General features: G+C 48.8%; 2 protein-coding genes and 1 long non-coding RNA gene across 52 annotated transcripts; 1 reads left to right on the forward strand and 2 right to left on the reverse strand.

Moving 5' to 3' along the window:
- Positions 1–7,937: 7,937 nt before the first annotated feature.
- LOC122363906 (E3 ubiquitin-protein ligase Mdm2-like) lies at positions 7,938–27,684 on the reverse strand. The gene is made up of 8 exons (XM_043333725.1): positions 27,633–27,684; positions 24,828–24,857; positions 22,452–22,537; positions 22,010–22,149; positions 17,185–17,453; positions 15,520–15,662; positions 10,639–10,824; positions 7,938–10,274 (listed from the first exon to the last, which is right to left on the reverse strand). The coding sequence occupies exons 2-8, from the start codon at positions 24,847–24,849 to the stop codon at positions 9,912–9,914; spliced, it is 1,209 nt and encodes a 402-aa protein (XP_043189660.1). The 5' UTR covers positions 24,850–24,857; positions 27,633–27,684; the 3' UTR covers positions 7,938–9,911.
- Positions 27,685–41,349: 13,665 nt separating this feature from the next.
- On the reverse strand, positions 41,350–107,794 carry LOC122363183 (C-Jun-amino-terminal kinase-interacting protein 4-like). 50 transcript variants are annotated; one of them, XM_043332152.1, is made up of 32 exons: positions 107,317–107,770; positions 106,933–107,053; positions 99,879–100,077; positions 96,496–96,655; positions 95,254–95,368; positions 94,126–94,225; positions 92,393–92,478; positions 91,712–91,747; positions 90,653–90,712; positions 89,622–89,639; positions 89,368–89,425; positions 88,700–88,756; positions 87,246–87,387; positions 86,712–86,824; positions 85,116–85,193; positions 83,716–83,883; positions 83,282–83,405; positions 82,763–82,885; positions 77,915–78,070; positions 77,454–77,637; positions 76,721–76,933; positions 75,899–75,943; positions 74,783–74,893; positions 73,291–73,447; positions 72,005–72,136; positions 71,642–71,726; positions 71,143–71,314; positions 69,406–69,540; positions 65,969–66,178; positions 61,683–61,817; positions 60,500–60,628; positions 41,350–42,870 (listed from the first exon to the last, which is right to left on the reverse strand). In XM_043332152.1, coding segments are annotated over exons 1-32 (3,918 nt in total). In that variant the 5' UTR covers positions 107,611–107,770; the 3' UTR covers positions 41,350–42,868. The 50 variants fall into 50 exon arrangements, 48 of the variants coding, with proteins under 48 accessions (XP_043188087.1, XP_043188153.1, XP_043188183.1 ...); XM_043332218.1 differs by having other exon boundaries at positions 95,326–95,368; positions 96,502–96,655; positions 107,317–107,746; XM_043332248.1 differs by having other exon boundaries at positions 69,406–69,522; positions 96,502–96,655; positions 107,317–107,746.
- Positions 107,795–111,475: 3,681 nt separating this feature from the next.
- On the forward strand, positions 111,476–118,046 carry LOC122363372. Its single transcript, XR_006253346.1, has 3 exons — positions 111,476–112,075; positions 113,044–113,176; positions 117,392–118,046. It is a non-coding gene; the product is annotated as an uncharacterized LOC122363372 (long non-coding RNA).
- Positions 118,047–144,179: the final 26,133 nt, after the last annotated feature.

The following is a 144,179-nucleotide window of genomic DNA, read 5'->3' on the forward strand; positions in this document are numbered from 1 at the left end:
ATAAGTAACACCATGCCGGGACCACGGTAACAGACAGAATCTACGTCACCACATCACCACACCACAACAAACCTGGCCCAAGGCAATACATGAACCATGTGAGCGCGTTCACCCTCGCCGGCTCAGGCCATTTTGCGTCCTTCGACGGCACAAGGGAGGGAGGGTACGACTCCCTTCCTCGCGTTTGGCCCATGATCGAGCTAGAGCTTCGCGGAAAAAAAAACGAGCGTGTTGCCCGTGACGAGAGGAAGCCGATAATACCCAATTCCAAGGTGCTAGGTCTTTGGTTGACCTTCCAGGTCAGGTCAATGACCCAAATGTCGGGAAAATCGGGACCTGTTAGAACGTCGTAAAATGTGGCTGCTATAGGGTTTTTGTCGGGGTGCTGATCACGAATATTATGTTAGTTTTGATCACAGATGATGTCTTTATGCATTTAGGCCAGGTCAGGTCAGGTCAGGTCAGGTCATGTCAACCAGTAGGGGTCCTGCCGGGTATTCGTAGTACCTACGTGTCAACCGTCTCTGACAGCTTCGTAACATGTTACGAAGGCACCAAAACTACTTCTTAACTGTTCAAATGGTTGCTAAAATCGAATTCAGCTTTAAAAAAAAAACTAGCCTAGAAACATGCATTACTTGAAAAAGTGTACCGAGGTCATCATAAGTCAATGACCTGACCTGACCTGACCTTCAGGTGACATTGACATCACCCTTATGCATGGGAGCAACATCAAATCACATGTTTGAACGCTTGAAACCACGAAAGGACTGCAAACGCGCGGCTAATGCGAGCCGGCATACGCCGAACCGCGATTCTGGCCAAACATGGTCTCGGAAAGTAGGTCAAAGGTCTTTTGGGTCAGGGTCATGAAATATCTAGGGTAGGTAGGTGTAAAATTGATCAACGCGAGGGTGCTGAAAGTTACGTCGCGATCAGCCGCTTTTACGCGAGTTATTCGCGAAAAAAACCTTAGGGGGTGCATCAACCCCTCCCCTCTGTGCCGGCGAGGGTTAAAACTTTTTGCGAGCGAATTCACGTAATGAAGAAGAATAGTGGCATAATCTACATACTACAGCAGCCAATAGATGGCTTAGGACAGGCACATCAGCCTACTTAAATCTTGTCCGACAGACCCAGGCAACATGAGTTCCGATGCATATATGTATGCATATTGCGGAAGGAGCACTTTTCGGCCTCGAAAGATACGAATTCATACGTCATAGTAACATATTTCTGTTGTGGTCAATTTGCGTAAAAATTGAACACCGGGTGATTAACGATTACCGAGCTATTGTTCTATCCAAATTTTCTGATTCAATACTCGCTCAGGGTTATCGTGCAGGTAAAGGGGGCCCGCTGAACAGAATGTGTATGAAATATGGAGAGATTCTGAAAAATGAGTGGGGGGCCCGCACACTAGGGGGCCCGCTTTGGAGGCGATGACCCCCCCGAAACGAAATCCTGGCTGCGCCACTGCCGCGGGGTGCCTCCCGATGTACCTTGTCGCCTACCGCGAGTTGGTGCCTGCGGCTTTCGTGTCGCTGCTGTCACGCTGGCCGAGCTGCGGGAGGTAGTGTTCTCCATGAAGCGTTCTGGTGCGTGCGGGCCTGATGGTATATGTATTCGCATCCTTCTCCTTTGTTTTGATGCCATAGGTCCCATCCTACTCCATATTGTCAATACCTGCCTTACCTCCTGTGACTTTCCCGATTCCTGGAAGCACTCCCTGGTTCATCCTATCTACAAATCCGGTGATCCTACCCTTGTCTCAAACTACCGTCCTATATCCATTGTTCCCATCATGGCAAAAACAGTTGAACGGCTGGTACAGCGGCAGCTGTTTGCCTTCATGTCCGATAACCATCTCCTCTCCCCGTCCCAGCATGGTTTCCGCCGCCACCATTCCACTGAAACCGCACTCCTTTCCGTCACGAACCGTATCTTTTCGAACATGGACCACGGTCATGTCTCACTGTTGTGCCTCCTCGACCTCAGTAAATGTTTCGATGTTATCCCTCACGACCAACTCCTAACCAAACTTCAGCTTTATGGTATCGATCCTTCATGGTTTTCATCTTATCTCAGTGGTCATACTCAGTCTGTCTGCATCTCTTCCTCTACCGGTGACAGAGTAGTTTCCAAGCCTCTTCCCAACACCATGGGAGTCTTCCAGGGATCCGCCCTTGGTCCTTTGTTGTTCACAATCTTCTCCAATGATCTCAGCTTGCACGCGCCGGACGCTCATGTGACCCAGTACGCTGACGACACCCAAATCCTCCTATCCGATGTCAAACGCAACCTTCCTGATCTCATCCTGCGCATGGAGTCCACCCTGTCTTCTTTAGCATCGTGGTTCCATGCCCACGGCCTTAAGCTCAACGAATCCAAAACGGAAATCCTTCTCCTTGGCACCCGCCAGAACACCCGTAACCTACCACCTGTCAGCGTACGGGTCGGTGGCGAGACCATTCAGGAGAGCCCTAGCGTTAAAAACCTCGGTGTGACGTTTGACCGTCACCTCAGCTGGGACGTTCACGTCAGTGACGTGGTTCAAAAGTGCGTCGGCCTCCTGATAGGTCTCCGCCACCTGAGGCACTTCCTCCCGCGGCATGTGATGTTAACCATTGTGCAGGGGCTGGTCATCTCGCGCGTGAGATATTGTATCTCGGTGTATGGCAACGGCTCGTCTAAAAACGATACTAGACTGCTTAAAGTAGTCAATTTTGCCGCGAGAGTGGTAACGGGGCTAAAGAAGTTCGACCATGTGTCTCGCGCGCGGGATGACCTGCACCTGCACACGCCTCGGCAAATGTGTGATATGCAGACAGCGATTGCTGCTCACAAAGCCATTTTATATCAAGAACCCGCCGAGCTTGCCATGCTTTTACATACCCATGCTGACACTAGGAATGATGAGCGTTCGACTAGACAGGACAACTGTTTGCGCCTCTCAGCCGTGCGCACAGCGACGGGGCAGCGCTGTTTTCAGTACCGCGCTGCTAGTCTCCTCAACTCCATGCCGGGAGACGCGAGAAATCTAGACCCCGCGGCATTTAAACGAGCTGTGAAACGTATTTTTACTCGGCGATGACTTGTATGCGTGACTGTGTGTACTGTGTGTGCGTGTGTGTCATTGTGTGTGTGTTTATGCGACATCATTGCCTTGCTCTTTTATTCATCTCTGACTAAGGACACGTAAAAGCTACGCGTTGCTGTAGAGTGTCTGCTATTGTCAAATACAAATACAAATACAAATTGGACTGGTAGAGGCGTTATTAGTCCACCAACACGAACACCACGCCCCCGATCAGTGGCGGCGCCACGAATTTTCGCCAGTGGGGGCAAGATTGAGGTAACCAGACTGTTGTCTGATACGCCGATCTGCAAAATCCATGAGCACCTTGCCCCTAGATGCTGCTATTCAAAACTGTTTCAGGTTTCATGCATACGTATTGAGCTGAACCATTAACCTTCGCGGGCCCGCGCGGAAGAGAGGGGGGGGGGCGTTTTTCGCCTCCCCCTGGCGAATATTTGCGATATCTCACGAACGCTTAGGGATAGAAAGCCAGAATTTGCTGTACCTTATCACCCATTAATTTAGCATTTTTTGAAGCAAAAAAATTGGACATAGCCTCCTTGATAACGTCTCAGGGCCGATTTCTCTAGGTAAACTTCGGCGCCACAGACGTGAACTTCAACCACCTGCCAAAAATAGAGTTTTAGAGATAAAGGCAAATTACGAGCGTGGTTGTGTAGCATTTGACCGAGAAAAAAATACTTAAGTAACTTTGGCGACCTGAGGTCAGAGATCAGGTCAACGACCCCGAGCTGGGGCTTTAGTTTTTTCGCAAATAACTTCAACAAAAATGATGGTCCTAGAGCTACGGCAGTGGTATCTTCGCATTCGTCTCGTCGAGTCGCGTCGAATGACATATATATTGTTTTGAAAAGGTCAAGTTTTATGTTGACCTCATGCGACCTCGAATGACCTTTGGTTGACTTTGACACATGAAAGGTCGTTTGTGATTATTTCGTAGCCGCTGATCACGATTCTGGCATCCATTTCGCTCTAAGCGTAAGCATTCGTTTAGAGCCTCAGGATGGCAAACGTGTCTTAATATAGGTATTATGCCTGACTTGAATAAGTGAAAGAGAAAAAGTATAAGAAAATTTGCAAAGTTTGTGGCCAATTTTGAGCATGACCGTGACCTTGAATTTGAATGTTATGCACATCATGGGAATTCCAGACTCTCGTCTTTCGTTTAACATCTGCCTTTTAGCCGGTTTTATGCACCATGCCGTCCTCTGGAACACGTACTTTGAGACCACTATACAAAAGTGCCGGTTTTTGCCTTTGACATTGACTTCTGGCCTGAAAAATTTACCTGAGGTCAAAAGGTTTAGGGGGCTTTAAGAATCTTCTCGTAGATATCTTTCATTTGGTACCATTTTTGTTTACGTAGCTGCCTTATTTACGGAGTTAGACAGGTGGGGGGAGGGGGGCTACCCACGGGCTGCGGTGGTTGGGATTACCCCCGGGCCCGGCCGGGTTAAAAGGTCGCGAGCAAATAAAACTATAAAACTAGATTGCGAGACACAAACCTGTGGAAACGTTATGTTTTTCGTTGAGATGTAAAATGGTGTATTCCTCCAAACAATAGTTAGTGGGTACCTAGTTCTCTTTTTCCCGTAGTACGTATGTATATGTGCGATTCTCTCAGTTCTCACACACGATTGATACCAGAATAAGCTCCATTAGGGCGACCCACACACATTTCCAGATAACCCGGATATACATACCCATCACATTTTGTTATACCTTCCTGAGCTCAGTCTCAGTCTAAGGTTTCCGAAACTCTTCTCTGGCCGACTTTTGACAAGCTGCCTCTCAACCTCCTCGAGGTCAAGCTCGAGGGCAGCCTTCTGGTGCAAATGAAAAACAGTAGAAGAATGAGTGGGAGTAGGAGATATGCGACAGACGGTCCGAGAACGAACGTTTTGCTAATGCACTTGATACGGGGACGGTCAAAAACAGGCGTACTATTATGTTATTAACCGACTATCATGAATGTTGCACCGGTCTTCTGTTCCCTTTTCAACATCAGCCAAATTTTGTGGGGGCAAAAACATAGTCTTGCCCCCACGGCCTCCTGCCAGTGGGGGCAGTCTGCCCCCACTGCCCCCACGGTGGCGCCGCCCTTGCCCCCGATTTATATCTGTCCTCACCACTGAACTCTATAATGGTCCTCACATGCCAATGGTGGAGCGCCGCGTGAAGACCGACCGGCCGCGAGACGAGACACGAGAAGGCAAGGAAGAAGGGAATGGGGCGGGGAGCGCAGGGAGGGGAGGGGACGGGAGAGCGGCCCTGGCCCCTGGGAGTGAGTCGGTGACTCCTCACAAGTCACAACACTCCAGCCGACACTCGACTCTGCAGAACCGCAGCGGCTGCAGCACGACCCGACATTCGCTCCAGTGTCAGCCAGAGCTCCTTGCAATGAAATGAATTCCTCAATACCGCCCGATTCAGATTGCAGCGCGTGCACTCCAACACGGTGAGTGAGGCCGGAGGAAAATCCGAGCAGAAACCAGGAAAGCGGCGTTGCTAACTTACCTTTTCTCGCCGGAGAGTACGCACGCTGTCCCGTCGTCGTGCTGCGCTCCGCCACTCTCCCACACGGCGCAAATAATCGAAATTGTTGACAATTTCACTGTCGGAACTGCTCCGCGGCGTTCCCGTCCGTCGCGGCGCCATGTTTGAACTGCCAGGTTCGCCGCGCCGCCGCCAGGTGTCAGCCCAAGGCCGGAGTCGGACAGGTGCCGGGCGGCGGGCGGGAGGGGAGGGGGGGGGGGTAAGACTACCCGCGGGGGAGGCGGGCGGAAGGGGCGGAAGCGGGTCGTCCGACACCGACGTCCAGCTGTGATCGGGGGTGGCGCCCAGTGCCCACACAGCGCCCACAGAGGCATAGGCGGCGGAACGGGTAGGGCACCGGGGCACCGTGCCCCCTTTGATTTTGGCATTTTAACATAGCCCTATTGGCGTTGCATGGAAAGAATGGGACAAAAAGTCGGCAGTGCCCCCCCCCCCCCCCCCGTTGTTCCGCCGCCACTGCACTGTGCACAGGGGCTGTTGATGCTCAGAAACGGTTAGAACGGGCCTTTGACAGTTAAACGGTGCCGAGGTGGTCGAGGACGCCGACGGTCGCTTATAGCAGCTATTGCCCTCCCATTCAGCCAGCAGTGCGCTGATTTTCCGATAATCAATGGCTTTAGGCTCATATATAGATTCATTCTGATCCTCCCTCAGCCTCGGCAATGCACGAGAGTCCGAGACACAGCCCTCGTAGTCGTAGTCGGCAGTCCACAGACTACCTAGCGCTAGCCATAGGCGGCGGAACGGGGAGGGCAACGGGGCACCGTGCCCCTCTTTGATTTTGGCATTTTAATATTAGCCCTATGGGCGTTGCAACTGGAAGCAATGGGACCAAAAGTCGGCAGTGCTCCCCCCCCCCCCCTCCTTAACCCGCGCCCCGTTGAGGTCTGCCAATAACGCTCGATTGGAACGAGATAGAACGATAGGGATGGCCTCATTCTGGTGACCCCAATATTGCTCTAAGATGAAAAATGGTTGAAATACTATCAAACGTACGCATCGAGAGCTATCGACTGCTTTTCACCGCGTCTTTCTAGCCCTCTTAGTTTTTGAGTTAGAGGTGGGTGGTAAGATATACCCCCCCCCCCCCACTAGGGCAAAGTTGGCTGAGACCGCCACTGGGGCGCGGGTTAATTGAAGGTGTTCCGCCGCTACTGGCCCTAGCCATCCCTCCCTAACCGCCTTCCGCGTCACGTATTCCAACTCACTCGGCAACCATCTCGGTTCACCGGCACCGGCCATGTGCGTGGCACTGGGTAATGTGTATTGCACTCTGCGCGGTGTCACCGTTAAGACTGGCACGTGAGGTGCACCCATTCAGCTAACTACCAAGGGCCGTCCGTCCAGAAGACTGGCACACCCACCCAAATCGGCTGGTGGCCACAGAGGCGGATCCAGCTCAGAGTTTTTTTTATTTGGGGGGGGGGGGGGGCAAACCATAACAATTTATCGATTCTTGCCATGCCTCGTCCATAGGCGTAATGTTAAAATTATGCCGTTTGGGAGGGGCAAATGCCCATTTTGCCCCCCCCCCTGGATCCGCCACTGGGCGGCCACGAATCGAAGACAGGCAGGCGCACCCATCAAGAACAGCTGGTGGTCAGTGGTCACGAATCACGAGCTGGGCGAGTGCCCGCAGCCTCATTTCGGGCGCCGACCTCATCCGACCGGGGACTGACAAGGTAATTCGTGCTCCGAATGCGCTCTTCATTCCACGCGCTGACTATGCATAGTCAGCCATCTGTTGTGAGTGACCCGTCTGACCTTCACAGTCCAGCCTCTATCGCCCTCAAATAAATGTTTGTTGTAACGTTTATTGTTGCCGGTCCCAATCCACCATCCGGTGCGTTTTAACTTTTAAGCGTGCAGTGGTGTTTTGTCGTTTATCAAAACTCGCAATATAAAAACCAGAGAACATGCCTCACAAACACGCTGGTCATATGTGATATTTACCTCTCCCTTCCAAATGCGCACCTTGAAGTGCTCGTCAAAAGATTGAAGACATAGAAGGCATTCCCAACTGTTTACAAACCACAAAACAAGTGTAGGTACCTGGCACCTCCTTACTTACATACTGTAACCTCTTCAGTGCAGTCGATTGCATGATGACTGTGTGCGTGCAACTTCTTCACATCATTCGCTCATATTTTCTTCGGCCACCATGTGCAATTTAGCCCGTTTCTGATCTTCACTGAGGTTGTAGGTACCTAAACGTTATATCATGCGTTTTTCCTTAGCCGAGTATACACACTGCCACACCCCTACCCAAAAACCAAGCGAGTCCTGTGAAGAGTGTATTGTTTGTTATTTGTGGTATTTCACAAGCTTCACACAGAGCAACTAATGAAGCATCCACTTCACCAGGGAGAATCTGTTAACTTCCCAACCTTCAGCGAAAAAGGCAAATCCAATAACAACGAAGGTGAATGCTAGGCTAATGATGGCAACTGATTACTATACAGATGCGATTAGGTGAGTTGATATTGGGCAGCGCAGCGTGCGCCTGTACATTCACAAGCCGGTCGGCGTTCAATTCACCGTCACGCGAAGCACGGTGCCGGCTTTCGGTCGCATGTATCAGACAACACGAGCCAACCAGCTACATCAATGGTACACACGACAGTTTATCATTTTTACCGCTACCCAATACCTGATCACACGCTAGTACACTACAGCTACCACGGACGCACCAGCGCGGCAGGGATGCTGCATACATCATTTACATTTTTTTTTTAGGTTTATCGGTGCACTTTTATCTATGTCACTCCATTGATTTTATACGCAGTTCGGCTTAAATTTTAACAAGACGGAGCTTCTCGATCATGCATGTTCCGATTTTTCTTAAATCACTACCTGAATGACAAGTGCGAAGCCTACATTTTTTTTTTAGTTTATTTGTTTAGATATAATATAAGGCATATGTAGCTCTCAGTCTCGTCTCACTGCGCGGTAGGCATTTGCATCTCGACAAAACCGAAAACAGTGCTAAAACTTTACTACCAGTCGCTCGGAACTCACAGCATGGGGACGCTGGAACGCAACACCAAAAATTGAGCCCAGCATTGACATCGACCTCCACGCAGTGCAGCAACAAAAGGCACACGCCTGCACTTGGCGGAATGCATACTTTTTTACCCGTTGAGAGTGATGCCAATAGCGGGCTCAACCTTTGGCGTTGAGCATCCCGCGTCTCTGTGCTTTGAGTTCCGAGTGACTGGTAACAGAGCCTTGGCGCGATTCTCTGGTTTGTCGAAATACAAATACCTACCACGCAGAGAGAAGAGGACTGCAATTCACTCACACTAACAAGTCACTCATATGGAACATTTCTACCTTTATTCACATTTTTTTTCGTCATCTGCACCATTGATGTTGCTACCTAGCTCCTAATGTAAGACTACAGCTGACCGAAAACCAACAGCGTGCTTCTGCGACTCAATCTTTGGCGGGTGAGGGCTATGCTGTAGTCAGTAGCCGTTACACAGGCATTACACATCAGTCAATCAATGAACATTATAATTGAAAAGCATCAATTTAAAATGTTCATGAATTAGTAATCAGAAGCTTGCTGCTACGGCGTGTAGCGAATTAAAACTTTGTTTGCACGTTCAACCCAGCACAGCCGACGGCGCGGGATTTACAAAACCGACACATCAGACAGAACCGGCGACTTGAAGGATGCTGGCGCCAGTTTGAACACTCCGACGAAAAAGCTTATCACTGCTGTTCTAACCGCAGTGGTAACTTGGCGACGCATTGTGGGAAAATCAATTGAAAAAAACGTAGGAAAAACTGAACGGTTTCCGAGAGAGATCAAACTACCCGTAAATGGATTAAGAATTGATTTGAATAATAGCTTCTGTATAATAGACATTGAACCTGCCATCGCGGCCAGTCCGTCTTACATCCTCTTGTCAATGTTGAAGGAAACATTACCCAGAAACCTGTCTCACACACCTAGCTTAAATAGCATTAGCATCACGCCATGATAGCCCGGAATAGCCCCAAATTGTCAGCAACCAATACGCAACCACTAAATGAACCAAGAACAGCCAAAGACACACGCTGTACACCACACACGACACCTATAAACTAAACATCAGCAAAGTCCCGGCCGAACACCCTTCAAGTCGCCGGTCTGCCGATCACAGATAATACTTCTTTCCGCGGCCAGAAGAACCCCATTCAGCCGTGCTCCGCCGGCGCCGAGCGACGCCTGGCAGTCCCGCCGACAGAGCCGACACCTCACCCCCCATCACCCGAAACGCAAGTACACGATTTTCTCAATACTCCGCCGACACGACGGGCACAGATCTTTCTTTTTCCACAGTTTGCGCGCGCACGTGTAGCACGTTACCTGACACCCGGTGAGGCCGTGAATGATGGCTGCGTCGCGGCTCTTTTCACAGCAGATGATGCAGGTCTGGTCGGCCGTCGTCGAGGCCCCGTCCTGAGAGCCGCCGAAGCCGGTGTCCACAGAGTCCTGTGGACTCGCGCTGGCCGCCGCCGAGGACGCGGCGACCGTGGAGGTCGTGCGTCTCATCTTCTCCGAGAGGCCGGCGCGCTGCCGGCGCCGCTGCCGCTTGCGTCGGGGACCGACCACCCAGTCTGGCCGCATCTGCAGAGCGCGGGGAGCGGCGTCAGACAATATAATGACAAAAACATCGCACCAGCCGTTCCAGCACGAAGAGGATGCCGCGTCTTCAGCTGCGGTTCGAGATAGCGGGAAGTTGACAGTGGCACATTAAGGCGAGAAAAAAGGTGAATTTACCCTCATCATCACATCTTATGGGCACCCAGCAAGTCTACCGCACCATAACAATCATATTCTTTAATACATCATGCACTCATAACGTCTACCCGGCATTATAAGCACAAACTCCAAATTACGTATAGTCCTCGCCGATAGGAACTGCAGCCCGTGTCCCTCCACCACCCAAACTACCACCTGCATCCCCCCACTCGCCGCCCGGTCCGCGCACCTTCCAGCAGTGGTCGCAGCGCGACTTTCTGGCCTTATTGGTGGTGCGGCACTTGGGCGCGGCGCACACCCACGTGTCGGCGTTCTCGGCGTCCGACTCGGAGGTCTCCATGTCGGCCATCATGCCGACGTCGTCCATCCAGACGGCCATCACCGTCAGGTGCAGCGGCGACTCGACGTCAGACTCCTGCCAGCGACCGGCGCGTCAGTGACGGCGGTCCGGCGCCGCCCCACACGGACCAGGGGAACGTCCGGACTAAAGGGTCGGGGCTTCAAGGGTCACACGTCATACACAAAAAAACACGCCATCGAAATACATTGAAAAAGAAACGCGTTCTGCGCTAAGGTGTTCTTAACATGTCAAAAGCAAAGTTAACTGTATCAACTGTCATCGAGCTGCAAGTAAGAGATTTCTTAGAGTATAGTTTCATTTTATAATTGAAAAGGGCTAAGTTGGCATAAGTGGTGATTGGTTAAATAAGCAGATCAAATCAAAGCCAACAACTCTTCCAAAGGACTTTGCAAGTGAACATACATAATACGAGGGGCGTTCAAAAAGTTCCCGGCCCAACCATGAAGGAGTTGGAATTTCGGCCTGCAACGCGGTGTGTTCAATGATGTGTTATTGGAATGTCCACTTACGTAGCCATTAAGCAATCTGCCCTGTGATTGGTTCAGGCTGCTAATTAATCGTAGCATAGTTTGCCATTCCCGGTCAGAATGGGCGACGCCCAGAAGAGAACAGTTATTTGATTCATGCATTGCAGAAAAATGCACCAAACGTTATTCACGAAAAGCTAGTGCCAACACATGTTGAGGTTTGTCTTTCTTACAGTAACGTCAAAAAGTGGGCATCTCTGTTCAATTTTGGTCAACAGATCATTAATGGTCACCCCCGCAGTGGCCAGCCATCAACAGCATTGACTCAAGAAAATATGAAAAATAAATACTTCTTTGTGAAAAATGACAAATATTCTGGTCTGGAACAACGCAGCAGAAGCGGAGGTGTCTATCAGGTTCCTCAAAGCCATTCTTCGACAGTGTATTAATATGTATAAGATCTCTGCAAGATGCATTCCCCGCTTGCTGACTCCAGAGGAAAGGCAAACTCGAAAGGAGGCGTAACGCGAAAATTTTGGCCCCATATCGAAGATCCAAAAGAGTTCATTGAACTACTTGTTACCGTGGAGGGATTGTGGGTGTCACACGTTGACCCTAAGGGCGTGACCGAGTTGCACAAGTGGAAGCACACTGGGTAAAGGCCACCAAATGTGTGCGACGTGTTTAAGTCAGACGGCAAGGTGACAGTGGTTGACAGTGGGCCGTGAAATGAGGAGGGGGAGAAGGTCATCAACGTGGGAAAAAGCGCTCTACCCTGGTGACATCTACTGGCTGAGAATCGGAGTAGTAGTGCTCGGACACCAACGCTGAGCGGAGCCACCTCCGAAGTTAACGCACCCTTAAAGTTCGAAGTCTTTCCTTTCAGCCTGTTCGTAGTCTTCTCTCTTCGAAAAACACGCATCATTATTGATGTAAAGCAACGTTCCATTGTGGCGAACGACTAACTAACGAATGTCAATCATGAACTACCAATGGATAACAGTCATAAAAAATAGACTTGCGCAATTACGCATTATGCGCATCGTAAGGTCGATAAATAAATATGAGGTATATAAATATATACAAACAAAAGGCGAGTTGCAATATCCAGTTCACTAGCTCCTTACCGAGAAAACGACACCATCTTACCTTCTGGATGTCCCTTACGAGGTGCTTGATAACGGCCTAGCCATCAGCATCCAGGTACGGCGAGCGTGACGTACGCAATCTATAACACAGAATCGCTCATTGGACCCCAACTATTGGAGGCCGAGGCGACTGTCACTGAGACAAAATACTGGCGCTACAGTACGCACTACGTCAACTGCAAACTACTACTAGCGCTACGGAGAGATACACGCCAGGGCAGTGACGAGCTAGGCCACGGTCACCTCGGCGCGCGCTTCACCACCATCCCGTCCTCCCAGTCCACACACGGCCGAGACACGGCGCTCACTTCCCGCACACACAGATCGACAGCCCGGGCACGGAGTCCCTCACACCCGCTCATCAGCTGACGCGGCCCCGGCCAGGGCAGCTGTCCTACCGGCCGCCGGCGCCGGGGCCCGTGGTCGGCCCGTCCGCGGCAGCGACGGCCCGATGACGGGTCACGGTGCCAGCACTCGGTACGGCAGCTACCGCCGGGCAAATCACCTCAGTCCTCAGAACCAGCACGGACCATCACTGAGCATCGCGAGTCGACGCGGAGGCGCAGGGGTGCCACCATCCCGCTCCCAGTTCGCAGAGCGCAGCAGATGAGTGGAGATCTGCGGGGTACCCTGAGCGCAGGATCGCAGTGGCGCTTCGTGTCGCGTGGCGCAGTGCGGCCGTTGCACGTGATGACCCTGGTAGGGCGCTGCGCCTGATACATATACATCCTCATCCGTTTCAGTTCGTATCGGGAGTCCATGCGGGCTTGTCGCACGCTGACTGGCGCTGCAGCTTCTCAGCTTCTCACGGCTCTGAGCTGCTCCATCATCCCCTGGCTCCAGCGCCTTCAGCTGCTCGCTGTCTGCTCCTCTGGGACGCGAGGCTTCGGTTCCAGCACCGGCTGCCACTGTGTTTCCAGTAGAGCTTCTGGTGCGTCACCACATACGCTGCTGCCGCTGCTATGAAGTGCGCGCGGCGCCGAGAGCGTCGGAGCACATCTGCGCCACTCACCGTCGCACAATTGGAGCAGACAAACTGCTGAGCAGCTGAATATGCCATTAAAGTTCGTGGCGCTAGATTTAAATTTTGGTTGTTAAGTCAATCATCCATGCTGTGGATGATCGTAAAGTTAGAATTTTAGGGCGCATTTTGAAATGCGAGCATTTCAAAACACATTGCACTGTGCACTAATGGCATGCATTAATGCTTATTTGCTTGCTAGATACAAGCATCTTACCTTTTACATGTTAATAATGTATGCCGAGCTCATTTTACCTGAACTCTGGTTGAGGTTAACTACAACCAGAAAAGATAAGGAAATGTTACGCCCAATCTTAGACGCGCATAACGCAATATGAGCTTTTGGTGCTGCCAAGCTCACAAACGCAGGGACGCTGCACATTCTTGCCCAGGCGGGGCAGCGCGGGAGGGCGCCAGGCGCGTGCCATCACAGGCTGAGCAGGCGTGAGAGCAGGCGGCTCGTGCCGGCTCCAGCACAGGAGAGCGCGCGGCCCGCCAGTGGAGCACTCGCAATATCAGGTGTGAATCGCGTGCCAAAATCGGCCTAAAGCGGTGTGCCGCTAGCTAACGCCATTGACAACCAGGCGTACAACATGAGTGAAAAGGGTCGCAGTGCGCGGGACGCTGGGGACACGTACTGGGGAGGCGGAGCTGGCTGCGTGGCATCTGGGCGCGGGGAGACGCGATGCGCATTGCTAATAAAGCGGTATGACGCAGAGGTCTGGTGCCTGTCGCGCGTGGCACCTTGTTCTACGCGCTGCTAGCTTTTGGCGAGTCTGAATCATGCCCAGAGCGCGGGCTTGCTGACGCTGTTGGTACGCGAGCGGAGGAGGGTATAGGACGTCCACCAGTCGCGCGTTACAGGCTGGGCTGGTGCAAACAGAGGGCCAACAGATCGGCTGAGCCGGCCATCGCACCGAAAGGAACTTTCGTTGTAGTTCTTATATACAATTACAATTATGTGTACAATTATAGAATTTTTATCTACGTTTCGATGTACAAGTATGTCCAGATATTACCATGCCAAGACATAAACAGACCTCATTGGTACAATTAGCTTTTACGGCTATAACAGATTTTAGCATGCGTGAAAAGCCAGCATCAAGTTTCAACATTACCATCAGTCACAACACAAACAAAGGGGAAATTTGGAAAAACGCGGAGTCTCATTAATGAGGGGGCTTGTAAGGACCAATGCGGGAGTTCTCGAACGCTTTACCGCCGCAATCCATGTGCGCGCCTCGCCACGGTAAATCGGTTAATTGAAATGCTTCTAGGTGGATGGCCGATTAGCGGAAGGGCCGACATCCGTCAAACACCAGTTCACCAAATGCACACCCGGCCTCCATTACCCAAATTCCCGTTTCAAATGCACAAATGAAACGCCTCCAGAGAAGACAACAGAGCAATGACATAAAAGAGAGAGAAGGAAGAGAAATAGTTCTCCGGAATGCTTGAGACGCGCGGTGTTAGTACTACGGATGTTAGTGACCGGACTTTCGTTAAATATTATATGATAGCGAACTAAAGGAAAACATGCTGATTCAGAAGTGCATGAAAACATCTACTTTGATGATTTCATGAGTGGACGTGCCAAGACGCAATGCCTACTAGAGAAAGTGAAAAGTGAGGTGGAAACATTCATGACCAGCCAGCCCACGGCGAGCCACTTCCGCAGACGACCGGGTGGTCTGTCTGCCGAAATGCTTCGCCATTTCGACCACCGAGACACAGCTCAACTCGTGCCACCCAGACCCAAAGAGGGAAAACCACAGACACAAACACAACATCCGACATCCAGAGACAAACCACCATCACGACACGCAATGGATATCCGTAGACAAAACACCATTGAAAGGATGAAACAAAACAGTGTTAGACCACAAGGTGAGAGAAAAAAGGAACACAACACACGCACACCACAACTGGGCATCCAGTTTAGGTACTCGTCACCGCCCGAAGCAAGGTTAAGTCTGCCACGAGCAAGCTAATCTGCATAGCGCAGGTCCAATCAGGCGACAAAGGCGACAAGACCGAGCAGACTAGCGGCATACACCAGCCGAGTGTTGCCGGCGCCACCGCCGGGGCGGGGTCGCTGCGGCAGACTACTCACCCCTGATGAAGAGAGGCCGTCGGAGTCGTAGTCGGTGCAGTCGACCGGTTCCAGCTCCTGGGCGTACGTGCGGCGGTGGTCTCCGGCCTCGTCATAATCGGTCTCGGTCTCTCTGGTCTCCTCCATGGCACCGTCGGTAGCCTCTAAACCATCACAGGCGGTCCCCAGAAGTCAGCACCGCTCACACACCATGCTACCACAGACACGCCGTAGGAACGATCGACACCCACGAACGCACGCACGCACGCTCAACACGCACGCTCAACACGCACGCTCAACACTCATTTCACGCACTCACGCTCACGTTCATGCCCACACAGACTCGCATTTTCACGCAGCGACGGTGCGTCTGGAGAATCGGGGCACCGCGACTGCTGAGGTCACATGGCGCCCCTCTGCACCGACGCCCGCCCCCGAGGTGCGCCCCAGGACTACCGGGGTGGGGTGGACACATCGAACAGATAGACACACACGAAATCGAAAAGACGATATCGGCGCTCAATCACAACACTGCTCGATGGGGACGGGGTAGAATGTCTACACGCAAAGGCGCGCAGGGCACCCTTAGAGACAAAATACGACGCAACGATAGACCGGGAAGATACGGTCTGAGCCACTGGCCCAGACGGTGCACGGGCCAGCCAAAAGAGGCCGGCGGCCGCACGGACGGTGCGGTCCAGGTCAGCCTGGCCGTGCACTAACACAACAGTTACACTGCGCACAGCAAACATTGAACAGGCGTAACGTAAAGGCATTCTGATCACATAGCGCACCAATCGACCACGAGTTTCGAATCAATGATGTCTTTTGAATGCGTACTAGAGATCAAGGATGTTGAGTATTTTCAGGACTGAGTTGCCCAGCCGGCGAGAGCAAAAATGTGATTTCAGACTTCAGCGAACTCTATGTTGCACCCAACTAATTGGTCGATTGTTGCGGTGTGGTACCAGATTGGGAACAAACGAAATATAAGCAACGCTCAATAAAACAACGACGACAAGTGAATGACTCCCTTATCCTTGCATATTTGCCCACGCATAATATTAAATGATATGTGACGAACACAAAGAAAACCAGCCATGTGAATATGTCAAAGTGTGGCAAATTAAACAAATGTGGAATAAAGTGTAGCTATGAAAAACCGACACCGTATGACAATATAAAAGAAACGATGAGGACGTGAAAAGAAAGGTTGTAACTTGTAGTAAAGGGAAGCTAACCAAAAGATAAATGAATCAAGGGGAGCTAATACGAATAAATGAGCTAGCGATAAACTAATCATATGACGCAAAATATTAACATACAATAACTCATGAAGATAAAATGTTCTAAATCATTACATCGTACAGTCGTGTCGAGAGAAAAACAAAACTCAAAGAAAGACGAGTAACGCAAATCTAAATCAACTAGGCATATTGTACTTGTCTTGAACTCGTCGCTTAGCAGTGTTCACTGTCGGCGGTGCAAGTTCCCATGGTGTTACTGTCTATATTGAATGTTGCTACTGTGACGGGTCACAAGTCCCTTACACCACCCACCAGCGGCGGCGTCAGTGTCCGCTGGGTCACCCCGCCTCCCGCTCACTACACTGTCGCCGCCGCCCCGTCGCGGCAGCTCTCGTGGTGCGTCTCTGCCACGCGGCGGCACGCTCCGTGTCTGGCTCACCTAGCGTGTCCATCCGCTGGAGGTCGGGGGTGACCGACGGGCCCGGTCCTGACGACGGGCCCGCGCCCGCCGCCGGAGCCGGAGCCGGAGCGGACGCCGCCGCGCCCGCCTCGGACCGACTCCGTTTGCTGTCCGGGTCGTCGGCGTCGGTGTTTGTCGGGCCGCGTTTCACCTGCTCGCCTGGCTCCAGGCCCGGCGGCGGCAGCGGCGGCAGGCTGGCCATCAGGGCCTCGTCCTCCACCAGGCACAGCTGCTGCCGCACCAGCAGCCTGAAATCAGACGGCGTGCACTGTCAGAGGGCGCCACCGTCCGCCACCGGCCGTCAGAGGGCACCTCAGTCCACCACCGCAGCCGGATCGCGCGTGACAGCATTCTGGGCACTCTGGTAGCTCGGGGGGGGGGGGGGGGGCGTGACATGCATGCGTCAGGGAGGTTTACCGAGTCCCGAGTTAGTTAGGGAGCCGGGAAGATTAATGTGCGTTCTAAAAATACTACATGAGTGTGTGAACAAGACAATAAGCACCATTGATGATATCACAAACACCGGCACTCATTTGAACACCTTAGTGGTCTTGCTCGTTAGGTAACGAGCTGAAAAGCAGATTGAGATGTTAGATCGATAGTACATCTGGACACAGAAGGACGTGCAGATAGCACGTTTCAAGGTATCCAGCGCTCAAAATGTGGTAAAACACAAAACGTGGTTTCCTCCAGTTTCCCCAACTCAGTAATTCTGAGACTGAGTTAAAGGGACCCTCCCACCTTCAAAAAAGTTAATGAATTGGCATGAAAGTGATGTCCCTTGGTTCAGAAAGAGCGAAAACGAATATCTACCAAATTTCACCGAAAAATATTCACTGGTTTTCAAGATATTAGGCTTTTACTTTTGTTTACTTTTTGGGATCTCCCCTGTTACTAGCGACTTTATTTGGAAGCAATAATTTGGCAGCCTTAAAGTGCGGCAGACGTTGCGCGCAAAGCAGCGTATACCACCACGTGTTAACGATGGTTTTAGTCTAAGATTTAAAAATCGTTAGATCTCCGCTGACGTCACAAATTCTAAGGGGGCATTCCAATGCATTAGCCCCTTAGAATCCGAAAACTGCAAGTTTGAAATTCCATATCTTCGAATTAAAGCATTTTTCGATGTTGTGAGTGCCCAAACCGGTATTTGCAGGCCATGGCCACCAATTTGGCTATCTCAACTCAAAACTAATGTTAAGGTGGGAGTGTCCCTTTAAAGTAAAGCAAAGATAACTTGAAAGGAAACGACACAATTTTGCAAGCGGTTGTGTGCGAGTGGGCAGGATGCTTCCGAAAATAGAGGATCGATTGCGGGAAAACGATACATAGGCACAGCCACTGTAATTGCTGAGCAAACAAGTCGAAAAACTGTGCCATGAAAATTAGGCATACACATGCGAAGTCTTCCGTTAGAGCACTCAGCAATAGCATCCAGAACTGTCAAAACGGCAGAATTCGTAAACTGAAATTGGCTAAAATAACCCTCGCCCGCACATGCCATTTTCCCATCCTAGAACGCACATGGGGGGGGGGGGGGGTGGTTGCCACCCCCCCCCCCCCGCGCCATTTCGTTCCTGTTGGAGATAGAGCTTAGCAGTAAAGACCAAAAAGATTCTTTGGGAAGAGACGAATCCAATGATACCCAGTTTTACCTTCTCAGGTCAGTCATTGACCTTCCAGGTCAGGTCAAACTAAAAAATGTTGCTGTTTTGGGTCACCGTTGGATATCAAGTGCGCTGCTTATCAAATACCGATGACGATGCTGTTTTCTGGTGCCAAGCCAGCTAGAACCTCTTTGTCACACTATCCGACCAGAATTTTGCTGCTGAGGTCATTTCAGGTCAAGTTAGGTCAAGGTCAATTATATGTGTTTGTATGTCTGTGTGTGTCTGTGTGTATACTGATGTGTGCACCGATTGTTTTTGGGTCCATATCACATGAAATCATGATCTGAGAAGCTTTTACCAAAAATGCAGTCAAAAAACTTCACAAAAAGTAAATTCAGCTTGCCTAAAACGCAATTATCTTAGATGACCTAGGTTGACCTTGACCCTGACCTTGACCCCTGTACATCGTCGAACAACATGTTCCATGATAGGTGGGAGGTAAGACTGGCAAAAAAGGCCGAAATCAGGGTGTCAAAAGCTCACAAGGCCCATGGCAAACGCAAGATGTTGAGAATTGGCCATTTGGGTCATGACATGACCTGAAAAACAAGGTCATATCTCCGAAACCAAAAATCACAGAAACTTGAAATTTTCAGTGGACATCAAGAAAGAATAGACAAGCAGCTATACGAAAAATCAGCCTTCTAGCTCTAAAAATGTGGAGTGCAGAGCAGAAAGACTGCCTGGGGGGGGGGGTGGCAACCACCCCCCCATGTGCGGGCGAGGGATAATGCATGGATTAGAGAAGCAGTTTCGATGGGCAAAAAAGGTTTTGGCCCAGGTCTTGGCCGGGACTGCTGGCCAGTGTTGTTTCAGCGACCGTTTGGTTAATCTAGTACAAACCGTCAGCCAATATTAGCCACAAGCACCATGTTACAGGAAGTTGCAAATCGCAATTAGTAGGAATCAATGACAAAACGGAGCAACCAGCATTGAAATGGGATGGAATAGCAGGAAGTCGTGACGGGCTCAACGGTAGGCATTACCATGCACAGTACATAAATTTCCAGAACATGACAGAAGCGGCACTAGTTTCGCCAGAAATGCACATATAATTTGGTTGATTCTTTTTTTTGCAATTTTGATCTGCTAATTTTGACTTTTGAATCCTCAGTCTATCAGTACGACAGGTTTTCGGATCAACTGATGACGAGCGATTTGACACGGGCACTCGAGCTGTCACCTGGGTCATGGTGCCAATCCGACAGTTAGAGCCCCGGCCGGCCGAGCCCGCCACGGGCGCCTCCCTCGGACCCGCTCGAAGGTGACGGGCTGGTGGTGGTGCTTTGGTGCCCATTGGTGCCACGTGTTATTGGTGTAACTTGGTCGGGGTCCGAGGCCGCACCACTGCTTATCGGTCAGCATCCGTCAAATGAGATGAAATGAAACGGCATGATGGCGGGACGGCTAAAACTCGCAAATCAAATTGCAATATTTAGACAAAAATATGTATATTCAAATAATTATTGGAAAAAAATTGTGCTCGTCTCTTACCTACTAGTCACAAATATAAATATTTCAAATATGTATGAATGACTTATTTGAAGAGTAAATAATGCTATGACAAAGATTATTCAATAACTAAATAAATAAACGAATGTATGAAAGTGACCATCAGCCGCCGCAGTTCAGCCCATTTCACTGAGCTGTGCCGCAGGTCCCGGGTGGGGCTGGAGGGCCTCTCGACCGGCGGGCCCCAGAACCCCGACTCCGGCCAGCCCATGGTCCGTGGTCAGGGGTCCCGTGGGCCCGCCAAGTCTCGAGATGCGGCCACCATCCGACCGCCTCTTTCAAGTCAGTGAAACCGTCAAAATCGTCAGCCATAGAAAGGAAAATGGGAAATTGGTGATTGTGAGTACTGCAAGGGGTTATTAGAGTTTAAATGGTGCAATTTGAATTTGAATCAACTGAGACAGATGAAAAATGAAGATTAAATGGTTGAATGCATTCGACTGAAAGGAAGATAAGTAAGACTGCGGGCGTTATATGTACGGCCAAAAGTGCTCAAACAGAACATAAGTAATAATAAACTACACTATAAGACTGAGTGAATAAAGAAAAATTAACATTAAAAACTAAGCCACTCACAGCAAAGAACATCAATCGCAAACGCAATGAAGGGGCACAGGGGCCTGCGGGCGGTGCTGGTCAGAATAGTGTGAGGGCCGGCCGGCCGGTCGGTCGGCAGAGTGGTCGGTCGCTCGGCGGGCTGGCTGGCTGGCTGGTGGAGAGCTCCGGCTGGTCGGGACGTCCGCCGGCGGACGCACGTTCGGCGGGACCGAGCGACAGCCGAGCCGCCTCCGATCGACGGATCACGAATTCCGTGTCCCCGTCGCCAGCGCCAGCGCCGACCGTCGGGACCGACCCTCACGGATCGTGGAAATCGGTCCTATCCGGATCGACATGGGACAGCCGCCGGTCCGGCCCGCCGGCTCCGGGCCCAGGCCAGCTCAGCTTGGGTCCAGGTCCAGGCTGGGTTCCACTTGGTGTTGCAATAATGATACCGGGGCCAGAACACGAAGCGGAGCCAAATGATGGATGCGATACATATAAAGCGTTGATTCCATGTCAACAGAAACAATGTCCTGGCGTCATCAAGTAATTTAGACTTGTCTGGTGACTTTGATGGCATTTTGTAGAACTTGGCACATGAATATGCGACTTCAATGAATGGTTGTCGCCTGGCTTACCCGCTGACATCCCGTTGCCCGCCTTGCAAGAGGGCAACAGGATGGGATGGATGGCTAACAATTGCCAAATATATAACATCTTTGGTAGAATTTGATCTTTAAGAACCACTGAAATTTAATCAATCAATATAAATCAACTGAAAAGGGCACAAACATGATAATCAAAATTTAAGTTTTCTTTCAATACCTATGTCAAAGAATACATGAGCGACTAGAGTCTATGTTGATTATTGAATGTCAATACTCTGGTCTTCAGCCAACCAACAATACTTAACTAACACCATAATTAAACCAAAAAGACCGGGACAAAGACCAAGACGACGACCTTCCTGGACCGGGACCCAAGCCGCGGGCGTGACCGGAGGCCCGAACCGGCGCCGGACCGGTGCGCCACAGTGCTACCGCCACGAACGTGCCCGCACGCGCGCCGGCGCGTCCACATACCGTGTCTCGTCCTTCGTGAACGAGGCCACCCCGAAGACCCTGCCGAGCGGGTCATCCTGGCACACAACCCGACTCTTATTCGTCGGGTCGAACAAGCTTGGTTTTCTCCTCGCCAGGTATCGAAGGAACAGCATAATTACCTGACGAAATGGGTGCAGGGGTCAGCAAGAGAAAACAGCTAAACAACTCTGAAACTTTGGAAAAAAGCTGATAATACATTAAACTTCAGACCTGACAAGTGACAGCTAAAATTTACTGAGTAGTTCAATTGACAACAGTTGAGGTCTGAGGAAAGTGCATAATTAGACAGTGCATCTGCTATTGCATTTTTATGAGTTACCATAGCTGTCAAAGTGAACAGAGGATCATTGAGTAGACCAGAACAATTGAATTCACTCAAATAAATAGCATGCAGCTAAAGGAACCAGAAGAGATTACTCACGTCCTTCCATTCATATGACTCGTCTTTTTTGGCGCCAACCGACTGCAGCACTTCAAAAAACGAAAAATTTAGTGTATATCGTCTTTCTGTGGAACAACAGGGTCAATTGTTGATTAATCAATATTGAAGATGTTAAACATGTGCCATACGTCCTATGGATAGCAAATTTGTATCTGTAGTGTGTAGGTACCTCTCACTTTGCTTGTGCTTCAAAATATAAATCAACAATATGTACATACCAATGGAATTAATTAGCTGTGAACTCTTAAGGCCTGGCTACACTATGCATTTCCTGCGTGCGTTTTTGCAGGTTTGCGTGTTTTGCGTAATATCGTTCTAGGAAAAAAGTTATAAACAATATAATTTTTACTTTGGTTATATACAAAAGCTAATATAACTCTTATGTAACTAAAATTTAAGGTGAATAACATCACAAAAACGTAATATCGTTCATTTTTCTAGAACGATATCACGCAAAACACGCAAACACGCAAAAAACGCACGAAGAAAACGCATAGTGTAGCCAGGCCTTTATGCCTGAGTAAGGTTGCAGGGAATATTGAAAAAACTGCTTGAAAATAATTAAGCGAGCAATATAAATAAAAGAGCAGTTTTGCATTCTAATGCAAGGCCCCAATTAATCAAAAGTTCTTCTCATAACTTACATTGCTGTTAAAATCAGTGGCCATTAACTCATAAAACAATGGGATCTGGTAGCACTGGCTTACACCTTCTCCATTGGCACCAAGGTTCAGAGTTAACCTTCCAGGCGGTAAGGGGGGGGACATTTTTTGCCCCCCTTAGTTTTTTTCGATATATCTCCAGAACCGCTGCGCCGATCGTCACCAAACTTTCAGTACCCTCCCGTGAATAGCTTTTACACATTGTGACCAAAAATTTTCCAAAGGCTATGATAGGTTGGCCCATTGGCCGCTAATGACGTCGGAGTGACCTCACTTCTGCCATTTTCAACCCAAAAATGTTGGGAAGAGCTGTCAGACCTACAGCTTCAGAGATACAGGAAAATGTTTAAGACATAAAAGGTGTAAAATTAACAGGGCTACAAAACTGCTATCTAAAATTTTTGAAGTTTTTGGATTTTAACCAAAAACTGAATATAATAGCCAAAAAAAATCCAAAAAGGTTTTTTAATTTAGAAAAAAAACTGAATATATGTGATAGTCCCTACCACCATCTATCCACATACCAAATTTGAGATCGATGCCTCTTTTTTGGCCAAGTTATAGCGAAAAAAAAAATGTTCAAAATTGATGACGTCAAATTCTCAAAAGTCAATTTTTAGCAATTCTAGACCACGTAGCGCAAAACAAAGACCACCATTAGACTCCCCGTGACGAGCTGCATCGATGATCGAACCAATAACCACTTTATGCAAAACTATCAACTTTGAAATTTGACCTTTTTTGACCTGACCTTGACCTGACCTCCACCAGAAAGTGACAAACCGTACCTGATGGTCTTATAACCAACACCATTCAGTTGGAAATGAAACATTGGTCAAAAAACAATATGCATTGCACAATCCTAGTGAAGTTGGGTGCATGTGCTGACCCTTGGCGACCTGACCTGTGACCTGACCTGGCATTATCAGTGACCTCTAATAGCAGCATATGTACTAGGCAACTGACGCCCTATCGCTGATTTTCGACAAAATGTGTTTTACTTGATGCTATAGCGCATTCCCTAGAAGACCCGTGAACAGTGAAGCATTTTATCTTTGACCTGACATGTGACGTCATCGGTGACCTCGAGGTCAATGAAATTTGGTTTTCCTCAACAAATTTGACAGGGCTATAGAACGCCGTTTGAATTTTACGAATCCGTCCAGTAGTTTCCGAGTTGGGGGGGGGGGGGGAAATGCCCCCTCCCCACCGCGCGGAAGGTGGCCAGGAGGCCCACCGCCTGCCAGGTTAAGTTTATTTGGGCGCTAGAATATGGCAGCATACAAAATTGCATGGATATATACGAGATACCAGTCAACAAAAATAAAAGCGAGTAAAAAATAGGAAATAAAATATCATATCTAACCTAACCTAGCCTTACCTATAACCTGCACACTACAACCTACAGTTAATAGAAGCAATACTGGTAGGAAATAACTGTACAGGCAGGCGAGCCTGCCCATCCAGCTCAAGCTACTTCCTACTAACATTCAACAAACCCATTAAAATCGGAAGTGATATTATTTATCAATGAAGGGGAGATCCATTCCATATGTAATATGTATTGTATACAGACTACCAATGCAAAGGCCATACAATAAACAAGGCCTTGATTAAGTTGAACCTTGGTGCCACTAGACGTATTAGTCAGCACTACAGCCACGAAATAACAATAATGCAGGTGGGTACTTACGACAGCTTGGTGCTGCTTCCATTTCACTGCCTGAAACAAGACAAGACTAATTGTTAATTCTACAGAAAAGCAGGCCTAAACGGTATGATCCTAATTGTTCAAAGGATGATGCTAGCGTAATGCTGTTTTAATTAGAGAACAGTAAGCCAGAATGAAAATTGACAGAGTACCTAAGTAATAAAACAACCATTTCAATATTGGCATGTAGCATATTACTGAAAGACAGAGAAAACTGGCCATCAATTGATTTAGACAGCAGCAACCAAGGTATATAAAAACACTGGCAGCAACAAGGAGCAGAAAATGTGAGATACTTGGTAGGTAATAACAAAATGATTTGTGAAAAAGAAGGGTGAAATGTGAATCAGAATACACACAGAACACAGACAGACTTGGACTGAAAACCCAAAGCAGAAATTTTCATCCTCGCAGAAACGGTATATGCGTTTATCAATATAGTGGTTCTTCTGCTAGAAATTTGATCAAAGAGCAAAATGAAACGCACATCACAATTACCGTCCCAGCATGAGCGTGCCTGTCAAAACATGCCACAACGCGCAACCCCAAAAATGGAGGACAAAAATCTTTTTGATCCAAGGCAACACATATAAGCCGGGAATTTTCAACTCCGCAGTTCTCTGTGACGCTATGACGTCACTGGACCATCGGTCATCCTGCCCAACTCCTGCCTATCTGAAAAATAGTGATGAATGAGTAGTAAAGCAATCTTGTGATGTTTTGTTTGTTTGTTTGTTTGCTTGTGATTTCATCGGTCATCTTGTGATGAACTGCTGACATAGATATACTGCTGAGATCTTATATACCACTGAACTCTAATGTGGGTGGAAGGCGCATCGGCTGCCAGATGGTGTCCAGCGGTGCCGCCATGTTGCGCAGACCAGGAAGCGGCCGCCGCCTGTGTTGGGGAATAGGGAATTCGGGACCTCGATTTACGTTTGCGGCCGCTGCATCCGTTACGTTCAAGCTATGTAGAAACGGAAACCGGCATCTTACGCAGAATTGAGTGGAGAACAAGATGACATATTAAGAAAATCCTCAAACACAGGGAACTTATACGTTTAATTTAACCCTTATAAGTCAATGGGGAAATATGGAAATTGCTATTTTGGCGCCGGGAATGATCTGAAACTATCTCAAGCATATAGAAGCGTGATTTAATGCACTCCTTGCAAGGTCCAATGCTTCACATTTGCATTGTTGCCCTTGCGTGACGTCATCTGTGACGTCACAAGGGTCATAAACTTTTCTTCAATAACTCCCGATCAAATTGAGCTAGCGAATCGGGAAAGCCACAAATGGACTCAGAAAGACCTGCCGAATCGAATGATATGTAACATGACCTTACTCGACCAGCTTCGTGACCTTAAGCTCAATTTTAAGCAATTCTAGACAACATAGCGCAAAATAAAGACCAACATTAGATTCCCGTGGCGAGCTGCATAGAATTGATACCCATTGTATGTAAAAATATTAACTTTGAAATTTGATTTAATTTGACCCGACTTTGACCTGACCTTCATCAGAAGATAACCTAAACTGGCTCCAAAGGTCGCGTGACCCACATAACCGCATCTGTCATGTAAAATGGACCATAAAACATGCATCACACGACACATTCATAATGTGACCCTTTATGACCTGACCTGTTATCAGTGACCTCAAGTAGCAGAATGTGTTTGACAAACGATTCTCCGTCGACGATTTTCAAAAACATGCCTGTCAACTTTTACAACACATTTCCTGAAATGCTTGTAAACAGTGAAAATGCGACCTTTGCCTGACCTGTGACGTCATCAGTTGGACCGAGGTGAATGAAATAGGGTCACAAGGTAATTCCCCGGTAGGGCGAACCACTCCTGAATTTTGAAAATCGGCCGGAAACTTTCCGAGATCTTAGGCGGCCGAAACGCCCCCCCCCCCCATGGGTGGTATGGGTCCGCAGATAGTTAGCTAGCCCTACGGGGCGCGGGCTAACTTATGTCTACATATTTTTAAGTAAGGCTGAAAGCGAATTATCGACATCATTCATCAACAATGCAGATTGCTTTGAAATGTGGCAAATGTGGTATACTATGCATTATCGACCTCAAAAAGCCTTCAAAGAGCCAAAGAAGATTCTAAAAAGGATCAGAAGTGATAGGTATCGCAGACGCTGTAGTGCAACACTCCCTTAAAGGCTCTCCAATTTCCAAATCATCGGAATCTCGCTTTCTTACAGTAAGGAAGGAAAAGCTTCCAGCAGCTCTCGACTCATCTAGGTCCTAATCCTTTGACCTTTCCATTGGTACAAAATACAAATCGCTTTTTTCACATTCAAATCAGATGGGGTAAGGGACAACACAGTCAACATTGCAAAAAGCTACGAGGGCACGCGATTTCCAGCTTTTCTTCAATGTAATTTGTATACCTACCTACGCATTAATAGACACTAGACAGCAATGCGAAGGTCAGAAGGTGAAAATCTGAAATGCCCTTAAACAGAGCAGCAATCAATAGAGGATGAATGACATTCACAAACGGTCCATATTGGTGTGAAAATCTGATCCGGCACTTTTTGAACTCGAGCCTCGCCGAGCAAAACATGCATATAAATAATAGACTACTAGTTAAAGACAGTAGGACTAGGTACCTAAATAACTACATACATCCTGGTACCTACAGCAAAAAGCATCAGCACTAGTCGGCAAATGGTAATCGATGAAACATCATTTCTATCAATGCTATGTCATCAGCTACATGTTCTCAAAGCACAGGGCATAAAAGCAAGTGTTCGAAAGCACCCACCGGCCACCAGAAGCAGGTCGTATACCAGCCGAGCCTGACCCGACGGCTCCCGAAGTGCGACTGTCCCTACCGGTCGGGGATGTCTCTCTCTTATGGCTGAGTGCGTGAATCAATTCTGGCACCAGTCGCAACAAGCCATACAAAAGAGAGGTTGAGCAACTGTATGCACGTCTATTCGTGTTTTGGGCCTGAAGCGACGCCTCATGACCATGAGTGGTGGCGGAACACCTTCAATTAAGGTCGACTTTTGGTCCCATTTTGGTCCCACTGTCGACTTTTGGTCCCATTTTTTCCATGCAACGCCCATGGGGCTAAATTGCTAATGTTAAGATGCCAAAATTAAAGGGGGCACGGTGCCCCGGTGCCCCCCCCCCCCCGTTCCGCCGCCTATGATCATGACCTGTGACGTATTTGCTTTCAACGACCAATGGCAGGCCGCTGCATCGAGGTGGAATGAAGTGCATTGTTGCATTGCAATATATGATATACCAGACCATAATTATAGCAATTGAAGTATTTTATAATGAGTAATACTAAGTAGTATTGGTGCCAATCGGAATTTCTTTTCTTGGAATTCCAATTTTTGTCCAATTCCAATTTGGAATTTGGACGGAATTCTTAACATTTTTTGGAAATTAATCGGAACACAAGGCCTTTAAAATTTAAAATTTTAAAACGGAGGCCTTTAAAACGCTTTTAAACACTTTTAAAATTTACGCAAAAAATGCAAAAATCGTTAAAAATTGGAATAGCCCCCGCTTTGGACAAAATTGGAAATTTACTTGGCAATTTCTTGGAATTGGATCGGAATTGGAATCGAAATTTCATGAAATTGGCACCACTACTAAGTAGGGATTTTTGTAAGGATTTCATTCAGTACTTTTTATAAATACCTTTCCAAACTCATTTACGATATGACGATCTGAGGCCTGTTTCACTAAAAACTTGCGATTACAAGTGTTTGAACTTTACAATTCATGAGTATTTTTGCAAACTATGTAAAATCGGGTTTCACTAAACTTCATCACCAGCGGCACCTCCGATAAAAAGAGTTGGTAAATAAACTTGTAAACAATAAAATTGTTTTTAATCAAGAACTTTAACATGTTACAGATATTGCTTCTTTTTATCAAACTATGTCTAGTTTTCATGTCAGAAATTGCAGGAATAAATTAAAAATAATGATGCTGTTTCTGAGTGGTATAAATGATGGTTCACAATATCTTATTATTGAAAGAAAATAACACGTAAACATTTGACAGCAGAAGACTGTTGAATGCAATTATGGCGCGCGAATGACAAAACATGACGATATTTATTTATTGCTCGTAGCTGGTTCGTAGGGAATGTGCTAAGTGAAAAAGAGCATATAATGACTCAGCATATCATATTTGTTTTAAATAATTGATTGCTTTGCATCATTGCACAAAAAGTATCAAAATTCCGAACGTCAGGACCACTGGAATTTCAGGTTTGTAATTACGATGTTTTCTTTCAAGTTTCTGGTCTTCGTGAAACAGAAAGTTTGCGATTCCCGTGTTTTCTAGCAAACTTTTTCTTGTAAAAAAGTTTGCAAATTTTAAACTCAAAATTCATGCCCGAAGGTTTCGTGAAATCCAAATTTCAAATGTTGGTAATTATTTCTTTTAAACTCAAGTTTTTTCTTTGCAATTACACACTTTATTTGTTAGTGAAACAGGCCTCTGGTTGTATGAACATTGTTCTACACTTCCTACGAGGAAAGCACTTTAAAAAATTAAATTTGAGATGTTGCAATACAACTATTTCTACGGCACACGCACACGAAATGTGTGACACGTTGCGACAGCTATATCACAATCGAGCGATAGTGGTGTACCTATGTGAAAAAATGCACAATCCTATCTCAAGCACATATAATCGTGATTTATAATGATTTTGCAACGCTGAAGCTTAAATTGCGGAGCTTAAATTGCGGAGCTTAAATTGCGGAGTTTTTTTTTTTTTTTTTTTTGCTAAAAACTCCCGATCAAATTAAGCCAGCTGCAGCGAGTCGGTTGAGCCATCAGTTGAGTCTGACTCGGAAAGGACTCACATCGAAATTCGAATGATATGCAGCATGCTATCCTCCAAGCAGCTTTGACCTGACCTTGACCTCTGAAGTCAACAATCAACATCCTTGTGAGTTTGTGACCTAACTCAAACAAAAAGTATTCAACGCGCCTGGCCACGACGAGTACGTAAGATGGTCCCACAATCGCGGCTCTGTCACCATTTGTGGGTTTCGCACCGAATTTATTCAAACTTGCAGGACGTGCAGTTGGTTCGCATAACTTCATAGCATTGGTACCCAGGTCCCGGCCATTTCAAAATCGGTAAGTAGGTAAGACATGACCCCGTAACTTATCTTGAACATATGGAACCATTTTCAAAAAGCTCTGATTGCTATCCATCTTGGAAATATCCGCTCTATTTTATCTTTTCTTGTGCTTCCTCAGTTAATGCTAGAAGGTGGCTAAGTTTGTATTTGCTAAGCTTGGTGAGAGCGCTGGGTCAACTAGGGTCAACTGAGGTAAAACAATGCTTTGTCCCAGCCAGCAATTCGCTTGGGCTGAACTGTGGCAAACGTCGGGCAGCTTGGGATTAGCTTGGGTTTGCCCACTTTGACCAAAACCAATGTATTTTTTACTAGGGCTGAGCTGGGGCATGCCGCAGCTATGCCCACGTGCGGATAGCAGTAGCTCAGCCCGACATCTGCCCGCGCATCCAAAACAGGCTTAACTTGGGCGGAGTGCGGGCTGATCAAGCTGGCTGTGTCCTTCGGCTAACTGGAGCAAAGCCGGAGCTTAGCCATACTTGTTCGGCTCTTCGCGCATGCGCATTTCTGCGCCAATCATGTGCAGCGTTTGTGACAGTCTGCGCGCTGTGCGACGAAACGACACACCGGTGTTGGGGCATTTGGTAGTTGATGTTTGGGCGCGTGTGACAGTGCAAAGAAGGGATAGTGCTCACTGCTCTTATCAAGTGGACTGGCATGGAGTTTTACGGTAGGTAAGTGTATTGAATGGTGCGCTTGATCGTATGTAAACGTCATGATTTTGACTGAGTTTCACGCCATCAAACATGAAGCTGAATAGCTGTTCAGCCTGGCGACTCATACCCCCGCTCAGAAAAGCCGTATTCCGTGCCTTTATATCTTTGTGAAATACCAGCACTTCTGAACCAGGAAAATGAAATACAAAAAGAAATATTTATCTACTTATCACCGAGCACGCCCTCTGTCCGCGTTGAACATCGAATTAACATTTTATACGGTTCAATGAGAAGTGCTTTTACAGTATTAATGCAACAATAAGTTATTTTTCAAGCAAACATGCAATGTAAATTGTAAATTAAACCAATTGATCTCTTTTTTCAGATAGGGTGAAGTCGTCTAAGAGTACGCACTTAGTGGATTTTTTGCTCTCATTTGTTTAATATTTGAAAGAAAGAAATCGCAAATAGGGAATATTAAACTTCATTGAATTGGCCATCAACCCATGGGGCAACGATCCTTCAGCGTAAATGGAAGTGGTCTAAAACTGACATTTTCTGAACCGCTGCAGTTGCGTACTCTTACCATATGGGGTGTGTAAGAGTACGCACGCCAGGCGGGTGGAGTACGCAAGCAGATGAACACACACCTATGCAGCTTGTACTGTCCAAATGCTTAACTTCAAACTCAGAAGGCATTTAAGTTAATTCTAGTATCCAAAAAGAAAAACATAAAATAAATCTTTCAAGTCTATAAATCAGGAAATAATCATGTCGTGTGTTTCTAAAAAAAAAATGCACAATCAAAAGGGAGAATAACTCGTACTTGGAAGAATTTCGGGTACGCATCTGCATCACAGTGCTCCATTGATGATATACCTACAAAACAAACGTCATTTAGCGATAGATTAATAATTTTATATTTCTGTATATTCGATTTAATGTATAATTCTGCGTACTCTTACCCTCCTGAACAGTGCGTCCTCTTACCGTACATGCAATTCGCGCACAAAACAACCCCGAAACGTTGTGCAAAACTTCGCAAACAGAATATTGCACTGCACAGTATTTCCCCAGATAACCTCACAAGTTTCCCATAACAATCACTGAAATGTACCTTATCTCAACTGCCAAGTATCAAAATTATTGTACCATACCAAAATAATATCATAACGCTCGAAAATAATATTCATCGCCTTAAACTCAACAGCGTCGCCGCTCAACGCCCACGTTCCGTTGGTGACAAGCACGCACTGGCGCAAGGCCATATATCACTGGCGGCTTCATGTCACTTCATGAACTCGACAAACCCGCGTTGCTAAGCAACCGAAACAGCTGATGCGTACTCTTATCGCCCGCGTACTCTTACCCGCCCTTACCCTACGTATCATTAGAGCAAATGGTTCCAAAAAAATGGAATAGTTATACAAACCAGGACCGGGTGGACGCCGCAGTCGCCCTCGCCAAGTGGTTTAGCGGAAACTGCCTGCTTATAATTAAGTAGGTATACCTACATATACGGAAACTGCGCCGAAAGCTGGCCGACCACCTACTGCGGATGTGTGTGTGGAGGAGCCAGACGCCTCCAAAGTTCCCATTCACCAGAGCGAAGTTCCTTATAAACGATTGTTTGCTAATTGCTTTATGTCTTATGAGCGATTACTTGCTGTCCTTACTTTATGCTTTTGGTTGAGTGTTCAAAGTGTTATTATGAACGGGGACGGATGCTAGCGGGCCTTGTGATTGTTTTATAGTTTTGATGGCGCTTTTTCATGACTCATACCATATTATTGCTGCAGTTTGCAGTCCACTGTTCAGTTAGGCGGCACGGGCGGACATCGATAGCAGCGCCTCTATCGGTCACTAGGGAAAGCTGGGCTGTAGGCGACGATATACCGGCTGAGTTGTCACACGTTGAATAGGTTTATAGCCATCCGTCTTGTGAAAAAGTTGAACTTTTGCCTTTAATATTTCTACAGTTAACTTTAGAAGTGTCTTCACATGGATTACAAAACTGCTTAGATTATTGTATTCACTTCAAGTCTTCCCTATTGTTCTTGATGATGCGGGAACTATTTCTAATTAGTGTTTCTAGCTTAGTAAAAGAACATACTGTGCAAACGATGAAAAAAGCATAAATGGAAGATTTTAAATGCAATTTTCTCTAACAATTAATGGTAAATTCTCTACATATCCAGGAAAAGGTGCATGCTAACTGATAATTTAAAGTTCTTGGGGCCAGTTGTTTTCTTCTTTTCTTACGCCGCCCCAATGGCCGCGAATACACTTGTGATAACGCCTATCCATGTATTTGTGTTTGATTTGACGTGTCTGTATAGTCGTTTGAAATATACATTTAATGAAAGTCAACCTTACTTTCCTTTCGCAATGCTCGATGACCGGTAACGGTTAACAGAGCATATGAGTGACCGTAACAATTTTAAATATGCATTGAAACCGCACAACCTGCTGAAAGTGCATTGGCTGCTCCTTGCTACTTGATCCAGTGTGAAGCAAAAGCAAGATGAAGTCAAGTCGAGACTTGAGAAAACAGGAGCCGTCACTCGAGCCGAGCCCGAGCAAAGCCACAGCAGTTTGCAATGTATAAACCCCATTCACTTCTATGGCTTAAGTCGGGATAGACAGGGCACACAGAGTGGGCTTGCCGGAGTTCAGCCCGCTCGGGACCAGAGTAATCTCCATTATACAAATGGATTCACTGCTCGGGCTTAAATCGGGCTAACGCCAACCGTCGCTCAACTAGGGCTAAACTACGGCTGTCCGGAGCTCGCAGAGCGGGCATACCTCCGGCAGAGCATGGGCTTTAGTCGGCGTTTTTGTGTCATACGCCGACTTTAGCCCAAGCCCCAACCGACTTTAGCCCGACTAAAAATCTCGGGCAATCCGCACTTGAGCCTGCTTGGGCCCGGAGCAAAATTGCTGGCTGGGGTCTTAATTGACACATGCCATAAACGTAGGGCTTCAAAAAGGGACCTATTATGTTGTTTTTGATCAGACGAGTCGATTGATCCGCAACATCAGGAACATAATAAACTTCAGAATTTCATAATTGTTGAAGTTAACACGAATTTAGTTCCGAACACCACTTAACCCGGGCCCCCCTTCCATCCATATCTCCTAAACGACTGCAGATATCGCCACCAAACTTTCAGGACCCCTCCGGGCATCAATTTAACACATGAAGACCAAAAATTATTAAAGAGGCTATGATAGGTTGGCCGTAAATGACGTCAGAATGACATCATGTTCTGCCATTTTCGACCCAAAAAAGGTTTAACGGGAAGAGTTGTCAGGCCTACAGCTTTAAAGATACAGAAATATGTTTAAGACATAAAAGGTGTAGAATTACCAGGGCTACCCTACCTAACTGCTATCTCGGATTCTTTTTTGAAATTTGTTGATTTTGACCCCCCAATTTTTTTAAATAATAGCCAAAAAATCCCAAAAGTTTTTCGAACAAAAAAAAAACGGAATATATGTGATAGTCCCTACTGACTTCTATCCACATACCAACTTTCCGATCGATAACTCTTTTTTTGGCCAAGTTATAGCGAAAATAGGTACTGTTCAAAAATGACGTCATATTTTCAAACTCAACTTTGAGCAATTCTAGAGCACGTAGTGCAAAAGAAGACCACCATTAGACTCCCCGTGATGAGTTGCAGCGATTTGATACCCATTTTATGCAAAAATATCAACTTTGAAATTTGACCTAATTTGACCTGACCTTCACCAGAACATAACCTAAACTGGCCCCAAAGGCTGCCTGACCCACATAATCGCAAATTTGTCATGTAAAATGGACCATAAAACATGTATCACATGATACTTTCATACTGTGACCCCCCAGTGACGTGACCTCTGTGACCTGACCTGGTGTCCCGTGTCAGTGACCTCGGATAGCAAAATATGTGTTTGACGAAGAATTTCTTCATCGATGATTTTCAATAACATGCCACTTAACTTGATTTCACAACACATTTCTTGAAATGCCTGTAAACGGTGAAAATGGTTCAGAAGGTAATTCCGTGGTAGGTAGGGCTATCCAACCCCGTTTGAATTTTGAAAATCGGCCGGTAACTTTCCGAGATCTTAGGGAGGGGGGGGGGGCGAAACGCCCCCCCCCCCCCGCTACGGGTGGTAGGGTCCGCCGATAGCCCTAAGGGGCGCGGGTTATAACCTAATAATAAAGCACATCATTCGATGCGCATTGACAAACTAAACACTGCCGATCTATCCTTAAAGGAAATAGTTCACTTTCACGAAATAATTTTTTTGCAACGATTTATGATTTTTTATGTTCAAAATAATCAGCAAAGAAAATAAAACCTTTTTATAACAAAAGATTTTTTTTTCTATATTTTGATATAGGAAGAACTTTTCAGTTTCTGTAAGGCACACGCGATCCAGTATGAAAAGAGCATGGGTCCCGAAAATTCTTCAGAAACAGAGAAATTATCGCAGCCACCGGCATTTGGGCGATCTGCTCGATCTGATAATGTTCCCCTGAATGTCCTAATTGATCAGTACGAGAATTTCTCTAGAGTTCTCGTAGATAATTTCTCTAGTTTCTGAAGAATTTTCGGGACCCATGCTCTTTTCATACTGGATGGAAATATATGCAAGGCACACATCCTCAACGCAAGACACCTTTTTCGGGACGAGAAATAGAATATCTTTGCCTAGGGTGATCGTTGGGCTGTAAAAGCTCCTGATTTATGCTCGTCTCAGCCCAAGCTACGGAACTGCTATTCCAGTTCAAAACCCATGTTAAAAAGTGAACTATTTCCTTTAACCCTCGCGGGCTGCAGTCTTACCTACTAAAACCCGTGTATTTCGGATTTTTCCTAAAGGACATCTGAGGTCAGGTCGATCATGTGACCTTGTCATTTTAAGTAATTGAAGTAAATGAGAGAACACGGAAACTGTTATTTTGGATTCGTGAATGATCTAGAACCACCTCAACCAGATGAAAGCGTGATAACGCGCACTCCTTGCAAGGTCCGATGTTTCATATTAATTTGATCGTCGACCTTGCGTGACGTAGTAAATACAAGTTTTACGTCAATAATTCGTCAGAAGGGTGGCAATTGGCAAACACAAGTCAATTGCACACCTCGCATCGCACTTTCTCACGTGCAGGGTTCACCGCCCGCACGCTCGTTTGTCGCCAAAAAGGTGTCTTTCTGGTATATAGCTACTGAGTAGTGAGTAACAATACAGTACGACGTTTCATATTCGTTGCTAGGGTTTAAGTATGCGATACCAGTGCTCACATAATGCTTAAACAAGGGTCATGGTTAACTTAGCAGCGCTTTAACAAGTTCGCGAATCATATAGAGTCTTGTAACTTGCTCCATTCATTAGTGTTTAAAGGTTTAAAATTTTGCACAAAGCAATAAATGTTGCACATTCCGAGTAACGGTATGAATAAGCAACGCTAATGGGTCTCAGCTGCAAGCTACGAACACGTCGAGCAGCGCATAGCATGATCGGATTTCGGGAACCGTAGACTTTGGCTCAGCATTCTGTTACATCATATTTAAAATCGCTTATACCTATCTTTGCAGGCCAACACACACGATGCATTCAGAAGCTGAAGCGCCTTTCCAAACAGAGCAGCAATACAACTCAGCTCCAAAGTGGGTAGCCGAGCACATCTCCCGCACTTCCTTCGACGTCGACTCACCACATCGTGACCTCCCATTCTGGTAGACGATGGTGCCAGAGGAGCGAGGTGCCAAGACAGACATCCAGGCTGTCCAGTGGACTTCGGTCCGAGTCCCGTCCCGTCACTGTTTGACGCTGTGATGCTGCTGCCGCCGAGCGCGCTCCAAGGGACTTGCAGTTGTTGGGACTTGTGGAGCGCGCTCCGACGGGCAGCAGAACAGTTCACATGCGGCGGGCGACTGGCAGCGAGGGCCGCGCCGCGTCGTCCCGGCGGGCCTCCGGTGGGCGGGACTGTCCCGCGTGACGGCCGATACCAGTGAGGCAAGTTTCGACAAGCATACGGCGTCGAGCAGTGGCGGCCGTAGCCCGTAAGCAGTAGGACGACGGACGGACGGCGGTGAAGAGCGTCTGTGGGGCTTCCGAAGACCGGCTGGCCGAGGCGTGGCAGCACAGCCCCCGTTCACGAGCCTCAGAATTCCTTTACCGTGACGTCACGTGGGCGGCAAAAATCCCTTCACCCCATAACGATCCATACAAATGAGGCCGAGTTTTGAGCTGGGCTGACGCCCAAGTTGAGGGCTAAAACATTATAAAAAGCATACCATTTGAATCAGTAAGGCTTGATTTTTCCAAAACCGGGCCTCAATAGGTCAAATTCGAATGAACCAAGCATTAATTTTGCCTTTTAGATGAGGCCTGCAAATTTCGATGAAGTTTTTTCTCGTGAAGGAAAAAAATAGTGCTACCAAATGCGTCTTGCGCCGCTTTTGCAAAAGTTAGATACTAACGCCATTTTCTATCAACAATATGCAAATTTATCATGATTTTGGCCAAATCGAATGGCAAACATTCACTTAACAATAGCAAGACTTCTATGAGGTGCATTGTTTTGGCGAGTGATCTATAGTATGCTTCAAAAATACCACTGGAACTTGGTATGCCTCATACTGCACTACCATTTAGGAACTGAAGACTCGTATCTGAGCCACTTTGAATACAAGATAATGGGCTTAAGTGTGAAAAAGGCTGTGTTATGCCTTTCAAGAGAAGAAAACATGCCAGTATTGGTCTTTTTTAGCACAAATATTTATTTCTAGACTCTAGTGAATATTAATAATGTGTAAAATCATAAAATGTTGAAGTTCACTTGATACGAGAACAATCAACAGATCACCAAAGCAAGGGACCTGGTTGACGGGTCTTGTTGAGTCCATTTTTTACATTTCTCTCATCCAATAAGTACCTAGTTAATTGAGTAGAGTATTGTCTACTATTATAATTTGTGGTTAATACCTTAACATAGAACATTGTGAGCAACTGTCGTGCTGCCGCAAGGCGCAAATGAGCAAGCACAAGTGCTACAGTGACATGAATCATGATGTATGTATTTCCAAGGTGGCATGTACAATAAATGTTACAAGGGTAGAGTACCTTTGTTCTTTTATGGAATGGAAATCATTTAGAGATACAAAACATCACATGATTCAGAAGAATATTGGTGAGCTGATATTTAGTTTTCATACTTTAATAGCACCCATAAAAATCATCTTCATTTCGTTGAGCAGTGCTCTTGAGATAATGGGTGACCGGGACGGGTCAAGTAATTGAGTTGAAGAACTATGCTGAAATATGAATACAACACTAAACATTTTCAGCACAAAGAACCATCACCTTCTTCATCCACTCCAAACACATCTATTTTTGAATGCATATTGCCCACTCAGGAAACCTTAATGTAAGGCTGAAGCTGAACTGCAGGTTCATTAGCTACGTTAGACTGTGCCCACTGCCCACAGTTCCTTACATGAGAAGACCAGTGAGTGATGAAGTTCTAACTTCTAAATCATTGAAGTCACTTAGAAACATGGTCTGGCACATTTTGCACAGCTATTTCAATTTCATATAATCCAGCAAAAGATATATTGAACGTCGTATGGAAACCATGAATAATGAATGTGTACTGGAGCAGCCAATCTGCAAATATGGTAACTTCGATGAGATCTTGTTGGTGCGGGCTTATTCGGCTGGTGCGGATTTGGCATGGTGCGGAGCGGATTTGGCTAATGGCTTGGTGCAGTGCGGATTTAGTGTGGTGGGTAGGTTAAGGTGGTAGGCTTTAGGTTGTAGGTTTAAGATTGTAGGTTGTAGGTAAAGTTAGGCCAGGTTTGGTTAGGTTTGGTTTGGTTTGACTTGATTAGCAGGCATCTCTGGGTAGAGCGCCTCTCCCTGGTTGGAAAAACAAGTGTAGGGCTTGCTTAACAACTACCACATTTTTATAATGCATGATTTTACTAGATTTTACAATTTGAAACATGTCAAAAACTGTTAGAGGCAATTGGTGTACATTGCTCAGACCATCACTTTGTCAATATAGCCAATGCAGCATTGTTATGAGGGCTAATTATTGCATATCTTATGGCCATGCTCAACCCAAAATTTAAAAACATTCATAGCTGAATAAAAATTTAATCACTCATCAGCATTTCAATTTCATTGTGCAATACAAACCAACCTCTGATGAACAGACACTATAAAGGAAAATAATGACAGAAAACCTGGTGATATTATAAGCGATCTGATAAATAAAGCTAGAGTCGTCTGAATCCTCAATATTCCGATCTAAAATCGCAAATTTGTCCATTATCCTAAAAAATCCACAAACAATACCCTATATACGGCCTTGAACAATACCTTGCATTATAAATGTCTCACGCAAATCATTTATGTATATGCAAACAGCTACCAAATCGCTACCATATTATGTGACGTCACCTGGGCGGCAAAAATTCTTTAGTGAACTAACCTTATAAGTAAAGTAATCTTGTGGCAGCACACTGACAGGTCCTTGGGCATTGCGACTGCTGGGGAAAAGCATTAATGGGGCCAAAGCCCGAGGGGCTCAGTGAGGGAATATTCAGGGAGCCTGTCTGGCTGCATTGTCGGGCACTACTGTGACTTTTCAAGACTACGATGTTTGACTGAATCTATGCCAATGAAAGAGCTTTCACCGTTATCATATCAATGTGGGCGCTAGCCTTAAGCATGATAAACATTTAATGCCAGCTACTACCCACAAGCCAGAGAAAAGGGCATTAGGCATGCCGAACAAATGGCATGACGTCGGTACACGTACACACCGCCTAAGCAGTTCGCATTGCAAATGCGCTAGAATTATTCAGTTAATGCCAAACACCAATAAGGCTGTAATGCAGCAGTTACATCTCGTCCGAAAAGTAATCCCACCTCGCGAGTGACCGAGTCGATGCACGACCGGCACGACCCACGCCTGGCGACCTCATCCGCCGCCATCTTGGATTTCCGCCATCTTCACTCGGTAGGAAGGCGTTCGGTGGCCGGTGCTGCTCGATTCTCAAATAACCATCCATGCTTGATGCTGCTTAAGGTGTTCTCCGTTCAAAGGCAAATGTTCACTGCATTGCACATTGACAATCACTGAACCATCTTCGAATAATCGGCAGACAAAATCAGACAAAAAGCAGCACAACCACCAGCGACCACCGCCCCTGCTCGCTTCCTCACGGCCATTGAGTTCGCGCATCTGCCGCCAGGTGGTAAGTTGTGTTGCAAGGGCGGATGCAGAATTGCATGGAGGGAGCATAGCGGAAAGAAAGCTTAGTTGCTTTTATGCGGGAATAAATGTATCGTAACTGGGAATGGTCGAACCATTTAATGAGATTAAGTAATTTTCTGTCACGCCCAAATGTCGGCAGCTCAGCAGAGCAGGCATTTCTCTGTCAGAGAGGTGCATCGTGTTTTGCATTGTCATGGCCACCTGTAGTGAAACTTCGTTAGCTCAGTTTCTCGTCTCGCGCAATAGACGTCGCTGCACGTATAGAGGGCGACGGGTGGCTTCAAAGGGAAATCTCTCACTCCCACTATCTATTCAGACTGCCTATAATCCTATTCCAATAAAATTAAAGGCAACGACAAAATCAAAATATCTATGCTATAATCTTCCGCTACAATACAACTATTTGTAGGTACAGCCCACCGCTAAAGTAATGTAGGGTTTTACCAATCTCAACGGTTGGCTTTGACTGGCGATTGTTTAATGCGGAGTGATTGAAAAGAAGATGTCAATAGCTAAAGTTGCAGTTGCAAGGGTGACGATACATATAAGCTACATTCAAAGTTTCATTGTAGTCTGGCTAATCGTTCCTAAGCTTCAGAAGCAGAACATACCCATGACTGAAACCCCACATTACTTCTGCTGTGGACTGTACGTGCCCTCATTGGGGCTCAGCTGGCCTGATAACGAGGCATCTACCAAACAGATGCAGATGGTGCCAGCCGATGCCCGATAACGGATTCGGTGGCATCTGCAATCTGCAATCTGCATACCCTGTTTGTGGGAAACATTCGTTAATCGTTTGGGAAAGTAGCTCCTATCGAAAGGCCATTGGTCTTTGGCTACGGCTTCTTTGATTATGCCCCATGGACGAGATGTCATAACTACACTTTGAAACGCATTACCTCAGCTCATGTTACAAGACTGCTATTTCGCTTCGACATACCAAGCTAACAGTGCCATTGCTCGTTATTCGTTGCATTCAAAGTCAGTTTTTTTGTTTGTTCCTGATTTCACTCCTTGGAATTTCGGACCACGTGCTTCAAATGTTTCGGTGTGAGCATGGGAAGCCACGTGTCGTATGGCATTGGTAAAGAGGCTCGCAGCAAATGTACCAATCCGCTGAGTGTATTTTGCCTGCATTGCAATACATATTTAAATGCATTCGCGATATGATTGTGATATAGCCAAGGAAAATGGTCAATAGAGAAAGACCGGAGCCATCGCCCGAGTGCATCTTCCTACTTTTACAGTTCAACTGGATGAGTAGAAGGTAGAAGACCACGGTGCTTCCAAAAGCGCTTGTAAACCAAAAATGCTGGCTAACTGATACCCTATCCTATTAGCAGCTGAGACTTCAAATCAACAAATTACAATAAAAAGATCTGCGCATGATTCCAACGACAGACCCGTTTCCAGAATATCTGAACGCAACCGCGTTTATTTTCACTGTATCGTTTGTTACATAGCGTGCGCATAGGCCTCGGATACATAGGCTACGATTCTGACCGAGAAGCAGAATCACCCCACTCACGAACATCAGAGCTCGATGTACAAATTCAACCTACACAGACCGTTATCAAAAGCCAGCCGACGACATCCAGGCTGTAGATACAGATCTCTGCACCACAATGCGTACATGACTTCAAACGATCGGGAGTGCGTAGATTCTGTTTAGTGAAGCCCGTCACAGTTTTGAGTAAGCAGTTGGATACATTTCTCCGTTAGGTTTTGCAACCCCTCCATGCCAGAGAGCACACTTCAGCGCGTCGTGTAACACTAGATTGCACCGCGCCGGACACATTAAAACGCATAAAATATCCAAATCAAACAACCAACAACAGCCCAGCTGTCGCGGAGGTCAAGCCTTCGGGGCACGCACGCGCCACGCGCCGGGTATCCCGGCCTGGGGACGCGGGAATGAGACCCCAACACGGACCAGGCCCCATCCCGGCGGTCCGCGCCGGGGTCGGAACGGGTCAACCAGGCGTGTGGAGCCGACACCAAGCGTAGGCTTGCCGGGGGACGGGCCAAAAGTCCCCCGGCTCATCGACGATTGTCGGCCGAAACCTGAATCATACCGCCCTGCTGAAAAGCCCACATCCGCGGCAGCCTAGACCGAGCCGTATGACTGAGTGTGCGGCCACTGGAGGACCGCGTGCGCGCCGCCATCAGCCGCAGCTACACGTCCCACACCGTGTCCACCGCCGTTCGCGCCTGCCTGACCGACGTTCGGGTGATCCACCCGTACTCTGCAGCTAAATAAGTCCATTAAGAATAAATATAACAGCCCAGCGCCGCGATAGCCTCGGGCAATCACCGGGTCACGAGGTCACTCACGGCCGGCGCTCGACCTCCGACCTCCGACTAGACCAGAGCGTGCCGCCTGCCCTCCTACCACAACGCATTGCATGCACTTCAATGGAACACAGACACACATACGCGCGCACCCCCACACACTTTTTCGCTAAAACCCGACCGTCATGGGCCGCTGCCTGTCCCGACTGCTACACCGAAGGCAAAGTGAAAAAAATTCATCATTGTAGCGTGACGCTGCACAATGCTGCCTAGTTGTCCAATCGTGCCGTGACAGTGCGCACGGGTTACCGCGCAGGTCAGCGTGCGACCGCACAGTCCATATCACCAACGGGCGTCCGCATAAGCCACGAATCACTACTAAAACGTCCCGACAATTGCAATAAATACACGCACACACGCACACGAACACGCCAGCCGGCGACGAACCGGACCCGTCTGGTCGGCTCGTCAAAGGACAAGTCGCGAACCAGGCGACTCGTATGTCGACAAGCCTTCAACCAGGCGGCTCGTCGGGTGACTAGTCTGGTACGGACACCTGCCACACGATCAGGTGGGAGCGCTCGCCGCGAGACAGAGAGCGCGGCTTGTCGGCTGACTCCTCCAGGTCCTCTTCCTCCTCGGCCTCTCCTGCAGAGACATGGCACCGTCAGCGAAAGGCAGGGGACAGCCACGAGCCAGATACGAGGCTGGTACGAGCCAGATACAAGCCAGCTACGAGCCAGATACAAGCCAGCTACGAGGCTGGTAAGATGCTGGTCAGAGACTGGCACAAGGCCGGTAAAAGGTAAGTACGAAGGAATAATAAATCGAGTACAATGCAGACACGAAAAAGTGTGAGGAAGCCAAGACTCGGGAGCTAGAAGATGCGAGGTAGGTGCAAGGAAGATGACGAGCCTTATACGAGGCAGGCACGAGCCAGATAATGACGCTGGTGCGAGGAAGATGCGAAACAGACGAACTATATGAAGTGCAAGGCTGGGAAAGGTACGGGGCAGATGCCAGAGACACATGGCGGGTAAAAGGAAAGGCGCGGTACACAACCATTTTCTACAGCTTACATAATAGACGGATAATAGACGGAGTCAAAGTGTCAGGAAACATTTCGATATAAGGTGCCTGAAAACAAAACGCAATGATATTACGAATTTACCAATTTGACTAAAAATCGTGAATATGAGTGCGCTATAACAGCAAAAACTTTAGATAAAGTACCTGGATTTTTTACGGAATTGCGGTTGATTTAACACGACAAAAATAAGGCAACTGAAGTAAGTGTATTTGGCGCACGAAAAGAAACATCCGAGACCTTCACAGCCCTGTGAAATAGAAGAAACCATCCACCGAAGGCCAGCAGCCAATCATGCAACAATGAAACGATCGTCCCATCACCGCCACCATCCAGTTCACGTGGCGTGTGTCCACCGTGCCCACTGGGTGCTCCGTGACACGTGTATGTGACCTGTGCCACGTGTGTGTGTGTGTGTGACCTGTGACACGACATGACGTCACCGTCCGACCAGAGCGCCGCCACCCCTCGTCTCCGTACGTCAGTCAGTTCGTTCGTCCGTCCGTCCATCTGCTTTAGTTCGTTCGTTCTTTGGTAAGTCTGATTGCAAGTTTTTCTTTTATACCACTCTGCGAAGCTACGATTTCAGCGAGTCCTGTACGCTTAAATAAGAGGAAGAGAGAAGGAAAAAGAAAGGGATAAATATGACAGCACGCACATCCGTTCTGACTGGCCCCCGTCGCTCTTCGCTCTGTTCACCATGCCCCAAGCCAGCCTCAGCCCTGCAGCCGCTCACAGAGGCCGACATAGCCGGTGACCACCTGGCGCCCGTGTCCAAACGACACGCACCTCGCAGCCCGCACTGCCACGTGGATCGGACAGCTGCCCTGCCCGCCGACACCAGCTGCTCCCCGGCAGATCGGCTAGCAGCTGTCATCACTCAACACCCGTCAAGTACCCACAGGGGGCCTGGCGAGCCGATCCTACCCAATGCAGTCGCCTGCCCACTACCCAGTGTCATGTAGTCAGAAGTGGCTATCCACTGCCCGGTGCCCGCTAGAGGTGGCAAAACTGGAAAATTTTGGGACCCGGACCCGGACCCGGTCTGACTGGCACATTTCTGGAACCGGTCAGACCCGGTCTAAGTCAGCGTTGGAACCAGATGGACCCGTTCCCGAAATTCATTATGAAAATTGTGTACAGTTGTAGGTAGGTATAGCAAGAAGAAAATAGTTTCTTTCCAATTGGGCATACTTGTGTTGCAAAGTAAAAACTCATGCCATGGTCATTTCACTTCACTTCACAGTTTGTATTTTAAAACCAGATCCAGGTCATATTTAAGAATATAAGAAGTAAGTAGACCAATGAATTTCATGCTAACCTAAGCCACTTTTACTACAGCTGCTAAAAATGATGTGAACTGGGGATCCATGGAGCAGTGCCTCCACCAGAGTCAAAACCTAACATCAACATGGAACAAGATAACATACTGATACATACCTTTTCTAATATCCCTGGTAAAAGATATTCGTTTTTAGAATTAATTCATTAGTCCTTACAAATATTATCAACTTGAACTATCCAAGGCCCCAAACGAGAAAACATTCAAAATCAAAATAGAAACATCAAAACTTTGTGATAGTGATGTCAATTTCAGAAATTTTGGAAACCAATACCAAACCGATACCGACCAAAGCCACTGAGAGTATACCAAAACCGAACCGATTTTCAGAAACAGGGGGAAATACCGACTAGATACCGAAATCAGGGAATTATCAAACAAATGCTTCAAACTTTCTCAAGACATATGATAAGCCTTGAAAGGTACCTAATACTTTGAAATAAGGTAACAAAAACAAATCAGGCAATCTCTTAATTATTTGCATTGCAAAAAAAAAACATTTATAACTTATTTTGTTATAAATGTAATTATTTTGTAATTATTAACAAATATTCAGGTCAGTTATTTTACTGGAATGTGGATTCAAGTTAACTGCATGAGGTGTTAGGAAAATAACTTGAACCCTGAATCTTGTCCATGCCTGAACCATCAAACCTTCTTTCAATTCAAGTCATTCATTTCGAGTCCGGTCAAGACAGGGTTAAGCGTGTTATCATGATCCAAAAGTTGTGACCCAATTGACAGTGATGGGCTACACCTTGGGCTGGCTACACCATTAATGTAAACAAAGCCCATGATACCTACAGTTAAACCCAAGTAGCATGGTGATTGGTGACGATACTGACGCAGCCAATTTTTCTTCATAAACAAATGTGTAACACAACAAAACTTGATAAATAATTACTTACGAGGCACACTGATAGATAGCAGACACCACTGTGAGGTTATCGCGATGAAATCTAAGTAAAATGCCCATAATTTTACGGAAGCATTGACACACGTCACGGGTCATCTCTTCCATAATGGCGGCCTTACAGGCGGCGGCCATTTGCATTAATGATTAAACTGAATAAAATAAAGTTTTTCTTTTCTTTTTTGCTTAAATCAAAATTCCTTGTATAAATTTTGACATCTTAAAATTAATTCAAGAAAGTTGTAGGCCACTTTTGCTGAAAAATGAAGTACCAGAAAAACATAGTTGTTCAATTATTTTCAATTAGTTTTTGAGCTATATCGGTTCCTCAACCTGGCGCAGCTGCGACATTGAAATGTTTTTAGATGTGTTCAGTTTTGAAACTGCTGTGTGCGAGTCAAGCCAAAAGCCAATTATATTTTTGAGTGCTTGTGATTAAATTGCTAGCGATCTGTATCTGTTGAGAGAGCAGGAAAGAGAACACTAATTGAAGAAAATAAATTATCCACAGGATCATGACAGCATCGCTCACTACAAGGCTTTTTGAAGTTGAGCGAAGTTGAAGCTTTGTGGGGTGATGCGGGTGATGATGAAGTGACAAATGCTGCCTTAAATATTAGATGATAATGGTGAAGCTAGTGCTGTATTAAACAGGGTTTTGGATAATGTAATTGCATTGCAGTAAAATGGAGAGGAAGACAAGGTCAAGATCAATCACAGACTCCTCAAAACAAAGTCAAATTTTTTGCTAATAAATGCTTTGGAAATTTTGAGAAAGGTAGTTTAAGGATGTTTTCCAGCATACAGTGAGTTAAACATTAATTCATGTTTATGTCTTGCACATTGGCTTTCTTTGTAGGATAATTATCCTCATGGTATTGGAATTTGCTAACACTGATAAGTTGCCATTTAACATTGGTAGACTGATGTATTTGATATTACAGTTGATGTGTTTGCCCATTTGTTAGGACATCATGCATTTGGGAGAAATGTGTCATGATTGTCATTTTTCTTCATCCAGTGTCATTTAGCAAAATCAAATTTGAGTTCAGAAGGTTTATCAAAAATGCTTTCAAATATTTTATGACAGTAGTTGATTTTCATGATACCGACAAAATACCAAATGCTTTTGGTATATAATACCGAATACCGAATCGGTATTGGTTCGGTATCGGTATACCGAAATTTTGGTAACCGATTGACACCACTACTTTGTGACGTCCGCCAGAAATGTCGACACGATAGCAATGCAAGAATGCAAGGACAAAACAGGCGTTAAATCACTGCAAAATTCTGTTGGGGTTAAAGTACTGCAAAATCGTAAAGGCAAATGGCAAGGTTGCGATCCTGACTTAAGTGCCAATTTATTAACGTAGAAAACAAACCACATTTTTTTGTTAGTACTCAGATATAGAATAAATACCAAGGGTTCTGAGACTTACTTGATTTCTTCCCAAACGTGTTCCAAAATTGTAAACTTTTTGCAGTAGATTGGCGTGCGTAAGGTATAGCATTTATGACGCTCAAATGCGCCATTTTCACATCAACACGGAATCATTGGCCTTGGAGAAGGGTATTGGTATTGACTAAGTTTTTTTGCCAGCTGCTGCCGTATGATGGCGCTAGTAAAGCGCTTTATGTATAATACGCTCTGCTAGCGCCACCATGCGGCGCCAGTTGGCTAAAAATCTGATCAATACTATGGTTTCTGGAGAATGCCTTGGATTCATTTTTAGCTTTATTGTTATGGATTTATGAAAGGGCATGTTGGTTTTATGAGTTGTCTTCTGGCCGTGATAGAAATAATTTCAAAGCTGTTTGAGTTATGAAATGCATTTGAATATCAAACATGAACTCTGATTTCCGGTGGGCATAGTGACTTTGGTATGTCAATGTCTTTGAAAAGGCAGGTGAGAATGCCACTGGTCAGCCTTGCTTCCATTGGATTTGTGTCCATTTATAAATGGATTTCAGTCATACCTACTTACCTACATACGTTGTTGGTATTTGATTTCTACAGCTCAAAATATTGCTAGGTTTTGTACAGCAAACTGAATGGAAGTGATCCGTACAAATATTTGGTGAAATGTTTTCTGGATTGCTAGCACTTAGAACTTGTTCATTCTGTTGTAGCTGACAAGATAAGAAATTGAAGAAAGACTGACTAGTATGCTATAGAATAGGTACCTACTAGGTAGCCCAATCTGCAGGAATATTAAAATTCAAAAGTGGAATTGGGACTTATGAACTGGAAACTGCATCAACTATGACTATGTTTGCCAAAGCATAAAAGATATTAATTTAATATTTACCATAAAGCACAGGGAAATGATAGGACCCGGTTGGACCCGGCCAAATGTTTTGGGGGACCCGGTCTGGACCCATCCGGGTCCAGACCGGTTCCATAGACCGGGTCCCCGGGTCCACATTTTGCCACCTCTAGTGCCCGCACAGCGGAACGGGCGGTCACCTCCCGGTACCCACAGAACCCGCACACCGTGACCCGACAGTTGACTCAGACTGTGTCCGCTTCAGCGGACGTTCCGCGCGGTAAAGGGGTCGGTCGTACGCCCCCACCCCCGCCCACATAATGTGACGCTGCAACCAAGTTCACCGCGGCATGACAAAGAGCAATGTGACAAGGCGGAAGGGGGCACAGGGGAGGGGGACTGGGACACCAGCCTCGACACATTATTTATTTGACTCATAAAGGTGATACCGGACGATGTGGGTGGGGGATCTCTGAAGTTTCTCTAAAACTTAAAAAAATCTCAATAGTCATTAGTTAAGAAAATCTCCGGTATTCGCTTATACCAAAAAAAAAAATGTGCTCTGCGAACTATGCAGACGCCTATCCAGTGTCCATTGCACCCGGCTAACTTCATAGCACAGGCGTAGGTACGGATAGTTTAAACTCGAACCCGCAGTTCAAATTCAATCTGCACAGACTCTTCGAACGCGAGCTGCACCGGACATGGACAACCACCTCAGACAGCCTCTCGGTGCAGAGACACGTGCCAGGCTCGTGACCATTGGGGGGGGGGGGGGGGCGGCGGCATCAGGTGACTTGAGTCGGGGCTTGAATGAAGTCAGCAGTCAGCACTCAATTGTTAGCCTCGACCGAGCCCCAAAGCGTAATAGGAACGCTATTGTCTGGCAATCCGATGGTCGAACTCGATAATTTACTCTATTTATCCCTGTTTATTGTAGGTATATTTTCGTTTAAATGTATTATTTTTCTATTTGATTCATTCGGATTTCCACGCTGCCCATCTACAAGCTCTCAGTCAAAAGGCTGGGGAGAGACCTCTGCATTTCAGCTTAGTGGTGGATCGGAGCAAAAGATAATGTGCATTGTGCAATTTGAAGATCCGCCGGAGATCCATTCCACATACCACAGTCGACCGCACGTGACGTCATCGTCGGGGGAGGGGAGGGGGCAGTCGGAGGGTTCAGGGAGGGAGGCGAGGGGGGACAGTCGGGAGGGAACTGTCTGGATGCCTGGGGACGGAGGGAGGCGTGCTTCCGGCGGCCCGCGGCGGGTGGCGTGGCCGGGGACCGTTTGAACGCGGCGGCCGCCGGCTCATTGTGTGCGGGGTGGGGTTAGGTCTACCGCCGAGTAGTCAATAACATTCCAAGAGGGCCAGTGAGTAGGTCCCGGTACTGCCGGAGGGGGTGCCTGCATGACAGGGTTGGGGCGAGGCTGGTAACCCAATGGAGGAAAAAGGGCGTGGCCGAACAAAAAGTTTGAAAGGGACATATCCGCTTCGAAGAAATATTTTTTCCCATTTTTTGAAGTAGCGAAATATGAAATGCATCGGTACAGATGCTGCTCGAAAGAACAAATACAGACTATCTATCAAGGGGATATGCCATCGACTGCTAATATCAACCGCCAAAAAGAGCCGACGAAATTAATAAAAAAATGCACGTCGCATGATGCCGCATAGATTCCGACAACTGTGTCATCAGGCATCCGAGGAATTACGCGCCTCATCCTGCCCGAGATGGCGCAACGCATGGCGTTTCCACGCCCGTTCCCCGAATTTGTGCCGCGCCGGGCACGTCGCAGTTCTCTGGGATTCCTCCTCTCTCCCCAACACGCAGAGACACGCACATAGGAAGCGGAGCCGGCAAGTGGCTGAGGGCAAGACTCTATATGCTGAGGGTCAATGGCTCAACGCTCAATGCACACACCAGCCCCACCGCGACTTGACGGCGGGCGGCGAGCGGTCGAGCGGTCGAGTGAGTCGGCGAGCGAGCGGTGGGCGAGCGGCGGCGAGCACCGCTCGGCTGTGGTGGTGCCTCAGTGCAGCGGTCCGGCGTCGGTCGGCGGTCGGTAGGGAGAGGGGGGGGGGGGCGGAACGTGTCGGAACACGTAACTCCGCAGGGCCGCGGTGCAGCTCTCACGCCGGCTGAAAGCGGTTGAGGTCGGGCGTCCGTACCCAACGGCCTGCACGGTCCAAATGCAGCGCAGTCATGCATTACGCGGCAGGGGCGGACGTGGAAGGGGAGACTGGGGGAGGGGAGGAAGTCCGACCCCATTTATTTTTAGCTTTGATCGCAGCATATGATAGATTATTTTTACGGTCAGCTGATATGGTCCCAACACCTCTATGGAATGCCGACTTGATCCGCCATTGACTGGCAGGTACGAAAATTCAACCGATCGTTGACAGCGAAAACGGACGAGGGTCGTTACATCGCAATATTTCGCTATTGGTAAATGGCATTGGCTGCCAGCCAACTGCACAAGTTGTCTACCAACTTGATTTGTCTGATAGGTAAACTGTGTGACCTTGCCGCATGACGTGCTTAGATACTCTATAAATTCACGCGACGTCGGAGCCGAGATGCATAACCATTCACGAGTCGCAAAATTGGAAGATAGGAGCTGCGGAGATGTGACTGCAGTCACGTAACAGAACAGCCTATCTCCCACTCAGCGCAGCCGTAATGGAAAGCTTCCAGACTCCAGAGTCCCCATGCCCACCACGTGATGCATTGATGACGTACCCACTTCTGCGTCACACCTCGTGTAAAGCCGCGTCATTATTCGCCGAAATACCGGTAATTGTTCAGGAAGCTGCGCAATCGTCTGCAAGGACGACCTTCATCGCTGACCAGCATCGTTCTCGATTCGCCACCGAGGCCAAGCAAAGATAAAGGCTGCTAATTTACTTCACGGTGCGAATAATACTGAGTACAATATCTGGATTTGCTGGTAATACAGTAATACAGTAATATAAGTAATACAGTAATATCTGGATTTGTACAGTAATATCTGGATCAGCACAGCGGCATGCCTTCTCCGACCCCGACCGTGCGCAGAATGCCCGGAATGCAGGCAAGGTCGGAGCGCGGACCGACGCCGTTTTTCCAAGGTGACCGGCCCGCCGACTAACATCACAGCCCAAAACTACTGATAAGAGCCGCATTTCACGGCCAAACACGCCGGTAACTCCAGAAGCCGTCCGGCTAGAATCGCAGCCGCATGTTTTCGACTTTTTCAGCTTGTAAGCTGAGTGTAATACAGATGAGTTATCATAAAAACGAAATAAGACTACAAACTGACGGATTCGAAAGTCGAATATACAGGGTGTCCGGAAATTTGCCCTTGTTCATTTAGCTATAATCCCACCGTGCGCTTTAAGAATGATTCAAAATTTGCTAAGACCGTGCCTCAGGCTATCCACAGCTGTCCCTTAGTGACATGACCTAGCCCGGTCACCTGACTGACACTTGCGAGGTGCTTGAGGCCAGTGTTTGGCAGGCGTAACTCGCACCTGAACGTGGTGTCTAGTCTACTATGAAGAAAGACTCTGACAACGCGTCATCGCGCTGAAGTTATGGTGAAGACTGGAATGAAGTCAAATCGAATCCTCTGTCCTAATCCCAATCGAAAGCCAATGGGGAATTATGAAGGAGAACCTCAGCAAGATTGATCCAGCTCCCACAGAAAACGGACTTTAGAGGAACCTGTGAAAGGTGTGGCTGAACATCAGCGCGGATACTCTGAACATCTGTATCTGTGGAATATCAAAGCGGATGAGGGAATGGGTAGGACAGGGCAGGGGATAAATCGGTTAGGAAACCATGACCCGGGGGCTCTTTGCTTATTAATTTTGGTGGCGAGTCGATGAAGGGGCGAATGATTTCCGGACACCCTGTACAGTGCACATACATCCTTCAACAACTCCGATCAAATAATCATGCACGGAAGTTTTCGCTCGAAACGCGTTTCAGGTAGAATGCTGAAATTTGGTACATCTATCGTTCGATTCAAGCCACATCTTGTAGCATCAACTACATTTTACGGTCACGTAAGGTCAGGGTCACTGACCTATGACGCTATACGCGGACCTCTGCACAGTCCAAAAAATGTCGTAGCTTCACAAGGTCCCTCAGTGACATAAATTCTCTTGCAGGAAAACGAAATCGCATAAAGCTTCATTATTCTAGCCCCATTGCGCACAGTCTCAGAGACCGCTCCTGATCCCTTTATGGTCACTGGTCACCCCAAGTTCTCGACCTGCATCCTCTCGTCCGACCACTCTGCTCAGCGCCGGGAGCTGACATGACGGCATGACATCAGACCCGAGGCGTGTCCGGAGAGGGTATGGATGGACAGGACGTGCCAGCAGAGCATCTCAGCCGTGCCCGCAGCACACCTCCGGGCCGACCCGACCCGAGACTGAAGAACCCTCGCCGAGCCGGCTGACACATATGACACCGCCAGTCCCGCACTGAGCGCGGCTGCTGTGGGTGAATATGATGGTGATCGTGATGTGGCGGTGGTGCTTAGGACGCTGGATAAAATGATTTTGAAAGCCATTGCTGGGTACGAGCACTCGGCTCAGTACTTAAAGAAGAGATAGCTTAATAGATGAAACAAATATTTTGACAAGGAAGCTCTTCTACAATGAAGGTAGGTTATGCTTAGCATATAAAACCTACATTCTTCAGATTTTGTTATGAAAAAATGAACCAAGAAAGCCGTTCAACTGAACAGCAGTAAATTGAGGCAAATGCACTCCATTTTCAACCTGCGCACAGTCAGACTAATTGGTGCTGAAGGCCGTGTTGCGCCACGTTGTATGACTCTGTGATGACAGGTCATTCTCAGGGGTAGGTCGGGTCACGTCCCAACACGCCACACACGCTGCACCCTTAGCGGTGCGTCAGAGGTAACGTGACCGTGCCGCTCCACCCACACAGCACGCCTAATACGTTTTTGTGCTGCCACTCGCGCTACAGAGGCGACATGCCGGTCTGAACACGCTTCTGCCCTGGGGTGTGAGTTGTGACCTAACCTCATGTTCGTTCTTATTTTTCCAGTAGCGTTGCAATGAGCTAAAGAAGGATGAAAGCAGCGATACAAACAAATAGGCTCGAGCATTGAACAGCTGGGTTATAACTGCTTGCCAGAGATCGTGATAAGTCAATAACGCTTCGACTGAAAAGTAGTTACGCCATATTTTATCATTCAGCTACTGGCGGCAGTGCTCCACACGACGTCATCAGCATGGTAGGGCTAGCTGCGCTGCACGTAATTAGATAATTGCACATACCTATCCTATACACGGGTACTTATGCGAAACTGCGGCTAATGCCAGTGCTAATTCTGCCCCCGGTGGTGCTGTAACGTTACACTCGACATTATTTCCAGAAGCAGTACAAGCAATGCCGGGGTTTTCAGTAGGATCAGGGGATCGCCTGTGGCAGTCCCTCCTAACGAACGGGAAAATAGCGCCAGAAGCTACAATGGACACGGCAAACAATGGAAAACAGCCGACACAATGGATTGATCAAGGCTCACTGTGAGTACTCATCATATAGAGCTTGACTGGCGTCTTATTGTTTTCAATTAGGAAAACACATGACGAACACCAACAGCGAATAATAACTTGGACCCTGCCGCCGGCGCTGGCAGAGCCATGCCGCAACCAAAGGTCGGCGCCCTGGTAATCTGACCCCACCACGTGACCCTAGGCACTCCGGTCACCGGCACTGCCAAAGGTTAGGGCGATCAGACGGCTGAAAGGCGCAACGTGTTCGGTCCTGTGCGGCAGACACTATGGATCGAGAGCCTGTGGCTGATCGGTTTTCCGCTGATGGGAGGGATATGTGGGGTGACGCAATGGACAGTTCTGCCCTCACGTGCTAACACGTGGCGGAAAAACCATCGACGGTCAATTTTCCTAGAAACAGTGAGCAGTGAGCAGACCTGCAAGGCAGCGGCATGTGAAAAGTGTTAAACCATTCATGTCGATGACTTATCGAATGGAAAGTTTCGTGTTGGACGTTGGTAGCTACCGCACAAAAAGTGACTTTAAAAGGCTCATCAGCCAGGCAAACATTCCGGACTTAAGTTACCAATTTTGGAATAAACACCTCAAAGCCGAACTGAATAATAAGGTAGGGAGCCGGAAAACTAAAAATTACTAAAAAGAATGGCCATCAGTCAGAAACTCAAAAATCCTACAATATCATGGAACTTGGTGAACTTGGTAGGAGGCTATGGCCTAAATCAATTTTGTAGTTGTCAAAATTGCGTATTTACGAGTAATAGATCTTAAAAAGCTGAAACTCTGCCTGAGGCTCATTATGAATAATAATAATATAAGAATAACCAGTAAACTCATATTATAAATCAGAAATAGGAAACATAAAGTTATATTTAGAATGATCGAATATTTCACTCTTGGAGCTTCATCAGTGATAATTACAGAAAAACATACGTTTTAAACGTATGTTTTAAAACGTACCTATGTTTTAAAACGTATGTTCGATAATTCTAAATATAACTTTTTGTTTCCTATTTCTGATTTATAGTATGAGGTTACTGGTTATTCTTATATCATTATGAGCGACAATAGAGGAATATCTCAAAAGTGAAAAAGCAGCTAAAGTAACAATTAAACCTCACAGCTTCGATCCATTGCAATTTTAAAGACGCTGGCGGAACTGACCGTGACTTTCAAGGTGTTTTTGGGAGGATTTCCTATAAACAAATAAGCTTTTCGAGTTCTGGACATTAATAACCTGTCATAGTTGTTGGATATTTTCACCTGCCACAACATGTATAGCGACTGCAGAGGCACACCCGGCCGCGACCCTGCCTGAATAGACCCAGTACCGTTAGTGCAGGGTCGAACACGACCCAATCCGGGCCAGTCATGGCTCGGACGTGCCGGAAACCTGTAAAGCCTCGGACAGGCTGCAACTCGTGATACTGCCGACTTTACGGCTTGCGGAAGCCGTAGAAAGGCAGGTTCTGAGGAGAGTGAGAAATGAGAATTGTGCCAGCTGTGAACCAGATATGAGAGGCGGGCATTTCGCCAGTGCAGTGCCGTGGCGCTACGAGGAATGGTTAGACGACAGCGAATTGTGGACCACAAGTCATTTCCGTTTCCCTGGCGCAGCACCATCCGCGCCCATCGCTACAAGCATGCATTAGCGTGTCCTCCGATCAACTCCCCTTCCTGTTTGGCTGTGAAAGGCCGTCAACACCCGGGTTTATCTTCGCCTCCAGCTCTGTGCGAGCCACCGCTTCGTCAAACCCGGGTGGACGACGAGGGTCGTTTGGGAACAAAGGACAGGACGGTGATGATGGGGATGGTGGGTGGGCAAACACTCCGCGCACCCCTCGTGCACCGCGGCTCGGCTCACACTGCGCGTGTTATCGGCCGACCACGGCGGGGCCGCCGCGCGGCCGGCGCGGTTCTGTTTGTTCTTCTCCACCCTTCTCGTTATCGCCCCCCCCCATCCCCTCTCCTTACGCCCCTTCCCTGGACCCCACTGGCTCGGTGTCGCGTCGTGTCACCTCGGCCCGCTAATCACGATTCAACGTCCCGTTAATGCTTGATTAGCGTGTCCTCCGATCAACTCCCCTCCCTGTTTGGCTGTGAAAGGCCGTCAACACCCGGGTTTATCCTCGCCTCCAGCTCTGTGCGAGCCACCGCCAAACACCCCAAAGGAACCATGCATTTCCAGCCGATAAAACAACAAAACCTGCGAATCAGTTGAGCAAATCTCAAACTAAGAGAGGTCATTCAAAAATCCAAGAGACGGTCAACTTCGGCAAAGTTCCAAAAGGCAGAAGAGAAGTTCGTTCTCATGCAGCTCTCCAGAACACGCTAAATCCTAAAACCTGCTGAATAAGTACCCTTCAGTGATGCATGTAACACGACGTGGCTAGCCATTGATGACTCGATCCACGATTCTTCCCGACAGGTCTTGGCGTGACACTACTCGAGTCACGGCGCTGGGTGAGCCACTCGCCCGTCCCCTACCACTCCCACAAGTCTCTCTGTCCCACCGCTCCTTGCGTAGGAGCGCAGCTTGGCAGACGAATCATCCCAAGATAAACTGTACTTGAATCATCCCACACACCCTGGGGAGAGCACGGGAGATGAGATGAGACAGCTCAGAGACAGGCTCCAACAGGCAGGAGGCTGTATGAGTTCACTGAGATGAGTCGACATCGATTACTGCCGACGATGAGTTCTGACAGCGATGGTTCAGCAGTCAGTGATGTAAGTTGGACGATGAACAGACCTCTACTCAGAACGCCGAGATAGGCGTTCAAACATCAAAGTCTACGCAATGTAACTTGGATACAGATTGCAACGATGTAAACAAGGAAACCGAATTGAACGCTGAACAGGAAACACGATTCATACAGCGTTGCACCGGCACGATGCCGTTGACGTGGACTTTGTTCGGAACATACCACGGTCAGCTGACGAAAATTTCATTTAGCTTAGTCATTGTTCGCAGTAGTGTGAATAAGCGAACACAAATCGAAACATCTGTGGGTCTGATACATGTGACCTAGGAGTTGCGCAATCACGCACGCACGGTACCAATGGCGCCATCTGTTGAGAAAAGCCATCAAATGCGATGTAGTCCCCTGGTCATCTGAGACCTTTCAGTTAAGATCATTCGATGTCAGCTGATCCCTGATACCCACCAACAATCAGCTCCTTGATTGATGGTGGCAGATAAACTATCAAGGCTAAAGCTCTGAGACTCACGTGACTCCCTCCTCTGAGCAACAAATCAGGGTCATCCGCCACTACACAACATGGTCCGGGCCCCGCAGAGCACCTCATCAAGGTCACTGGGCACCAGACCATTGAGCAACAATAGACTGAATAGAGGACATCGTCAAAAGGTCAGACATGGGAATCACGGACCAATGGGTTCTGTCGCTTTACCCTGCAAACCACGATGAACTCTCAACTCACTGCAATGTTCGGCCGATTTGACTCATTCATGCAAAATCGTAAGTGGTTAAGCGTTCTGAGGAATATCATCATGAGAAGTATGCGCATCTGGCTGACCTTATCCTCACTTCTGTATGGAAATATGAAATTGCAAAAATAAATTACTGTATTAAAAATCGAGATATTTCGAGCACAGCTCTTCGTCGGTCGATTGTAATTATTTACACACATAACAGGCACACAATGTCGAATTCGTCTCAAGTTCTTCAGTAATGTCGCAGTAAGAAATTTAAATACACAGATCCCGTGCAAATTGATCACCCTAGTTCCTACCTTGATCACCTTAGTTCCTCAACTCGAGACATCCGGCCATTCAATTCACGATTGAGCGATCAGACCAGGACGGGACGCTGCCATACCTGGACACACTGATAAGCGTGCGACAGGACGGCTCGTACAGCACGGAGCTGTATTTCAAGCCCATGGCGGCACCGATCATTCTGCCGTATGACTCGGCACATGCCAGGTCTACAAAGAAGGCTGTGCTCACATCACAGATCACTAGGGCGATCCGTCTTGGCTCAGACACAGCGGCAAGAAAAAGAGGGCTCGAGAAGATACGTCATCTGTTTGTCAGTAATGGATATCCGATGAAGATGATCAAGGAGTACAGTTGGAGGGAAATGAAGAAACATGAAGAGAGAAGCAGAGACAGAGGAAGAGAACGACGGGAACGGCCAGATCAGCGACAACAGAACAAGAAGAAGCAAGGCACATATATCCGACTGCCCTTCGTTAATGACAAGGTGGCTGCTCAGGTGAAGAAGGTTGCAATCAACTCTGGATTACCAGTGGAGATAGCATGGACCACCAACAACACCCTGAAGAAACGACTGGTCAAGACACGACTGAACCCAGCCCCCTGCCCCTCGGGACGAAGGTGCTGTCATTCATGCCAGGCTACAGTCCAAGTGCACGACCAAAAACGTGGTATATGAACTTACCTGCAGTCACTGCGGCGACACCTACATCGGAGAAACGAGCAGGCCAGTTAGACTCCGCTACAACGAGCATCGGAGGAACGGCATTAACAGAGAAGAGGACACTCCCCTAGGAGAGCATGCGCTGCATAAGCACCCTGAGATGGATCGACGCGACATCTCGGTGACGGCCAAAATCCTGCGTGTATGCAAAGACGAAGCGGATAGAAGAATCGCTGAATCCATCTTCATCCGGGACGCCAGGCCCAAAATTAACGATAACACTACATCATGGCAGCTTCTTCCAAAATAATGTATATAAATGTGTGTGAATTGGTTCTTGAAAGATACCTATATATGTACTGCTAGTTTAACTGGGGAATTATGTTTAGATTTAAGGTAGGAACTAGGGTGATCAATTTGCACGGGATCTGTGTATTTAAATTTCTTACTGCGACATTACTGAAGAACTTGAGACGAATTCGACATTGTGTGCCTGTTATGTGTGTAAATAATTACAATCGACCGACGAAGAGCTGTGCTCGAAATATCTCGATTTTTAATACAGTAATTTATTTTTGCAATTTCATATTTCCATACAGAAGTGAGGATAAGGTCAGCCAGATGCGCATACTTCTCATTCATGCAAACTGAAAGTAGAGACTCAATCATTTAACTTCACGATGCAGTTGCTACTGTACACGAACCCCAACTATAGCCGTCTGTCCTGTCCAGTAACAACCGACAACATTGATATCAACTGCCGGTCCCTGTACAAGAGCAGCTGAGGTTTTCTGTGCGTGCCCTCTGACAGCTTATCGTTGTTTCCTGTGAGGGTGCTGGGACAATTTACTCAGGGTCGCTGTACAGTAGCAACTGCGGGTCCCCGTACCCTGAACTTGACTGCAGACTGGAGCACAGATTGACGTAGACGTCGGCATTATAAACGAGGAGTAATTTCAAAGGAATTAAACCTCAAATGTCAGCAAATAGTGACAAGATAATGATAGATAGCAAAGGGCAACAGTCCAGCACAATGTTTGATATAAATGTAGACACTAGATTATACCCCAAACCTTTCCCAGACCATATTACCAGTCGTTATGTATCCCGAGTAATGCAAAATCGTGTGCTCGGATCACACCTGGACATTCCAGTGAGATGTTTCGACTTGTGCCTGCCAACAAGACACCATCCAGCCCATGCACTGCGTTTGGTGGTCATCCAATACAAGGTGTTGTTTTCCAACTGGCATTCGAGTCATTCACGTAGACGTGGGCACATGAACGTCTAACTTAACGTGAATGGTCGTCTGTCGGGTCAGGGAAGGTCAATCGATCACGACTGATTCACGGCTGTCAGGTCAGGTCAGGTCAGGTCAGGTCAGGTCCGGTCCGGTCCGGTCAGATCACGTCAGTGGTCAGGTCAAGTCCAGTAAAGTCAGGTTCGAGTGGCCACCACAGGGCGAGAAGCGTGCGGTGAAACCGACCATGCTCCCGTCCAGACCCAGTGAGTGTAACAAAACGGAAAAGTGAAGAAAGCAAGGGGGAACTAAGGCGGAGGATAGGCAGTGAACTGAAAAAAGCAGAAATCATATCGTGGTTAAAGTAGTGGTAAAAGTACAAGGAAACAACAAAAAAGTGAAAGGGGAGAGAAAAAAAAACAAGAAAAGCACAAGACAGTCTCAAAGGAGTGACTTGTTTTTGGAAACAGGTAATTTAGAACCTTAAAAACTTCTTGAAGTGAGCGAGCCTCCGATCTAAGAAGGAATAAGTCCGTGGAGTGAGCAGCCGAGCTAGCTGGTGGTGTGTCGAGTGTGAAGTACACATCGGAAACGCGCGTGAAGCGAGGGGAAATTTCACAACGCGCGGTGTTCCTGATATCAGCGGAAGGCGCCCGACGTAGCGAACAGCTGCAACGCTTTCCGGTGAAGCCGCTTGCAGCGATTAAGAAAACATGAAAAAGCAAGAGTCGGGAAGACGCCAAGTCACCAGCCAAGTAACAAAGCAAACAGCACATGATTCACTAATCATACGGTAAAAACGCGAACTGGCGAGGCAGCAGAAGGCTCAGACAAAGAAGGAAGAGAAGAAGAAAAATCAGAAAAAGGGAGATACAAAAGAGAATCAGGAGAGAGACTGTGCCGGGCGGCGTATGCAGCAAGCAGCGAGCGGTGCAGGGGTCGAGGTGAATCGGTGCCCGGAGCTAATCCACAGAGACTGTACTAGCATGTCGTGTACCCTGGTCAAGAGTAGGGTAAGGGGACCCAGGCAGACAGGGAGAGGAAAGGGCTAGGTTCGGTTCCTGACAACCTTCTTATATCTCAAAAGCTGCGGGACAATGCAGTGGCTTACTGGGAATGTTGCTGATATCTTATCAATATCAGGAACTTGAAGGGTCCGTCCAATGAGCTAACACTTTTCATGAACGACCAATTCATCATGACTAGACAGAATAAGAACAATCAAGATACTGTGACCAATATCGTGCAGACAGTGGTCAGCAGTTCAACCAACTGACACTAAAGGATTGGTAAGGAAGGAATCGGTAACCCTCAACTGTGCCGAGTGACAAATGTGGGTAAAGACGGGTGGGGTCGGGGGGGGGGGGGAGGGGGAGGTGATCAGTAACCCAAACCATCGGGCATCGGTAGGCATGTGCTCGCCTACATTCGCCTATACTGAACAGTGTGCAGAGACCCGGCACCGCGCAGCCGCTGCTTACATGATGCCGCCGCCTCGGCCGCCCGCCCGTCGGTCGGTGGTGGGGTGGTGACGTCAGAGGTCACGTGACACACGTCGTCAGTCAGCTGCCACATGATTAGGTGGCTGGCCGTCTCCTGCGCGTCCTCATCTGGGCGACACAGCAGCGCCGGGCGGCGGCCGGTCACCACCCGCCCGAGGGCCAGCCCCTGATCCGGCCCCGGCCGAAAGACACACGCAGAGGCTATGGACCCGGCCCCGGCCGAGCAGAGGCTATGGACCCGACCCCGGCAGACCCGACACACACAAGAGCGGACATCTACACCCTCATTTGGCAGCGCCGCAGCTGTACAAGCGAGCTAAAGCTAGTGAATTTCCAAAGCTCAATCAAAATGGCAACAAGTAAAACGTGACGAACCTTGAATGTTACGGTGACAAGAAACGTGTCAGTGCGCGGCTGCCGTAGCGTAGGGGTAGATGTTCGCCCGTTTCCCAGGCCACGACCAGTAGAAGACACACGCCCACAAACAGAGGGACACGACACACCCCAAAGCAGCCCCAGACTACCTCTAATGGGTCTAGTCTAGAGAAGTCTGATTTTAGCAAGACTGGAGTCCAGAAGGCTGAGCGGTTGCCACACATCACCCCACACAGCGCCTATGGACCGGCGAGGCGGACCGCCCCCGTCTGACGTAACAGAGGGTCTGCTGCAGTGCAAATATAGCAGCACGGTACCTAAAGGAGTGGGGGGAGGCTGTGACGCCCATCGGGTCAATGCCATGTTAGGCAGGAGACAACCGAGAACTCAGCTAGGAACATGGGACGCTGATGTCCACGTTTGGTCAGCCTTAGATGGCCAGGATACCACTGGATTGGAATTCTCTTCTGAATACATCTCAGTCTATTATTGTAGTTTAGTCCCAGGGTTTTAGTCACTACAACCTCGCCCCCGGGGTTAGTAACAGCTCGTCCAGACCCGCGCAGCGCCGTCCCGCCAAACTCTCCACTTTGGAGGCGCCTCCGATTGAGCGACAGCTACCCGCGGGTCCGAACTGCGAGCCACACAGTTAGCAGCGAGCGAGTGAGTCGTGAGCAAAGCTGCGAGCCAGTGCGTCAGACGGGGGCGGCCTGCACACCTGGTGTCGCCCGACGCGGCGCCCCGGCGGGGGCGGGGGCGGGGGCGGGGGCGGGGGCGGCGGACTGACCGATTCGGAAGTCGATGTAACCCTCGCCTCCAGACATGACCAGTAGTGAGCGCGGCTTCTGTTCGGCGGAGGAGGCGGCGGCCGACCCGCCGGCGGTCGAGGCGGTCTGGGAGGCGGAGCTGAGGCCGCCCGAGCCTGCCGGGAGACGTGGAGGTGTCAAAGTGTCGCAAGGAGACAGTGTCACAGCGAGACAAAGTGTCAAAATGTCACAGGGAGGTGTCACAGACAGGTAGAGGTGTCACAGAAGGTGTGTCACGGAGGGAGCGTCACAAGGAGTGGGGATCACGGGAGACGTATTGCATCGGAAGACGTTTCGAGTCAGATGTCGCCTTTTCGTCAAGATGCTCTCAATGCTGCTGCTACTAGTTACCTACCAGTGCTGAGTACCGTGATCAAAGTTCAGGATGAACAGTCGTAAGGATGCCCAGACTTATTTGAAAGATAACGCATCAATTTTGTATGTAAGGTTAACGATCCCTGACATTCGCTCCGAAAAGTAGGCCGATCAGTCATCGGGCGAGTGTCATGACATTTGCCGAGAGTGACGTCAATGCAAAAGGACAAACAAATGACGGGTACAAACCACGCCACAGTGTCATGGTAAACAAAGCCAGAAACAGCACAGCCTTACTATCACAAAGCTGATGCAATGTGCTAACAAAAGGTCACTTTCGTGGCACGGGCCGCCGCTCACATCAGAATACCGGCGAGGGACTCCGTGCGCCCCTCGTCAGGTCAGGTCCGGTCACGTGACAGAGCCGCAGGCTGCCCGGTGCGGCCTCCAGCCAAGGCCCGCACGGGCTCCGGCCACGGGTAGCGGCCGGCAGCGGCGGCCGGCAGCAGCGGACGGTAACCGGCAGCTGGAGGCCGGCAGACGACCACCCTAGACATTACCATGACTTTCACGTAGTTAGTGTATCGACGGAAATTGCGGGATGAGAGCCAGAACAGTATGAAATCACCTAACAAAGTTGGTATAGTGTTCCTCATCGGTGAGCAACTCTGAGATACAATCACTCGTCCAATACAAGTGGCGTAATTCAGCCTCAGCCATCTGCACTCGCATCCCTGACCTACAGCACCACTTCGAACAACGAGGCAGGACCGCCCCATCAACTGGCGTCGCCGGTCACAACCACTGCTGAATCACAAACCACCCTGCGATGATCGGTCCCTGACGCTCCCCTTCCGGAACCCATATCGGGTGCGGATGCTGGTCACCAAGCGTCTTAACCCCTCCCCCTTGGTGAATAACGCTACCCCCGTTGTATCTCGGCCCGCATCCGTCCGACCCTCAAGCGTTCCGTCCCGACTTTCCTCGTCATGAGTGTGTCCCTTGCATCACGAGCTCAGACCCGCATTGGCGTCCCCACTGACTTATCGTGTTCATTGTCCCGGAAAGGACTATCTTGTGGGCAATGCGGGCCGAAACTCTTTATTGCTTCAATTTCGCACTACTTTTACCTAATCAAACACTGAGCACAGCTGATAAGGCATCAATCACTTCGGGCAGCCATCGCAATGACGTTTAAATGCAAAGAGCATTTATTGGTCATATGCCTGCTGAAGCGCATTGCATTCAGCTGGTCTAGTTGTTGTCATTAGCATGTCTTCGCTCCTCTACCGTCCATCCAAAACATGACACATTCCTATCTCCAATCGCTAACGCCTTTCGCAACACCTCTCCACCCTACTTCCACCTCAGTGACCTAAATCTGCGCTATAGTAACCTTGACTCTCGTAGTAACTGACCTAGGACACCGATCGTTCCCCAGTCTGAATCATCCCGCGTCGGGCAGCCCAGTAGCCACCCCTGTGGCCAGTCAGTTGTCCGCGACCGCCACCGCGCGCCTTCGGTTTCAGATGAGTCGAGGGGACGGACCGTGCCGGGCCGGACCGAGCGGAGGTGACGCGATGGTGTATAATCGCTCGTTTCGTTACGTTACATATTACTCATTGGCGTCACAATTTGTGTCCATCCCCGTCCTGTCCCGAGCAGTTCGCAGCGAGCTGAATTGGCCTTCCCGCTCAGGCTGACGCGTTGACGCGTTGCACTCAGTCCCAAAAGTACCCGCCGTAACTGGACTGTCCTCCTTAGAACTCCCTACTCTTCCCTCCTTCCCCCTTCCGGTACACGAGTACTCTAGTCTTCCCGACCTACCTCACAGACGCCTCTGTTTGACCGAGGTTCGTCCTTCATTGACACACCCACCTACCCCCCTCAGACAGCCTGTCATCGGTAGTACTACGAGTGGAACTGGTTTGGGAGACAGACGCACGGCGCTGAATTCATTACACACAGCTGACTGATAAGAGGGCAAAGGGAACGAAACGGCGGACGGGGAGGTGGGAGAGGGGAATGGGGTGAATTGAGGAATGAGGATGTGTCGGCCAAAGTAGATGGACGTCAACATTGCTTATCGATGTAGGAGTAATTATTTCAACTTTTGATTAGGAGATACCTAAGTCGGATTGATTTATGACGAACACAGGATGCTAACGCTGATACACGAGTGTTTTAATCATATCTAACCGTAAACGGATATGCATTGCCACATAACAGTACGAACATGACATCAGAGTTCAGTGTCCTGTCAGATTTCATGCACATCAAAAACTGCCTCATAGAGGCAACACTGTCTTCCAGATTGACTTAGACCACAACTTTAGTGTCCCATCTACAGGCATCCCCACAGCCCCCCCCCATCGCCCCTCAACGGAACATGATACTGTTCGTAATGTTTCCACTTGCTGACACAATCGACCAAACTCGCATACGATTAAGGTAGCCTAGACTTGATAACCTGAGAAAATAGATTGTCATCTGCCCATGTCATCTTGACAGCATGTCACATGGTGTGATGACTAAACAAGTCCTTCGCCAAACCGGCGCGAATGTCACACTCCTGCTTCATAGTTGGTTTCGCCGTCGTTTTAGCGCATGTGTCAATCTTAGGAGAGTTTACAGGCGTGTTGGTAGCGGGGTCATTCACACGTCAGTCACAGAGTCGTTCAATCATCACTTCCTGTAGCCCCGATCTGTGAATCCCTGTCACAATGACTGTCAAACGCCCCTACATACAGCCGCAAAACCCACAGAACACCGTCGCAGCCAGCCCCGGGCCGACGGAGGGACCTACCCGTACCCGCATCCCCGCGAGCAGCTGCAGCTTTACCAGCCCCTGCACAAAGATAAACAAACACACGCCGGAAGGGTGAATCACCATGCATGGTCCATGAGCGTGCAACACGGCTCTGATAATGGGCACAGACCCTATGGGGGTTGGTTGCACTGTGCACTGTATTCAAACCGTGCAGCGCTGAAACTTTGCCGGGGATGGTGAAAAACGGACACAAGAGCTAACTAGGCCAAGGTGGTTTTGAGTTTTTTTTCACTTAGAATAGAGATAGCTGGGCCCAATGCCACGACTCACTATCAACTATAATATGTTGCTCAGCGTAGAACACTAGCTGCGATTCCTAGCTGGAAAATGGTGGAACATTTTTTTCTACATTAACGAGACAGATGATTTCCAATGCCGAGAATCTCAACCTGGATGTTCAGACTGGAAGGGTAGCAGCCGTGAGAGTATGGCATTCACCTGTCCCGCTTCAATAGGAGTCTGATGCTTGTTGCATCATGCAGGTGCCGCGAGGAAGTGTTTCGATGTCAGAGGGGCTTGGCGGGACAGGGGATGATTGTAAATAAACGCTATGTGAAAACGTGATCGGGCCCGTAGTAACTGCATATACTTGGCCGCACCCGACACTATTCAGCGCTGGCACGCTGCCACGGTTGCATTGGGCCATTTGCATCCGGCAAACGATGCATCAGCAACGAGCGCCTGTACTATACTGCGCAGTACGAGTGTAATGGATCACAGGGCTGAGCTGGCGCCTCCAATGACTTTCCAACGGTCAAATGAACCGCCACCATGGACAACCAGCACTCCAGGGTTCGCTAGGGCCTCACTAGGGGCCTCTCATTTCACTCCAGGGCCTCACATTACACATACCAGGGAGGCACAGGGATCCACCGGGTCACATAAGGAGCAACGTTACACACTCGCCGATTAATTATTCAGCAGAGCATATTTACATACATAAAGTGAACAGTCATGAAGGGGAAGTACATTTCTATAATTATACTACAAACCACTTCATTGAGAAAATTTATTCAACCACTTCAACCAACCGATCCATGATTCAAGCATGCCCTCGCATCAAGGCTTGTTCACCCCCCGCTATTCCCTCTTCCACCCGTCATCCACGGCCCGCCCTCCTACCTGGCACGGCCACGAAGAACTTGACGGCGTCCCGGTGCCCGTGGAAGCTGAGCTGCGCGTGCGCCATGTGACAGTACGGTATGAAGCTGGCCGGCGTGAGCTGCTCGCCGCGAGCGTCCGAGTAGACCCGCACCACGCCGCCGGGGAGACGGGGCGCGCCGGCGCCGGCGCCGCCACCGCCGGCGCCGCCCGGCGGTCGAGACGCCGAGCCTGTGGAGAGAAGACGGAGAGTCAGAGGTGGGGGGTCGGCTCGGGATGCCCTGTCTGTAGGGAAAGGAGGAGGGGTTGGGGCCAGGTGATGGTTGAGACACCGAGCCTTTAGAGAGGAGGGGAGGAAGAGTCGATGGGAGGGCTTACGCAGACAGGTGAGGGCAGGGAGAGTTATCAGTGCTTATACAGCCTTTCAATAACCCGAAATTGTGTCTGTACAACGTGCGTACACCATACACAGAGACCTTAACTCAACAAAGTTGATGTTTTAAGACTAACATGAGCATGAATGATATTTCAAGAGATAGCATAACGCGATAAAGCTCACAAGAAGGGTCCGACTCAACGGGCATTTAACCCTATTCCTGGCGGGGGGGGGGGGGCCTCAGGAGCCCCCCCTGAGGTTTTTTGGTTATTTCTCCCAAACGCGTTGAGCTAGGAAGCTCAAATTTTCTGACTTTTCCTAAAAGGCTTCTACGCAACATGTCTGAAAATTTTGAGTTGATCTGACCTCAGGTCAGGTCACCAGAGGCGGTTTGGTGACCCTACCTCAGAAAAGTTTGCAATCACGCCAGAGCTAGAGTTTTTGACCGATCAATTTCTTCTCTTCAGGCTTTAGTTAGGGTACCAGTATGTGCAATTTGTATATCTCGGAATTTTGATATCGGTGACCTAAGGTCAGGTCAGTTTCGCGACCTCCCCATTATAAGTCAATGGGGGAAAAATCAACTCCCTGTTTTTACCACTAAAACGGGTCGGAATGGCCCCATATACCATACATAACTTCATATACGATCAACCTTCACTACCTTGAGGTCTGTTTTGCTGTTGGGCAGCTGTGAGGTCATGTGACGTCATCAAAGGTCACCAAAGGTTTTTGGCCAATAACTCCGTACAGGAACAAGATACAGACGCGTGGATGGTCTCATTGTGTTCAGCTCGTCAAGACGCATCGAATGATATACATGATGACCTCGAGGTCACGTGACCTAAGGTCAACCTTTGACCTTGACCTTTCGAGGTCAACATATATATCATTCGATGCGGATTGACGAGAGGATCACGATGATGCCCTTAGTTTGTTCCTATCTTGACTAATTCGAAAGTTATTCGAGAAAAACTCTCTCTATATCTAGCGCCGCCATTTTGAGTTTTTCGACCCCTGTGACGTCATCTTTGACCTGACCTGAAAATGACCTTAGTAAAAATTGTAGATCTTGACCGTGCGTATCCGATGCCGTTTACCGCTTGTCGCTATCTTGCTTCGTTCTCGAGATCTCAGGGGGGGGGGGCCGAATCGGCCCCCCCCGCCAGTTTCTTGTCCCGGCGGAGCCCGCCAGGAATAGGGTTAAAGATAAAGAGTACTTGCCGCAACAAAGAACACCGGGGCGGTGAGGTCAAGCTCGTATCCACCGCGAGATATACGAGCTATAATATCCTAACTGCATGGTAACTACATGACGATAAATAAGACCCTACCATACCCGACTAATAAAGATAAAACCAGTATAACGCCTTTTGGGGCGACTAACGGAGCGAGCGAGAGGGTGAGCCTTGCACGTGCGAAATTTCGAGGGGGTACCTCCAAATGACTTGCGCACGGCACCCTACTAACCGGTCTCTAGCGGTGTGCCAAATTTGAGTACAATCGGTTCAGCCGTTCTCGAAATCTGGAAGCGGCACCCTGCACGTGAGCACGTGCAAAATGGGTCCCAACTGACTATGCACGGCACTCTACAAACCGGTCCCTAACTGTGTACCAAATTTGAGCGCAATCGGTCGAGCCGTTCTCGAGATCTGGAAACGACCCCTGCACGTGCACACGTGCAGCAGCACCCCAACTCTGGCACATGGATATGCAGTGCCTAGTGGGTGCCTACCTACATGCCAACTTTCAGCACAATCGGCCAAGTAGTTACCGAGATATTGCAACAATTACAAAATGACACCTCTTCGTTTTGCACGTGGCACGTGCATAAGGGGTCAGCCACATGCATCGGGAATAGTCCAATACTTGGTAGAAGGAATGAAGCTACCCTACAAAAATTACCGCATGTAAATCGGTCAAGTGGTTGCTGAGATATAAGCCTCGCAAAAGCGTCCGCACGGCCGGCCGGCCGGCCGCTCATACTCAGAAATTTCCGTTAATCTAAGGAAAGACTCCGCTCGCTTCGCTCGCTCCGTAATTACACGTTACGATTCGAAGTTCGTAATGCTGCACGGTACCGTAAGGACAAGTGAACACTAGAGTAACGTAAAAGTGAGTTCAATGAGAATGGGTGCTTGGTCTCAGCTGAATCATTTTTTTTTTTCAATGACGGAATGAATCTTGGGTCTGGGTATCTGCCGTAAGCATAAATTGTCCTGCGGCGCCCACGAACCAATCCATCGCTCAATCACATCGCTTCAGCCCGATTCATTGATAGGCAATCAGGCAAGTTTGCACGGGCGACTTAGCAATGAGACAGCGACAAGGGGAAGTGTCTGTCTTTTGCGGATAGCGCCCGTACCAAGAACTTAAAGTCCATCTTCCCCCTCTATAACAGCCACGCTCGATATGACTGGCGGCACGTGATCCAATTCAGATTATCAGACAATGATATGAGTCGAGACATGCGAGTTGGAACACGAACCAACATCTGATATCACCCCCTCCGTGACTGTATGCGATAGCTGAAGAATGACTAGACATATAGACTTTTGATTGAACAGAGATCACTTAAGAATGACAAGATCAAACAAAACACCAATTACATATGATTATGCCTCTAGAGATAGTGCGCTGTTATCTTGACAACTTGCATAGCCCCATCCATCTCTATAGTACCGTTATAACCAGTTTCAAATACCAGGGTAACGTTATATAACTAGCTTCAAATACCGGGGTAACCACCAATGACGTAAGTGGAAAGACAGATACCTAGGGATTCGTTGAATGTTAAAACGACGCCAAACCGACCGGCGTCCAAACTGTTGCCATTCCAACAGTATCACAGCCCTGATTGTGCCCCACCTACCCGGAGCTTATCACATCACTGTTTGACTGGAGCTAAAAACTACACCACCGTGTCGATAACACGCGAGTCCAAAGTTACCACATACCAACATCACATCACCACAACGCATACCTCGACAAATGAAACAGGGAGCGACAAGTAGTACAGATTGGACGATTCGCTGCTATGCCGGAGCCTATGATCGAATCCCCCCTCCCGTCGAGGGCTCACCGTCTGCGTTCAGCGGCACAGAGATGACCACGCCGTTCCCTGTTCCGATCCACAGCCGGCTCGACGAGATGAGCAGCGCCGTGATACGCACGAACGAGAAGCCCAGCTTGCCGGTGCCTGCAACACCGGACACATCTGGTGACGGAGAGCGAGTCAGAGATAAATTACAACACCGGAGACAGGTCAAATACAACACAAGACACAAGCAAATTACAACACCGGACACACCTGGTGACGGAGAGCGCGTCAGAGGGATATTACAGAACCAAACACCGAACACAACGCTAAACACAGGTCAATTACAACACCGGACACAGGTCAATTACAACACCGGGCACACTGGTGACGGAGAGCGAGTCAGAGACAAATTACAGCACCAAACACCGAACACAACGCTAAACACAGGTCAATTACAACACCGGACACATCGAGTCAGAGACAAAACTAAAACACCGGACATCGAACACAACACTAAACACAGGTGAATTACAACACCGGACACAGGTCAATTACAATACCGGACACACTGGTGACGGAGAGCGAGTCAGAGACAAATTACAGCACCAAACACCGAACACAACGCTAAACACAGGTCAATTACAACACCGGACACAGGTCAATTACAACACCGGGCACACTGGTGACGGAGATCGCGTCAGAGGGATATTACAGCACCGGACACCGAACACAGGGAAATTACAACACTTGACACAGGAATATGACATCATTGTTGTTGATATTACATATTCGATACATCATCATCATTGTTGAACGTCAGGCAACTAATTCATCAGCAGCCTTCAAACACTTCATCATTGGCCTTTCAAAAGGTGATCACCATTAAACGTTCTACCTTCTTAAGACTTTTAAGACTTTTTACAGATGCTTTCACGCGTCAATATATTTATATCTGACAAACAACATCTAGAAACATTACCCCCAGACACCTAACCCCTCTAAATACGACAGAGACACGGCATTAGAACCGCCAATCCATCTAAATCTGTCATGCGGGGTCGGACAAAACACCAGCGGCAGTGAGGGGGTGCCAGTGCATCGTCTGTGCGCAAGGACTGAGGTGTCGGCCGGCGCAAGAGGGTGCATGACCAGCCGACCGACGCCGCGCTACTCTATACAAACCTCCAGGGATCAGGCCTGATCCTCGCGGTAAGCGTACAAAGAGAAAAGGCAGCAGGTGAGAGAGTGTTAGCGTTGTGGCGCAGAGGTCCCGAGCGACATCCACCCACACACCCACACACACGCGCACACACAGACAGACAGACGGATGGCGGCTGGGCCCGGCCAGGCGCCCGCACAAGCCGACAGCCGGCCGCCGCCTGGCGCGGCGCGACCAAGCCAAGCGGCACTCTGTACAGGCGAGCGCTAGGCTGGCGACAGCGCGGGGCGGGGTCCCTACGGACTGTCACCCGGGCGGATCCAGACCGGCGCGCAGAGACCCAGCACTGGGAGTAACCGGCAGCGTTTAACAATACCCAAGGTAAATAGACTGAAAGTAAACATCAGACCGCTGATACGTCTGTACGAATTTCTTCTGATAGTTTTACGGAAATCCTTAACACATTGGGAACATGATCAAAAACAACTTTCTGTCAATGCTGGATCCGCCCAAAGATAATCCCAAAGCACAACCCAGCTCTACAGACTATTCACCTACTCTCGCCTGCACAATGCACATCTACCCTCTACTCTCTCCCGCTCTTCCTCCGCGGCACTCACCGAGCATCTTGCTGACGTAGGGCTCGATGTCGACGTCCTGCAGATGCTGCTGCGTGTGCGCGTGGTACAGACGCAATGTCGAGTCGAGTCGGATCGACACCCAGACGCCGTCACCTAGCCAGGCCATCTGCCTCAGCTGCGACTCGCGCCGCGGGTGGGCGTCAAACGACGTCTGTGGGGGAGGGAGGCGAGAGTGAGTGGTGAGGAGTTGGAAGGGCTGGAAGAGAGGAGTTGGAGGCGAGGATATAGCGCAGCGATGTTGTTCTTCGCGACAATTTCGGTGCTAAGGCTCCGTATTTCAGTTGTTCGTGTCAGTAGCTTCAAAATTACAATAGTCGACACGGTACCTAGGCTACAATTCAGCACCGGTAGATCATATGAGACACCATGTAAACACATCCAAATATGCGTGGGCTCCGTTGACGCCAGTGCGTGGGCTCCGTTGACGCCAGTGCTTGGGCTCCGTTGACGCCAACATTGCCATTGGCCGACCACTCACCTGGACCTGCATGGTCTTGGGGTTGATGACATGCACCCGGTTTCGACAGCCGCACCACACGCTGTCCTGCACCACTGTCATACACCTGACGACGAAACCAGGACCAGGCTATTCACACACGTACATCCAGCAAGGGTTTACACAGCAATGCCGGAGCGAGTGTGCCCAAAATCACATGGCGGAAACACACTAACGGGGCTGAAATTATGAGGGCATAATAGGACTGCTGATTGAAGCAGGACTGGACGATAATACTTGAAAGCATGTACGCTGGGAGCTCCTACACCACGCTTCCCAAAACATTCCTTGTTTTCATTTGTCACTGCCCTGGTGGACCCTGGTGACCGGCCCGCATCAGCTGACCTGATGCTGTGCTGCGGCTGGCCCAGGTCGAGCAGATGGTAGTTGGTCAGGTCCCACTGGCCGTCGGGCCCGCGGTGAAACATGGCCACCGTACCATCGGCCAGCGAGGCCAGCACGCGACCCTTCACGTGACTGAAACACGGACACAGGGGCGGGGACCGTCACAGACGTAGCCTCCTCTGGGTACAGCGGGCTTTGGAAAGATGTCAACGAGCAGGACGCGGTTACATACGTGGGCTTCTACGAGTTGAAACAGAAAATAGAAACATGTTCAAACGTATTTGAGCGAGACGACGACATACAAATGCAAGTGCAATGTAAATAGTTATGACCAACTACCAAGCCTCAGTCTCAGCCTCAACTTTTGAAATGAGACATTCATGAATGTCTGAAAAAATGCAGGAATGCGTTACAGCTGTTCTGGAATGTAGGAATGTGTACGTCAGAAAACAGATATACAAAGATGGCGGGCCTCGTGAGTGGATGTGGGGAGACTAAAGGCGTAGCGGAAGTGGGGCCGATCTCTCTGGGAAACCCTCAGGGGCCGGCCATGGTGTCAGCAATGACGGGAAATAACTGAGGTCAAGGGGGTGGTGCCGTGCACTTAGGTGATGAATATGGAAGAGGGGAAGGGAGAGAGGGAGAGAAAGAGAGAACTCAAGACAGGGAGTGATGAAAGGTCGGGGTAAAATAAATGACGTCAGAAAACCAGCAACATGTTCGCTGCGAAGTGGATTGTCACGGCCCAGAGACCTCACATGAGAGCAGAGTTGAACCCAACGCGATATATTCAGAGACATACAGCAGCCTTCAACAATCACCTGTGTTGGCAAGTGGCACCGCAATGCGATCATGGTACCATGACCGAATCACGTGCTGGTGAGTAATGCATGACCTGATGGGGGAGCGATACATTACCGGTCGATACATGACCGGCCTCACATGACCCGGAGGCCGGGGTGCGGCCTCAGAGATATTCAGCGAGAAGGGGCTCTCAGGAGGTTCCTGGAGTTCGTCATAACAGGTTCGGCGTATAAAAAGCGCGGGATATGCAAAATACGCGAGTCAAGCTGCAAATACGCAATGGGAATTACCATCGCGTCGGCGGAACCATCACCTCTCGAACGAGAGTCATTGTGTAAATTTTGACCGCTTATAAAACTCAATAATGCTTCAGTATTTTTCCAGTGCAGCTGAGGAAAATGTTAGTAACGACATGACACTTCACACCGCGTGCAAACACTGAGACCCACCGAGATTCGATCTTGCTCCCACCGCCTACTCACACAATGCTGAGCACCGAGTCCTTGAGTCGAATGGAGTGAATGCAGCGCTTCCACTGGGCCTTGGCCGAGTGGACGTAGACGCAGCCCGACTGCGAGCCGAGCCACATGGTGGGCAGCACGCTCGACATCTTCTCCTCCTCCTGGCCCATGTGGGACTCTGGGAGAAAGGAGGGAGGGATGTCAGTCGTAATGCGATGATCTCCAGGAATCCTCGGCCTAAGTGAGGGAAAAGGGTAACTCTTATAGCCCTGCACGTGGGCGGGACTACATATAGCGGACTAAGGACGGCGAGCAGTAATGATTGGCATTCATTTTCCGTCCATCCTTTCGTGAGGGGGGAGGGGGATCAGGACACGTTCAAAATATTATTAACTGTGCCCCCCCCCCATCTCCCCTTTGGATTATTGTGTGGTTCGAGAAGGAGTGTGGACCGTGGAAGCAGGAAGTAGAGCAGGGGTCGCGAAGGCGCAGTCAGTATAGAGGCCAGCAAGCGATATAATACAGCATATATTTATTGGAAACAGGATAAGAAACATCCTGATTAGGCTTAATTACATAAACATTTCAGGGTCTGGCTGCATAACGAAGCTAGATGTAATGTGAAACACTGAATAGGCATGACAGAAGTTTCCCGCTTTGTGACTGTGTAATTTCAAGCTGTTGGGTAAAGGCGCAGACAAGACCCAGGTAGACCATAGTATCAGGAGAAACAGCACCATAAAACACAAATCCCGCACGAATGATACAGCAAGGACAGAGTAGAAAATAACGCAATGACGAGCGACGGGTTTCAGCCGGGCCAAACAAATAAGAAACGCAACCATGTCATCAAAAGTCTCAGAGAGCTATCGTAACAGAGGAATATCACAACACAAAACAAACATCGGGCTAGATAAAGTACCGAAAAATCGGCAGCATTAATTACCCAATAATAACTGCGGGATAACGCAAGAAAAAAAAAAACGCGACTATGCCCGTCCTAAACTGCAGCCATAAGTTTAAGGTCACACTGTTTACCCTCAGGAACGTTGGGTTCAAAGTTCCAAACTGTTGCCAAGGTAAATTTCAAATATCACGACCAACACGTCCAGCCCAGGAATGCACCGTCACCAATCTCCTGACACCCGCCTGAGATTCACAATAAACAACCACCGTTCCGATCACGCCACGTTGGCGCCGGCTTGTGCCCCTGACACCCAGGCAGTGTATATTCACGCCAAACCCAGTGGCTGATCACCCGTATTCCGGCTCAAACCAGCCCAAACACCGAGGTCCAGTTTGTGTAAACAGACCACTCCATCCCACATCGCCTCCGGGTAGTTTAAATGCTCAAATCAATCTGAATTCGCTGGCCTAATGGTCTATGCGTTATTGGCCTACATGCTAGTTGTGGTGTCACGGTGCGTCCAATACCGCTGTCATTAGCGCTCTGTTTGAGTGACACTCTGATTACAGGTGTCACATTTATTCTAGGTGTCACACCGCTACGTACCACTGATGCCGTCAGTGAGGCCATCCTTGACAATGTCATCGGTCGGAGAGGTCATCAGTCGCCGCTCGGCCTGAGCCGCCGACTCTGGGTCCTCTGCTGGCCGCTCGGCCGCTGAGGGGACGCGAGACGGACAGACTCAGCCGACAGACGGACGGACTCAGCCGACAGACATGGCGGACTCAGCCGACAGATGGGACAGATTCAGCCGACAGATGGGACAGACTCAGCCGACAGACGGACAGACTCAGACAGACAGACGGACAGACTCAGACAGACAGACGGGACCGCCAGACAAGGCAAGACAGCCCGACGGGACAGGATGGACAGCACTGACAGGAAAGATTCAACGGACAAACCCAGCGGACAGGGCAGACGAGACAGTCAGGTGGGATAAAATGGATACAAACGAAACAGACTGGCAAATAGGCGTGACGACAGATACAAGACCAAACTGAGTGAATATATAGAAAAACAAACGGAACATAATGTAATGAAGATGCAGGAAATGAGCCAGCATAGACCTTCGATGGGTGCTCTTGAATGACAAAACAAACGATGTTTTTGGTCTTGAGTTTCGTAGATTGGCTATCGACATGAACAATTGAAGGATTCAAATGACAACGTCACAGCAGGCTGGTGATAGGAGCGGACCATACAAGAGACATTAGGATTGGAACATACGAGCAAAATACACGCTGCAAGCCAAAAGATCGAGCGTCATTGCACAGGACGAGTAATAAAAAATAATAGTAAAAGTACCCTGCCATAGCCGTTCAGCCGTTCTGAAAAACAGTAGAGGAGAGCAGCGGTTCAAAAAGAAGAGAACCTTCGCGCCTCTTAGGCGGCTTTGGTCTGCATAGGGAGATGAAGAAACTTTGGAAGAAAAAAATCGAGAAGTGGTCCAATCAAATGAAAACATGGCAACAAACAAAAGCCGGCACATTATATTTATAAGCCTTGGTCACTTTCCTGAAGCTGCAATCTATCGTGTGAGCCATAAGAACTACAAACAAAGCAGTCCGTTTTGCAGGAGAGAAACTGCGAAATAGAAATCTGCCCTAGAAAAAATCAAGCATCCACTTCTTCGAATGCTTAAATGGCAAAGTTTTGACTTACCGTTCTCCCCAGTGTTAACCTCCTTCCGCAGGACAGGTCTGATCTCTGCAAATAAAGCGCCGACGTTCAAAAGCTGCCCAACAACACTAGACACGCCAGAAAACAGCCCAACGATGACACCCAAGACAGACACTATCATAGCTCCCAAACGCACACGGAAGCACCACAGACAAACGATATCGACGGACAGTGACACCCAAAAATTGTTGTCTCCTAATGTTGTTCATCGAAAAATCTTACATCGCAGGACTAGTTGAGACTGGTGCCAATGTGTCAGACCATAGACCTCTGTACACCGGTTTACAGCTGAGGTCTATGGTTAGACGAAAGGTGTGTTTGGTGTCTCCACTTGCAGCCCAAAGCAATCACTTCCAGAGATATTGCAACATCATTCCGCGCACGGGATTTAAGATGGATCTATAATGATCAGAGGGAGCAGCCTGCAGTTATGTGTAGAAAGGCTGTGTTTCAAAAGCGGGCAGTGCGAAATTGAGGGCCAAGCTTACCACCCAGCTCGTCTAGCTATAGCTAAGTGGCAGAGATGCGTCGCAAGATAGATCGAAGGCAAGGGCCGGCTAAATGAATTATCATTACCAAGCCTTTATCAGAATTAATATTTCAGATGACCAACAACAAGCATATCTTATTCAGAGATAGGAAAAAGCTTTAGCATCGGTAAGTTACATTTGGTAGGGAACTAGCAAGAGCCGCGGGCGGCTATGACTACCATACGTCCCAGTGCTACCCTACCTCCTGCCGCAGCCCGAAGCAGTGCAGCGACCTCCCCTCCCTGTCCCCTCCCTTCCACAACTGTGAGCTCACCATCAGTACTGCTGACGCCGCTGGGCGGTCCGCTGGCCGGCGGGGCAGTCTCTCCGGTGGCACAGCTCACCAGTCGGATGGTGGCCATGCGGCCCTCCTGACCAGCGCCGTCCGCTTCATCACCGCCGCCGGCCGCCGCTGTCGCCGGAGCGGGCTCCTCGGTGGTCAGACTGGCCAGCTCTCCGTCCACTGCGTAATCAGACTCCATGGCGCCTGGACGAGCGACGGGGAGGAGGGAAATAGAAGGGAGTGAAGCAGATGCAGAAAAAGCTGACAGGGAGGTGCCGTGAGGGGGAGGCGGTACGCTGGTGCTGGCGATAGGGCTAGCGCGCGGCAGAGACGGCAGAGACAGTGCCGGTGGGTCCCCACCGTGGCCGGTGGGAATACGCGCCAAAGCAATGCAGCAAGTTGAATGGAAGATGGAATAGAGTGTGGCTCATATGGTTGTGTAGGTGACTTCGATTCAAATAATACATAAAACGCTTGAAGAGCTTGCCTGTTTCACCAACTGAGACCATTCCTTTCCTCAACAGAAGCGTAATCATCCACACTCAGCATAGTTACACTGTAGAGACTCCCTCCATCACAAAGAAGCTACTCATACACGACACAACATAATAATTGCCATCTACTCTTTCCTCAATCACCCACGTTGTCAGACCACCTCTCTCCTCTGTTCCCCCTCTCCCTTCCTCCCTCCTTCTCTCTTCCCTCCTTTCCTCTCCGTACATACCCGGCACACTGGCAATGCAGAGCAGATGTGACGAGCAGACAGGGAACGACTGAAGAACATCGGCCGGGTTGTTGGCGTCAATCACAGTCACTTTGCTAGCGTTGTGGGTGCTCGTGCAGATCCACACCAGCGAGGACAGGCTCTGGTCCAACGTCTCATTCTCGGTACGAAGCTGCTCTTGCTCCTGTTGGAGGGTGGGAGGGGAGGCGGTCAGTGTTTGACGAAGGTGAATATCAAAGAACTATGGGAGAGAGCTTGCGTGAACCAAAGTAGCATTAGCGTATCATATGAAATAGGTAGCACACATTCATAAAAGAAAGTGATGAGCATGAGTACAAGGATAACTAAAATAATGCTAGTCTGTCTATGCACGGAAACCAATGCAGTAAACTACAAAGACCATCCAGTTCAGTGCTCCACCCCAGTGACTATTCATTATTCAGCACTTCCTCAGCCCGTACCTTGAGCTGCCGACTAAGCTGCTCGACCTCGTCGCCCTCTCCGACCGGCGAGCCCGGCACGGCGCACTCTCCTGAGTAGAAGACCGAGGCGCCCACCACGCTGCCGCCATCCCGCGTCCGGCCGCCCGTCAGATTCACGCCGGCCGCGCACCAGATCTGAGGGGTGAGAGGTGGGACTGTTAGATGGAGGCGATGCCAGCTCTAGAGGTCAGGAAGGCAGCTCTAAGGATGGAGCACTTCGCTACAGAGGGATAAATGAATACAACGGGAGCTAGTTGGTAGAAGAGTGACGAAAGCCAATGACAGTCAAAGTTAGACGACTGACGAAACGTCCGATGTTTTGGTACGTCCTGAGCAAGAAGGTGAATTCAATAGCTTGCGACAGAGTTCGATTCGATCGAAGTGTTGATGATTTGTCTTGCTTACTCCAAAATGCGATTTCTCTCAAGCACACTCACCTGCTCATTGTTGGGGATTTTAACATTCCTCAGATTGACTGGGAAAACAACTTTTGCAGCGCATCTGAAGCACATTTTGCCAACAAGTTTTTGTCTGCCGTTCAGGATGCATTCCTGTTCCAGCATGTCACCAAGCCTACCAGATTTAGAGAGGGTTGTAGGCCTAGTATACTGGATTTGGTGTTTACAAATGATGAGAATATGATAACAAAGATCAAATATTGTCCTGGATTAGGAAGGAGTGATCATGTGCTACTGAAATGCGATATTGCCTGTTACAACAAAAAATGTTCTTCTGCCGGCTTGAAATGGAATTTTCACCGCGCTGACTTCACGGCCTTGCGTGTAAAACTACATGCAGTTGACTGGAGCTGTTTGTCAACCATGAGTGTAGACGCGGGTTACAAGTGGTTTAGGAGCAAACTTGAATCGCTGATGAGTGAGTGCATACCCAAAGCAAGAAACGTCAAGTCTAAAAAGAACGTTTACATGAATAGCCGTTCACTAAACCTCAAGAAGAAGAAGAAGGTACTGTGGTCAGTGTACATGAGAACGCAAGACCCCATCGACTATAGCAGATATAAGATTTGGAGAAATAAGCTTAGGACATTGACTCGCCAGTTAAGGAAAGATTTTGAAGCTAAGATATCAGCAAACATGAAAGAAAACCCGAAGGCTTTTTGGAAATATGTGAACAGCCGCCGTAAAGTTAAATCAAGTATTGGTGATCTAAGAAACGACCTGGGCCAGCTTGTTAGCGAGGAAAAAGAGAAGGCCTCGCTCCTGAATGACGTCTTCTCAGGCGCATTCACTATTGAAAAAACGGATGTCGTGCCACAACTAGCAAACCGTTACACAGGGCCGCCGCTGATCGATATACCAGTCAACCTTTTCACAGTGAAGCAAAAGCTTAAAGCACTGAACCCCAATAGTGCCCCAGGAGCTGATGACATTCACCCCCGCGTTTTAAGGGAATTGAGTGGTCCTCTCTCCCTTCCCTTGACCTTACTGTTCCGAAAATCGCTTGAAACTGGGTCTATTCCTGCAGACTGGAAGCACGGTAAAGTCATACCAATCTTTAAGAAAGGTGAAAAAAGGAAGACCCAAGAAACTATAGACCTGTCAGCCTCACATCTGTTCCCTGTAAGATCCTCGAGTCGCTCATTCGTGATTGTTTAATGGACCATTTGCTGTCAAATGACCTGCTGTCCAAGGACCAACATGGCTTCCGCCCGAAGCGATCTTGTGATACGCAACTGCTTGACTCTATAGACTCATGGAGCCGCCTGTTGGAGGACAAGACGGAGGTCGAAGTGATTTACCTTGACTTCCGAAAGGCGTTCGACTCCGTCCCACACAAGAGACTGATAGGCAAGCTGCGCTGTTATGGTATTGGTGACCGAGTGTTGTCTTGGATTGAATCATTCCTGGAAGACAGAATGCAGCAAGTGTCCCTATATGGAAACCTGTTTGTTGTTTGTTTATTGGGGCTTAAGGGCGCACCGACTACAAGGTCATTTTGCGCCCATAACTATATACAAGTAAAGCAAGTGTGTCACAAGAAAACCGACGTAATAAAAGGCTTAAAAAAGCCTAAAAGCTGGTTAAAAAGAGCAAAGAAGGGTAAAATACTCCAAGCGTATCGTAAAAGACAGCTGACTAGGCGTAAGGACTAGATTAGAATAGACGTATGGACTAGTTGGTTTGGTATCAGATCGAGTAGATTACTTGGAATTTGATTGAACGGATAAAGGAAAAGATGTTGCCAGATAAAACCCAGGGTGACTCGTCACCCAGCAAGTGGCGGACGGTGATATCCGGAGCGATGCGGCCCAGGTAGCGAGTCCGGTCCGGTTCCAAGCGTCGACAAGATAAAAGCACGTGGGCGACGGTGAGAGGCACGGCGCACCCGCCGCAAACGGGCTGCTCATCTCCGCGGAGAAGGTGGCCATGCGTCGCATACGTATGACCGATGCGGAGCCTGCATAAAATCACTTCGTTTGACCTGTTGTCTTGCGAGCAAGACCTCCAATGCTCCAGAGTCGGCTTCACCTCTCGGAGCTTCCTGCCTCCACGCAGGCGCCACTCTGCCTGCCACTCCGTTAGAATAAAAGATCGTACAGCAGGGTAAAAATCACGCGCCGGCAATGGCAACCGACGAGTGCAGGGTGCTGCAGCAGCACGCCTTGCAGCCGCGTCTGCCAGCTCATTGCCATGAACGCCAACGTGACTGGGAATCCAGCAGAACTGAACAGATTTACCCGATTGTTCTACTGACTGAAGCCGAGCTAAAATGTCTTGAACGATCGGGTCGGCTGCATTAAAACTCCGTAGGGCCAACAGGCTGCTTAGGGAGTCCGATAAAATCAAGTAAAAAGGTCCGTCCGATACCTCAATAAAACACAAAGCCTTCTCGATGGCAACAAGTTCCGGTGAAAACACCGAGGCGAAAGATGGCAACGAAAATGAACGGGTATCGTCGCCAGCGACGAAAGAACAGCCCGCTCCCTCAGGTGTTTTAGAGCCGTCTGTGAATACAGGAATAAAACCATCGTAAGAGGCAAGGTGTTCCAAGGCTCGGACTCGTGCCTCTGCAGGCAGCAACTTGTCCTTTGGAACTGCAGAAAGCGAAAGATCCACCTGTGGACTGACACTTTTCCACGGTGGAGGGGGCGCAGCCCAGGTACGACGGACGTTACGCAATGCTATGTCAGCATTTGAAAACAGTTCTTTCATGCGCACTCCGAACGAGGGTCGTAACCTTCCGTTACATCGGGTGGCATGCCGTGAAAAAACGTATGGGTACGTCGGGTGCATAGGAAATTGGCGCAGTTTCAGCGCGTACCGCATACCCAACATCTGACGGCGGAGTGAAAGTGGCGGTTCATGCGCCTCAGCAAGAATGCTGCTCCTGGGCGAGGTGCGGAATGCTCCGGTGGCTACTCGGAGTGCTGCATGATGGACTGTATCCAGGACCCTCTTGCTAGATTCACTCGCTGAATCGTAGACAAAAGAAGCGTAATCTAGCTTCGATCGTACAATAGATCGATATAGAAGAAGAAGGGTCCTGCGGTCCGCACCATAAGATGTGGACCGCAGGACCCTTATGGAAACCTGTCAGATTTGGTCCCTGTGCGCAGTGGTGTGCCCCAAGGCTCAGTGTTGGGCCCATTGCTCTTCTTGCTCTATGTCAATGACTTGCCAGATGCTGTCACTTCAAATGTGCGAATGTTCGCAGATGACACAAAGCTGTTCTCAGGCGTCTCTTCTGAACATGATGTGCGGACATTGCAGGCAGACCTGAACGCCCTCGTGGAATGGTCTAGAACTTGGCAGCTGCCATTTAACGAGAATAAGTGCAAAGTGCTTCATGTTGGTGCAGCCAAGGACCACCACTCATTTCAAATGGGGTCGGACAGACTGACAAACACGTCAGTCGAGAGAGACCTGGGTGTGCAGGTCGACTCAATCTTGAAGTTTCGACAGCAAGCGTCTACGGCGGTCTTCAAAGCGTCTCAAGTTCTTGCGGTCATCCGCCGGTCCTTCGCCTTTTTAGATGAATTTACCCTGCCTCTTCTGTTCAAATCTCTCGTGCGGCCTCACCTGGAGTTCAGCAGTCTTGTTTGGGGTCCGTTCAATAGAGCTGATCAGAAGGCAGTCGAAAGGGTTCAAAGAAGAGCCACCCGGTTAGTGGTGAGCATCCGCCACCTTCCATATCCTGAAAGGCTGAAGAGACTGAAGCTCCCGTCACTGTACTATCGGCGTAGACGCATGGATATGATTCACGCATACAAGATGCTGCACGGCCACGTTGATACTGATCCTTCAGAGCTTCTGGCAACGAATCCTGAAAGGCGAACTCGGGGTCACACACTTAAACTACGGAAGCCTCGTGCAACCTGCCGTGCCAGACTGAATTCATTTTCTGTGCGGTGTATTAACGATTGGAACGGGCTTCCAGCAGAAATTGTACATTCGCCCTCAGTCAACGTCTTTAAGAACAGGCTGGATGCACACTGGGAGTCGATCTGGTACTCCACTCCTGTAACAGACTGAGTACTAAGTGAAGTTATGGAAATCGGCGAGAACGGGCCCTACAGGACATCGTGCCTCTTGCCCCGATAACACGAAGAAGAAGAAGAAGAAGAAGATTCAATGATGATGATAAGGTAATATGAGAACTGGAATCAATAATAACTAGACACGCAGATACATTATGTAGATGCGATTTCTAGAAAACCCACATCAAGCAGCAATAAGCTATGAAACAAATATGTCGGCATAAAACCTGAACGTGTCGGCATAAAACAACAGTAATTTTTAACTAGCCTCATTCGCGCTATATTCATCTACTCCACACGTCATCACCAATCATATTCACCCCAGCTACCTTCATGCCCTGTTCCTTCTCCATCAGAGGTCGGCAGTAGACGGGCACGGGCACCGGCACGTGAGACGACTTCTGACTCTCGGTCTTGCCCTGAGGCGCCGCCGCGGCCGGCGCGCTGGGCACCTGGAAGCAAAGAGGTGAGTGCTGTTAGTGGGTTGATAGGATGCCGGTGGTTAGGTAGACAGGCTGGTAGGCGATGCTTGGGAGATCACACATTCGTCGAATCTGACATGGCTGGTAGCATACGTGACGTTAGTCAAATTAGTTGAACGGATTGGGTTGACGAAAATAGTCCTAAATTTACAGCCTGGAGGAGGCCATTTTGCAATTCAACGACTAGTGTTTATCTAAACAGGTTTCTCAGTATTTTATGTTCCTTACTAAAATGAAATAAACCCATTTTCTATCTACACAGTTTTAGAGAGTTATTTTAGAGAGTTATCGTTTCTCGATAACTCTCTATACCCACATCCACAAAACCCAGTCTCAGCTCTCCCTTCAGTCTCGCAATATCCTTACCTTCGCGGGCAGTGACCATCCGTAGGCCTGCATGCGTCCGTCGTCCTTTTTGACGTGGGCGCGCACCTGTTTGTATTGTTCACGCCGCTCGGTGGCACGCCTCTGCTGTAGCTTTTCCGACGAACTGCCCAGGAAAGATCGGAGCAGGTCAGGTCAGAGAAAATCACACAGCATCAGACTGTCTTACTCAACTGTTTCGAACAATCGAAGAAATGTCTACTTCCACATTTCCACGAACTTCCAAAGTTCATCCATGATTAGATCAGACCCATCCCAACCCCGGCGCGAATCCGGCGCGCAGGAATTACAATTAACCAACAGTTTCACCCAACCCTATATAAATTCCTGCCTTCTTAATTCCTCATTCTCCTGGCCCCTGCCCTATCCTATCTGCCTTCCTCCGACACTACACCAATGTATCCCCTCCATCTCACATATCCGTGTCGAGGAAGTCCAGCCCTCGTTTGCGCTCCTGCGCGCCGCGCCGCTTGGACGGCTCGGCCGGGCTGACGGAGTTGGACGGCGCGTCGTACAGGACGTTACCAGAGGGCAGAGCGCGACTGGACGGCCGAGAGTCGGTCGAACTGAACAGGTTACTGAAACTGCGGAGGGTAGAGAGATGGATGTTACGTGGGAGCTGAGCAGGAAGTGAGAGTTAACAGCGAAGTGGGAGTTAAAGGGAAGCGGGGTCGTCTTTGTACAATTTACCGACTTTACAGGTCCACGGTCCCTTTGATATTTTCAGCTCATTGTTAAGATGATGCTTTCAAAAAAGGCAAGATGTTGGTGGATACGCACTAATTAATATTGCAGCAATGCCGATACATCGTGTTCTGATATGTCATGCATCTTGAACGACATCCGACAACCTCCTTAAAGGTAGTGTGCCACCTTTGAAAGATTTCCCATTTTATTTTTCCTAGGATAAGAAGCTTCTGTTTTTACCTAATATCGCAAAAAAAAATCAAAAATGGGCCTGGAATAGTGCCTTTTTCGCCTAAAAGTTTTTCGGTTTTTAGATATGTATAACAACTGTAGTGGGCTCACCTGCAAACAGGCGTCGGGCAACAATCGCGAATGCGGCGCACTTGTGACAATAAGCAAAGGTCATTATAGTGTTACGACCATACGACGTACGGGAATGAGTTATCAGCTGTCTAATCGTAGACAACACAATGTCGAGCCTTAAACTGTAAGCCCGTATTGGTATTGTTTCTTTTATTTGGCTGTCGAACATTATTTATGGTTTGAAATATGATTTTATGTAAAATAATTGATATGAAAAAGCCGTCTTATAAGTTATGGCCCCATTTCACCACACGCAAGTGGCAGAAATGACAATGATCAGCTGACGCATTTTTCTTGGCCGAAGTCAGAGCGCGCGGCCCGACGCACCACGCGTATTTGGAAATTCCGACCTCGACGAGCATCAGAAGCCACCTAACAGGCGTGTTCGAAACCGCAGGAGATGATGATGAACGGGTTTATCGAAACTTGATTGGATGAGCATATCGGTAATAGCGATTTCAGTGTGTGCATTTATTGTTCATAGTGGTGTGAAATGTGGTTGGGGTACGACCGACAACCCGTCGGGGCGAATTTCGCACTGGGGTACTCAAAATTTGAAGAATTTAAGACGTTTCCATGAGTTTTGAAGGTATGTATAAGTTCTAAAAATCCGGTTCTCCTTATCTGGGCCATTAACTCCATACGGTCCAAGAAAGCTGGCACACTACCTTTAAACGAACATCAGACAAAAAGGAACACTCATGCAGGCGAAGATGGTCTCAGCCGCCAATTCCTCGGGTCCCTATCAATATGCTACTCAACTCACAATTTCCAGATGCCCTGTTTGCTCTTCTTGTCGATGCCCTGACCGTCGCTTCGACTGGCCCGGATCATTTCCGTCCACCTGACAGCAGACAGGTCAAGTTAGGTCAGCTGGTCAGGTCAGGTTAGGTCAGCTAGTCACGTCGGGTTAGGCACGTCAGGTCAGATTAAGTCAGATAAGGTCGTATCACGCCACGTAGTCACGTCAGTTCATGTCTGAACCTGCAGTCCGGAATACAACGTAGAGGTCTGTTTGGATTAAACTCAACAAACCCAAACAGGCCTGATCAACACCGTGATATGCATACAATGCAAGCACGATCTCTCTTATTGCGTCATGCATCGTTTGCAACAGTAGTCACATGACGGAACAAGTATCCTGGTAAGAACATACCCTTGTAGACATTTGTGGTACACAATAGACCAAACTACTGCTGTAATGTCAGCGACGCCTGGGTAGGACTCAGGTGCAGCCGCCGTCATGGGACGGGGCCGGCCGCTACCCCGGGCCGGCCACGTCACATGCTTTCGCCTCGGACCGCTTAAAACGTAGCGCTCGCCGTCTATCGGGGCGCTTCGTGGCTGGCAGCGTCCGAGGTAGGTGACTTCTCCTGTTATTTGGCTCGAGGGTTGAATTCCCTCACATCGGGTAATTCTTGTCCAAATTTTAGTTGCGCGACTATTCTTTAACTATTGCAGTCTGTTTTAATGTTTTGGGCCTGTGTTATTCTGAATAATAACGTCTTCTAAATCTTGTACATCTTTTACTACGGAGAGCCGGGAGTATGGAAGCATGGCTGCGGAGTCGGAGTCGGAGTCGGAGTCGGAGTCGGAGTCGGTCGGAGTCGACAGTTGTGACCGGAGTCGGAGTCGGAGTCGATTTTAGAAACCCGAGCCGGAGTCGGAGTCGGAGTCACCGAAAATCTGTCGACTCCGCAGCCCTGCTAGGTCTGCGGAGTCGGAGTCGGGAGTTGGAGTCGGTCGGAGTCGACAATTCTGCCCGGAGTCGGAGTCGGAGTCGGAGCTGGTTTTTGAAAGCCGGAGTCGGAGTCGGAGTCGGAGTTGCCGAAAATCCATCGACTCCGCAGCCCTGTATGGAAGTATTTGACGGAGACGCTAAATCTCGCACGGTTCACTGTTTATATTTGGCTTAACCGGAATTAGCTGTTAAAGAGCCTGAGAACTGACACCAGCCCGAGGGGACCGCTACCCACCGAGTGGTTCAAAAGGCGCAGCATCCCACTGGAACCAGAACCGATCGATTGTTGTGCACTGTACTGGGTGGCAGACGGTGCGGCACACACTGTTATTAGAGTTGCAGGCGTGTCCTAGACATGAGCCTCGTTGAGCAACGACGTAGTATGGTAGGAACCCACCTTTCGTGTTATTACACTGCATTATTCAAAAACATTGGAGAGAGATCCAGAATGGTAACCTAAATAACATTAACTCAAATACCTGATGCGTACAAATCAGACCTCACAGTCCTAACGGTCTCCACGAGGTACTGGGACTAGCACAACTCCTATCCAGCCAGGAGAGCATATAACATAAACTGAGCATCAGCGGACCCCACGTCCAGGGGGGCCCTGTCACGCACCTGACCGCCTCCTGCAGCTCCATGAAGCGTTCTTTGTACTGGTTTCGCTCCATGAGCACGCGGGCCATCTCGACACGGGTGAACCGCTTGCGCTGGGCCATCGGGATGTCGTCCTGGGGAACAAAGACGGGTTAACGGGTGAGAGATGGTAATACAGTGGTCTGATACCAAGTGAGAATCTTGGAACATGTTATGGATTGAGGCCTGGAGCGTAACGACTCCTCAACGTGATTGATTTGCATGCCATTGCTTCAGGATGAGAAATCAAAGTTCATTTTTGTTGATACTGTGAAAAAAATGTCGTAATAACTGGATCCTGAACATCAAAAATATCTCTTTTTTTTGTAGAAGAAATGCAACTTGGTGATATCACAATCAGTCAATCACACGTCAGTGTGAAGGGAGAAGAGACATCGGAGGATCGCCCGTATCAGTAATTCCATTGCGGCTACACGGGAACAAAGCCCAAATGGTCCCTCGCAAGGCGCGATAGATTAGAACCATCCTCCTGAGGACGATCCTGCGCTCTCGTACCTCCTCGGTGGTCTCCTTGCTGGTCTTCTCTGCGTCCTCCTTCATCTTCTTCAGCTCGTCCTCGAGCTCCTGGACGCGCAGCTGCAGCCGGGACCGCACCGTCTGCTGCGACTTGACCTCCTCGCGGAGAATCTCCTGCTCACTGGCGGAGCGAAGAGAGGGGAGGGACGGGGGAGGGGATGTTAGGGGTGCGAATATCAAACTAAGGGAGCGCCGCGTGGGGGGTTACTGATGCTCAACGGAGTCCCTAATTAAAGTTTAATATTAACATTTTCCGCATCAAAAGGCATACAAGAAAAAGAGAAAAATTCAGACGGCCAGACAGTCAAACAAAGGCCGTCCAATGATGTCAATTAATCATCAAACTTATGCAGGACTATTCCTTCCCCAGATATGCGTGTAAATCGTAAGAAGATAACAAAAAATATATTGAACAATGAATATGCACAAAGGCATGCTGACTTCAGTCAGTAACACGGTGAACTTTTTAACTGGTTTGTCCGGCAGCTCTTCATGACGCAATGACATCATGAAACTTATACACATTTGCATTGCTATCAGATCAGTCTCTTAAACACAAACGATAACTTATGACCGCGTTTGATCATTGTCTAACTGAATAATGCTGACGGTTGATTGCGCAACACGACCAATGATGTGTCGCTCTCCGATGATCACAGCCTGGACGACACTAGAGGACTTGGGGACTTGGGCCGACAGAGTCCCCAAGAGACATTGGAACGCCATACTCATTACACCTAGTTTGGCTGTGTGGCTTTTGTAACTGGTTTCCAACTGAATGAGAACATAGTCACGCATCTGGTTATTCGAAAACAACGCGCCGTTACGGACACGGCATGACCATTGTCATTACGAGATTCAAGCAGAACAGAAAATAACTATGCTCATTGAAGTTCAGTAAACAAACAAACGGCATGCCCGACATAAACAGGCAATGGGCGCTGGAATGTACGAGCATTGTTGACCACCGTCACTGATTGTCCAAAGTCGACCTTATAGGGATGGATTACATAACGTACAGACCAGTCACGATCTGTACATACGAGTCCTTCGTTACGTGAACTCACAGCGATATTGTCGACTGGCTGATCTATATGATATTGTCAATGCAATGCGGTGGACACACCGCTGGAATATGTCGACTATCGAGTGAGACGACGGGGGCCGGAAAATGTTGACCGTAATTTTCTCGGATAACGTCATAAAAATTCATTTCATGTGTTTCCGTATACGCTAACGTCGCTAACAGTAGAAACGGGGATCAGCTATTAACAATTATTGAGCACGCTCGACTGTAGACTTTTATGAACTGAGCATAAAACATCAAACAGGTCAGTTATCAATGAACATCACAACCCAACATTACAAGAAAGGCTGGGGCACGACACCGAACGAAGAAGAACGTTACATTACCCGCATGCTGACGGTCTTACCCGGTGAGTTCGTCCACTTTGGCAATTAGGTCGTCTTTGACAATGTTCAGGGCGTTCCTGGGGGCAGACAGTTCAGCGTTAGAGGACGCGGGGGTGGATGGAGGCCGGTCTACGGAGAAAGGGAGGGCACAGACAGGCAGCGGGCACCCAGTGCGAGCAACGAATACCGCGCGAGACGAAACGGACACACTGCTGTTTTTATACTAGTTTTGCTCAGCAAAAACGATCGGGTTTCCTGAAATATTTGGAAAGATTGGCAGGGAAACAGACAATCGAAAGGCCGTGAGTAATTCATGCATTTCAAAAAGAACTATGGAAGGGAGCATTGCGCTCTTCAGAAATTCCGCATGCATTTTGCATTCACCCAAGACGACACTCGCCCCTTAAACAAGGTTCAGCCTGTAGCAGGCAGATATTTCAAATAAGCTAAGAAAGGTGACGAATTTCATTGGACAAAAAAGTCACTGAAAATTGAAAATACCGAAAAGTGTTAAAATAAGATTAATCTAGTGACACCAAAAAGACTATCGGTGAAGGACACTATACGTTTCTCGCTTAAGTTGTAGCGTACAAGCTCCGACACAATTCAAAGGAGTTCGGTAAACGAGTTTCATCAAACCAGCAAAGTTTAAAAGAATCCCATTCCACGGTCACATTTCAGTACTCACTTGGTGGCAAGCAGCTCGTTATTTTCCATGATGAGATTTTCCACTTCCCGTCCCATTCCTGAAAGCAAAGCCGGACACTGCTCATTCACACTGCTGACAAAAGGATGGCGTTCCATATTTTGTTCGTTTTATTTGCTACCTACGCACTGCAACGATAAATTGGCAAATGCATTACAAAAATGTAAATTTAGCTCGGATGATAACAAATGCAAGTTGCGATTCGTGGCATGCATGGGAGTGGGGGGGGGTCTTACCGAAAAAGTTATCGCTGGCTGCAAAAAGACAAAAGACCATTATTAGAACATGGAACACAAATGGGTAAAAACAGTCACAAACAAATAGCAAGCAGCGGACACGGACATACGAATTACGAATGCATCAGCATGGTACGCATTGAATATCGCAACAAAAAGCAGGAGAGGGGATTGTAATCACACGTTGGAACAAGCGGCGAAAAACAGGGATGCTAACAAATTAACAAGGAACACAAAATGTTTACAAGTGGGATTACATCTAATTCTAAGCTACTTGTAAAACTACAGCTCAGTGAAAGATTACCAGCACGCTGTAAACATGTTTAAGGAATTACTCAGACGTTAGCCAGACGCTAACGACTCTCCTAACTTACAACGCTGCCAACAGGGAAGGACATTTAGTAGCTACTGTTGACATCGTAGCTAAGAAGCTGAGAAACACAATTAAAACAAGTGGGAACAAGGACGTTTGTTTTATGGTGAGACATGTCCGACCCAGGACTTTGAAGTGAGCAACGAATTTTGGCGATGATAAACAGGAAACTTTTCCACACTTGCCTTTCCCTGGCACTTTTTGCATTCAAACTCAGCCACTGCTAACAGTCCTTGGCATTGGGATGGCTAATGCAATACGACACGCTATGACTACGATGTACAATTAAGCTAGGACACGCTAAAGCAAATGTTCATCTACAAAGTTTACATTGAGGAGTGACAGCAGTGAGCAAGATCAGCTGGAAAATTAGGTGGAATGACTGGGAGATACAACACGATACTTCTTCAAACGCGTATGAGCGGAAAAGACAATTAACCCGACATAGACTGACAGGCCCCCCGACGAGCAGCCTTCCGTGACAAAATTGATTATAAACAGTCCAGTACAACAGACTGGGAGGTGGGTACGACGGACGATCGATCTCATTCACAAACGAAGCCAAGCTCCTCCTGATGCCCCACTGAGCGTGCTCGCGATCGGGTGCAGTAAGCGCACGTGGGGTCGCGCCTATCGCGCAGTGCCCCTGACTCCCTACCATGCTTCTGTGTCGCCGTCGCCGACCGCCGGCCCGGGCCCTCGTCCTCGTCATCTGACTCTGGCAGCAGCGGCGGCGACACGTGCCCAGGTCAAGGTCAAGGTCATGGTCATGCGGCAGGGGCCCAGAGGGTGCAACAGAGACAGCGAGAGTGGCAGGGCGGAGATAGAAAAATAGCGGGTGCTGATAGTTACAGCTCCAAACCAAGAGGTAACTCTGCTCGGTGGCACGACACCAGGCGTCTACCAGCGAAATTTGCCAGGTGAAAGCAAAAACGGTTTGGGTGCACAACGCTTTTTAAACACGCAGTTTTCTAAGTTCAATGGAGAATTGACAATGAGATCACATCAAACTTTTTGTTGATGTACAAAATTCACCGCCCAAGGTCCGCTGACATAGAAACATAATGCCTACTATACCGCTGGTAGCCGCTAGTATCGTTCCCTTGAGCAGTGTTTAGGAGAGATTGTTCGTCGGCGAGGGGTTTGTGGCCATCAAACAACGATTGAGCGCGCGCGACTGGGCAGACAGAACAATAGCTTTGACATGCCCATTGCTACGGCATTACTGTACAAAGCAGCAGCTGGCAAAGTAAATATAGCAAACAAATCGTGACGCAAATAAAATTAAAAATATATCATAGCTATTAGAACATTCCAAATATGATTTAGCAAAAAAGCGCTAATAAAAGTGGCTATATTGAAGTAACAGACCGTTCTGTTTTCCTGGATTTGCCGCAAACGTAAGTGTTAAATGGAATGAGTTAATATACTAACTAGCAGTAGTTAGTTTGACGGAAAAGAACATGTTATCTATGCTGGTTTTCGAAAGTCATGGGTCGAAATAAAAGTTAATATGTTTCATTGCCAATCACAGTGTCTGAAGCACCGTGTGTGTGTTAAAGCTAACACTGACGTCACGGCCAACCAGCATGGAGAGAACATGCAGCGCTAAACTCACGTGACCAACGCGCAGAGCCAGCCACTGGCCTACGCGTTGATCACGTGACCACACCAAACTAGGGTTATGTGCGGCTACTGAGGACCAGCCACCACCAACCTGAGGAGGCAAACTCGCCCGGGTGCACCCAGCCTCCTGGTAGCCGCGGGAACCGACACAAGCGGTCAATTTTAGAGAAAGACGCGACACAGCGGCGTCGGCGTCTTAACGGTTATTGTCCCACCAACCGATAATCAGTTAACGTGACACACATTCGAGTTAAAATTACACCACACCAGCCCGAGGTTACATACACACCGGGATTTATTGGGAGGCGAGGCATGCGGAAGAAGGGTTTACCTCTTCCCAGCCCAGCATCTATTTCGATGAAATTGAGCTATGCCATCCGTAACATGCTGTTTTCCCAAACATAAAACAATTTCATCGTCACCGGGTCCAGGAGATAACCCGCCGAAAATAAGTGCGGGAAGCCAGCTCTGTTAAATTCAACATACGCTATGCCGTATCCCAAGTAAGCCCAAATTTCGAAAGCGTGTTACGGGAAACGTAAGTGACGTTCTTATGGACTGGTTAGAAATTTCGTCCCTCATGTTATCATCGGTGCAGTCACTGTGTAAGTATAAGCCACCAGCTCCCTAGCGTTATTGTACATCCCACACGTCGGGCACACCAGTAGTACCGCCCCCGCTCCCAGCTTCTATGCTTGACGTCCCATGAGGACCGTACTCCTATCCACACCCTGCCCTTCTGCATTAGGATCCTGTGCTGTAGAGGACCTACCGGTGACGTCTCCTCCGTCGTCTGGTTCCAGCGTGGCGTCCTGGAAACTCAGCTCCTGGTACAGGTTGTTGGCAGACCGATGTTCACTGGTGGACGTAGAACAAAAAGTCAGACATGGAAGGGATTAGGAAGGTGATCTGACTAACGCTTAGGTCGCTACTGGGCGGTTTACAATGGGATATCTGACAATGCGGGACTGGTGGATTGGGGCAAAAGCGTCATTGACGATAGAAAGGTCAAGATAGAAATATAAATACGAGGGGCGTTCAAGAAGTTCTCGGCCCAACCATGAAGGAGTTGGAATTTCGGCCTGCGACGCGGTGTGTTCAATGATGTGTTATTGGGATGTTCACTTGCGTAGCCATTAACCAATCTGCCCTGTGATTGGTTCAGGCTGCTAATTAATCGTAACATAGTTTGCTATTCCCGGTCAGAATGGGTGACGCCCAGAATAGAACAGTGATTTGGTTCATGTATTGCAGAAAAATGCATCAAACGTTATTCACGAAAAGCTAGTGCCAACACATGTTGAGGTTTGTCTTTCTTACAGTAGCGTCAAAAAGTGGGCATCTCTGTTCAATTTTGGTCAACAGATCATTAATGGTCATCCCCGCAGTGGCCAGCCATCAACAGCATTGACTCAAGAAAATATGAAAAATAAGCACTTCTTTGTGAAAAATGACAAATGTTCTGGTCTGAAACAACGCAGCAAAAGCGGAGTTGTCTATCAGGTTCCTCAAAGCCATTCTTCGACAGCGTATTAATATGTTTAAGATCTCTGCAAGATGCATCCCCCGTTTGCTGACTCCAGAGAAAAAGGCAAACTCGAAAGGAGGCGTAACGCTAAAATTTTGGCCCCTATTTCGAAGATCCAAAAGAGTTCATTGAACTACTTGTTACCGTGGAGGAATTGTGGGTGTCACACATTGACCCTCAGGGCGTGACCGAGTTGCACAAGTGGAAGCACACTGAGTAAAGGCCACCAAATAAGTGCGACGTGTTAAGTCAGACGGCAAGGTGACAGTGGTTGCATTTTTGGATGATGGCGGGGCTCTGCTCGTCAACTTTCTAAAACAGGGGCGCACAATTAATGATGAATGCTACACCTCTCTTCGATAACAGTAGCGAGCAGCAGATATCAAGGAGAGACTAGGGAAGCTGACTAAAAGTGTGCGCCTCATCCAGGACCACGCACCAGCACACATGAGCAGGGTGACGATCAGCGAAGCAGTGAGCTGTGGCTTCGAGTTGTTGTCACAGCCACTTTTTTCTTCGTACCTTGCACCCTCAGGTTGCCACCTCTTCCCCAACATAAGGAAATTGCTTAGCAGTGGCAACTTCGCTGACAGCAAGGAGACAAAAGCAGCCGTCTTGGACGTGCCAGATGCGTCCAAAACCCACTTGGCTATGGAGACCCAGGGGCCTCTCGCGAAGCGCTGCGCGAAATATTTTTGTCTTAACGCTGGTTATTTGACTAAATGAACATTTTTGGTTTAATAAGTCGACGTCGTATCTCTGCTCCTTCATGGTCGGGCCGAGAACTTTTTGAACGCCCCTCGTAACATTGGGACAACTGCGGCATGACTTGATTTCAGTCATTTCTAAGCCAAAGTGGTACTATGCTTTAGATGCATTGCTGTTCGTTTGGCAGAATCCAGTGAATGCAACAATGGATTACGCGCTACCCGTACATATTCTGGTGCTGTTAGCTCACGCCCGAGCGAAGGCATTACCTGCGTTTGGTAGTGTTGGAGAGGGCCGGCGCCTTGAAGTCTGAAGGCATGTCCTCGTGGTCCGGCGTGACGTCATCCATCGACATCTCCCGGTCCCAGGCTGAAATAATATGTAAAACGATTAATGATTATACATGATAATAGTGGTAGCCGACCGTGGATGCCTTAGGTCGACCGTGGTCGAATATTACTGACGTGGGCCGTTTGATTTAGGGGTCTCGCCGACACACAAGCAGTCGGTAATTTGCGAATTGTCAACTGGAAGCTGACGATTTTCAGTGCATGCGCGAAGAGCGAGCTCCTAAGAACAATCCAAAAGAAGAAATAAGAACGATCCAGGGGTCAGCCAGAGGCTACAGTTCTGGCACTTCTACGACACAAGCTCAAGGAAGTTTTACGTCATTTTATCTTTCGTATGTTTATATGCGCATGTCAAAAAGAAAAAGATCAAAAGAAGACACGACATCGAGCATTTGATGAGCAATTTCGATAAAAAAGGTTTATGGATAAAAATACGTTTTTATTGTAAAACCAACAGACAAAAAAAAAACGGACAGGCTCAATTATATAAATATTCAATGCTTTGTGGATAGTGAGTGTACCTAGACTACCAACTGCCTTCATTTTGAAAGCATATAAAAAGGGGATCCAGCGGTGACCGTAAAAAAATGGCCAAACCAAAGATATGAGTGCATTTCTTTTATCAGTATCGCAAGAGAATAAGACTACCACATAGCATGCTTCCCAAAAGGTATCACATTCATCACCGCATTCATATTCTTCCCCAAAGCACACATAGAGTGAGATAGAGGGCAAGTTCTAACTAGATCAAAGATCAGAAAGAGATGGCTGATAGTCGAAAGTGTTGACTAAAAATCGAATCAGGAAGAAGAAACAAATGGGTCTCAACTCTCAAGCAGATCTACCATAAGAACGAAAAGGCTCTCAACCATGTCAAAACTTCGAAAGTGAGTTAAGCCAGAGTAAGTACTGAGGAGAAGGCAAGAGAAAAAGACTACCACATCTCATGCCACACACAGTGGTGCATCAGAGACAGCCGAGTTCCCCATTCGGCCGCTCCGAGAGTCCGCAGACCGGCAGTGCGCGGCTGTGTGCCCATCACCGTACCGTTGGCGCTTGGCGTGTTAGTGGCGCTCGGCGCGGCGTCATGCGTTCCCATGGTTACGTCGGTGGTCTGACCTTTGTCGGCCGTGTGGTGACGCTCCATCGCCGTCTCCGCATCCTGCGTAACGGGGAGGGGGGGGGGGTGAAGGGGTGAACATTTTGGCAGAAGACTGGTGTGAGAGATGGCGGGCGCCTCAGTGTATCACAAATGTGACTTAGCCGAACAGGCGTGAATGCTGAAAGGGATAGAGTTTATGATATCATTAAGTTGGCAACAATTACGCAAATCATTAAATGACCTGCGTATGATGAATGATAGTCAATAAAACAAGAGCAATATCATTTAAAATAATGACATAAGAACAATGTAAGGGCTGTCTAATGCTTTCATAAAAGGCAAGACAACCATGCACGAAACTAGACAACTTCACGATCACATAGATTACCGCTAGTTCTACATAGGTGCATCCGAAACATATTTAACAAAAATAACAGAGCTCAGCAATGACACCGAAGAATATAGCCATGATACGGCATTCAGTATGCAAATCGAGGCTCAGTCGCCAAAAAAGCACTAGCGTCCATTCCATACAGCGTACTTTTTAACGTTTCATCTATGACCAGAAATACGGCAAGTACGGCAAGTGAATATCAGTGTTCATTGTTCGGCTCCACGCAAAAGAGAGTGGATATGTATTCTGTCTCAAAATGAACATGAATGGCTTGTTAACCAACTTAGAACAAAGTGATATCTAGCTTCACTTTGAGCCTCAGCTAACAATAACTGTTGCTTAATCACGAACCCTCCACCTCGTTCCTCTCACCAACAGCGAACGAAGTCCATAACCATTTCCCAAATTCATCCCAAATACCCAACAACTCTTCCACCCCATGCGCTCCGTTCATGCTGCCTGACCTCTGAACGCCAAGAACATCAGATTTGTCGAATAAAAAACATCACAAACTACCCAAAACTTCCTTGCTGAAGCTCAGAATAAAATATATTAAACTCAAGCCCAATTCTCTCCCAGGTTCCTTCTCCAACCATCTTTTGAACAGCCCTTCACCGCCACAGGTTCGAGGAGACTTCCCATTCCTCCCTCTCCCCACCATACCTGTCCAACCATACACACAGAATAGCAGAGCGGCAGAATCAATCGCCTCCATTCTTAGGGTGCCGCAGGCTACGCTTCGTGCCGTGGCGTATCACATCCAGCAGGCTTAAATCGAACGGGATGTACTTACATTTACCTGGATCTCAGCCTGGAGGCTGTTGGGGCCGTGCGGCTGGTGCTCACTGTCGCCGCTAGGGGCGCTAGTGTCGGCGGTCGCTGAAGTACCGGAGGCAGACGCGGCTGGACGGGGCTCGCTGCCCTGCAGTTGGAACGACAGAGGCCCCGCAGATCTGGGGGCACAGATGAGGGTTAGTCAAGGGATGGGCATAACAGTGTGCTTAGTGACACGATCGTAGAGGAAGCAAATCAAGCAGGCAATGGGGAGATATTTGGGCTGGAATAGGTCATACAGATGAGGGGAAAAGGCTGGTCAAGGAAAGACCCGTCCCGTCGTTTCCATCCTCAGGACATTCAAATCCTTCTCCACCATATCTCAACCCCCTGTTCCTGGCTGGACGGGCAACTTTATTCCATGCCGCAGGAGCACGCCCGTAGCCGGGTGCGGTGAGTGCTCGGGGGGCTGGTTGGCCTGTCCTCTGGACGGACTCAGCCCCGGCGACTCACCATGATGTTAACCCAGACCAATGTCTCCCCCCAAGTTCTCTAATCTTTCCCGCCGTGAAATGGTCTCGTCATGCCGAAAGGGCCTAACCCAATAAAACAAACAAACTAGTCAAAGAGAGGAGGTGACCAAGGGAAAACAGCTGAATCTAAATAAATAAATATCAATTATCAATACTGCAGCCCGTCAGGTAGAAATCGGTGATGTGCTGCTCTGTTTTTGGGTCTAGATAGGTGGAAGGGTCGTTGGGTGGATTATCGAAACATCGATCAATATACAGGGTAGCCATTAGCGAACTGCCTTTAGAGGAGACCGCACATGAGGCGGCTTTTGACCCTGACACACTGTTTCAGTGGTAAGTCATCCCTAATACGGGAGTGCAGGCTTCTTCCGATCGAAAATCGACCCGGAGCTACTGCATTGCAGTGAACAGGATCCAATCACAGATGACTTTTCTCAAAAGAAAATGGGATAGATGGGATGTCGTAAATTATTGGATAAGGCGATATATTGAAATACGACGCATGTATAGTTCAAGACTCCTTCGGAGGTGATGAAATAAATAGGAAAATTAGGGAATAAACTGTAACCCCAAAATGAAACGCAGCTGCACAGGGCCGCTATCGATAAACATCGGTAACGTTATCCAGTTAAAATAATCACTCGAGCGACGACGGGGGCAGGACGGACGGTAAAAAATCGGCGCACACATAAACAAACGACATTCAATAGATAGGACGACCCACACGAGTCTCCGCATTGGACCAGACCGACAAATAGATGCCTCACTCGATGAACCATGCTTCATTGTACACAAAACGGCATTTCTGTTCATGCTTGGCTATTTCAATTGCACTCTCTTATTCATTTTAAAGTAGGCACGCTTTTCTTCATTTTCGCGTTTGGCTAGAGTTGTCCAACGTCTATGTATAATATAAAAAAGAACAACAGGGACGGTGCTGGGATTGTAATTCGAAAGAAGAAAAACCAGGACGGTGCTGAAACAATGTAACATCAACAATGGACCCACCATCTGACCACCACTTCGTGCACCAGCTTAACCGAATACGAAACGATGAGAGGCGCATCGTCGCATCTGACCTGGATGCTGGCGGCCCCGCGCGCGTGGGACGCGTCCCAATCCGTAACGGCACTCAGCAAATTGAACCGTAATCCAGTTATCCTGTTGTGAAAGGACGACGACCGACCAGGATGCGGGGATAGACCATCAATATAAGGCGACAGTTCAACGGCACAAAACAAAGTACAAAGCAGATAGAGATTATCGTTCAAAGCTCGTAGCCTGATAATTCTGTCGGTTCACGCCGCTTAGGTTACAGCGTGCCATAACCGATAGCGGAGCCAGCCAGAGTCCACCTCTGATCTGTGGCGGTGCGCTCTCGTGCCCCCCCCCCCCCGCCCGACCCAGGTGTCACGTGTCATTCCGTGTCACAGCCAGTGGGCGGACCGGGCAGGTCATACTGCCGCCGGCGGTCTGGCCACAAAATCAATGGTAGTCCGCGCGCGGCCGGCTGCTGCCGGCACGCCCCACGCCGGGAGTCGGACGGTTTGGTGCGTGGGAGGGAGGGGTGGGATCCCGGCAGCCAGGGAGGGTGGGCGATGGAGTGGCTAGTGCTTCATCTCACAGACCCGAGCTGGATGAAGTCACAGATACACCGACAAAGTTGTTGGTAATCAGTCTCAGACAATAATGTTCCGATAAGCCAACAGACTCTCGGAGTCGAGGACTCAAGTCGGAGTGAATGATTCACAAGGCTGTACTCGTTCCCCACCTCTGCTCGGTAATACTTGAGTGTCGAGTGTTCCACAAACGCTGCACAAACTGATCCGTCCATCAGCAGTGATATACTTCGGTAGCTTACGATATAACATTGGAACGTATGATTATCCTTTCCCACATCCGAGTAACGTTAACACGTTCTAATCCTTATGTGCAACTCCCCAAACCACGGCAGTACCGGCGTTCCGCGCCGTCTGCCGTGCTGTCTACAGTCCACTGCGCCCCGAGCTCTCTATCCTGGACCGATTGCCATATGCTAAGGTCCACGGCAGTTGCAGCCGCCGCACCCAATCACAGACTCAGCAACGGATTAAGGACTAAGGAGTCACCCGGTACACTACCACGTCAGCTATCGTGGCCGGCACGGGTTGGGGGTGAGGGGGGGGGGAGGGGCGGGGCCCGTCGGTGGTCCGACCCGCCCACCGGCCGCGCCCGGTCTCTGATCAGTCCGTCGTGAGCCCGGCGCGGCGCGATACCCCGTCTGTCCGACAGACAGGGTGAATCACGTCGAATGTCGCCCGGCCCACACAGCTGCACAAATATCCCGGCGCCCGAGCGCAACAGTCGGGCGGAGCTGCAGTCGGCGCGACGGCCGACACGAAATGCCACACCCCGCCGACGAAATGACGCAAAGGTGCTCCGAGGTGTTTCCGTTTGGAGCGGGAACGGCTTCATTTAGCGAGTTGCTGTTGATTTTCCAAGATGTGCAACACTTATGCGCTACACCAGAATTCTTCCGATATGCGATTGTGAGTTCTAAAGAAGAAAAACATTGATAGACCTGGTGCGTTCTGAAAACCATTTCCGGTTCAAATCAGCAAATGCCTTACAACAAAATTGTGTGCAATGAGTCTTTTACCCATACGTGATACGAGTCATACAGTACCTACTACCTAGTGTTGTCTCGGAATACGTATCCTTGAGGTTGCGTCCACGCGATCGCATGTGTCAACCCAATAGGTCAATAATCTTAATTTACGGTAAACCACCAATCCTTCACTCAACTCTGTACAACAAAACAGACCAGCCTACAGGTGTTAACTTCTATCCCAAACAACAGCGAGCATCTTGTCGTCGGCCTCGCGCCCACCTGGTCATGGAGTTGTTCTGCAGGCCGCCCAGCGGCACCTTCGGCCGCAGCATGCTGAGCTGGTCGAGACGGTCGGTGCCCAGCAGGATCTTGGTGCGCTCCATGTAATCCATGTGCGTCTTGAAGAGCTCTGTGTAGCGGTCGTGCAGCTTGGCGTACTCCTTTCGCATCGTGTCCTCCTTCTCCTCCAGTCGGGCCACTGAGGACAGATGGGCAAGACATAGTCAGCGGTTACCCAGACGGGTGGAGCACGCCGTCAGCGAGAGGGACACCGTCAGCGACTACTCAGACGGGCGGGACAGAGTGTCAGCCATTACACGGACGGGCGAGACACGACATCAGGTAGGAAATACACAGCGCCATCGGCTACTCAGATAGGCACAAATTGGCATCAGCAGTCACTCAGAAAGGCCGGACATGGCATACGTAGTCACTCAGATAAGCGAGACTGAGACATTGCGTCAGTGGTTACTCAGATGGGCGAGACTAATCAGAGGATGGCAGTGACAGGCTAGACAAGCTCACTGGTAGGCATTTATAAATTTTGATACCACCTATTACTATGTATATGTTAGGTTCTGTCCCAGCCCCGTCTTGTCCCGTCTTTCCACTTCGTAGTTAGAAAATACAACGTTTCAATTATCTTGCATTTTCCATACGACTTCTGGCACAAGATACAAAAATCGTTCGGCACACAGCCCCTTCCAAACACCGCACACAGCGTCCAAACAAGAACTCCTCTCAGCCCGCCAGAAAACACCATTCCAGCCCCGACACGGGATTGGCCCAGAATCGACCACGCAACAAGTCTTGGCCAATCCCACCGCTACTACCATCCGATAGAAGAGATGGGCGCGGACAGTGGCGACGATTGAGTACCAAGTAGGCATAGGGATGGGAAAATAAACAATCTCTTCCTCCATCGACGTGAATGACGCAGCTCTAACGAATAACGGCGCAAACAGCTGCCAACCCGCTACCAAATTCAGTTTCCTCTATCGCTTACCCTCACATCCCCCTTCCCTTAAATTCACTAGGACGCGTCATACGTGAATCAATATGCCTAGTGACATCAACTCACTTCGCTGGTCTTGCTACACCAAACCAGTCGCACGAATCGGAGTATTGCAGCATTCGTACAGTGCACACAAATCAAACAAACATCCGACAGTAACATCGTTCTAACTTAACTCTTAACTTTAGGTCACACGTCCCACTACTGGTGCGTCATGTACCGGATGCTACCGACAGCATCTTCCATGTCTCGATCACACAATAGTTGACGAGTATCATCACACCATACCACTGGAATGTCAGTCAAGAAAACGACGAGGGCGACGCACCTCGCGTCCACATCTCGTTCTCACCACTGTCTCGGCTGCCCTGACCTCTAGGTCACCGGGCCCGGGTGACGCCCCCACCAACCGCGAAGGTGGCGCCACGGTCGCCTGCCCAGGCGCCGCCACTGACAAACGTTCACCGTCCTCACACGTCTGTGGGCGCTGCTCACCTGTCTCAGCACCTGTCTCCAGTGTCCGCTCGTTAGCCACTGTCGTCCCCACCGGCCGTCCATCGGCCGTCACCGCCATCGGTCGTCCATCGGCCGCGATCAACTCCATCGGTCGTTCACCAGTGCTTGCCTCGTCCATCGGCTGCTCTCCGGTAGCCGACTCCTCCAGAAGCTGCTCTCCAGCAGCCGTCTCCTCCAGCTGCCGCCTGCCAGCAGTCACCTCGGCCAGCTGTCGCTCGTCAGCAGCTGTCCCCGCCAGCAGCCGCCCGCCAGCAGCCGCCTCCGCCGGCCGTCGCTCGTCAGCAGCCGTCTCATCCAGCTGCCGCTCGTCGGCAACAGCTTCCGCCTGCTGCCGCCCGTCAGTAGCCGGCCATGGCCGTTCTCCGGCCACTGTTGTCGCCTCTGCCCACGGCAGGTCGCCTGCCGTCGCCACCAGCTCGAACTGCCTGCTGTCAGCACCGACCGCCTGTGGTCGCCCGCCGACTGTGCTGGTCTCCGGCTCCGTTTCACTTCCAGATTCCACAGCCACTTCCCGGCTGTCCCAGGTATCAGCTCTCTTGAGATGCGCTCCATGGATCCACCTCCGTCGTCTTCCTTTTCTGAGTAGATAGTCCGGTGGTCTGCATTTGATGATTGAGTACGGTCCCTCGAACTTTGGCTGCAGTTTGCCCTTGACACCTCTCTCGGCACGGAAGTTTCGGCACCACACTGTGTCTCCCAGCTTGAATGCTCCGGTGGATTGCGCGTCAGTCCTGCGGCTCTGCTCCTGCTGCACGCGCTCAGACACCAGCTGGTGGATGTCCGTCAGCCGACCCCGTAGACTCTCCACGTAGCGCTGGTAGGTGCGCTGCTTCAGCTGCTCTCCGTCCAACTCTGCCCTGAGCACGGTTCGAGGCGAGAAGCCGTGCACCAGTTCAAACGGAGTGAAGCCTGTGACAGAGTGGGTACTGGTGTTATACGCGGCTGCTACTAGGGGAAGTAGTCCAGGCCAGTCTTCCTCAGCCGTGAAATGAGACAGCATTTCACACAGAGTCCTGTTGAATCGTTCAGTGACGCCATTGCAGCATGGTCTGTACACAGTGGTCCTCAACTTCTTGATTTTGAGCCGCTCACACAGACCTCGTACCAGTCCACTCTCAAAATTCCGTCCTTGATCCGTCAGCAGCGACTTCATTACTCCATACCTGCTGATCACCTTCATAAGACAATCTGCTACATCTTCGGCTGTCTGCGTTCGCAGTGCAAACAGCTCCACCATCTTGCTAAACAGGTCCGTCACCACCAAAACGTATCGGTAGCCCTGTTCGGTCCGAGGCAGCTCCATGATATCAGCAGCCCATTGCTGAAGCGGTTGACCCTCCACAGGCACCGCTCCTCTTCCTTCCTGGCACGCTGTCGTCTTGGATTTGTGGGCCAAACAGGATGGACATGAACGGCACATCTGCCTCACGTCCAGTCGCATGTTGTGCCAGAAGTAGTCCTCTGTCAGTCGGTGAATCGTCCTGCGCACACCTCCATGTCCTGCCGTAGGAACATCATGTGCCAACTCCAGCAGCTTCGTGCGCAGACTCAGGGGTACAAGTACCTGCGGCTTCTGATGGCCCTTTGACTCTCTCAGAATGATGCCGTTCTTCAGGCTGAGTCCTCCGAGCATGCTGTAGAACTTCAACTCCTTGACTTCACTGTCAGTCAGGTCCTCTAACTTCAGCTCTTTCCCTTGTAGATGCAGACTGAGTCTTCTCAGTACTGGATCCCTTGCTGTTGCCTCTCTGAACTCAGCCTCACCCTGAGTTGATGCTGACACACTGCCGACAACAACAGCTTCAACTGTTGCTTCATCAGTCACTTCTTCTCCATCCTCATCGTGACCTTCTGAGTCCACCACACGTCTCAGATGTAGTCGGTGTAGTCCCTCGCTCTGTGGTACGAACTCCGCTGCGTTCACATTCAGCTGGCTCTCCTTGTCTGCTTCAGTAGGCTCGTCTTGTCTGGATAGAGCATCCACATGAGGAATGGAGCTCCCTCGTACATGCTCCACGGTGAAGTCGTATTCCTGCAGCTTCTCAAACCACCGGTACAGTCGACCGGACGGTGGCTTGGACTTCTGCAGAAACTGGATTGCCTCATGATCCGTCCTTATCTTGAAGGGCTTGCCGATCAGGTAGTGTCGATACTTCTTGACCGACTTGATGACAGCAGCCAGCTCTCTTTCGGTTGCCGACCAATTCTTTTCAGCCGGTGTCCATTTGCCTGAGGCGTAGGCAATGACGCCCTTTTCCTGGCTCAGCACAGCTCCCCATCCAGTGCCACTACCATCAGTCGTCAGCGTGAATTTCCCCATCACATCCGGGAACTTCAGAAGCGGATACTCCTCCAGATCCTTCTTCAGCAGTTGGAAGTGTGCCTCGCACTCCTCAGTCCACTTGAAGGTCACCCCTTTCTTCAGCAGGTCCGACATCACAGCTGTCTTGCTTCCGAAGTCTGGAATATACTGCTGGTAATAGCCAACAAAGCCCAGAAATCGCCGCAGCTCCTTGACTGACCGTGGCGATGACCACTTGCGGAGAGCTTCCACCTTCTCTTCAGCTGGTCTGATGCCTTCGGTGCTCAGATGATGTCCGAGGAAGTCCACTTCAGTTACGGCCACTTTACACTTGGTTGGGTTCAGCAGCAGCCCTCCATCTCGGAACTTCTGAAGTAGCTCCTTCAGATCTCGCAGGTGTTCCTCAGTCGTCTTCGAGAAGAGGATGACGTCATCCAGGTAGATCATCACTTGTTTCCAGGTCATTCCTTTGAGTAGGTCTTCCATGATTCGCTGGAAAGTTGCTGGACTTGTCTTCAGGCCAAACGGTTGTCTGGTCCATTGATGAAGACCGAACTCTGTGGTGAAGGCGGTGACTTCCCGTGACTTCTCTTCCACTGGGACCGCCCAGTATGCTGCTCGCTGGTCTAACACCGTGAAGATGGTTGACCCCTGTGTCGCCTCCAGCATGTCCTCGATTCGTGGTAGCGGGTACGAGTCATGTTTGATTACCTGATTAACTGCACGGTAATCACAACACAACCTCATGCCTCCATCCTTCTTCTTGACGATCACTACTGGTGAAGCCCAGGGCGACGATGATGGTTCCACGAGGCCCTGCTCCTCCAGCTGATCCAACTGCTCCTTCAGCTGCTTCCTCAGGTGCAGTGGAGTGCGGTAGGCCCTCTGCTTGATTGGCCTGGCTCCTCCCGTGTCGATCACCAGCTGATGGGGTCCGTTGTACTCTCCTACCTCCTCTGGGCTCTTCGAAAACACATCCTCGTAGCTCTGCAGCAGCTCCTGGAACTGGGAACGAGCCGGCTCAGCAAGGTGTGACACATCAGGCAGACCCTCTGTCTTCTGCATGTGGCACAGCTCCGTATCCATCAGCTCATCCTGCCCCAGGACTGTCCCAGCTGGGATCACGACTTCATCATCACTCATGTTCAGCAGTCGAATCGGGATCGCTTGGTGGGCCAGACGTACCGTGGGTGCCATGACTACTCCATCCACCTCGGCTGGGTAGAACACTCTCGGCTCAGCAACTGTCACCCTGCGGATACTCATGACAGTCTCTGCCCAGGGGGCACATGTGACTGCACACCTAGCCCTCACAGTCGACCACCTCGGGATACTCCTGCCCTCAACTGTTAGTTGCCCTGTCCCACAATCGATAGTGGCCTTCAGCTGTTGCAGGACATCCATACCAATCAGCACACAGTCAGTGAGGTCTGCTACAACAAAGCTGTGGGGAAGGGTGGTGTCACCAACCTGCAGCATCACAGAACATCGTCCCATTGTCGTTACTCTGGTGCCGTTTGCTGCGACGAAGTGCTCGGACTCAGATGATGTCGCCTCCCGCTCTAGTTCCAGGTCATCAGCCACCTCCTTGCTGATGATGCTGGTCACACTCCCAGTGTCCACCACCGCCTGTACCTCCGTCCCATTCAGACAGATGACTGCCTTGACCTCCGCTGGCTGATCGGAGCAAACACGCCGCACAGTTCCTGTTGCCTCCTGTGCTTGTCCCCCTCCTGGTCTGGATCCGCTTGCTTCCGCCCTCTGTGCCCCCGGCTGGGAGGGACACTGTCGCTGAACGTGGCCCCGGCCTCCACACCTGAAGCATGTCTGTGTGACATCCCTGCTTGATCCAGATCGACAGGCAGCTGCAAGATGTCCTCGTCGACCACAGCTGAAGCAGGTCGAGGCAGGATCCCGGCTTGCTCCTGTCCGACAAGCAGCTGCCAGGTGTCCCTGACGACCACACTTGAAGCATGTTCGTCGGTGGTCTGGTGCACCCCTGGCTGAAAGAGTTCTTACTTCCTTTGGCCTGTTGGTGACAGTTAACTCGTTTTGTAGTTCTTCGGTTGTTTTTATTCTTTCAAGTCGCCTCACCAGTGCTTCTGTATTAGTAGCTTCGCTGTCTAGTACCCTCAGACGCCACTGACTGGGTACAGCACGGGTAATCTGTTCAGCCACCAACTGCTCTTGGGCCTCCACACTCAGCTCTGGCATAGCAGCTCTTGCCAGTGTTTGCAGTCTTCCTACAAAGGCCCGAGGCTCATCTGAGGCAGCCATCTTTAGCTCATAGAACCTATGTAGAAAGGCTCGTCGTTTCTCGGCCGGTACCAGTCGCTTCATCACATGGTCCTTCACCTCCTCCATGCTGGTGAGGGTGACGTCCTCTTCCAACTCTCTGGCCAGCCACTCATGGGCCTCCCCGAAGAGTGCCGGCAAGATGGCTCTCTGCTGACTGTCGGACCACCCGTTGGCCCTGGCCACTCTTGTAAATCCCCTCATGAATGTCTCAGGGTCTTCCCCCTCCTTATAACCACGGGGCTTAAAGACCGAACCGGATGGCTCCATTTCACTGGTCTGGCTATTTACGTTAAGATCAGATTGCAACGTTACTGGTTTATTTTCCAAATCCTCAATATTCACTACCTGAACTTCCTTTTTTATCTTGCTCTTGATTTCACTCATGCGCCAGGATTGCCTCGCTCCGTTGAGTCAAATCCCACTTCTGTTGTTAGGTTCTGTCCCAGCCCCGTCTTGTCCCGTCTTTCCACTTCGTAGTTAGAAAATACAACGTTTCAATTATCTTGCATTTTCCATACGACTTCTGGCACAAGATACAAAAATCGTTCGGCACACAGCCCCTTCCAAACACCGCACACAGCGTCCAAACAAGAACTCCTCTCAGCCCGCCAGAAAACACCATTCCAGCCCCGACACGGGATTGGCCCAGAATCGACCACGCAACAAGTCTTGGCCAATCCCACCGCTACTACCATCCGATAGAAGAGATGGGCGCGGACAGTGGCGACGATTGAGTACCAAGTAGGCATAGGGATGGGAAAATAAACAATCTCTTCCTCCATCGACGTGAATGACGCAGCTCTAACGAATAACGGCGCAAACAGCTGCCAACCCGCTACCAAATTCAGTTTCCTCTATCGCTTACCCTCACATATAATATAATGAATAACACATGAAAAAGATACACAAAAATTAATACTTACCATGGTCAGAAGCATTTCTGGTCTTCAGTTCAAACATCCGCACAATGGACTCAAGACTTTCGATTTTGGAAACAGACTGTTTGACCTGTTCTTCATTGTGATCTTCAAGCTCAAACAGTTTCTGAAAAATACAATTTTGGCATTACAAGCAAATCAAAGGTCACACAAATGTCGTCATGACTCATGACAGCAGTAAAAAATGCCATAAGAAGCAGCACATCAGAACGACTCGATGGAATATGGACTGTGAATATGACCCAATCAAGATACTTTTCAATGAACTGATCTAGCATGATCAGAGTCTTCATGTTAGGCTGTAAGCTGTTAAGCTGAAACTGCAAAAACGCTAGTCACATCCCGCACATTAATGCGACTTCATATTACCTGTTCTGATGCTCTCCGAAGCTGCTTTTCTCGTTCATACTGTGTAACTAACTGTTCATTGTCTTCACGAAGGAGCTCCAGCTCAACTTCATGCTCTTGGTTTTCAGTATAAGCGAAATCAAGACTTTCCAAAATGTTGACCACTAGTGGCATAAGATTTTTTACCACATCTTCATCATATTTTGCAATCATACGTTCCAGTTCTTGGTAAACACTCCCTGCTAGGGATTGGACTTTCTCGCACATGACTACGTGCGAGTCTTCGTTCGAGTCGTACACAGTTTCTTGCTCCATTTCAATAACTTAATGTCTCGCCTAAATAATTAACATCACTGAGAAATAATTCACAGACTATGACCTAAAATCGACCACATTTTCCAACCATCTCGACCCCGAATGCAACTATCGATTTTACGCAACTTCACAGTTCACCATTCAGCATCACTTGTTTTGTGTTGGGTGGTGCGCCACATTAGGCAGCTGATGATAATGCACGCCGTAAATGTATCAGGTATGATTTGGTAGCACATGAAAAGTGAAAGTAGTACGTAGAGGATTTTTGGTTCTAGTCTTATGCTTGGTCTTATGCCACTAAATTAAGCTATACAAATATGCACGGAATGTTAATGCGGTTAACGCTATATCTGAGCAGAAAACGACGGGATTGGACGGGCTAGGTACCGACAACAACTGAAACTGATCCAAAACATAAACAAAGGACCCAGCGACGAGTCAGGCTCAGCTGAGCTCCATAAAAAAAAAACTGAACAAATTAACCATAATTTAACCATTTTGCCCATTGATAAGTCAGCGAGTAACCATTGAAACGGTGATAAGGATCAACATATTGAATGTTCATTGATCGAGCTAGGGTTTTTTGAGGGGGAGGGGAGACAATAGCTCAGAGTCGAAGCCTTTGTTGGAGTCGGTCGGAGTGAGTAGGTACTGAGCAGTCCCGACCGGAGGCGGTGTTGGAGTTGATTTTGGAAGCTGAAGTGGGAGTCGAGCCAGAGTTACCGAAAACACATCGACTCCACTGACATGCCAGGGCCCCGGAGTCGGAACTTGAGTTGAGTCAGAGGAGTCGGTCGGTGTCGACAGCTCTGTCCGGTGGTTTGCATCAGAGCGCCACCTACAGAACAAAAATACGGCTCCTGCCACCTGGTGGTTGCGTCCTGAACAGGCGAGAATGGGTCGATTGTTCTCTACTCCCGATATCCACTGTCTTAGGCATTAGCAGCCAGCCCCACGACTTATACAATCAGTCAGGGCTGCAGAATCAATGGATTTTCGGTGTTTCCAACTCCAAACGACTCCTGCTTCAAAAAATCAACTCCGACTCCGACAGCATAAAAAAATGAGACCGTATATAAAAAAATAAGACAGTGACCATCCGTGGTCCCTTTGGCCTTTTGATTCTATTTCAATTGAGCTCCATTGAATGGCAGGTACGGATTGTACACATTTTGTCTGTTTTTCTTAAGAAAAATCTGCCCTAAGTCTTTCGTCTGTCATCTATGACAGATTCGGAGACGCCTAGCTTGTGAACAGGCGTGCCAAATAAATAAAGCTTGAAACATGGTTAAAAGTTAATCTGTGGTTAATCTCATCCGTCCTTGCAGTTGCGTCCTCAGGGTTAGCACAACAGCACCCTCCCTATCACTACCATTTCTAGGCCAGCGGTTACCCTACCGGTACCCAGACTACCGATGTCCGATGGCGACAGTAAATGGCGACAGGAAGGGGGACACTGCCGACTTTTGGTCCCAAGTTCTTTCCATGCAACGCCCATGAAGGCAAAATCAAAGGGGGCACGGTGCCCCGGTCCCCCCCCCCCCCCGTTCCGCCGCCTATGGATGGTGAGGGCAAGTCTTTGCCTATGACCACACCCTCTCCGAGTGGCCTGATCATTTCATCGGCAGCGCGGGGTGTCCCATCGGCATATTTCCGTCCTACCGGAACGGTCTCTGTCGCTACGGCACATCGTCGGTGGTCCGCACAGTCCACTGTCTATGCCCTATCTTAGCCCATAGCTAGCTCTGCAATGGCCTCTTCAGGCCGAAAGAGCTTGCCCCCAATGAGCAACGAAACAAAAAAGTTAGGAAGGAGCCTCATTTTCACAATCGACGTATGTACCTAAGACAAGAGTGGCCAAATGTAAAAGAAAAATCTTGAGTTTGACCACAGAATTTCATTAGATGACAGCTTCAAAGCACACTAGCCAGTTACGCTCATTGCCTCCGCGTTCTAAATGAAATGTTCCCTTTAAATGTTTTACGAGTGCAGCACAAGTTCAGCGTTGGATAATAATTCAGGACCATAAACAAGCAAGTAACAAAATTAACAACAAACATGCTCCATTATTTATACCTAATCAAGATAACTTCTCCAGAGGTATAGGCAGTTGGGTACACCACTAAAGTCTAAGCGGAAAACACGTGCAAGACTCAAGAAGATGTAATTAGAGGCGAGCGAGACATCTACACAGTTATCGACCCGCATATTCTCCGACCTCCATCATACCACCTGTGCCTCACCCTCAGCTTTTCAAGACCCTCAAAGACATGGAAGTATGGCAAGCACTCATGGCAACCCCGTTTTTATTTAAGCAAATACCTTTACCTAATTAGTTATTTGATCATCGGGTAAAAAAACGGCACATAACGTAAGTTACAGGCAAAACTGCATGCATAGGTCAATAAAAACGGTTTATTGAATCATGGATGCATAAAACCGTTTCCCTATAGGGAGCCTTTGCTTTGAGATGAAGTAGCACCGCCTGGGGTCGAGCCCAATTTCATCAGTTTTGCTGAGCTGTAATGCACATTACGCCGACCTATCTGAGACATTTCTGAATTCTGACGCCTTTTGCCTCCGCAGTTTCGGCCCAGACCCGTCGGGAGAGCAGTGCTGAGGACGCGGAGAGCGGGGTGCCGCGTCCAGCGGCGCAATGCGGCGATTTATCAGCAGCGCCCGCCGCGCCGCGCGGCCGGACCCACAAATCACCAGGTCAACTATGCAGCGCGCCGCGCGCGGCAAAAAGGGCGCCAGCCGCGACCCGCTGCGACGTCTTTGTAGGCCGCGGCCGGCACAATGCGGTGATGATAAATAGTCGCAGGATGCCGAGTCGAGAAGGAGAGGACTTTTTACCGGCGCCGCGACAAGTTATGAGTGTATGTGGGCTATGGGGACGCCCGGCGGGAGGCCGGCAGACCCAGGGGTCACAGCCTCCTTATTGGTCACAGGTGACGTTCCTTAGAGGTCGTGGACGGCGTTCCTTGGAGGTCGCCGATGCCAGATGGGTCTCCCGAGGTTAAAAAGGGTAACCATTTGTTCAAACGGTTGAACCGATCATTGGTGGCTCATTGGCGGCTGTAGTCTCAAATACCATACCGATTAAATGCCCTCTGTTCCCAACAGCATGCTGAGCTGCCATTGTAATATACCTATGCAGAGGAGACTAAAGAATCAAAGAATTATGCAGTTGCATCAGGCCATTTTAATTAGGATATTTACACGCGTCATAATCAAACGCAAAGCTTGAAGAATTAAGGCATTCCTTGTCTAATTCTTTACTCATACACAAACAAAACGGAAAATACAAAAACAATTAGCGGTGGTCAGACATTGCACCTGATAGTACGGGAACAAACGCTTTCAAAGGGCTTTGTTAACTGTCGCTGGGGAAAACATGTGCAAGGCAACACAATTGTGCGTTGTTACGCACATGTTCGACTAGAAAATAAATGAATAACAGCGTCATCGCATCTTCGTCGTTCTGAGTCGACACTGCACCATTCGGAGCTACCATGGCCCAACAGAACCAGACGGGTCGCCGAGTCGTCAGACGGGGCCAGGGCCGGATCAGACCGTGTTTTGCCTGTGTTTGCACCGGCTCGCAAAGGACGGGACGGCATTCAGACGTGAATGCTTCGTTCGGCGGCTTAGAGTGGCCCAAGATGTTTTTGGCCGTCGGATAGGCCAGTTTTTGCCGATTTGTGAAATTTGGCACGGGTGAATGGATGCCTTGGTGTCCAGTACATTGCTATTGAGACCCGACTACAAGTGGTCGATGACGACAAAAGGCGGCGACGTTTTTGCTGTGCTGTCGGTGCGTGACCGGGATACGCGATATATTCACTGAAAGAAAAGTACACCTTGGTGGTATTTTTGGGTGATATTTGTAACCACTTAACACCACTTTCCAGACTATTTGTACCACCCTTAGCCGAAAATTCAGAGTTAAAAGATGACTAGGTGCATTTTTTACTCAACTTAGGTGTAATCCATCCAGTACTTTAGGGTTTTCTTGCAACTATGGTGTAATTTCAAGTTCTTATGTTTTTTACACCTCAGCTTATTGGTAGTAAAATTATTACCCAAGTGCATTTTTAATCCCATGCGGATAATAAATGGCTAGTTGGTAGCATAAATTTACACTTGCGTGGTTCAGCTGATTATCGCAAAACCTAAATGGAGTAAATTTACACTGTGGACTTGATAAGCGAGGGATTTTTAGGTGTGGTTTTATGCTACATGGTTATTTCAGTCTTCAGTGTTGTATTTTTACAGCTCGGGGCGTTATTTTACTATGGTGTTCCACGTGGCCAATTTATACCGCCATTTTGTACCGCCATTTTACCGTTTGTGTCGAAACTTTGAACTGGATGGATACATGGTGAAGCGTGGGGTGGCGTGCAGGTGAAGCGTGCAGTGTCTACTGGACGACCAAGACCGCGGCAAGCAGTGAACAACAAAGGTAAGACTTAAAATGTATCTTTTGGCCAGGATATTGCCTTATATTAAAGGGACTATTCCACCTTTAACATGGGGTTTGAGTTGAGATAGCCAAGTTTGCGGCGAGGTTCAGAAACCACTATCTAGGTATCTAAGGTTGCAACCCCCGCGGCCTCTTGGTGTTGAAGAAATTCGCTCCCTTCATTTGAAAATGGGCTTGTACAAGGCCCTATCTTCAACATAGAGCGACCGTTAGTGTGACGTCACCTCGTTTAGTCATTCTGATTTAAATGGGTTTGTTCGTTGAAAAATCGCTTAAAACTTGGTCTGAACTTTGTTGTGGTGCCTACAGAGTAAAAAGAATCAGATTTATGACAGTAATGTGGCCTGGGGAAGGAGGTAATTTTGGGCTGTGACGTCACATATTTGAAAGTTTGTGTTTGGAATATGGGAAGCCTAAGATGTTTAATGAAAAATAAATGCCAGAACCGTGTTCCTGGTCATCCAATCTATAAAGTCGGGCACAATTTAACTGGTTTTAACAACATTTTAGAAGGTGGGATAGTCCCTTTAACCCATTTTTGGTCACAGTGAAAGTGACTTGCTGGTCAGACTGACCATTATCAATTTACAGCCAAAAAATGTGATATAAATAGTTTTCCTTCTATTTTTCGCTGACAGCTGGGGTCTTTCTTACTTAGCTGGGGCCTCCTGTGAATAGCCGATGGTATCTGTGTCTGACCAGTGACCACTAGGGCCCCTCGGCCCTCTGACTCCTCAAAAGAGATGATGCCCTCTAGATCGGAGGCCTTTTGTAGGTAGGAGCCAGCCACACAGGAATTAAGTTAAAATCATGCTCAGCAGGTGGTCACCTGAGCTCGTTCGATGCGACACCAGAGTTTCCCGGCTCCTATAAGATCCCATTTTAGCGACGCTACTGGTGATTGCACGCTCTATATTTGCCTAATATTTGTTTTCCTTCCATTTCAGTTGTGGCACGATCTGACCCTGATTATGGGGACTCGTGAGGAGCCAGAAGAGCTAAAGGAAAAAGTTACGAACATCCAGCAAGTGTGTGAGCAGTATGCGGCCAACGTCCTCCCTGATACGCCAATCACCGACGGTGAGTTTCGATCACTTATCACGCGCACCGACGGGGGGCGGATTCTGCCCCCCCCCCTGAGGTTTTTCGCAAATAGCGGGAACGCGAAATTTGGTACGACTATTCTCTCATCAATTTTACACATGGTGTGCAAGTTTGAACCTCCTAACTTTTTTTAAGGTCAGGTCACCAGGTCACTTTGAATGACCCAGCCTCAAGTCACTTTTTTGCAATTTTGTCACCGTGCCAGAGCTACAGTAGATGTCGGAGGCCTTTGAAAGTCGCAGGATGTTATAAGGTCATTAGTAGCTACAATTTTTTTATCTCATAATTTTGATATCGATGACCTAAGGTCAGGTCAATTTCTCGACCTCCCCATTATTAGTCAATGGGGGAAAAATCAACTCCCTGTTTTTACCACTAAAACGGGTCGGAATGGCCCCATAAACCATACATGACCTCATATACGATCAACCTTCACTACCTTGAGGTCTGTTTTGCAGTTGGGCAGCTGTAAGGTCATGTGACGTCATCAAAGGTCACCAGCGGTTTTTTGACAATAACTCCGTACAGGAACAAGATACAGCCGCGCGGATGGTCTCATTGTGCTCAGCTCGTCAAGGCGCATCGAATGATATGCATGATGACCTCGAGATCACGTGACCTGAGGTCAACCTTTGACCTTGACCTTTTGAGGTCAACATATATATCATTCGATGCGGATTGACGAGAGGATCACGATGCTGCCCTTAGTTTGTTCCTATATTGACTAGTTCGAAAGTTATTCGAGAAAAACTCTCTCTATACCTAGCGCCGCTATTTTGACTTTTTTGACCCCTGTGACGTCATCTTTGACCTGACCTGAAAATGACCTTAGTAAAAATTGTAGACCTTGTCCGTGCGTATCCCTTGCCGCTTACCTCTTGTCGCTATCTTGCTTCGTTCTCGAGATCTCAGGGGGGGGCAGTCATCCGCCCCCCCCCCCCCCGTCGGTACGAAGTTGGCGCAGACCCCCGTCGGTGCGCGGGTTATGGTATTGTGATCGTGAGAGGGCGCTATTTTTTTTTTTTTACATTTTCAGATGTAGCAGGCCAATCTACGCGCCCCCCCCCCCGTCCAATTTGTAATCTGTGCTGATAGCTCCTCGGACCGCAAGGCATGCGCCAATCTGATCGATGATTTTTCTCAGAATGTCCGAGGACCGACGAATATCTGTTGACTGTTTATACAACTGTGGGCTTTGATTTCTGGTAGCCACAGCTATAAGGTCTATTGTAAATAATCATTGAGTTTTATTCACGATCGATGGCAACACAAGTCAAATTCCTAAAACCAGACGTTTCGGCCACAGGGTGCCTTCGTCAGTGGATACTAGTGATTAATTAACCCTCGCCCGCACATGGGGGGGGGGGTGGTTGCCACCCCCCCCCCCGGGTAGTCTTTCTGCTCTGCACTCAACATTTTTAGAGGTAGAGGGCTGATTTTTCGTATGGCTGCTCCTCTATCCTTTCTTGATGTCCACTGAAAATTTGAAGTTTCTGTGACTTTTGGTTTCGGAGATATGACCTTGTTTTTCAGGTCATGTCATGACCCAAATGGCTAATTCTCAACATCTTGCGTTTGCCATGGGCCTTGTGAGCTTTTGACACCCTGATTTCGGCCTTTTTTGCCAGTATTACCTCCCACCTATCATGGAACATGTTGTTCGACGATGTACAGGGGTCAAGGTCAGGGTCAAGGTCAACCTAGGTCATCTAAGATAATTGCGTTTTAGGCAAGCGGAATTTACTTTTTGTGAATTTTTTTGACTGCATTTTTGGTAAAAGCTTCTCAGATCATGATTTCATGTAATATGGACCCAAAAACAATCGGTGCACACATCAGTATACACACAGACACACACAGACATACAAACACATATAATTGACCTTGACCTAACTTGACCTGAAATGACCTCAGCAGCAAAATTCTGGTCGGGTAGTGTGACAAAGAGGTTTTAGCTGGCTTGGCACCAGAAAACACCATCGTCATCGGCATTTGATAAGCAGCGCACTTGATATCCAACGGTGACCCAAAACAGCAACATTTTTTAGTTTGACCTGACCTGGAAGGTCAATGACTGACTTGAGAAGGTAAAACTGGGTATCGTTGGATTCGTCTCTTCCCAAAGAATCTTTTTGGTCTTTACCGCTAAGCTCTATCTCCAACAGGAACGAAATGGCGCGGGGGGGGGTGGCAACCACCCCCCATGTGCGTTCTAGGATGGGAAAATGGCATGTGCGGGCGAGGGTTAAATTAAAAACACAGTATCAAAAACAATCGGTATAAATCGTTTGAAGTCGACACATCGGGCACAGGTTTCGAAATGCATTCTTTGATTCAACCGAGAACGGCATTCATCACGCTATTGTTCTTGTCGCGTTCTTTTGATATGCTGAAAATTAAATTATATAATGAATGTACCTACAGGTCACAATGTCAATGTCGGAACGTTTAATTCGCTCGCCTTTTCTCAGAGTCTTTCAAAGTTCGCCAATCACCTTTCGTTTAGAAATCGTTTAAGATTTTTTTCCTAGTGCCAACATTGCAGCCGCTTTTGCCCAGGTGAAGAATCCAGGTTTTTCGTTCACTGTATCTTGGAAACAGATGTGAGCTGCTTCCAGAGCTTTTCTCACCGATTTTGACATGCCTTTTTCAATGACATGAGCACTATTCCAGTTTGGTAAATTTTGACATTTTTCGATATGAAGGACGAGTGCGTTCGATCTATTGTGGTTCCGAACATCGCGTTTGTGACTCGACACACGACTGAAGGAACACAAACGCGATGTCCGGAACCACAATAGATCGAACGCACTCGTCCTTCATATCGAAAAATGTGACTCGACACACGATTGAAGGAACACAAACGCGATGTCCGGAACCACAATAGATCGAACGCACTCGTCCTTCATATCGAAAAATGTCAAAATTTACCAAACTGGAACTGGAAAATTTGTAATGTTCGTGAGCTTTCCAAACTTTTCTCATATCATCCATTTTCGTGATCCAGACTCGGAAATGGGTTCAGCTTTTCAAAATTGGGGGCGAAGAAGCTCACTCTATTCACGGAACTGCTGCAAACTTGTTTGTTGAAAAAGTGTCATTTTTTCAACAAGAAGTTTTGAAATATATTACAAATAACGTTGTGGGGCAGGTTAGTGTACGCACTGCCTGGGGGCACATTCGTGCATATTTTTTTAGTTTTTGCGATTTATGACTTTATCTGTAATAGGTTTCACTATAATGACGCTCGCCTGACTCAGTCTCGGCTGCTTGCGACGTCGTGACGAGTAGTTCACGCGAACTTGGCGAGGTCACGGAGGCCGGCACATTCTTGTTGGCCACCCCATTCTGTCTACATATGTTGTGCAATGCATTCTTGTCGAAAGGAATCAAGTGAAATGACCCCCTGCCAATTTCCTTTGGTAAATTTCTGGTAATGCCCGGTAATTTCTCGAACTTTGCACTTGCAGGATGCACGGAAGTGCCCCATCCCTTGCACGAATGTGCCCCATAGGTGGGGCAGTTTCGTGCAAACGTTCAGCTAAAAGTCATTTTTTTCTAATAGAAGCAATAATTTTAGAGGATAACTTTTAAAGAGGAAAAATATCATGCAATAGTTCCTTTCCATACTATAATCAACAATTTTGCCATTGCACTAACCAAAGAAAAGATATATGGATTTATCTATTTTTTGCACGAATGTGCCCCACTCTCCCCTACTTTCTCATCCTACCTACGTATAACGCACATGGGGGAACGGTCAACGGTGGTTGCGGAATGCGGGGTCATTGGTTACTTTATGTCCCTCTTTACAGACAAGTTACCAGCGTTGGCATTGTGGCCTTTCTCTGGTCCCGGCGAAATTAGTACACTATGTTCATTCATGACTTGAAGATGCGTAATTATAATTAAAACTTTATGTGATTTATCATTTTGATTCTATCCGTATACAAATATCTGAGATGTATCTTTACTCAATAGTAAAAGTAATGTTACGTATTGCATCCTGAACCGGTGAATACATGCAGACAATTTATATCTCACTCAGTTGCACCACGGAAGGGCAGCGAGCCGCGCTCCTGACGGGTCCCGAAGGGCTGAGGCTTCAACGGGAGTAACCATACAATAATGTTTATTCTCCTGGCTCCGCTGTGTCGGGAAATCATTGTTAATTTATTTTCCTCTTCACAGGTGACGAACTGGTGGCGCTACCCGCCTACGGGCGCGGGGCGACGCTGGACGATCTGAAGAACGAGCAGAGCTCCGTGAGTGTTCAGTCGTCCCGCCTCAACGTTCAGAGAGCGAGTTCGAGCTGCCACAGTCGAAGGTCGGTGAAGTTGCCACAATCCTTGCAACTCATGCCGTGTTTTATCTTCCGTTCTGTTGACCATGCAAGTGCCTCTTCGAGGTGCTCTACAAGAAGGCCCTAAACATCTATTTCACTAAGTAAAGCATCGTAGAAGATAGTGTGCTCCCTGGCTGAGTAGAGTGCAAGATGCGCGTGCGAGAGTACTGGCAATTGCGGTACGCCACTCTTGTCATGTCGGCAGCTCAGATCTAGCACAGACCCACAGACGAAGAGTGTATACTGTATACTGCGTGGTCTGCGTGCGTTTCATGTTTCAAAGTTTTTCATGTTTAAGCGCCAAGAGTACAAAGTACAGGGTGGCGCACGGAAAACCCCCGAATTGAAACTTTAATACCTTCCATGATTATTAACCAAATTTGATGATATTTTCACACAATGTACATACGTAGATACACGTTTGGGATGATATTCATCCAAGTTTTAGACAAATGCATTCACGCTCAGCTGAGTTGTGCACCTTAACGTGACCACTATCGTTTTTCAGTACTTTCTCGAGGCGCTCGCGGTACGCCAGCGCTGCTTTCTAGCGCATCTCGACGGTGATCTCTGCGAAGGCGGCTCTGAGCCGACCGTGTAACTCCGGAATGTTCGCTGTCTGCGTCAAGTATGCCTACGACTTCACAAACCCCCACATGAAAAAATCACACGCGGGGTGAGGTCGGGCTAGCGCAGTGGCCAGGGCAAATTGGGCGAGTGCGGTGGCCAGGGCAGTTTGGGCGAAGCCCAACCTCACCCCGCGCGTGAATTTTTTCATGTGGGGGTCTGTGAAGTCGTATGCATACTTGACGCAGACGGCGAACATTCCGAAGTTACACGGTCGGCTCAGAGCCGCCTTCGCAGAGATCACCGTCGAGATGCGCTAGAAAGCAGCGCTGGCGTACCGCGAGCGCCTCGAGAAAGTACTGAAAAACGATAGGAGTCACGTCGAGGTGCACAGCACAACTGAGCTGAACGTGAATGGATTTATCTAAAACTTGGAAGAATGTCTTCCCAAACGTGTATCACATTGTATGAAAATATTCAATTTGGCTAACTATGCTGGAAGCTAACTGGGCTAACTATCCCTTAGCCAATTCAAGTTTCAAATCGGGTATTTTACGTGCGCACTGCGCAACCCCATGTACATATAGAACAAAGTGATTGGGTGGTTTGTTTGTGATCAAAGTGTCTGTGATATAACGTAATCAAACTCATCGAGATCGAAGCCAGTGATTGTACTGTGATTGAACTATGATCAATACATGATATGTGTTAAACATGATATTTCTTAATTACTATTTGCATTATTAGCAGTCACGTTTTATTGCACCGACTGGCAGACATCACTGTTTTATTTATTGTACATAATTTCGGATCCCTCGTACCGCGCGTTCACAATGCGTATCCTGCCCATAGCGTATCTGACATCTCATGGTTACACGATACTATCCGAAATGGTCATCGCATGCCATCCGTTTGACTTCATCATGAATTTTGGTTCAAAGTATGTATAAGCAGACGATATACCATTACATTGCAGCCTAGACATAGAAATACACCAGAGGGTAAACTGAAACAGTAGCGTATATTTAACTCGGGGTAATTTTACTCCAAGCCTTTTCAGTCATAGAATTATCTTTTTGAGTTTTTGTTTCAACGTGAATTATAATGTGATTTATTTTGACTCCTTCAACTTTTTTTTACTCTGGTGTATTTATGCTATTTACTTTTTTTACACTCAGAAGCAGGGGGTGAAATCCGATTTGATATTATTACACTGGGAGTGCAATATTACTCTCGTAAATCGCATGCTTTATTCGCCTTTACTCCCCTACACCGGGGGTGTAAAATAATTCCTTAGGGTTGGACTTTTAGGCACCGTACTTTTACTCCAGAGTGGGTGTATTTTTAAGCTCATGGGAGTTATTTGACAACACCCGGTGGTAAAAATAGTCGCTAATCGCCCATGTTAAAGCAGTTTACACGGGGGAGTAGAATGATCACTTAGGGTTGGAGATTTAGGCACCGTAAAATTATTCCAATTTTGGGTGTACTTTTCTTTCAGTGTTGAGTTAGAGGTTATTGTTGTGTGTGCTGTGCCAGGGTATATGCCGCGCTCCTACAGAGCTCCAAGGACTATATCGTAAAGCGTTCGAGCAGTGTGTATAAGGATATATCTGGTAACGTCACTTAACAAAAAATAAGCGCTTCGTACTTCCTACCATGATCCAAGATAAGCAACAAAACGTGTTCTATTGAAACCAGGCAGTAGTCTTCGGTCTTTAGCTCGACCTAAATGTGACAAATCAAAGCTGGGCATGGACTGCAAGGAATTCAGAGTAAAAAAGCTATGCAGTAGGTACCAGATCTAATTCATGTCATCAAGCAGAGAATTATAGCTTGTGTGGTGCAATCAAAGAAACTGTATGTATAATGCATACCTACTGCATTGAGTGCATGTGCATAACAAATATTATATTAGCAATTTTTTTATTCTTTTCTACCTCACATAAATTGATCTTATTTAGTTCATCAATATGAACTCCATGATCCATTTGAACAGAGGCCCGTTTTACCAAAAGAAAAATAGCCGCCTGCCGGAATTTTTGGACTAAAGACCGCTTCACATACGGAGCGTAGGTAAACGCGATGGGCACGTAAGCGGATAGGGCTTTACCCTTTACACTCCGTATGTGAAGCGGTCTTTAGCCGAAAAATTCCGGCAGGCGACTATTTTTCTGTTGACAAAACTGGCCTCAGATCTATTCCCCGTGTGACATCTTCAACATTTCCCTTACCTACATCACAGTCCGATTCCATTAGCCTTTTCCCCTTGGCAACGCATTCCGACCCTAAGTTCTCGCGGCTCACGACATCAACCCATTTTCCCTAGCAACACCGAACGATGGCCGACACCTGACAGCCTTCCAACCCATTCCATCATCCTTTCCCTTGGCAACTCTTTCCGACCCAACCCTGCTGCCTTGCGCTCACACATACACTCACCCGGCTGGCAGGGGCGTGTGTAAGGGTGCATTCCTGCCCTGTTCTCTGACCGGCGTCCTCCGGTACCACCGTGCGGCCCAGTGGTCATCGTGATCTTTTGTGGCCGGCCCGTCCAATAAATAACCGTCACAATGCCACGCCGGCCGCTCTTCTTGCCCGCAGCACCAAACATCTCATACGGCCGCCTTTTTACCCGGGAAGGCTCTGTTTTTATTGGTGTGGCGCTTTAAAGCGCACTGGGAGAATACCGGCTAATGCACGATGGGTGGACAAAAAATGGCGGGCTCGGTGCGCAGGTATTTGACGGGGTGCGAGGGCCGTCTTCTCACGGAAGATACGCCGTCAGGGGGAGGGACGAGGGTCGCAGGGGTCACAGGGGAACCCAAAGGGTCACAGAGGGATCGAGAGGGTCGGGAAAGGTCACCAGGTGCTGCTAGAAGAACGCTGACCGTTATGGCGGGTCGGACATGTAAACTGGTGAAAATGGAAATGCAGAATATGTTTGACACCGTGTGACAGCTAATGTTTCAGCATGATGTTGTATGGTGTTGCTGGGATGAGATTAAAATAAAACGCACATAGCTTGAAAGCCAAGGGGAGCATTCAGCGTTCGACAGACAGCATTTGTCTTTAGACATCTGAATAATAATTCAGGCACTGCAAGGAAATAAAAGCTGAGTTCGAGCTAGAGGGTTACACGGAAGGGATGCTGGGGGCGTGCCCCACGTCAGACAAGCCCCGCCCACCACCGGCTACCGTCCCGTCCCGTCATCCATCCCCTCGGGCTATAGAAGGTCCTTCGCATAACTGGGCCATCCATGTCACCCACCCAACCCCAATCCCACCCTCGGGCCGGCAGCGGACGCGCCGAATACCAGACTAGGGTTCAGCGGCCGCTCGATAGGTGGGCAAACGAACCGCACGCAGGTGTCACTCGCGTGTTGACTCACACATTCTGGCTGTATGTGCCCGGAGCAAACAGGTTCGGCGGTGACAATGTGCATTACCACAGCAAACGGGCCGAGAGGTCAACAATTAGCGGGACATCAGGCAGGAAAATGAGAGCTAACGGATATGGTCTATTAGAAAAGATTTAGGGGTTTGAAAATCAGCATGCACTGCAGTGCATGGCTCATCAGCAAATATCAACACGAGTAATGCAAAAAAGTATGGAAATGCTGCAAACCATATTATGTTTTTATTTTTTATTGGCTTGGTAGTATTTCCGCACTTTTCCGCTCGTCTAAGCAATGGAAAAAAGAAAATGCTTCATCGTAGTTACCTTAAAATCCGATGTCCAATATTCTCTGGTCGCGTGGTCTAATTTCGAACCGATCGGTGACCTCTTGCCCCGTGGGCCGTGCGTGGCGGCGGTTACGCCCCCCGGGCGTATCTCTGGCGTCAGTGAGAGCCCGCGGGCGTGTCTCGGGCGTCAGTGAGCGCCCCTGGCCGGGTCGTTATTACAATGATAAAACCGCCGCGTTCACACTGGGGTCACGAGCGCGCCGGCCGTGGTGGAGACGGCGCTGTGATTGTTGGTTCGTTCACCCCGGAGACGCATTAGTTGGAGGACAGACGGGGCTAAACCAACACCGGGAAGGGACGCACGGGGACCACAGTGGTGAGGGGGGGGGGGGGGGCTGGGAAGGTCGTCGGTGATTGATGTTTTAGACTGATGAGGTTAGTCACATGGAAGGGTGGTATGAGGAGCTTCTCAAAGACGGTCAGTGGGGAAATGATAATATTCCACATGCCGGACGGTACGGTCGCTCGCTGGTCTGTGGTAGATGCACGGATGCACGCACATACTATAACCAATACATCAAACGCATAATCATCGTATTGATTTTGAACAGTATAGGTTTCGTATAAGCACACTCCTATACCAAACACCGATCCGATATAGCCCCATGATCAATAAGCATGGATCATAAAATGGACGCATCAAACGAAAGCCTCATTGAATTATAAATGGCATTCAATATCTGGCCTTCGGAACAAAAAAGACCATCTTCCATGATATATAGGCAACCGGTCTAATTATTCTTCATCTCTCCAAGTCCATCTCAATCTCCAGTGGCGGCGATATCCCGTCCCGCTTATGGAAATCAATCGCGGTTGGGTCCTGCCGGCTGACTGGGCGGTTCACTCTCAGCATGAAGTGGCATCCCGCAGGGTGATATTCTGGCGCCCTTATCAAATGAGTGCATCGCCTCCGAGCGCTCACAGATCAATCAGGACGATTGATTGGCGAAGTTCGCCCCGGGCAAGGGAAATCAGATGCTCGCGGATGGTCCTTCTGGGCTTATCTTTTCAATTCGGACCACTGGAGCCCTATAGGAGGCGTGCACAATCACAGCCGAATCTGGCGAGCGGGTCGGAGAATTGGCGGATCGGACCGATAGGCTCTCGGTTGACCTCGTGACCTCGCCGAATCGAGGAGCGATCTCGATCTCGCTCCGGCGGAGGTCTGTGAGTGTGTGTCTGTCTGCTGCTCACGAGGATACGGCAGAACACGATCACGCAGAAGACCGTTGGGCCGTGGTCGCACGGTTGTAGTGAGCTGCCTTCCCACGCAGCGCACCGTTGGCGACCTGCCCTCGGGCTGTCCCGTGTTCGTTTGCAGGATAGTACCGAGTCTGCAGGGTGGGTGGGCCGCTAATGCACACTCAGCCGTTCACAAAACCCAGCCATCGATGAGGTGCAATTGGCCTCAGTATGTCTGAGAATCTCATTTAGAAATACTAGCGTCGTACGGTACAAACGACTACCACCGCAGGGTAGCGTCAAATTGAAAACGTATGACTGGGAACGGGCTCGGTAGCATGCATTATTCAGCAATGCTACATCAGAACCCCTGCCGATGGCTTTCAAACAACTTACGAACACAGACGGAGCCAAAGGCACTCTGCGTGATCAACAGATTGACCTTTGATCCCCATCGTTGTTCAAGTGATTTCAGTGATATTCATCGCTTGGCTCTGAAGCGTATTTTGCACATCATAGACAACAGACTTTGGTCCTCGCATATATAGGCAAAGCTGCAGACTCACTACTACCAAACACAACCCAGACCTGACCAAACCGGGAAGTGGTCCCGCACGTGACCACCTGACCAAAGTCGACACGCCTTTTGTGTGCTTGGTCCACTTCCCAGCTTTTTTGTGCGTCTGGGCCCACCTCATCAATCATATTCGTCCACCGTGCGCCAATTTAGGCCTGTTTATCTTTTCACGAACTTTTTTTCTGACGGCTACAAAAAATGACCGGACAATGGGTAATCACCCTTTTTGTTGGCGTCGCGCCGCCGCGCCGCGCCGCGCCACGTCTCGTCTCGGGGCAGAGTTCAGCGCGCCGCTATTGTCTCTCATTCCCACAGCACGATCAGCGGATTGTGTCCGTGAATGAGCGATGACGGCGATGACAGCGATGACTGAGATGACGTGCCGACAGTGGAGGTCAAGGGATGTCCCGGGCGCAGACGCATGAGAGGTCACTTGGCGTCTCAACCATGCATATCAGCGTCTGGTCAGTTTTTGGTCCACCACTGACCATATACCTACACCACGACAAAGGCCACGCCTCGGCCGCGGCTCCACTGGGGTGTCTCTCCGGCAGGGTGGTAAGGGTTAGTTAGAGGCGAGTTTACGGTGTGAAACCAGTCGTCACCGCTCGAGGACGACTCCCAGCGTGTCCCTGCCGAGCTCGCGAGGCGTGGGAAGGAGGATTTCGAAGGACAGGTGCGAATCATTTCGATTGATCGTGAGGAAATGGTGTGATCGAGTCGGTTGATGACCTTTTGTTAACGGCTTGTAGCTGGACCCCATTGTCTGCGTTTGAAATGGAGCGACAAGGATGGCGCCAGTTCTTACGCCTGTGCTGGGCTGCCAAGCTGTGTGAGGAACCGTATTAAAATCCACTTGGTTTCCATGGTGCCAAATTGAGATAAATCGTAAGATATGGAAAAAATAACTTTCATTCAAGTATGAATAGGAAAATTGCTGGCACGAGTAAATCTGGTTTCTTACATCTCTTTTAAAGGAAATAGTTCACTTTCACGATATTATTTTTTTTTGCAATGGATTTGTGATTTTTTATGTTAAAAATGATCAGCAAAGAAAATAAAACCTTTTTACAGCAAAAGATTATTTTCTATATTTTTGATATAGGAAGAACTTTTCAGTTTCTGTAAGGCACACGCGATCCAGTATGAAAAGAGCATGGGTCCCGAAAATTCTTAGAAACTAGAGAAATTATCGCGGCCACCGGCATTTGGGCGATCTGCTCGTGCTTTTGTTACTGGAGCGCCTCACTGGAGCGAATTTCTCTAGAGTTCTCGTAGATAATTTCTCTAGTTTCTGAAGAATTTTCGGGACCCATGCTCGTTTCATACTGGATGCGAATATATGCAAGGCACACATCCTCAACGCAAGACACATTTTTCGGGACGAGAAATAGAATATCTTTGCCTAGGGTGATCGTTGGGCTGTAAAAGCTCCTGATTTATGCTCGTCTCAGCCCAAGCTACGGAACTGCTATTCCAGTTCAAAACCCATGTTAAAATGTGAACTATTTCCTTTAAGTGTTTTATCGTCGGAGGCTATCGGAAAGCTGTAATCACTTTGCAATACTGTCTAGTTAGTCTTCGGAACAGTATCCAACGTCCACGCTGGCCAGTGCTCAAGCACTGATGCTGTTTTAAAACAGTGCCAATTCACATTTACATTCTATTCGCCCATGACCCCCTGATATCTCACATGACGCTGTCGCTCAATTGCATCAAATCCCTTTACTCGTATTTTGCTTCAAAATCGCGTCGTAAAAGTCTTGGGCTCCGGTTTCCAGCCTGACGACTCGTCTTGATGAAGACGCATCACACCGCGCACCTCGGTCGTCTGCCTCTGACAGCCCGGCACGCGCCGCCTCGCTGCCGATGACACTGACGGCATTCCACGTCCCTGTAATGGAGCCAGAGATCTGTCGATTTCAGGGTACACGTCTGTCAGCTCCGCCACCACCGCCGCCCAGTGCCGCGACGAGCCAGACGGCCGGGCTAGACAAAAAGACAGCGGCGCCGCCCCAAGACCATCTCGCCGAAATGAAGAAGCGTGGCTTATCTCTTGGGAGGCACGCGCGTCGGTATGGCACGCGCAGAATGCCAGAATCCATTACGGCGTCTGGGATTGCTTGTTGTGATTGGGATCTCACCATGGGGGATGGACTAGGGCGACGGCGGACAGTGGAAAGGTGAAATACGCTGATGGAAATTGGAGGGGGTTTTCTTGTTGGAGCTGCTCGGTCTCAGTCATTTGGTTAATAGCAGATGTTTGGATAATGCGAAAAGCGCGTTTTAGCTCTTACTGGTGCAGTTTTATGTGTAACGGCTCACGGAGGTCGGTATATTGGGCTGGCTTTCTTTGGCTGAATTCGTTAGTCTATTGAAAGTGGGATGGTTAGCCTCCTATGTGCCGATGCAGTCTCCGAGGAACTGCAACGATAGCACATAAGCGTAACGTATGTGGCAAAAGTGCATAAAACGCCGGTATTTGTCGAGCCGCATGACTTTGTCGAAACATTTATTTATTTATTTATTTCTAATCATCTTAAAGATCTTAAAATTAAAACATCTTAAAGAAAACGTGCTTCATGATAGAAGGTAACCACCTGAATCCAGTGCAGCGATCCAGTGTGACATCTCTTGACTTGACACCGCGGTGTGCCGCTACAATAAACTCACATCTGACAGGGTGGAGCGGAGTTGGTATGCGTCTAGTGGCCTCCAAACCCGTTATCGAGCACTGTCCGGGCTCAGACGAGCACTTACGCACGGAGGGGGCCCAAAAGACGGTGTCCCATTACAATTTACGCCGACACCTCGATTCTTTCTCGAAAGCTTTAATCCACAGGGGAGCCGATTAATCACATCAGGCTCTGTTATGTGCATATTTTACGACTGATATCACCTTCTCGCTTGGCGTTTCCTCGGTTATAAATACGACCCGTGTCGTCCGGGCGGGCTCTACGCTTAGACATTAGCACTGTGGATGAAATAATTGACACCACCTGGGTTGTCAGCGCGGCTCAGCTATGCAGAGGGCTCCGACTGGGCCGGGTACTGCACGCGGCGCCTGTCGTCAGCGGTGCGGCGCGCCGGCGTCGGCCGGGACTGCGCGTGCGGCTCGCACTCAGCAGACAGGCGTGCTCCCTAGGTATAAATGATAATTGTGGCTCGCCGATGATAAATGATCGGCGCGATCGCCTCTCGGCGCGCTCCGGGACCCGAGGCGCCCGCGGGCAAAGGTCAGGTGGTAACAAATCGTCGACAGGAGTTTTTGTGCAACATGACATAGCGCTTTCTGACAACGTTTTGACAGGTTCGGCACAAAAACGAACGGGGAGGGATCGAGGCGTAGCTAATCTATTACCACAGTTTCATGGGTAAATACTTCGATTTAGGCACGCTTTGATATCGACAAAAAATTACAGGCTGCCGGGTTGCGGTGTATGATTAGAGAAAGGGTTCGGCGGGCCGCCTGCGTGGGGTATTATTAGTTAATTGGTGGGTGGAGACGGTATCGCACACACATAGCCCCCGAGGAACGTGGGAAAGCCGAGTGGACGCAGCCGCCGGCCGTGGGATTTTAAACTTGCCGACGCATAACGTGATGGTTACAAAACGCAGAAGATCGGGTAGGTCCGACGGTGCAGGGACGGCCGACGTGATAAACGCCCACCTCACACGCACAATACCGCACTGTCACGATGTTATCGATGCTGGTTATATGTTCCGGCGCTCTTTGCTGTCGTTGAAGTCAGCGTGAAGATTCATCTAACGATAATCACCGCTGCACTTTGATGTGAGAGCACTTGGCTTGGTGACGCCCTTTTCAGCACTGAAGTGGAAATAAGCGGCCGGATTTAACAGGTGTGTTCGGTGTGGACTGTGCTGTGACTGCCCTCCTAAGCTCCGTATTTGGCTCGCTTGAGTAGTCAACAGCCGTGGAGTAGGTATAAATGTTTCAATCTATTTTTGAAATACGATTTATGTACAGTCTGTCTTAAAAGTACCGCGCAAAGTAACGGTGGATCCAACAAGCCTGACCGAGCAAGGGCCTGCTAAATTTGAGTCACCGAAGCAATTGACATCCTCGTCCATTCCCGAGGTGAATTGGTTCGGTGACTTTCAAATTATAGCAGGCCCTTGCTCGGTCAGGCTTGATGGATCCGCAGTTACTTTGCGCGGTACTTAAAGGGACCCTCCCACCTTCAAAAAAGTTTATGAATTGGCATGAAAGTGATGTCGCTCGGTTCAAAAAGAGCGAATACGAATATCTACGAAATTTTACCGAAAAAATATTCACCGGTTTTCAAGATATTAGACTTTTACTTTTGTTTACTTTTTGGGATCTCCGCTGTTCCTAGCGACTTTATTTGGAAGCAATAGTTTGGCAGCTGAAAGTGCGGCACTTGTTGCGCGCAAAGCAGCATATACCACCGCGTGCTGCAAAACGTTTTAGTCAAACATTTAAAAATCGTTAGATATCTGCGCTGACGTCACACATTCAGAGGGGTATACCTTTGCATTAGCCCCTCTGAATCAAAATGCTGCAATTTTGAAATTCAATATTTCCGATTTAAGGCATTTCTCAATGTTGTGAGTACCGAAACCGGTAATTGTGAGCCAGGGACCCCATTTTGGCTATCTCAACTCAAATCTAATGTTAAGGTGGGAGGGTCCCTTTAAGACAGACTGTACAATAGGTATCTGTCGGTTATTCAAACTTGTGAGCTTACTGATCTCTTCCTATGCTTGTCATAAAGGTCTTCAGCATACCTTTTGTGTATTATGCAGATAGGGGCTGCTAAACGTTGCACTTCACGCAGCAGATCACTGATCTATGCAGCATTCCATGGAACAAAATACTCACAGAATCACAGTAAATCCACTCCAGTTCCGATTAAGATCTCGGCCCTTCCGGACGCTGTTCATTCCACGGACATCGTTTGATCGCAGTTCAGGGCGGACGGAATGTGTCAGCCGGCTCCAAACGTCAGACTGGAGATGAGACCCATCCCATCGGCCACGTCACCCGTATCTGACGGGAGACTTCTGGTCCGGGCTCCAGGCTCGAGCTCTTTGTGTTGGGACACAACAGCGTTTGTCTGTGGCCGACGCGGGACAGCCGCCGGACAGCAAACAGCGCCGCTCTGCGCACGATACCATCGGCCGCGACACACGCCGCCCCCGCCCCCGCCCGGAGAGCCGTGGGAGCCGCCCCCGCCGCCCGCCCGCCGCGGTCGTACGACATACCACACGCCCTGCACATCCATAGCGCACCGCATGCAGCCGACAGCCGGCGGCGGTCACGTGACCGGCGTTACCATGGAGACGGCGTGTTTACCGGCGTTATCTGGCGGCGAACGCGACGCAGGTATGCGCCGGCAAACACTGCCGATGAGTAATTGGTGTGCAAGCAGATTGCGGCTCGCCACGGGGTGTAAATGGCGACGAAACTGCGCGTGGTCCGCGCAGCTGCCCAGCCGGCGCAGCTCTCATGGCGCTCTAATCGTCCCGCTGCGGTCACGCACCTGGTGGCGGCTGTGCATTGTTCTGTCCGCGGAAGAAAAGTATCTCCGCAAAGAAGAGGGTAAACGCGCACGCAGTCCTGCGAAAATCGGAGTGTAACCGCCGTCCGACCGACTCACTGCTTTTTGTTGTTATTTTTGGAGAATGGTGAGACTGAGGTCGTTCAACTGACTGGGGCGGGAAGGGAAGGGAGAGTACGTATCGACTAATGGAATCAATGATTGTGTTGTGTGTTCTCCAAGGAAGGCTTTTGCATGCATTTGCACGGTTTAAAAGTGAACGCTAACAAAACGCAACTAATAACATTGGGTACCAAGCAAAATCTCCGTCAGTTACCGCCAATAGAAGTTGAATTTATGGGTGCTAAGGTTACGGGATCCCTCACTGTTCGAAACTTGGGGGTCACGTTTGATCAGAGTCTGTCTTTCTCAGATCACGTGACCGATGTCGTACGGCGTGGCACTGGTATCCTGAGCGGTTTAAGCCACAGTAGACACTCGCTGCCCAGGGACACACTGACAATACTGGTGCAGGCTCTGGCGGTGTCTATTGTCCGGTATTGTATCAGTGTCTATGGCTGCTGCGGTGTGACCCAGCTGTCCAGAGTTCAGAAGCTACTGAACTTCGGTGCTCGGGTGGTGTCTGGCCGACGTAGGTATGACCATGTCAGCGATGTCATGAAGACCCTGAAGTGGCTCTCTGCTGAGAACTTGTGGCGGTTTCATTCGGTGACTCTGCTCAAGAGAATGCTAGCTACGGGACAGCCTGAGTCGCTGCGTGAAGGCATTGTTACCCGCCGCAGTGTTCATGGTAGGGAGACCCGCCAAGCTGACTTTTTCGAGACCCCAGCGATCCGCACAGAGTCAGGCCGCCGACGGTTTCTTTATTCAGCCGTGACAACATACAACTCACTGCCACCAGCCGTGCGAGGCCTGGGGCCGCGGCAGTTCAAAGCCCAGTACCGAGCACTGCTACTCCGAGAGCAGTATGGCGATGAGGACCCGTGAGTGTGTTTTGTATGCGTGTGCTAAGAGCGAATGTTTTATCCATCACATCTTCCAAATGACATGACGCCCGGAATAGCCGTTCTCGAATGGATGGGTTTGTCGCGACGTGAAATAAATAAATAAATAAATAAATTTACAATTTACAAATCCTTTGCAGGGCCCAGCGGCGATACCTACTGGCTTGAACATCCGCATTTCGCATGGCGTATCCTGAACCTTCTGAACGCTAGGAACTGGAAACGCATGCGTTTTAACGGTTGGGCTAAAGAGTAAAGACCGGTGCTGACACAGCTATACAACTTAAGGCCAGCGCTGACCAGAAGCAAGTGTTATCTCGCAGTTCTTGTGTGCTTATACGGGACCATGTTCAGAGAAACATGGGTCTAAATCGCGCTTTCATGCTGAAGCTGATTATGCGTAATCATTGCCTACTCCATCTGAAGTGCAAATTACTTGATAATTATTCTGAAGAGGCTGGTTGTTATTGGTAAACAAGGCATTTAAGGCATGTTAACCCAGGTTTTTTCCACAAACGAAGCAAAACTTAAAGGAAAAGAGGGCATTCAACTAAACTTAACTTCAAGATTGCGACATAAGTTTGAACGATATCTTCTGTATGGATCTCAGATGCATTTTATTTACACTGCGTGACTGCATGCATATATTGCATAGTCGAATACGGCGTCCTGGGCCTCGTTTCATAAAAGGAATTACTTACGGCGTTCCGTCAATTATGCCAGATTTGGCGTATTTGATGCCAATTCGGTTTCATAAAGCCGGAGACCGGAGTAATTCACGCCATCGAAAGTACGGAGCTTCATTTACGGCAAATGCTCGATTCCGGACCAATTGATGCCATTTGGGTTTCATAAAACGACGTAATTAACGCCAAATATTTTATCAAGCTCTTGATATCAGTGGTGTAAACTACGCACAAAAATGTTGCGTGATTTTGAATTAATGTGAAGATTCGAAGCTAGTTTTTAATATATTTTATAATGTTGAGCCCGGTGAGGAAGAAAGAACAGCCAAAATGAGAAAAAGAAACTGCAAATCTTCTGTACCAGTCGCTTTTTGTGGCCAATATCGGGATTTTGTTTATTCGCCGCGCCGCGCCACTTTCGTAGTTAGGCACTTCTGCTTAGCTGGCTTTCTGCTGTTTTTAATATTGATATACCTATTGTTTTAATAAAGGATGGTCATCAATATCAATTTTGTTTTTTTCATAAATAATTTTTAAGATTTAATTTCAACATAATTGTTGTATAATTTCTCGTGAAAAAATAAGTGTTGACATGAAATTGTAATTTGTAGGACGCTTGATAAATTACGGTAACTACGCAAATGTGCTTAGTTACGGAGGTGTAAACAATTCCAGTTGTGGCTTTGTGAAACGGCTTTATTTGCGCTCCGTAGTTTGAAAGGGTGTGAATTACGGAAAGGTGTAAGTTACGGCAGAGTTTTATGAAACGAGGCCCAGAATGCTGAGAATAACAGCTCATTTCTGATGTGTTTCCTTGGACCCAGCAAGAATGAGTTACATGCCTACCTCCTAGAATGAGAATAGTGCCAGGGAAATCAAGGCTGATTGTCGGTTCGATTCTAATTGACTGCAAAGCTCATCTTTGGACATTAACCCTATTCCTGGCGGGGGGGGGGGGCCTCAGGAGCCCCCCTGAGGTTTTTTGGTTATTTCTCCCAAACGCGTTGAGCTAGGAAGCTCAAATTTGCTGACTTTTCCTAAAAGGCTTCTACGCAACATGTCTGAAAATTTTGAGTTGATCTGACCTCAGGTCAGGTCACCAGAGGCGGTTTGGTGACCCTACCTCAGAAAAGTTTGCAACCACGCCAGAGCTAGAGTTTTTGACCGATCAATTTCTTCTCTTCAGGCTTTAGTTAGGGTACCAGTATGTGCAATTTGTATATCTCGGAATTTTGATATCGGTGACCTAAGGTCAGGTCAGTTTCGCGACCTCCCCATTATAGGTAAGTCAATGGGGGAAAAATCAACTCCCTGTTTTTACCACTAAAACGGGTCGGAATGGCCCCATATACCATACATGACATCATATACGATCAACCTTCACTACCTTGAGGTCAGTTTTGCTGTTGGGCAGCTGTGAGGTCATGTGACGTCATCAAAGGTCACCAAAGGTTTTTGGCCAATAACTCCGCACAGGAACAAGATACAGACGCGTGGATGGTCTCATTGTGTTCAGCTCGTCAAGACGCGTCGATTGATATACATGATGACCTCGAGGTCACGTGACCTGAGGTCAACCTTTGACCTTGACCTTTCGAGGTCAACATATATATCATTCGATGCGGATTGACGAGAGGATCACGATGATGCCCTTAGTTTGTTCCTATCTTGACTAATTCGAAAGTTATTCGAGAAAACTCTCTCCATATCTAGCGCCGCCATTTTGACTTTTTCGACCCCTGTGACGTCATCTTTGACCTGACCTGAAAATGACCTGAGTAAAAATTGTAGATCTTGACCGTGCGTATCCGATGCCGTTTACCGTTTGTCGCTGCGATGTGTAGTTTTTGAGATCTGAAGGGGGGGCCGAATCGGCCCCCCCGCCAGTTTCTTGTCCCGGCGGAGCCCGCCAGGAATAGGGTTAAATTATTCAGTGTGCTAAAAAACCTGAGGTCTTTTGCACCGCTTGCTGCGCTGACATACGGCATTAGCAAATAAACACAAGTTTAGGTAAACTTTTTCTGCCTAACTGCGCGCGTTCCAAGCTATCTTCTACTCTGCATTCACACACACATCATAGAGCTAACGGTCGCCATCAGACCGGCCCGCCAGCTGTCTGTCTCGCCCTGATTTCATTTCCACGCCTGTTCCCGTCGCCTGCTGGCGGCTCCACCGACACCGCCATGTCAATCACAGAGCACGGCGGCTCGATTTCGACTCATTACTTCTGTGACCGGTGCGCGACCTTTGGTCACGTTCTGGTCACCGGTGCTCTCCTTCGGCCCCGCCGCCGGGACGCCAGTAATGACACCAAATTGAATGTAATGGAAGTGGATCAGGGCAGCGCGGCGAGTGGATCGCTGGAGGCGCTGGCGACGTAGTGGAGGATTGTGTCCTTGGGGCTGTCCTTTGGCTGGTTCCTAAGCGCTCGGCCACTTCGAGACAATCATTCCGCAGTTGGCTTTCAAAATCTAGCCTAGCCACCTTAGGCGTCCTTAAAGCCTTTCCAAGACTGACTGACTGAAACTAAAGCAATCTAGCAAGCAAAGTGACGTATCGAAAAGTCCTTCGGTTCTACTCCGCGGGCCTGTTTGATGCAGAGGACGTCCTCCCACGATTCCCGCACCTCCCCTCACGCAGCCTTGGATCGGGAACCAGGCGCCGACGGGACGCCCCGCGTCGCTCGCGATTTTTTTCATTTGCCGGCCGACAGGTGCCCGGCTCTGACACGACTCTGGTAAATTTATGCGTAAATTATGCGTGGATGATGCGCCGGGAGGACGGTCACGGTGGGGAGCGGCCCGCTCGGACTCGACCGCCGCTCCGCGAGAGAGCAGGCCGCAACACAGCAAACACTTGGGGCCGCCTGAATGCGTGTCGGTCTGTTTGCTGGCGGGGTGGAGGGTAAACAGGCGGTCCAGCCGGCCCCCCGGGGCTGACCGACGGCCCGCAGAGTGCCACAGAGAGGTCGCCGCGGGTCACCGCCCCGACAGCGCCGCCGGGCGCGGCCTCTCCTCATGGACCAGCGACGACACTCGACAAAGCACTCCAGACGCAGCCCTTGGCCAAGACGCACTCCGCAAGCACACAGTGCGCGTCGGAGCGACAGCACGCCCAGCGCTGTCCTCACAGTATGAACAATGCCGTGAAGAGTAAACACACTTGACGTAGCGTGGAAAGAATGTAAAGGAACTGACAGGCCCTCAGGCGCTGACACGGAGAAATGACACATGTCCCTCCCATTGGTGACACTCAAAATAATGCCTGGCATGCACTTACAATAAAATATCTTCATCTTCCCATGACATCCGTGCATGATTAAAAAGGGTTTCTGACATCTGTGCTCATCGTTGGTTACTTGACCTGGAAGAAGCATCTTTATCCACCGGAAGAGTCGCGTGTCCGTCGATTAACCCGGCCTGACAAGCATCGGCCAGGGAAGTCGCCAATAAACCTGTCTTAGGCCGACAATATTAATTGACTCAGTGGAGACGTAGACACAAGCATTAGATAATCCTTATCAGGCAAATGGTAATAACAGCCCGCTCGTACAATCATTTATAGCAATAAACGTCCCGGAGCGCCAGAATGGATGGAGCAAATGATTGACGCTGGCAGGTCTAGGCCCTCACAAATTGGCCTAGGGCTGCGCGTTTATTTAATACACGCCGGGAAAGCTGAAGATTGGTCACACTCTTTGGCGGCCCCGAGCTGGGTCATTATCAATTAACCACGGTAATCGGTGCACCGCGCACTTACCGCTCAGGGCTCAAGTCTTGGACGTTGAGACCTGATACCGCGATAACCATAGAGCGAACAGCGCCCTAAACTATCTGGTAAACGTCCCCAGGGTGTATCTGGAGGTAGGCGGTGTGGAACAAATGCTGGGAGATGTCGAAACAGGTCAGTGCACTGCCGTTGGGGATGCCGAGTGTGGGCAATGATCGAAAAGGTGCTGGAGAAGCTGCCTGAGTCGAGCTATTTCGCGCTTCACAAACACAGGAACTTGCCTCGCTTAAAATTTAACCTCATCGGCACTTACTGTCGAAGTGATCTTTATGCCTGATAGAGGTAAGCTTATCGGGATCCTTTGTTGATCTCACTTAATCAGAAGCGATACATTTAGGTAAGACCTAATCGGAATAATATTTAGAGTTCACCGATGTTATACCCTGCAAGCCTTTCGAAATTTGTCAGACATGATCTAGATGTCCCTAGAACGGAAAGTGCAGTATACATTTACGCTGGCAGGCAGCTTCCGCATATATAAGAAATGTTTATGAAAAATTAAAAATTCATTTTTTTGTCGTCCAAAGCACTAATTTCTGTAAATCGAAAAGAGCCATTCAGTAGTCTATAGCTTTCAGTAGCTCCAGGATCCGCTACCGAACCCCATGGCCGGGTCCCACCGAATGACGACGTGGTGTGTAGGCTGGACTGCGGCCACCTTTGACGTTGTTCGTCATCCGTCGCCGCGGGGCGCGCTCGCTCATGCGTCGCTCTCTCGCTGATGACCTATCATTTTCATGCGTGTTTACACCGGTGGCTGTGCCGGTCCCTAATTAATCTGTCCGATCACTGGCCTTTCAGGAAGTCGTTGTGCGTTGATTCGCGCGTGCGTGCGAGGATGGGGAGGTTAGGCCTCCGGTGGGCGGGGCAGGGTACGCGAGGTCGCCCCAAAACTGTGACCCGGAATGCAGGGAGAGAGAGAGAGAGAGAGAGAGAGAGAGAGAGAGAGAGAGAGAGAGAGAGAGAGAGGGGGGGGGGGAGAGAGAGAGGGAGAGAGAGAGAGAGAGAGAGAGAGAGAGAGAGAGAGAGAGAGAGAGAGAGAGAGAGAGAGAGAGAGAGAGAGAGAGAGAGAGAGAGAGAGAGAGAGAGAGAGAGAGAGAGAGAGAGAGAGAGAGAGAGAGAGAGAGGTGAGCAAAATTCATTCCATTGCTCACTCTCTGGCTCTGATATGTTCATTGTTCAGTCACCGGCAGCGCGATGGTCCGTCCACTCCGCCGCTGATTTCCACACTGTTCTCACCTTTCAGTGCTCACTCACTGTTCTCCCCAGCCGAGAGGTGATATCATATCGGCCCTTCCCTCTGCGGCAGTCGTGAGGTCGGTTCATGTGGGTACCCGCTGACCTCTGCTGTGTTGAGGTCAGCTCGGTTCATACTCGGCCGCCACAACCACTGCTGATTGTATTACCGTCCATTAGCGGGAGCCTTTGCTGTGGTAGCACTATACTGCCCCCTCCTCTGCCCCTCCCTGTGACACCGGTGACCTCGACGGCTACCGTGGAGCCCGTCCATCTCGTCGGTCTTTGTTACAATTTACGACCCTCACCGTGGGATGAAGTCGGGACGATCTGCTGCTGTTCCGTGAAGACAGACACAGGTGGAACACTGAAGACTGTTGGGGAACCGTTGAAAAGATCCACAAGGCATCCGTTGTGTAGATATTTATAATGTCAAATATGCCAATTACCGTAAGAAATTTGTAGTTTGCTTGTATGAATCGGTGATTATGATCTTAGCTCATGATCTGTTGACTGTGCTTGTTGTTTTCTGGTTGTATTACATGCTCTATCGAATTTGGAATACATAGAGTAACAAAAACACAACTGTTGCCAACACCGCGACTGGCAGTTACATGACCTACACGTTGGGCGCCCTCCCACGTCTCCAGGCACGGGCTCACCTCTCGTTACCAGCGCAGGCCGTAAACAATTTACACCGTACAGTCGCTCAGCTGATTGTAGCCGTCCCGTACAGAGACAAATGGTCCCAAGACGAACCCGCTCGCCCACGCTCATTTGTTTACGCTACAGATGCGGGAAAACAAAGAACAAATGATGTCAGAACGGCTTGCGCCTGGGCGGCTGCTCCATCTCCTTTGTACTAATTATCAATTAGACGATATTAGGGTGGGTCTGCGGACAATATTTCACTGCCGAGTGACATGCCAGGTCGTTACGTCCAGCATTTGGTCGAAGGGTAGGACAAACAGTCATCTCGACCGAGAGCCACCCACCAGATGTGAAACATGAACGCGCGGACAACGATTTGGTCAGATACTCGTAGACCCTTTCGCTGGACATAGCGGGTCTGTCGCCGAACAGTGGGGCTGGATGGAAAGAAAAATCAATTAGATTTCAAAGCTACGCTTTATCAAAAGAGAAAAGAACGCTGGAAAGATTGACGTTGACATTAAGCAAGCAGAAATTTAATACCTTATCAAACGGTTTTGAGCAAATTCACATATTTTCTCGAAGTGTCATTTTTAGCTTTACACCGAACTGATTTTCACGACTTAATTGTTTCAATTTATGATTTCCTTGAGCTATATATTACTTTACTCGCTAGACGTCACAGTTTTTAAAGATGATCTGCATACATACGCAGTACGCACCTTTCCACACCCCGCACCTTGCGGTGGGAGGCGAAGGTGGTTTATCGGCTATGTGTTGGTTATGAATGTTTTATGAAACGGACGCAGATACCATTCGTTTTTCTCCTCCGCGAAATCGCATAATTTCCAATTGGTTTCAGCCGTGTAAACCCATTTACAACTGTAAATTCTTGTCTCTCGGCGTGATGGATGATTGCGGATTAAGACTAATGGCCGTCTGCACGTTCGGTCGGTTCCAGACAGTCGTGGCGCCGATGATAGATCGACCAGCTCGCCAATCCGATCCCTCCGCGCCGGCAATCGTCACGTCCGAGCCGCGCCATACCACGCCGCCAATGCGCCGCGATTCGCCTCGCGCCGACGTGGGCCGCCGAAGCCTTTTCAGGCTGGTGGGAAAAGACGTGGGGAAAAGGCGACACCTTGCGGAGGTCTGTCACGTCTTGGGCTGACCGCCGCCAATCGCCACTATTCAATTTAGCGGTCGAGTTTCGACGCTCCCACGCGGTTAGCACAGTGGGGCAGTGCCGGTCAGGTGACGGGGGCGACGTGGGACGGCGCTGGCGCACGTTTCATGTCTCAGCGCACCTGCCGAATCGTTTGACCAATATCTGAAAAACGACCGGGCTTCCTCGCACAGCAGAATACCGAGCTTGGTGAAAGGACACGCACGCTCGCCACTGTGTCGCCGGTTTTATGCACAATTTGTCGCCGAATCGGCATAAATCTTCGTGGCCGGTGAGGTTTGGAGAAAACCACCAATCACGGTCTGAAGTTGGGTCTGGTGAACGGCCGCTGTTCTCACGGGGCGTTCGGGACCGAACCGGCCGGGTACCGCTGGGGGAGAGACGGGCCGCCGAGACCCGGCCTTCGTCCTCCACCCGCTCGGACGGAATAAAATCGGCCTCAGCTGTCACAAAGGCCACCTGAAAGCCACTATTAGCGCAGTGCCGGCTCAGGCAGCCTCAGTTGAAAAGAAATCAATGTATCTTGTACCGCGCGGCACAAAGCCACGGAGAGCGTCTTTGATATCAGTTGATTGTGGGGTGTGATATAAAAAGTGTGAGATATCGCCTCTCGACTGGCCCGGGGCGCAGACGCTACCTCCGATATGGGAACGGCTCAGGGTCCATGTCCTTTATCTCACGGAGCTGCCCGTGAGAGCTGCCCCGGCAGCGGATTCAAACGTGTATGTTTGAACGTTTTACAACCATTTGCGACATTTTACAGCGGCATGGGTTATAATAAAATCAATACAAAGTCTGAAATTCTGCTCCAACCTCTTTGCATACGACTAAGTTTTTCCACGATGACGGTAAAATGACCTCGCCGAAAAGAGATTCTTCCGAGTCATCGCGCCCGTGTCCGTGAATATTTCATGATTCATGATTTCGTTTAACAAACGAATCCCGCGTTTTTCAACGCATCTCCTCGCAAAGGTTGCCTCGTTTCCCCCCAGTTATTGATTTTAAGGATGGGTAGTGGAATGTGAAACGGCCTAGTTACGGAGCGAGCGAAGCGAGCGGAGTCTTTCCTTAGATTAACGGAAATTTCTGAGTATGAGCGGCCGGCCGGCCGGCCGGCCGTGAGGACGCTCTTCAAAAGCTAATATCTTAGGAACGGGTTATCCGATTGACAAGCGGTCTTCTTTACTGAATGTCACTTGGACGTAAAAGTTCTGTGGTGTGATGGCCACCATGCGTTCTTGCCAACCACCGCACGTGGCGCGTGGTAAAGTTGGACATTTTTTAAGAACCCCCCAATATGGCAACCTCAATAACGGCACAACGGTTGGGCCGATTGAATTGAAACTCGGTACACAGTTAGGTCTTCATCAGATAATTCATCTGCATGTGTTAAGATTGGGGTGCTGCTGCACGTGCGCACGTGCAGGGGTCGTTTCCAGATCTCGAGAACGGCTGGACCGATGGCGCTCAAATTTGGTACACGGTTAGGGACCAGTTAGTAGGGTGCCGTGCACAAGTCAGTTGGGACCCATTTTGCACGTGCGCACGTGCAGGGTGCCGCTTCCAGATCTCGAGAACGGCTGGGCCGATTGTGCTCAAATTTGGCACATCGCTAGAGACCGGTTAGTAAGGTGCCGTGCACAAGTCAGTTGGAGGTACCGCCTCGAAATTTCGCACGTGCAAGGCCCACCCTCTCGCTCGCTCCGTTAGTCGCCCCATAAGGCGTTATACTGGTGAAGTTACCACTGCTTTTATGCATAACCAAAGGACATTTTCCAATGACTTAACATTCATACAAAAATTGACGATTATCAACGCGAACATCATTCTGCATTAACGCGAATAATCTATGTGATAGAATTACCTTAAGAGAGTTCACATGAAGTTTTTTGTGTTACTGTGTAGTAAATCACATGCGCTCTATCTAGTTTTAAACGGACAATTTAAAGAGATTCAGCTACAAAGTCCTCTTTTCTCCGTCAGCATATAAATAACGCAGCCTACCAGTTTCGCCGTCCGGAGCTCACATTCTTACCCTATCTGTCTGAACCTCGCCACCGGAATGTGTCACGGAATGCGTCACGGAATGCGTCACGGAATGTGTCACGGAGCGCCGCCGCACGCCGCGCGTGCCGCCAGTGACCGGCACCAGCTAATGACTTCATTTGTTCGTGCCCGCTTGGGAAGAATGTCTCGCATACCCCATTCGGTCGGGATGATTTGTAACTCTTTAGCATGCGGTCGCCGGCGGCGGACTGAGGTCCACAGACGCGGGACGGGTTTCGGAGACGGAACGGTGTGTCACCGCGTGTCCGTCGGCTACGTCACACACCTGCTCGATAACCACAATCAGCGCTGATTCTACCTCGAAAATGACCCAACGGATAGCGGAGGTCCCACTCACAAAATGAACTGTCGATAGAGAATCCTGACGGGTTAAAATGATGAAGCATAAAAGCCGAAGCGAATCTATCTTAGAGATTTCCTTGAGGAATGCTTTTGCATCTGATGATAATGTATCGTAGCCAGACATGCAATTACCGAAACGGCAAATTAAATGCATACAGATACACCATCCGTTGATGGAAGTTGACAACAAAACTTTTCGCAGCTGAGTTCTTTTTAACAGTTGTCAGCCGAGAAGCGCATCTCAGTGTTTTGCCGACGTAACCGCGAATATGGTGCGACAGCTCACAGCAAGGCGCCACACTGTCAACTGTCAATGTGAGAGACGAGGTACACTTGAGCAGATGCAGGCTGACATCTTACATGATTCCAGAACGTGGCATCTATGTTTCACTGAAGCAATCAAACAGTTGCATTGACAGAGGATTGACAGGTGCTTTGAAGTTTGATTTGCGCAAAATATGCTAATGCTGGCTTTGACAAAATGACTTAGATCTTGGAAGCGTGTTACGCATTCAGCGCGATGCAAAATGTCAGCCAAGCTGATTGTTTCGTCTTTTGTTGTATTTTGTTATCGATGAACGCAGCTATCGTCCTGAGTATAAAGTAGGAAACGGACGAAAAAGGCCAGTTAAAAGTATAAGTGAGAGGCATAACTCAGAGGATCGAGCCGGTACGATTAACGAAAGCGCGAAACAATTTTTGTGTGATTTTATAGAAAAATTATTGACTGCGCACTTTCAAAGTTGGATTGCTCCATGGTAACCAGATTCGATTCCGTGATGTCAGCTTTCAAAAATATATGAAATTAACGATATATTGAATGCAGCAATAAATGAATACATGAAGCATAGGTAGGTACAGGTCTCGCGGGCTTAGCGGTAGTTTTTGCACCTAGAAAATTTAGTGTACTTCAGGCTATATCTTCGTCGTGTTAAGCTTTTAAGTGCTGAAGATGCGATCGACTTAAGGTTCACAAGCCGGCCATGATGGTGTAAAATGACTTTATCGTAGATCGATTAGTTTCTGAGATCTAACCGGAAATGTAAAAGTGCAAAACCTACCGCTTAATCTCGCGAGAGCCGTACCTATTTTGGGTCGTATATTTAGCGTTTATCGACGCTTCATGTAAAAAACACGCATGCTAGGATCAATTGATTTGCTCGAAAACGCGAAGTTGTGACCATTTATAGGTATTTCTTTTCCTGGCACTTCCGGGGTCCATGGCGAAAGTAATGAAATTTAACAGCTGAATTACATGACGGGCAAGACACCGTGAAATAAACAACCGTCAAGACACTAACCGTTACTGTGTCAGAAACTGATCTACATCGGCGCCAGGTGCCCTCGCCCTGCTCTCGGTTTTAGGTCACCCCTCCTAGCCCCCCCCCCCCATTACGCCCCCTCCTCACACCCCCTCCTGTTTGCCGTCGACAAGCTGGTGCAAACGGTCCGTGGCACTGGCAAGGCGGCAAAACACCAAACAAACTCGACGCCATCAAAGCCACCGCGCCGCGCACGATCGCGGCGCGCCTGTGCAAACACGGCGCACGTGCGACCAGTCTGGGCGCGGCGGAGACGCTGGCGCGGCGCGGTGACGGGCTAAACACACGCTCGGCCGGCGAGTGGCACCCAGGCGTCTCAGTGGCCCGCTATTTTTGCCAAGTCAGACGAGCCGACTGGCAATTTCGTATCGGCGTGTAATATGGAAATAATAGCGGCCCGGTTCAAGGCTCGCCTCTTTTGTTCACCGAAGACGGGAAGGGCTTTGAACCGGCCCCGAAGGCCCCGCAGAGCGCCGCGATGAACGCCCGAGGCAGCCTCGGCGGCCGATCGGTCATGTTTTGTGAAATATGGATGCGATTGTATCTGTGGTGACTTTTTGGGCGAGAGAATTTCCATAAGAGTGGCCAAAGCGGCATGTGAATCGTTTTTGCGGGACAGACCGTCAATATAGGGTGACGGGTGTCGCGGACTGGATGTCTTACTTGGATAATGGTCGGTAAAACTCGGCACGAGCTCCTATTGTTTATCGATCTTCAGAGACACGTGAACAGTAGGAAAGGCGGACAGGATGTTTTCAGGCCACCGCCTTCAGCGGCAAGGCCGCAATTCTTTCCAAATATACATGTGCCGATGCACGTAGCTTCAATATGCATGAGCTTTCTCCGATAGGTCAACAGTAGTGTTTGATTCCCTACATTGGCTCTTACAAGATTGGTGCTCTGCTTGAATGTAGTTATTAATGCTACGAATGGGCGCTGTTAAAAATGTTACACGCACATTGTCATAAACGGTCGTGCTCGACGCACGAGTCTCCCCCTAGTGGCGGCTGAGTATTTATTACGATAACATAAACATATTGTTTGCTTCTATAACTGTACGCTCACATTTCTCCTGATTTCTGTAAGCTTTTGTCTCCGACTAAATTACTAACCACGAATCGCGCCTGAATGCCATGAACCCGTCCGCAAGGCAGTCGGTGGCAGTAGTTCAGCACTCTGCTGAGAGATGTCGCTAGGAGTACCACTCCACTGCGCCGGGAGAGGAGGGAGCCTTCTACGAGGTGGTCACCAAGCCTTTTCCATTCTCAGGGATGCGAACGAGGACGCGCAAAAAACGTCGTCTCTAGTCTGAGGAGCCGAATCGCTGACGGGAGTGTCTCGCGTCGGCGACAAATATGATGACGTCAGCGGTCGTTGGGATCATGGGTCGGGACTTGTCACTTGTCAGCAGGATAACATCGAACGGAGAATAAACGATGGCCAATAAACACCAAACATTTTCACAGAATCACACGGATTTTTCTGTGAAATATTTTCGGAACTGATAATTGTGCGCGTTTTGACGATTGCTAGCGGCTGCTAGCCGATACTGTGCATCTAAACGCCTCTAACCTGAGTCTAACGGATTCCTCACTCAAAACTTTCTGACCCAAATGATATGCCCAAGGCTATTTTACAGAACGATTTTTAATCTTCCCACAAAGCGATTGCCATATGGTTTGCACATATTCATTTCCATCCATACCTTGAACTTCAGCTCAACAAAGAGAGACTGAGTAAAGGAATGCCACATACGAGCTTCTATTCCGCATTCCGACATATTTGACACTGCAGCGCTCGGGATGACCTAATGATGCAATGTCGAGGTATGTGCTGCATCGAGGAACGTTCCGGGAATGTTTACCGAGAGTCCGCGGGGCGCCAGCTCAGCGGCACATACCGTACCCCTCTGGATTGTAACCTGCGGTTCTGTGGTGTCCCGAGGCATCACATGTCGCACACCAGGTGTCCGCGGTCTGACACAGACATTCCACTTGGTCACGTCATAGTCACCCCCAGTGAAAAAGCATGTCAAGGAGAGATTCCGTGGCTACACCAATGCCAATGTATGTCTGCACATGTTTGAGGAATGCTCGAGCCGCGGGCATTCCAATGATCGCAATCTTGTTATTTTGCGCTCTGAATGCTGCCTAGATCTCAAATGAAAATATTTTGTCATCTCCATTTAAATAACTAGATCGGTAAAAGTGTATGAATCACCAGGAAGTGCATGGTGAAGACGGAGGCAGGTTGAGTGCTTCAGCATGTCCTTGCGTCCACAGAGAAACTTAAGCACAAGTAATACGGCGGCGGAACGAAGTTCTACCCATCTCCCGTCTCTGCCTCCATGTTGCCGAAACAGGCGTCCCCGACTGCTCCAGTTCTGACGGCCCATAAGTGTCATTTTCTCGTGTTAACCGGGCCTTGCGGCGCCCTTCGCGACGGACACGGTCAGCGCGTTTGTCAATGGTTTCCGGTGGTTGATCGATGTGGCTGATCGTAGCCGCAGGGCATGGGTTTAGGGCGGCTGGACATAGGTAATTGGTCGAGTCGGTATATCAGACACAACTAGTGTGCGCTGCCGACCGCGATACTGCCTGAACGAAACTGCTGTCCATGGGATGGGTTCAAGGATTTTATATAACTGGACCCATTGCGATTATTTCAATTTGATATGAAAGCCATTAGTCTTTAGCTGACACTTCAAGCGCCGGCATTTTTTTTTTAGGATGCTC

This window comes from Amphibalanus amphitrite, unplaced genomic scaffold (genome assembly GCF_019059575.1).
Source record: "Amphibalanus amphitrite isolate SeventyFive unplaced genomic scaffold, NRLGWU_Aamphi_draft 000026F_arrow, whole genome shotgun sequence".
Taxonomy (NCBI): Eukaryota; Metazoa; Arthropoda; class Thecostraca; order Balanomorpha; family Balanidae; genus Amphibalanus; species Amphibalanus amphitrite.

Bases quoted from the DNA above. Each gene is read 5' to 3' on its own strand.
- LOC122363906 (XM_043333725.1), bottom strand. From the start codon at position 24,849: ATGGAAGCAGCACCAAGCTGTC. The intron at 22,538-24,827 runs GTAAGTACCCAC...GTTGTTCCACAG, and splicing joins GGAAGCAGCACCAAGCTGTC to AAAGACGATATACACTAAAT. The intron at 10,275-10,638 runs GTGCGCGGACCG...CGCGCTCTGCAG, and splicing joins GCTGCGACCACTGCTGGAAG to ATGCGGCCAGACTGGGTGGT.
- LOC122363183 (XM_043332152.1), bottom strand. From the start codon at position 107,610: ATGGAGCAAGAAACTGTGTACGACTCGAACGAAGACTCGCACGTAGTC. The intron at 86,825-87,245 runs GTACGAGAGCGC...TTTGTTCCCCAG, and splicing joins GCAAGGAGACCACCGAGGAG to GACGACATCCCGATGGCCCA. The intron at 61,818-65,968 runs GTAGGAGGGCGG...GTCTCCCGGCAG, and splicing joins GTTCTTCGTGGCCGTGCCAG to GCTCGGGCGGCCTCAGCTCC.